Below are 144,179 nucleotides of genomic sequence, written 5' to 3'. Positions count from 1 at the left end.
TCTTAGCTTAGATTTAGGTACTGAAAATCGTCGTACGATACACGTGCGAAAAGAACATTCACAACTTGTGTCGAAGTAAAACACTCCCTTCGTTCGTGTATTAATTTATCGCTACTCGTATCGATTTTCCTCTTTTCCGCACTCGTATTTTGTTTGGGTTACAAAAAAAACACATTATTTACTCTACTACGTTTTATTTATGTCTCTTTAACATTACAAATTTGTAGACACTTATCTATACAAAAATCTTGACTTAAGAAGTACAGATCGCTGAAATTAATGTTGATAGTAATATTAATGACGACTACTTCAACAAGTGTCAATTGTGAAATGCCGCAAAATACTAGTTGCTCTATAGAAGACCATAATAATATGATCCCCGATCCTTTACAACCCAGCAGCTCGATACGCATGTTACAATTTTTTTAATCCTCTTTAGTGAGGACAACTGAGTACGACGGCATATTTAATTGTTTATAAAGTTTGAGGATACCTGGAAAAAATTAATACATGAAGCCATTTTGAAAATATAATAAATATTCACTGCTTTTGGTCACGCGTGTACGCTGCGACTATTTTGCGACCGTTTGTCGACCGTTTGGTGACCGTTTAGCGACTGTTTTTTACATGGAATATTACCATCTTAATCCATATTTTAACAACTTTATTGGTTTTCTAGGCATTATTTTTATTATTTCAGTATAGTATATGCACCGGAGCACTAAAAACTTCACCAATCAATATACATAACACGCAAACACCGAGTAGTCAATAATATTATTACTGGTTAAACTGAGGTAAATTGATGGCGCGTTGATAAATTTAGACTTATTTTAGGAAATCACTCGAGCAATTTAATTGGCCATGGTAATTAGCCCACATTATATTACAAATGCAAACAATATTTTATCTTTAACAAATTCTTACGCCATTACATTTTAATGTCAAATGATTTTATTTCTTTTTTACTTTGACGTCTCTGACAGTCGCCATTTGAAAAGAATGAAATGAACGAATGATTTTGGGAAAGTAGTCGCCAAACGGTAACAATGTGTGCACGCGTAGTGCACACTTCTGTCACTTCTGTGACCATTTGTGCCTGTTACCAATCGTCCCCATTTGGGTCGCCGCGACTAAACGTCGACCGTACTGCGACTAAGCATTGAGACCCGAAGACCTGTGTGTACACAAAATAGGAGGATTTGCGTAGGAACGGCGACCGATTATGGTTATATGGGAGACCCCTTAAGAGTCCCGAAACATTTAGTTTCAACATGAGACAAAAGGTCTCATTTCCCCGCTTTTCGGCCTTGTACAATCGCATTCAATTAAATCCACACAGTTATACGACCATAAATATGGGAGCACGACTCTAATATGATGAGCATAAACGCTAGTTCAGATATTTTTGTTCGTGTAATTGATTACATGTAACTGAACGCGACTGTACACGTCTGAATTAACATTTACGCGTTGTCATGTTCCATTTGCTATCATCAAAGCAATTATTATTATTACCACACAAGACATTGCCAGGGATTGGGGTGGAAAATTGCTTCATAACCACGGCCTACGCTGGATAGATGTACCGAATTATGTTAATGTGTTATGATAATGCGTATAATGGCTTCCCGACGAAGCTCGTCTTTGAGACACATGGGTATGAAGTTTTTCAGACCGTTTGCTAATGTCTGAAACTCTATTTTGACTCAATTGAACAGGGTCCAACTAAAGAAGAGAAGACCGTCATAAAATATTTTTTGGTTTATAAAGGCATAGGGTCAAAACCTTGGGATTTTATTTGGACAACATATTGAGTATTGGTGGTATGGTCTAGCTACGAGTAGCACCATTAATCTGATGATTGATGATTGAACTGATGATAACGGCCGGATTCGACGGCCGGTCTGGCTCAGTCGGTAGTGACCCTGCCTGCTAAGCCGCGGTCCTGGGTTCGAATCCCGGTAAGGGCATTGTACAACTTTATAGAGTTCGGAACAACTTTATAGAGAAATCCCTGAACATCTCCTGGAACGGAATGACGCCGACCATGCACTGGAACCGGACATCCTCCTATCTGAAGTGGAAGACTCCATCAGGCGCCTGAAGATAAATGCTGTAGGAACTGACGGTATATGTGCTAGTCTCCTTAAAAATCTAGGCAGTGAGGGAACACAGTTCTTACACCAGATCTGTTGTAAGGTGTGGAGAACTGGTCAGTGGCCAAGAGATTGGACGGAATCGTTGGTAATACCTCTTCACAAAAAAGGCTCGACGCTCAGGTGTGACAACTACAGAACTTTGTCTATCATATCACATGCTAGTAAGGTATTTTTGAACATCATAAACTCACGATTAGCTAAGTTCTTGGACCACCAAATACCTGCTGAGCAAGCTGGCTTTGTGCCTGGGCGTGGAACTCGAGAGCAGATTTTTAACGTGCGCCAAATCATAGAGAGATGCCGCGAATGGAACAAGCCGTTGGTTCTGTGCTTTATTGACTATGCAAAGGCATTTGACTGCGTTAGATGGAAAAATATGCTCTATGTGATGTCTGAGATGGGTGTTCCTGCCCATTTAGCGCATCTCATAGAAAACCTATATGCCGAAAGTACTGCCAGAGTCCGCATTGAGAATACGTTGTCAGACCAATTCAAGCCGGAAAGAGGAGTGAGACAAGGCTGTATATTGTCTCCCAAGCTCTTCAATATCTACGGCGAATATATTGTACGCAAGTCCACCGAGAACTGGGATGGCGGCATATCGATCGGCGGAAAGACAATATGCAACCTGCGCTATGCTGATGATACAACGCTCTTGGCTTCCGATGAGGAGGAGATGAGTCGTCTATTTAGGCGAATAGAAGCTGAAAGCATCAAATTAGGACTTCACGTCAACCATGCTAAAACCAAGCTGATGTTTGTATACAGGAAAGACCCACCTCCGCGAAGCCTTGAGCTAAAAGATCTCGATTGTGTCAGCACCTTTATCTACCTCGGCTCGCTAATATCTAGCAATGGTAGCTGTGACGCGGATATTATTCGGAGGATCCAGATAGCAAAGGGTGCCATGGCTCGGCTTGATAAGATCTGGAAGGACCGTGCTATACTGCAACAGACCAAGGTTAGACTGGTGTGTTCCCTGGTGTTCCCGGTCTTTATGTATGGTTCGGAAACATGGACCATCCGAGCAAATATGAATAATCGTATCGATGCGTTTGAGATGTGGTGCTGGCGCCGGCTTTTACGGATTCCATGGACGGCAATGCGTACTAACCAGTCCATTCTTGAGGAGCTACGCATAAAGCGCCGACTGTCAACAATATGCCAGGACCATACTCTTAGTTATTTCGGTCACATTTCACGTCGCCCGCCAGATAGCCTGGAGAGAATAATTATGACGGGCAAAGTTGAAGGCACGAGACCTCAGGCACCTCCCCCTACTAGATGGTGTGCTCAAATTACTGCACCCATGCGATTAAAACTGCACGAGGCCATGCGCTTGGCGAGGAACAGATGCCTATGGAGGGACCTAGTCTTCAACAGAATGACATGATGTCACGATCCTCAGCATTGAGGGAACGACTAAAGAAGAGAAGGGCATTTATTTGTGTGATGAGCACAGATATTTGTTCCTGAGTCATGGATGTTTTCTATGTATATAAGTATGTGTTTATCTATTTAAGTATGAATATCGTCGCTTAGCACCCATAGTACAAGCTTTGCTTAGTTTGGGCTAAGTTGAATTGTGTAAGTTGTCCCCAATATTTATTTATTTTATTACATAATTTTGATTATATGATTACTACCCTCCTCGTCTAGGACCCTCGCGTTGCAACCTTGAGGTCTATGGCAAACGTACCTACCGACAGATTACTTAATAAATCAAAATGGTTTTATTGATTCAAAGTCCCCCCCCCCGGGTTCGAATCCCGGTAAGGGCATTTATTTGTGTGATGAGCACAGATATTTGTTCCTGAGTCATGGATGTTTTCTATGTATATAAGTATTTGTATATTATATATATCGTTGTCTGAGTAACCCACAACACAAGCCTTCTTGAGCTTACCGTGGGCTTCATTCAGTCAATCTGTGTAAGAATGTCCTATAAATATTTATTTATTTATTTAAAGTATAAAGCAAACAAATAAAAATATAGAATACAGATTGGACATGTCAATAGCATTTTTTTTTTCGAAATAAATGTCATATCATAGCTACACTAAGAAAAAACTTCTAAGGCTTAAAAATGGTTAGACTCCAGCCAGACTGTATTCGAACCAGCGACCTTTTTACCGAAAAAATAATAGATTGTTTTTAACGGGAATAATTTAATATGTTCTGAGAGTGATGACTGATGTCTGAAGAAAAAAAAACCGGCCAATTGCGAGTTGTACTCGCGTTGCAAGGATTCCGTACACCACAAGAAGGGCTTAAGCGCCTCCTTTTTTGAAGGAACTTAAGATATTTTGAAAAATTTCTAAAAATAACGAAGCAGAAATGAATGCATATATAATATTCAAAAGCGTTTACACAATTTCAAGTGATTTGGTAACTCCTTGCAGCGGCAGTGAGAGAAATTCGTAATTTGAGTTTTTTTCTTTTAAGTCCGACTTACGCTTGACTGTAGATTTCTAATAGGTTTTCCTGTAATCTATAGATTGAATTCGGTTTTCCTGTAATCTATAGATTGAAGAGAGAGAGTATTTTTTTGCCTATTTTCTTAATTTACTCCATAATTACTTGATACAGATTATAAAAAAAAATATTTTTGAAATATGTACCTACTCATAAAAAGCTCTTTCATTTGGTATGTTTCTAATTGTAACACAATATATTATTTCAAAAAACTTTCATTTTTAATTTTCATCATTTTCCGTTTTTCGTTTTTGAGGTACGGAACCCTAATCAGGAATAAATATCTGTGTTCATCACACAAATAAATGCCGGGATTACCGATTATTTTCTTAGCTTGTTGAACGCTGGCTCCCTGTGCCACGCTACTCAAGAAGGCAGATGGCTGCAATTGGACATTATACACCGTCCGCCGAGCAGCTAATCTGCTTTTCCAACCAATTAATCTGATTAAAACTGAAATGAATTAAATTACCACGTGCCTGCTTCGTCAGTGATGTAATAAAACTTATTCTTTGTTAATTAATCAACGTAACCTTTTTAAAAGGCGAAATAACATCCGTTTAATTGGAATTAATGCCGACTGAAAAACTATTGGCAAAAAATATTAAATTATTTGAAATTAAAATGTAACTCTACACAATGAAAACGGCTAGTACATTTTTCTTTGATAAATTAAAATTAAAATATTTCTCCTATTGTTAGCTTTAATTAATTTAAATATTTTGAGTATTTTATTGTTACATGCTTTGCACGATTAATTAAACATTTATTGAAAATTCAAAGTAATGAAATATATTTTTATTTGACGACCTCTTTGACCTAGCCCTGATTGCCAAGCGGTCCTGGGTTTGAATCCTAGTACGGACACTTATTTGTGTGATGATCACACATATTTGTTCCTCAGTTATGGATGTTTTCTGTATACATATTTAAGTATTTGTAGATTATACTATATTGTTGTCTGAGTAACCACACCACAAGCCATTTTTAGCTTACCGTGGGACTCACTCAATCATTTATTTATTATGTAGTATATATCCATTTGTAAGAGTAGAGTACACAGGCTATAGATAGGTATTTCGGAGTTAAATAGAGAACAATAAAATTAGTATCTGTAACTGACTTTGCATCTTACACTGACAAAAGTGAACACTCAGCATTATCCAATGCTCGTTTTCTATACATTTTCGTGAATTTCGAACCGTGCCGTCTTTTATTATAGATATGGGTGATAAAATGTAAGCAAATGTACGTATTTTTTCGATTTGCGAATTAAGTTTGAAATGGTTTGAACATGGTTTGGAAGATAACCGGATTACGATCTCCTAGCAACGTAAACAGCAACTGAAAATTATTTTTCGCTTATAAAATTGAAAATAAATTTGATGTGGAGAATATTTCTTATGTCTTGAGCTTAACTGCTACTAAATTACTTATAGACAATGTGTGAACCGAGTATTACTTCACGGAGACCGCAGCCCGGGCCAACTTGTTGCGGCGCTGCGTAGCCGAGCCACGATGACGTCTGTCAAGTGACAAGTCGTGAAATGTTTATTTATATTTTGTGCAAATAGTGTACAAAATACCGATTTTATCAAACATTTCTTAGCAAAAAGACTCTCCTGCCTTCTTCAGTGTATATTAACAACCCCACCCATAAAATAGTGCCAGTAAAAGTGTGTGTCTGAAATCGTGCTTCAAGTCGTGACTATCCCCTTATTTTTCATACCTACCTATTTTTCTAGTATAAACTCGTTTTATACATAGTTTTAGTTTATTTATAGCTTATTTTTATTTTATTTTGTATCCTTACGCTTGAAATAATTTGTTGTTCTTCTTAGATAAGTACCTACCTTTAAGAAGTAATGTTATGTCCTCTCAACCCTGCCCTAACCGCCCGGAGTTGCTATGTTGCCCCGTTTGCAATGATAATAAGCAATACAAAGGTCGGCGGGGGCTCGCGATACATACTGCCGCCAAGCATGGCACCCGTATGGCCGTCGACCCCCCGCTGCCCAGCGCCTCTCAACCTACGCCGGCATCCCCCGCCCGGGGCAACACCGCTTCTTCTACACCACCAGGAGCGGAAATATCTCTGGCGGATAGGTTAGGGTTACTTAAAGCTAAAAATCCTGTTATAAAGAGAATACCCCGTGGTGCACGCTTCAGTGTCGCACGCTGCCTCGCAGAGTGCGTAGGCAAGGTTGTCACTGAAAATTCCATTCAAGCATGGGAGCGCCTTTTTACTTTGCCTCATATAGTTTTGCACGCAGACAAATCAAACAAAGCTTCACTGACATCCCAAATAAAAAATAACATATCATTTATTTCTAATTCGACAGCTAGTTTTCCAACTAATCAAAATTATACAGACGAATTATTAGGAAGACCTCATAATTCACACAGTGACAAAATTGGCAATGCTACGGAGCCCCTTCAAAATTATTCTTTGGAGATAAAACCATTCCTTCGAGCGTGGGCTGTCAGCAAGGAGATCCGCTTGGGCCCGCCATTTTCAGTCTAGTCATTTATCCCATCATCACAAAATTTAACCTTTGGTATTTAGATGACGGATCCCTTGGAGGCGATGCCATAACCGTTCTCCAGGATATCCAATACATTATTAATCACTTTTCAAAAATCGGCCTTTCATTAAACTTTACCAAATGTGAGATTTTCATGCCAGATCACCTTCCATCCGAAGAAAAAATCGAAATTTTAACAAAATTCAACGCGGTACTGCCAAATATTTCAGTCCACTCTACACCGTGTCCAATAAGTCCGAATACTCACATTTTACCTCAGTTCTAAAGATATAGGGATCACAGGCCATCAAATTCTTATTTAAACTAAAGAGTATATTCCTCTTAATAAAATACAAGCACAAAGTACATGAAATTTCCGAAGTGTCTAAGAAAAACAAAGAGGTAAAGTGCCAACAAAATACTTGCTCGGCACGCAGGTGACGAGTTATTTTTTATAAGGAGAATCTGTATGTGATAAAACAGACGCCACGTGTCCAAAATAAACTATTATGGGTACCGAGGATAGATAACGTTCCGGGCAACTAGAAAAATGTGCCTAGGTTCCAGAGCTCACCATCGGCCCAGGTGTGGGATGCAGTATGTAAGCGAGGTAAACTACCTTCAGTACTTACAGATAAAAGCGTTAAAATCAACGTTGTTTTCTTTAAAACCAAGGTTTTGGAGAAAAAAATGCCTTAAAGTTAAAAAGGATGCTTGGGAATGAGTATCATTTGTGTCCCAACAAGACGCACCTCCAGCACATTCGGCAAATGGTATTCTAGCGTAGTTTCAGACTAATTTGGCAGTTTTTTATCCGAAACATGAGTGGCCACCCAGGCCTCCAGGTTTAGGCGTATTAGACTATTTTGTATGGTCATACATGCTTTGAAGACTAAATTTTTATAAAATCTTAAACCTAGATCATTTCAAAAAGGTTATCGAGAGTATTTGGGATGAAATGTGAAGAAAACGGTGTGTGCCGCGTGTGATCCGTTTGAGAAGCGTTTGAGGCTGGTAAACAAGTTAATGCTGGAGTTATTCCAAAACATTTGTTGTGAATGTAGTAAATAAGAGTGCCATTCATAAAATATAATAATAATGTAGTAACTATTTGTTCATTTTGTTTTATTGGCTATTTGTGCTGTATTCAAACTTATTGGACACGGTGTAAATCATCCCTCACCCTTTTAGGCTCCCCAATTTTCGATGAATCCGTCACCCCTGTAGTAAACTGCAAACTTAATTTATTCAATAGTACATCTGATCTTCTGTTTAAAATTAATCCCCATATTGCGCTTTTCATCATCCGTTTCTGTCTTTTCACCCCAAAATTCATGTATTTACTCCGTAGTTGTCAAATTTGGAAATTCACATCAATCCTTTCATCCATCGACTCCTCCCTCCAGGTCACGTTATCAAAAATTTTAAACATTAATTTTGAACATAGGTCATGGACCCAAGCGGTTCTCCCAATAAGATTTGGGGGACTGGGTGTTCGCACATCGTCTAGCGTGGCTTTACCTGCTTTTCTGTCCTCTGCTTACGGTTCGCTTTCTCTCGTCGGCATTATCTTAAACCGTTCCACGATGCTTGATGATGAGATAGCGAACCTGAGGGAGGCCAGAGAGGCATGGTGTGAGTCGTGTCCGAGTGCGGACATATCAGTTGCCCGCCATTGTCAGCGGGATTGGGACTCCCCACGTCTCAAAATAGCCCATGCCTCACTAATTGACCAAAGTCCAGACGATTCTGAACGTGCGCGCATCCTTGCAGTTTCAGCCCCCGAGTCGGGCCACTGGCTGCAAGCTCTACCATCGCGAGCGATTGGCACTATTCTGGATCCAAGCAGCTTAAGGATAGCAAAATGCTTGAGGCTTGGGTCTAGAATATGTGTTCCGCATACCTGCGTATGCGGCAAGGACGTGGACCGGCTGGGCCGACACGGCCTCTCATGTTCCCGAAGCGCCGGCCGAATGTTCCGCCACGGCACAATCAACGATTTGGTCCGTCGCGCGCTTGTCACCGTCTCCGTGCCTGCGGTGTTGGAACCGGTGGGCATGACAAGGGACGACGGCAAGCGGCCCGATGGAGCAACGTTGGTGCCGTGGAAACTCGGAAGGACCCTGGTGTGGGACGCAACGTGTGTAGACACTTTTGCTCAGTCCCACATTCAGGGGACTCGCATTCAGGCCGGAGCTGCGGCTGACCAGGCCCAAATTCTCAAGCGCCGTAAACACTCGTCGTTGCTCAACGACTACGAGTTTGCGGCGCTCGCAGTTGAGACTTTGGGTCCCTGGTCGGCCGATATGAAATCATTCATGGGGGCACTGTCGGCACGGCTGGTCGACACCACAGGAGACCCCAGGGCTGGCGCGTACCTCTGTCAACGTATCTCACTTGCGATACAAAGAGGTAACGCCGCCAGTGTCATGGGGTCCATGCCGCAAGCAGAGCTACTGGAAGGGGTATTTTCTTTGTAACTAGGTTATTACTGTAGGTAGGTAAATATTTTTATATGTATGTAGGTATAGTTTGTTATGTAGTTTTATTTATTTTTAAATTTAACTTTAGTTTTAATGGTATGTTTAATCTACAATTAAGTATTTTATTTAATAAATATATCAACCGGCTGGCTCTGCGTCATATGTCATATCTCCATGTAGGTTTTATGTATACGAAAAGAGTTAACCTCGCCTTTGAAACCCATAGAGCAGATATTAGAAAAAAAAATGGTAACGTCAATATTAATCACAGTGTTGTTCATTGTTAGATTTATTATCTGCATAATTTAAAGATTATTTATTAGTAGCTATAATTTAAGAACAGTGCATTGTGAAAAACAAGATATTTATGTAACAGCCAATATGTTTATTAGTTAAACTGCAAATTCAAGTAGATTATTATAGATTGTATAGGTAACCTAATATTATTAATCCTGAACATTTAATTTTCATGGCACGTTTCTAAAACCCGATATCATTGGCACGTTTCATTTCGCACTGAAAAATTAATAAGAAATTATAGACGACACAAAATATAATTTCAAACTTTTCCGAGATAGGGGTCGCGAAATTAGGTCGATCGACTCAGAAACGAGAGAGTTTTAGAGATTTGTAAACAAATACACAGGCCAATTCAAACGCACACCGACATCAGAAAGATATAATTCAGCCCGTCGGGCGTCTCGCCCGCGTAATACAACTACGGGCACGATATCAGGATGATATCCTTCAGCTGATGACCTAATTATATCAATATAAGTTAGAATAGTCCACAGAGTGATACAGAAGACGTGATCTGAAATAACAAAACTATTAAAGCTAACTTCGTTAAGAATTACTTTAATTAGTCGCTAATCAAATCTTCCTTAAACAGATATAGGGTATTCGTCTCTAGTAAACAAACTTTTTCTTTACATTTTTTTCCGGTAGCCTCGTTTCTGTGGTACGAGTATCTTTAAGAAAGCATCACAAAAGAATGTTGTATTTTTCTTATACCGTTCGGACCGTTTCGATCAACAATAAATATAAACAAGCAGTAAATTCAAAAGAGAACTATCGTTAACCTGATATAAAACTGTTCGATACATTTTTACCTGGCTCTGGACAGCCAGGTAATTGAAACAAGGTAGGATAAAACAATAGAACCGAACAAAGTTAATATGAGGGCGGTACTAAATTTCAAAACTTTAGCAATAGGAACAGCCTAACAAATTAAGCAATTCTATTAAATTATGTGCCTTAGTATATTGGAAGTAGGATTGAACATTGTGCGAGGTGAAGTTGTATACAAGGTGTCATTCTGTATCACGGAATCCAAGTCACCCTACAATGTTGATAAGGGTCGCAGTTCCTTAGGTGGCGGTGTCCTATCGCGCTTTACGCCCACTTAAGTCTACGGGTTAAGTGAGGAGAACTTAACCACAGTATAATAAATAGTATTATTCTCTCTTTCATATATTTGATCGCCAGTGTCCGAGGTGTGGTTTAGGTATATGGTTTAAGTATATAACGTTTACAATATAGGTACATACACAATATATGTACACATAGATAGCTAGCATCATAGGTTTACCAACACTACATTTCACAATTTTTGGTGCTAAAGTGATTTAGGGGCATTCCACGAGAATGTCGCTTACGACATGCTTTTGCCTTGTATGGCAGCTATTTCAATAAAATCCGTAAAGCTCGAGAAAATAATGCCGATTTGTTAAACAAGTCATGAAAGGTTGTTAGACACAACCTCGCTTTCTTAGCGTCTCCAGAAGTATTAGAAGAATTTCATGTCGTAAGCGACATTCTCGTGGATTGTCCCTTTACAAGAAAAATATATATAAATAGAATCTTACAAGATCGTGTCTTTGCTGAGACCAGTGACCTGTAAAGGGTTAAACCATATTATTTATTCATTTACTTGTCAGTATCCCTTTTTTTTTGCGTTGGAAAAATACTTTATGTATACCCCCACACCTGGGGGAGGTTGTGCGGGTTATGTGGGACTCGGAAAAAGGCGCCGCTACCCACTAAAAAACCAACGGTATGCCTGCACGCCGCCAATGGGGCGTGCCCACGGGAACTCTTAAGTACGCAACCGTGACCACGCGGGCGCCGCCCGCCCCTACCACATGCAGCGGGCCCTTCTCTAGGAGGGCTAGAGAGGAACTTCTACCCCTGCCTCCTCAGAAGGCGCGAGGGCACACCACGCGCGCCTCCTCTGTGAGGCCTATGTAATGGACAGTGACGCCCCCGCGCCACTGCCCAGACTTCACTAGGTGGGGGGGAGGAGATGGGCATACGCTCTTCTCCGGGCCCCTGTGCGCTTTCGGCGGATCGGGTGCGAAGCTGGATCTGCCTCCCGTTCCCTTTCCGCCGCCTCCTTCTGCGACATTACATCCTCGCAGAAGGTGAGGACCGCTTTCCACGACCTCTCGTTGGCGACCATAGCCTTAACCACGGCCGGCAGGGAGAGGTCGTCTCCCACCACTGCCACAAGGTCCCGGCGCTGCCCCGCCCAGGCAGGGCATTCCTCCAGAGTATGCTGCGCTGTGTCCTCGTCGCAGCTGCACTGGTGGCACTCGGCTGTCACCTCCCGTCTTGCGAACCGGTGCAGGTAGCTACCGAAGCAGCCATGACCCGTAAGCACCTGCACCAGCCGGAAGGTTAGTGAGCCCCATTCTCTCTCCAGCCAGTCTTGTAAGACCGGCCGGACTGCCTCGACAGCCCTGTGTCCTTCCTCTCGTTCAGCCAGTTGTTCCTCCCATTGGAGGACTATGGACTGCCGGACGAGGAGCTTCTGCGCCTCTACCTCTCTGGGCGCAGGATGGTACTCCTGGAGCCGGAGGTCCCTACGCCACTCATACAGAGACGCTTGGGCCTCCGCCTTCAGATTCCAAGGAGGCGTTCCCGCTAGTAAGCACGCCGCATCGTATGAGGTGGTGCGATACCCGCGTACGACGCTGATCGCCATCGCCCTCTGAGCTTTCTTCAGCAGGGCGACATTTCGGGCCGCCAGATTCTCCGCCCAGATCGGTGCCCCGTACAAGGCCATCGATCGCACCACCCCCATATAAAGACGGCGGCTCGCAACCTCCGGCCCACCAATGTTGGGCATCAGTCGCTTCAGTGCGGCCGATGCTGCCATGAGTCGGGGGGTCAGGCGGACAAAGTGCTCGCGGAAGTTCCAGCGGGAATCAAGGACAAGTCCAAGATATTTCATGTTGGATTTGACCTCGATTCGAGTGCCACCAACAACGATGCTGGCTCCAGCAGGCGGCGCCTTCCGGGCTGCGTGGAAGCAGAGTGCCTCAGACTTGTGCAGCGCCACCTCCAGACCCAGCATCGCTATGCGCCTCACCACCTATGCTACCGTCACGGTGGCGAGGCGTGCTGCTTCCCGGTACGAGGTTCCCCGGGATGTGACCAGCGTGTCGTCTGCGTAGCAAGTCACACTTGATCCCGGCAGAAGATCCCCCCGCAGGACCCAGTCGTACCCGATGTTCCACAGGAGCGGCCCTAAGACCGAGCCCTGTGGAACACCGCACGATGTCTCCCACCTTGTCAGCCCGCCGCCCCGGACCGGGTACTCCACACACCGCTCCGAAAGGTAGGACCCGACTATTTGGCACAAATAGGGGGGCACTTTGTGGTGTTTCAGTGCCTCCCTAATACACGACCACGGTAGAGTGTTAAAGGCATTGGCGATATCCAAGGACACCGCCAAGAGAACCCCTCCGTGGCCGACCGCCTCATCTGAGAGTGCTTTGATGCGCGCGACCGCATCGACTGTCGACCTGCCCTCTCGGAATCCAAACTGGTGTTCGGACAAGTCGGGTCCCACTCCCCAGAGGTGCCCAACGAGGCGACAGCAGATGATACGCTCGAAGAGCTTGTCAGCCTCGTCGAGCAACACGATCGGACGGAAGGCTGATGGAGAATCCGCGGGTCGCCCGTCTTTTTTCAAGAGGACGAGCCGGCCGGTTTTCCAGATGGTCGGAAATCGGCCGGACTGTAGACAAGCGTCCAGTAGTCTTCGAAATCTCTCCCCCAGGGCCCGCAGCGCCAGAGCCAGGACACGTCCCGGGATCCCATCTGGACCCGGTGCCGTGTTTTTGGCTTTCAGCTTCAACACGGCTGCGTCTAGTTCTGCCTCCGTTACCGGAGGAACCTCGACTTCCGCAACCTCATACCCAGCGTGCTGACGGGGAGGTGCCATTGCTGGGGGCTGGTGCTCCGGTCTGTTCGGGAACAGGCCGGAAACAACAACCTCCAGCAGCCGAGGCTCGAGACTCTCCGTCAAGGGGGGGGCCCAGGGGCGTAGTTTGCCCCTGACCGCCTTGTACGGCCTCCCCCATGGATCTCGGTTTAGTCTCGAGAAGCTCCGCTCTGGCGCTCGCCTTCGCCTCACAGATGGAAAGCTGCAGCGTCTTGACCGCCTCTCTATATGCGCTATACAGCCGCGACTCCTCGTCGACGTCTCGGGTCCTCCTTCGTCGGCGGGACCGAGTGTACTGGCGTCTCGCCTTGTTGGCACGGCATCGAAGTTCTTCGATTTCTCGAGACCACCAATACACTTGACGTTTCGGAGGCCGAGGCTTGGCTCGAGCCATGCTTGCATCACAGACTTATGACATGGCTTCTCTGAACCAGGCTGCCTCTTCCTCGACCTCCACAGGCCCGGTAGATGTTGTCCAGGCCTGGACGATGGACGCTATCTCTACCGCTTCACGATCTAGGCTGTTCAGGGACCACCGAGCGGAAGAGGTCGCAGCACGGCCATTCGGACGACGATCCGTGACTGTCGTACCCCCGGAGTACGTGGAGACGTCAAACCGAATGTACAAATGGTCTGATAACGTTTCCACCGTCTCTAGTACTCTCCAATCACGGACACGGGTCGCGAGTGCCGGGGTCGCGAACGTTACGTCCACGATGGACTCACCCTGCCAGCGCACGCAGGTGCTGGCTGACCCTCGGTTCAGAACCGACATGCCGGTCATTGTCGCCCACTCCTCCAGAAGGTCTCCTCGAATAACTGTCGCGGGGCAGCCCCAAGCCATGGACTTGGCATTTAAGTCACCCGCGACAATTACCTGGCGCGGTTGGGTCTGCCCCACGAGAGCCGCTAGGTGGCCGAGGAACGCCTCGAACTCGAAGACTCTTTTATTGGGGGAGAAGTATACCCCGATCAGGGTGATTTGATTTCACCCCAGACAACGGCCACATACCCTTGACCCCTCGACAAGAATGTTATGCCCTCTGCCCCTGCCTTTGTTATAATGGCCACCAAGCCGTCCACGTCCGCAGCCCAGTTGTGGTTGGGAGGGACATAGTACGGCTCGGCGACCACAGCGACATCTATCGACCACTGCGCCATGGACTGCAGGAGAAGATCTTGAGCCCCGGCGCAGTGGTTTATGTTCGCCTGGAGGATTCGATTAACTGTCTGATTCATTTTGGCGCATTGTTAATCGTGCCCTCTTGTGCAGCCGGAAGCGCAGACGCTCTAGGGGTGACTGGTTTGCTGGCCACCTTCCGAGACGCGCGTTTCGGGGCTTTAGCCCCCATCGAGCAGGAACTGATGCCAGCACTGTGGTCGGCAGGTTTGTCCGCTGCAGCGCACAGAGTGCAGTGGGGCGCGGCGGTGCAGTCCCTGGCCCGGTGCCCGATTTTACCGCAGCGATAACATTGGTCGCTGCGGTCGATTTCTGAGGTGCACCCGTTCCTAACATGGCCAGGCATTAGGCAGCGGTAGCACCTCAAGGGTCGAGACTCCAGCAGCTTCACATTTGCCGAAGCCCAGCCGACGAGGAGTCGCCCCTCAGCCACTTTCTTGGCGGCTGCTACGGGGCAACGAACCCATGCTGTGCCCAGGCCTGTTTGCGTACGGGAAATCCGCCCGACATTCACCGCCTCTAGCGCACACCTCCCGCCTTTCGCCACGGCAGCGGCGAGCTCTGCTTCTGAGACCGAGTCATCCAGGCCTGAAATGCGCATCTCCGCGCATTTTACCGGCCTAGCGATACGGACGTCGGCCGCATTAAGCGTCTCCCTCAGTTTAGCAGCAAGAGAGTCTGCTTTGTCGCCACTGGTGGAGACTGGGCCCGGGATCTCAAGAATTGCCGCCCCTGTCACTGCCCTACGGAACCTCAGACCAGTGATACCGAGCCCGTCCAGGGAGATTTTTGATTTGGCCTCGGTGATCACCGTTCCGTAGGTGACGCCCCTCTCTTCTGCTCCCATCTGAAGGGTGAGGACCACGGCTGCTGACTGCGGGGTGCGCAGTGTCGCCTTGTCTTTTTTACGACCCTTCTTCCCCTCTTGTGCTTTCCGCGGGGCCGCCGGCTGTTGTGCCTTCGCAGTCGTTGCTGCTCCAACGGGCGTCTTATTTTTTTTCCTCTTACCTCGCTTGACCACAGCCGTCCAACCCTCTTCAGAGGCAGGCACTACTTGTCAGTATCCTAGAGTGACCCAAAAACGAACGTTAAACTGTGATTATTAATTTGAATTTCAATTTAAACTATTTATTTATTTCGAACCAATAGGATGTTAGTAATATAAAAAATAAATTAATAATATCTGGGCGACCGAGCTTCGCTCGGTTCTATTTTAATATATCACATATCACGTCTTTAGATAAAAAAAAACTCTTATAAATACAAAAACAAAAAAAAAGACAAAAAACTAAAACTTAATTTCTGGCCGGGATTCGAAACTCTGACACCTACGATCTATCTGCGTACATTAGACCGACCTCGTACAACTGAGCTAAGCGGAATCGATGCGTGCGCAGCGAAATTAACGACCATATTTTACATTTACTAACGCGAAAGAAAAACTCATGAAAACTCGAAAATTCGCGTTTTCCGGGATCTAAGGCTACGCTAGATCGATTTTTCACCCCCGAAAACCCCTACGTAACAAATTTCAGCGAAATAGTTAGAGCGGTTTCCGAGATCGTCGGTATATATAAATAAATAAATAAATATACAAGAATTGCTCGTTTAAAAGATTTGAATATTTAAAGTGTTTTGAGTCCGTTAACTTTCTCACAAAAACCATATTCTAATTACACAATACTATTACTTTAGAAGTAACATTTAGGTACTTTTATTCGCCATATATCTAGAGTGGACAATTAACTGCTTTAGCGGCAATTTACTTAGTGAACGGTGCTTAGTATGACTTCACATAGGTATTTTATAGATTTGCTACGAAACACAGATGTGCCAAGAACTTCTGACTGTAGTAATAACGCTAAGATACCGAAGCGAATAGGAGTGTATTATAGTTTCCCGGTCTCACATGAATAAATTCCAAGATCGCGGGGCAGTGGGGTCATTTCTTAGCTAATTTAGATCATACCAGAATCATACACTGATGAAATCGGTATTTTGAAATCTTACGCGTTCATAAATCCTTACGGCAAGTTACAATCTTAGTTTGCGACAAACGCTTCTTACTTACACCGACTCATAAGTCCCGGCAACAAATTGAGTTTACAACATTGGATTAGAAGCCAAATTAGATCATATTTCGCAGGCCAGCCCGTTGTTATCAGCGTTCATTCCATCTTATTCTATTACAATACTGTTAACTGATTCTAAATGACTTGAAATGTAATACGAACCGTTAATTGATAATTTTGAAAGTCCGTTAAAATATTTTCCCTAATCGTATTTTCTAAGGTGAGGTAAACTGAGATTTATTTTCGTGTTGACAAAATGAAGTGATTGCTTAAGCTGGTGACTGAAATTGGATTATATTTATAACGAAGGTTTTTCTCGGAATTTCAACACCTTCAATTTTGTGTAGGTACCGAGGTAGGTATCTCGGTACCTACACAAGGTAAAGGTAAAATTCGGTAGGCTAACAGTATATTAAAAAGATAATTATTACCATCAACATCTAAATCTGACATATTATCAGCTCAATAATAGCTAGAATCATATCATATTATAATTATCCAGATTCTGAACAATAATAATATGGCTATCATTCCGCACTAGTAGGTTATTTTAATACACTACCAAAATATTAATAGGTATTTACGAATATGTATTATAATATGTATTGTAAATTTTGTAGTTTGTACGATACACGTGAGAAGAGAGAATTTGTAACTCTTGTGGAATCAAAAAACTTCGTTTCGTCGCGTTTTAATTTATCGCCATTAGTTTCGAATTTCCTTTTTTCCAGACATGTATCGTAATGCACTAGATATTTTGGTTACTTTTCATGTAAAGAAAACAGAAAAATTGTGGCACACAAAAGCATCTACATATTTCACATTGAATGTGTCAGTCAAGACACGTTTCTGCCTTGGCAAACTCCCATGGAATCTGCATACAGGAACTCAGTAACGATTTGAAACTATCTTTCGTGTCTCATTCATTCGCACAAAATACTTTCTGCCATCTCAAACGGAAGGAGGCAGCGCGTTGCGACATTCTTGAGATGTAAATAGATCTTGAGATAAGCCTCGATATATGGTGGCAATTTCCTACGAAGAAGGGTGAACGGAAAGGAGGGATATTTCGCTTCACCCGTTCCTTTTTATGTGAGAATTCTATAAGTGTGACGCAACTATTGCTTCAGCACTGCAATAACGTTTGGAATAGCGGTTTTACCTGGTACACCTAACCAGAGATAACACACATGGGATTAGAAATGATACTCGCGGAAGAATTTATAAATTATCGCTATAGTTAGGTACCATATTTAAGACGCAACAGGAGCGGTCATTTCCTCCCTGGTTTTTAATGCTATTGCAATGATTTTTTCAACACAGATTATTATTGTTTTTAGCTGTGTCGGACCGTTTAGGTATTTTTTTATATTCTTATTTTTAAAGGCGCTAGGGCCCATCAAAATTCTCCAAAAACGGTCAAATTGATTATGCCACAAGAAAAGGTGTGAGTTTTCTCCCAAAAAGGTAAAATAATGTTAATTAATCACGTTCGACCTGTATGTGACTTTAAATATGTGTACAAAGCGCGAGAACTTAAAATGTTTTAAAGGTGTAATGTTCAAAATTCATAACAATTAGCCAAAAAAACTAAAGGTTCTGACACAGACTATTTCATTGTTATTCAATTTCTCCAATTTCGTTCCGATTGGTTAAGTTTTGGAGGAGGGAACAGTCAAGAGCGGTACCTCAATTTTAAAGATTATTTCGCAAAATCTTTTACGTGACTTGTCCTTATTATTAAGAGATTTTTTCTCTATAAATATAGTCAGTAACACAAGTATGGTTAACTTAAATTCCCAAATAGAAAGGGGGGCTCTTTTGCATTTTATTATTTTCTCCTGTAGTCTCTTAATGAAATTCTTTATAAAATACAACGTTTTACGTTATAAATATGGAGGGTATAATAATAATGCAGACAATAGCTATATATTTAGGCACGAATCAAATTGTATCGCTATTATAAACTTCGAGATTAATCATTTCAAACAAAAATCCCACTACACCTATCTTCTGATTCGTTATCATTAATCCTCGAAAAATAATTGACAGACATAAATTTAACATACTGCTCCATGCTATGTGAGCAATTTGGAAAAAGCAATTGCGACCATACATCACTGTCTTATCGTCGGATCTACGAGCCGATTGTCACTGTGGATTTGACGCCATTCTGTTTTTTTTTGGAAGCCGTATAGAGCGCTTTCAATGTTTTGGCTAAGCGGCACAAACAAAGGGATCGTTTTGTTTTTAGACAATGCATCGGATACGGCGGAAAACTGTGAATATTGGAAATTTTGTGTAAAAGTGCGCGTTTCGAAGTTTGTTAAATGTTCTCTTAAAATTTTAAGTGCTAGGTATAATGATTAAAAAATATGTTATGATTATTGTGTCACTAGTTAAATATGTATTTTTTTATACATTTATGGCATTTTTGATAAGAAACAGTCTTAAAAAAATTGCGTGTTGCGATACACTCATGACTGCTTCACGTGTTGGTAGAAATTATTAGTTTTTCACATAAGACCTACTCAAGTCTAAAATAACCAAGTTCGAAGAAGTCGCTATTTGATAAATGACTTAAGCACATTACAACTCCTTTAACTTAGTTAAAATTCCGACGAACCCAAAGTTAGCAAACGATACAAAATTACACACTAAGAAGAGAAACCAAAACGTCACCAATTTTCATAATTGCCCCGTAATTTGAACAGCACTTTATTATTTAGCAGATAACATGCAAACAACTTACAGATCCATTAACTTGGCGCACTGAAGAGCACTAATTAGCATAGTCGATACCTACAAAGTACTATTAATTTCTAATGACTTTGGTCGCATAAATGGAAACGGCTGATTAAAATGTAAATAGTACCTAGTGAAAAGCGATATCGTGCTTCGCGAGTTTGAGGTTGGAAAATCGTCGGAGGTGGCAAATGCAGTACGTATAGTATACACATTTACTCAGTAGAAAGACAAGGGTAAGTTGATATAGAGGTAAGTTGAAACAACGTCAATTTTGTGACATCTGCGTTATGCGATTAAAGTATGATGAGTGTCCACGTCTCATCGAACGCTGCTCCTCCAATGTGCCTTCTTCTCAAAACGATCAAATACAGTACAAAAAAATAGCTTCGTTCGAACTTCTGTTTCAACACACCCACACCCAGTACTGACACGAGCAGTTGATCAGAGTAGAGCGAGATTTTTGTTTTGACGTTATTGTTAGACAAAATTAAAAAAAAGTGTGCCTCCTTTTTGTTTTGACATTTTACTATTTGGCCCTTCACCCATCAAATCAAGGGTGAACAGGCATCGTTTAGGCAAGCTCACTCCATCGTATAGTAGGGGGAAATTAGCTAAAATTACGGCATAATTAATGGAAGGTTTTTTTTAATTGAAATATGTACGTTATAGACTGAAGTTATTTTTCATCAACCCTCCCCACTCCTCCCCCCTCTGCGTAACCCCTCTACCCTCCCGTAAAGTGCCGAAAATGCGGTTTTTCTCGATTTCTGACAAAACTGTTGAAGATACAGGAAAAGCGCGTAAAATCATTCATTAACACTTTGGTTCTAGCACTTATAGATTTCGCGTGATCCGTCACGAAAGTTGGTCCTTTGCTGCAATTTTCTTTAATGAATGTTAAGTTTTCGCCCAAAATGCTTACGAAATCGTCGAAATTTGTTTGATATGACTAAAATATTGTAACCCATTACTAAAATAAAATTAAGGGGGAAAAATCACTACCATGGGTGGAATTTCCAATATGTCTTGGAATTCCAGTAACTATTTAAGACGTAATATATTCACGGTAGTAGTCGCTAGGAGTACCATTGATCCATATAGTATATCGATGACTGGGGATGAGCTTTTGGTAGCTGTTGGTAGAGCCCTGGAGTTTCAATCCAGAAGCCGTGAGTTCAAGTTCCACCCATGGTAGTGATTTTTCCCCCTGACATTCATTATATATTCACGGTAGTAGTCGCTAGGAGTACCATTGATCCATATAGTATATCGATGACTGGGGATGAGCTTTTGGTAGCTGTTGGTAGAGCCCTGGAGTTTCAATCCAGAAGCCGTGAGTTCAAGTTCCACCCATGGTAGTGATTTTTCCCCCTGACATTAATTTTCAGTTTATAATATTTTAGTAATATCAAACACAATAAGAGTTTTGAATGATTCACGGTTATTTTCATTAGACTTATATTGACCGGGATATAGACCGTGATTACCTTTTTGTTTTCCGTGATCATGATGCATGCAACTGCGTCGAAATATCGGGAGCTCGACAAAAATCAAAAGGTAATCACGGTCTATATCCCGGTCAATATAAGTCTAATATCAAACACATTTCGTAAGCAATTTGGGAGAAAATTTAACATTCACTAAAGAAAATTGCAGCAAAGGACCAAATTTCGTGATGGATCACGCGAAAACTATAAGTGCTAGAACCAAAGTGTCAATGAATAATTTGTAGTAAATTTATTAAGGATTACTTTGTTCCTACACGCTTTTTCTGTATCTGCAACGGTTTTGTCAGAAATCACGAAAAACCGCATTTTCGGCTATTTAAGGGGGGTAAGAGGGGTGACGCAGAGGGGGGAGAGATGGGGAGGGTTGATGAAAAATAACTTCGGCCTATAATGTACATATCTCAATCAAAAAATATCTTCCATTAATTATGCCAATATTTTCATACATAACTTTCCAGAAGCAACGTACTAGTAAGCCACGTCTTTTCGTCGAAAAGGTAGCGGCAACACTTTGGTACATCGTGACACAATATATTAGGTACTATGTGTTGGTATATACATCGAAATAAGACTTTGACATAGTACAAACCAGGTCACGGATGTACTTATCATAAAACCTTTGTTTAACTTACAAGTTAACAAAGGCGAGTACAAACCATTCCGTTTGCAAAATAATTGAATTACGTTTTTAATCTCCGCCATTTTAAACGGGTACTTTACAGCATGGCTGGCAAATCAGCGCCGACATTTTACTTATTTTCGAGGAGGAAATCTACTAAACAGTTTTAGCGTAGGCTAACTGGATTATATCGGGCGTTACATCCACCCAACTACTGAACATTTGAGAGCGGTTGCTAGAAACTTGAAAATTTTAGGTTTAAGACTGTGTTCAAAATTCTACCTATAATTCTACCTACCTAACCATATATATTTAAAAGATAGGTTTCCCCTCCCCTCGCGCCTCGCTCCGCCCGCGCGGCCCTCTAATTAGTTGTTGACACCTATGACAGACTGTTATAAGACATGTGCGAAAACGGTTGTGCTCCCTTGGTGAATTGTGGACCCCAGCCAATCCTGCCTGCAGTTCCTGACTCCCGGAGAGAAGGTTAGTGCATGTCTTTGACCACCTGACAGATTTTCGTATTTCTATTTTGCCCCCTTTTGTCCGTTCATAAACATTTTTGGTAGCAGAGCGTGGTTAGATCCCCTCTTTATATTAATTTCATACCCCGTGTGGTGAAACATTGCAAAATCCTCCCTTTCTTAACCTTTTGGCGCGTTTAGTACCTATTTGTGTTACCTAAAGTTATTAAATACGTAAAATTGCATTCTGGAATTTGTGCTACGTAACTTCATAACTGTATTACGCCATCGATTATCCTTAGTTCAACCCGATTGCCAAATTGTAATTTGTACCTTAACTCCAGGGTCGACTGCTCAATTTAATTTTGTTTCGAAGTTTAAAAACACGTGGAATTTAAAGTTACTTTGAATTAAGCCAGTGCTATATTATAGTCCCCGGTAAAAGTGATAAGCTAAACTACTGTTTATAAACCTACTTGAAGTATTTTTAACTAAAAATTTACTGTGAAATTTAATTATTATATTTTCAATCTTGTTGCTGGGCAGACCGCCGCGCTCCCTAATTAGGACCTTATCTGCAAGCGAATACATTCGAATTTAAAGCGTCTTGCGAATTATAGTTATTTTATTTTCCTTTTGCTAAACGGTTTTATCGCTTGAGTTAAAATGGCTGATGAAGGGAATAATGATACGATTAGATCGACATTGTTTACGGAAACTAGTGATTATAGAAAATCAATTGGAACTTTAAGATTTACTAGTGAGTGGATTGCGAATGCACACTCACAGTTGAATCTAGCGGACCGTGCCCGACTTATGGTTTATGTAACTGACCTTGAGGAACAATATAAAGAGTTCCGAGGGGCCAGCGCCCAGCTCCTTGGCGGCCTGGATCAGGCAATAGACGTCGAGGAATACACCTATGTTCAAAACCTTGTTAGGACCGTGCGCGACCAAGTCGTAGATATTAAGGTTAAACGTAACGAGATAGTCGTACCTATCTCCGCAAGTACTCTAATGCGTTCAGCGCCTGAACGGGCTACTATTCTCGCCGCTGACCTCGATTTCCCGCGACCCCAAAAATAGCCTGATCTTCCATTTCCACGATTTAATGGGCGATCGGACGCCTGGATTAGTTTTATCGATCAATTTGATAGTGTCGTTGATACTCGTAGTGATTTATTACCTACACATAAGATGCATTATTTAATGAGTGCATTGTCGGAGGAGCCTAAACAACTAGTCCAACATTTGAAGGTTGAAGCCGGCAATTACTGTGTAGCCCGTGACCTTCTTAAAAGAAGGTACCACAACACACGCGTCCTTGCGGATACTTACATCGCCCAAATAATATCCCTGCCCGATATTAGTCCTCGGTTGACTGGTCTACGCTCCAGTTTCCTCAACCCTTTGCTTACTGCTTATCGCTGTTTAGAGCGACTCGAGTTACCAGTGAAACATTGGTCATATATTCTTGTCCACATATGTTTTGGTAAACTTCCTGCGGATTTAAAATCGCGTTTTGAGCGCCGCCACGGAGACGGTCAAAAGGACCTACCTACCTTCGATAAACTTATCGATTTCCTAGAAGAAGAATGCCGGCACCACGATAACGTGGGCAATACCTCTCTGGTGGACGCCGCGTCTAATTCCTATTCCAAAACCGGCGCGGTTCTGAAAGCTCCGCGTCACGCGTTGGTAGTCGAACCTAGTGCGCGCTCATCGAAGTGCCCTATGTGTTTGAGTCAAGGTCATTACTTGCGTGAGTGCCGAGATTTTTTAGATATGAGCCCCCGCGACCGCTCGAATTTTGTAAAATCAAATGGACTATGTTATAGATGTTTAGATAAACACACAATTGTTTCGTGTACGCGCGACTATCGTTGTAACACTTGCCGTCGTCCTACCCATCACACACTTCTGTGTTTTAATGATCCAAAAAATCCGGTATATCCCCGCGGAAACCCGCAAAATCGATCAGTGGCATTTCGTCACTCTCCTGAGCCAAATAGGCCCAGCTCCCCCCACCCTCGCACGGGCGGGGGTGCTCGCTGTTATGTAATGAACCGTACCTCCCTGCGTCCTACTTCACCGGCTTCTCCCCCTCCATCTCCTTCTAGAACATGGCGTCGCTCTCCGAACCACTCTCCTACACGCTACTCTTCCCCACCCCTACGTCGTGAAGTGCGTTCCCCTACCCCTACCACCAGTAGAGATAGGCGTGTAGCGTCTCCACACCCTTATAGGCGCGAAGTGTATAAAGGCTCTCAGCGTGAGAGTCCACAATAACTAGACGGCCCCTCTTCTTCACTTCCTACTCGTGCTTCAATAATTATTAACCCATATCTAGTTGTCCTCGCAACTGCTGTTATCCACATGAAAACGTCTAACGGATATTATGTAGAAGCACGAGCCTTGATTGATAATGGTGCTCAAGGTTGTATGGTAACTTGTAACTTTACTTAGCGGCAACCCAACTTAATGTGCACTTGACCCCTTCACCCTCATCTCCAATGGTACTTTATGGTATTAGAAACCTTCCTGCCCTGTCAGTTCGCGGTTGCATCCCGATCACGTTCAAGCCTGTCCACTCTTCCTCGCCTGTTATTACAGTCACCTCTACTATGGTCGTAGATACTATTGCCGGTACTCACCCGGATACTGAACTGCCCTTGTCCATTCGATCCTCAACTCGATCATTGCGACTTGCTGATCCTTCATTTTATAAACCGGGTCAAATAGATGTGTTATTAGGAGCTGACGTATTTGGCTCTCTTTTACGACCCGATGTGATTCAATTGCAGCCCTGCGGTTTGACGGCTATATTAACTAATTTTGGGTACATTATATCTGGGCCAGTACCGAATTTCTCTAACTCTGGACCCCTTATGACTGCCCTCTCCTTAACTCAAGTCGTTGAGCGATTCTGGAAAATAGAGGAACCTCCTGAGCCACCCCTACCAAATCCTTTAGATATTGAATGTGAGACATTCTTTAAGACCACCACTATTAGAAATGATGATGGTACCTTTGTGACAAGATTACCCTTTTTGACTGATCGTCCCACACTAGGTGAGACCTTTGGCATAGCTGAAAAAAGATTCCTTAATTTAGAAAAGCGGCTACAAATGAACCCACGGTTAAAATCCAAATATATTGAATTTATGCGTGAATATCAGGATATTAAAACAAACAAACTCACCCGATTTCAGCTAGTGCAACAGATGTTTCAACATTTCTGGTCTCGATGGCAAAGAGAATATTTATGTACCTTGCAGACAAGGCCTAAATGGGCATCTCATACCGAACCTCCAGCCGTTGGAGATTTAGTACTTCTCAGAGAAGACAATGTTCCTCCATTAGGGTGGCGACGTGGTCGTATTATATCAATCCGTCCCGGGAAAGATGGCGTTGTGCGCGTGGTACAGGTCCGGACGGCTACCGGTGTCCTGACCAGACCCACCAATAGAATTATTCGTTTACCGGTTGACAGACAAGTCAATTAACTCGACCATTCCAGAATGCAAGAAGTATACATAATATGTTTTTTTTTTGTCTCGTAAACATGGTGATGTTTAGGGCGGGGGTATGTTCAAAATTCTACCTATAATTCTACCTACCTAACCATATATTTTTTTTTTTTTAAAACAAAGATTACAGTTATACAGTTTCTAGTTTTTTCGCCAAACTTACGTTTAACGGCGGCGGCGGCGGTTTACGTTTAAAAGATAGAAACCTATCCCCTCCCCTCGCGCCTCGCTCCGCCCGCGCGGCCCTCTAATTAGTTGTTGACACCTATGAGTATGACAGACTGTTATAAGACATGTACGAAAACGGTTGTGCTCCCTTGGTGAATTGTGGACCCCAGCCAATCCTGCCTGCAGTTCCTGACTCCCGGAGAGAAGGTTAGTGCATATCTTTGACCACCTGACAGATTTTGGTATTTCTATTTTGCCCCCTTTTGTCCGTTCATAAACAACTGGACCTGGTAGTATGAATTGCGGTTTAACGCGCGACCATGGAGCCGTGGAGCACGGAAATCGCCATAAATAATTTGATCCAGCCTTCATAGATTCAACCACAAAAATACAATCAAACTTTAGTACAACTAAATCGATACAATTTCTTCTTCAGACCTCTCTGTAGGTGCTGGCGCCGTTATCTCAAACGGCACACTAATGCAAAGACTCCCTCATTTCATGCTCCCTCATTCCAGATCACTGTTTAGATATCGCTTTTTACAACTGTTTTGCTAACATCACCTACAGTTAGCTAATTAATATGGCTTGCATATCCGAACATACAGTCCTTATTTTAAAAAATTTAATATGTTAACCTTAGTTTCTGTATACATTTACGAGGTATGTAAATTTGTAAGAAAAAACCCACAGCTGTACACGTCAATTATAGATCAGACCCGCCGTTATGAATCTAGGTTCAAAAATTACCTAGTTCCTGTATCAGGGTCTACAATGAAATTGCATAGTGACAGTCCACACTCCACGTCTATCAAGATATACAACAAATTAAGTAATAAATTAAAAGAAGAAAAAAATATAAATACCTTCTTAAACAAACTAAAAAATCTATTAATAGGGAAATGTTACTATAATCTACAAGATTTTTTGCAAGACAAAGAAATTTAAAATTAAAACTATTTAATATACTTAATTATGAAAACATGCATTACTTTGTTAGCGCCAATAATATTTAGGCAATATAATATATGTAGAATTATTTATTGTGGTTAAGTTTTGTATATATTGTTTTATTGTTAATTAGTATGTATTTTCATTAGGATAGATTAGTATATAAGTTCTAGATTATAAGATAATCTGCTATGCCCTAACAGGATGTCATGTAACGTGTACCCATTTTTATGTATACTTATGTGAAAGCATGAATAAATGAATAAATGAATAAACATAGTTTTACCCACAAATAAAGTCTGACTTTAAATATATACATTTATATACATTTTCTTCTTCAGATTTTCGTACATCCTAGTCCTAAAGCCGTTATCTGTTATCTCAACCGGCACACCGATCCAAAGACCTTTGCTGACTGCGATCGTTGTTTAGATATCGCTTTTTGCAACTGTTTTGCAAAACATCCCTAACTGGCTGCGGTCTCATTAAATTCTGCTTACATTGAATTATATATTATTTGGAAATAAGTTTTAATTGGTAGGTACTCGTATTAGTGGTTTCGTCATAACGACGTGGTGAACATTTCAGAGTTAATGAAAAATTGATTGACAGTAATTTAATTAATCAGTTGGATTGAGGAAGACAAATAAGTTAACGTAATCAATTTTGTATCGGCGTAAAAATAATTTCATATTATATATTTTATTTAATACTACTAGGTATGTCGATGACAAAAAAATGTACGACGCGTCTAATAGACATCATACGTTACCCGAGGTTAACCCACCATTTTATACGGAATTTGACAGTTGACAGCCCACTAACCTTGAGTTAAGCGGATCGTGCAAGTGGCCCTTAAAGTATTAATTAACCCATGCTAGTTGTAATGTACAAAATGACTATACATCTCTGTTATTTTTATTTACTTTGAAGATTATTATAAACGTAAAGTTTACCCAGGTATAATAAGTGGCTTTTGTACCTGTTTATATGTATATGAATATTTTTCATGTAATATAAACATATTATATCTTTCATGTATTGTGCCTTTTGATGTGTAAAAGAGCCCTTGTGGCCTACTTGCTGAATAAACGCTTGTATTTTGTATTTTTAGACTGAGTTAAATTTTGCCAAGATGTTGTGTCGGGTCCTAGACAGGTGTTGACGTTTCTTATCAACGTGGTAGCGCTGCCTCAGATGTCAATGGTCCTGTGTTCCAATTCCAGCAAGGGCGTATATTTCTGAGAGCACAAATAAATTTTTGTTCATGAGTCATTGATATAATACGTATTTAACGTACGTATTAAAATTTTATTTATATGATATAGGTAGGTATATAGTATATCGCTGTCTGAGTACAGTTCAAGTTTTCTTGCCGCCGGGGCTTAGTCGATTCGTGTGAAATACCCCTAAAATATTTATTTAATCGGAGCGCAATTTAATATTCAAATAGCAAATCACTGATTTAATATCAAATAACTCCAAGACAGGCTAACCTTGCACGATACTTGATTAAATCCAATCCTGAAACAGACCCTTGTCAGTGAAATTTCACACGACTATTCATCAAAGTTAACAACACCATAATCGTTAACAGATGGATAATATCAGACCCTTGACTTTGGTCAATTACGCATAACATAACATGTTAATACATATTTAATACATTTTGGAACTGTACTCGCAAGCTTTATATTTTACTTCCTTTAAGACGATACGATACCGGTCAATTCTCCATACAAACGCTCTCGACTATTTTCTCCCTAGTTTTTGAAGATAGAGCAATGATTTTTTCAACACAGTTTATTGTTATTTTTATCTGTGTCGGACCGTTTTGATTTTTTTGCTATTTTTATTTTAAAAGACGCTAGAGCCAATCAAAAATTTCTAAAAACGGCCTTTTTCAATATGGCTCAAAAAAAGGTGTGATACTCAAGATCGGTAACAATTAGCCAAAAAATCTAAATGCTCTGTTATTTAGAATCTCAAAAGTCCTAGTATGTTAAGGTAAACAGGTATGTACGACAAAGTGTACTAACTCTGCAGAATTCTGTTTTTGCAGGAGCCTCGATAGTGCAATAGCCGTGTTGCGGCTACACCAGCCTTTGCTAATATTTACTGCTCCGATCTATGTACAGATGCACTTAGTGCGGCTATCTGTCTCTCCCGTAGATATGTTTGACAGGATTGATACACCCATAAGAGGATATTTGAGTGTTTTTCAAATAAAGTGTGGTCATCATGTCTTCAAAATATGGACTTTCGAGACTCATTTTACTTAAAATCGCTTGTACTTTCTTTTCCCCGTCATACATTAAACATGTGTTCAAAAATGTTCATGCATTTGAAAACAACATCTATAGGTACATAAAGTGATATAGGTGAAAAACTTAAGAAAGTCACCTGTTGAATGTGTGAGTGACGTGTTCGAATAGAGAACACATATTTAAAATTATTAACACAAACAAAACAAACGCCTATTCGAACACGTCACTCACACATACAACAGGTGACTTTCTTAAGTTTTTCACCTATACAGATACTTAATTTTGAGCAAAATGAGCTAAATTCAATCAGTGCAATGTAGACTTTTTTTTAAAGGAAATGAAAATTAAATTGTCTCCTAAAGCTCCCGCAGACCCGAGGGTGCGAGAATGTAAGGTCAACACCATGCATGTGACACCTCGGGTGTAACACACATCCATATACAGGTTACGAAGACTGCTTTCTATTAGGAGGACCTTATGAATGTTATCCACCGACGTAATAATAAAAAAAAATATCAAATTCAATAGATCAAGAAGTTTTACTAAAAAGTACTTTAATCATTCATGTTCCACTTGAAAAACGGAAGACTTAATTACAAAAATAGTATTTTTGGAAATTAAATATAATTTCTTAAATTTAAACATTTTCACCTACGAATATCTCTTTAGTCGGTATTCACTTCATTCCTATATAAAAATGCGTTTGGTAATTTCTATTTTGTTTTATACCAGCACAGCAATGGCATGTTTATCACAAAGAGAACAGCAATCCTAAAACAAACATCTGCAAGTGAACTCCGTATCGTTTACGATGTTTTGTCCTTTGTTCCTCTTTGCAATAGAGTGGATTTATCGCCGGTAAGTGATTGGGATACAGTCAATATGTACGCTTGATTTGTTTACAGATGTAGGAAATGTATCTAGCGTATCTACATATTTACATATAGGTACATGGCCTTCCAAGCCTATAGGCTTACTTACTTTCCCTCCATGTGCAGGGCTGTAAATTGTACCTTAAATATCGTATACCTGTAGATTTAATTTGACACTAGGAGAGACTTTCTGCCTCCAAATAGTATTGATAATTCTAGAGCTAGTTTTAGTATTATGATATCGGGGATATTTTACATTCCCAATTTTTATTTTTATTCTTAACTGCGGAGATTAAGTATGTATTGGTTGTTATTAAACAATATAAAACAAAGTAACATTTAAAACACTTACATTAAAATATTACAATTAAAAGATTTGCCTTAAGTCTACATTTGTTACTGTTCGTTGTTAGGTCAGCAATTCTCGAAAAGTTTGTACAAAAATTAAGGAAAAAGTTAAATTTGTTTTTATTAATTCCTATTTTGTTACCAAGATTTTGTTGATGAATTGAGATTTTATTAAGTTTTATTTCGTCATTAAGGTTCTCTAGAATCTATATTTTCTTAATTATAACAATTAACCTGTATATATCTTACGAAAGTCGACTTATATTACTAAATGTTGGTAACAAAAAAGGATCAATTAAAATTTGCTGACGTGGCTATGTACAAAGTTGACGGGAACTGCTGAGGTAAGGGACCCACTACCCAGAAGGCTGGCCGCATTATTTCGCTGGATAGCAATGCTGATCCGCTAATTGGCGGTTGTATTTATATCGGAACTAGCTTTTACCCGCGGCTTCGCCCGCGTAATAAAAGTATTCATTAAGATTTTCATTTGGATCCGTAGGGACCGTAGGTTTCTCTGTAGGTATATTTATCTGCGATTATTTCGATTGCACATAATACTTTTGCTTGCAATGATTGTAGAAATATTACACATCGACCACAGCGTAGGTAATTCTATATACGCTGGGGAAACCTTTATAAACATCCCACATAGCCCGTATTTCGACACTATGATCGGTGGGTAAAAAGTACTTTTTTCTATTATCCCTTACAAATTTTTACATTTTGCTTATACTTATCGCAAACGTAATCTTCAAGCAAGCAAACAACGATCGTCTTAGAGCACATTGATTGTAAGAGACCGCCGACCGATTATCCGTATCCCGCTAACGATACCCATATTATCCGTATCCGTATCCGTATCGCTATCGCTATCGCTATCCCTATCGCTATCCCTATCGCTATCCCTATCGCTATCCCTATCGCTATCCCTATCGCTTTCCCTATCGCTATCCCTATCGCTATCCCTATCCCTATCCCTATCCCTTATCAAGATGTTTAATGATATATAACACTTTAAGTTTTCTATTCTATTCTATTCTTTGTACACATATTTAAAGTCACATACAGGTCGAACGCGATTAATTAACATTATTTTTACCTTTTTTCCAACGTTTCGGCCAGGTTGCACTGGCCGTGGTCGCGGAAGACTGACGTCCCAGCAAAATGTCACCGGAGATGTAAACAACACAAAACTACCCGATATTAATTTATATAAATGTTCGGGGTAGACAAATAAATATAATCTACCCGCTTTTAGTTAATGTTTATTTCCCACCATGTTTATTTTAAAGGTAAAAATAATGTTAATTAATCGCGTTCGACCTGTATGTGACTTTAAATATATGTTTAATGATTTCTTATCAAGTGCTAAAATATAAAGTTTCATGGTTTTATCATTTAAAATTAAGAAATCCCATACAAACTTTCAACCTCTTTTTCAACCCCTTCATCCCTTTTTTTCGAAATAAAAAGTAGCCTATGTTCTGTCTCAGGGTCTAAAGATTGTCTGTTCCAAATTTCATCAAAATCGGTTGCGTGGTTTAAGCGGGAAAGCGTAACAGACAGACAGACAGACAGACAGACAGACAGACAGAGTTACTTTCGCATTTATAATATTAGTATGGATAGTATGGATGTTATTCACGGCGTACATAAAACGTACAGATTAGGAAACAAATGCGATCACAACTTATGATTTATCCTGTATATGTAAATCACTATGTACCTTATAAAAATACCAATGAAAATAGATTTTGAAATTAATTACAAATACCCAATACTTGAAATATTCTGACCTACAAGACCCCAGAGCCGAGCATTTTATTACTCAACAACCTAGTAGTCTCAGTATACAAAAGACCATAATGAAAGAGTTTATTTATGCCTCTAATAATTCCCATCTTGACATTCCTAGTACAATCTCAAATCTAAATTCTCCAAGTCGAATCATCTTTCTTTGTCACTCTTATGACGCCTGTGTTGGAGTGAAAGAGATAGAACTTCGGTTTTCGCGGTTATTAGCCTGAATCCTTTCGAGCTAGAAGATATTTCAGCTGCTGTCGCCGAGTGGTTCGGCGTATACTTTCTATTCCTATAAATCTTGTAAATGGACATCGAAATGAAGAGGGTTGTCGTTAAAAGGTCTATGTACTCGGCATCTTAATATCAAGGGCAGTAATGTTTTAGAACTACGAGAGTGATCAAATATAGGTACACATAGGATTAAATCCATACTAATATTATAAATGCGAAAGTAACTCTGTCTGTCTGTCTGTCTGTCTGTTACGCTTTCCCGCTTAAACCACGCAACATAGGCTACTTTTTATTTCGAAAAAAGGGATGAAGGGGTTGAAAAAGAGGTTGAAAGTTTGTATGGGATTTCTTAATTTTAAATGATAAAACCATGAAACTTTATATTTTAGCACTGGATAAGAAATCATTAAACATATATTTAAAGTCACATACAGGTCGGACGCGATTAATTAACATTATTTTTACGTTTAAAATAAACATGGTGGGAAATAAACATTAACTAAAAGCGGGTAGATTATATTTATTTGTCTACCCCGAACATTTATATAAATTAATATCGGGTAGTTTTGTGTTGTTTACATCTCCGGTGACATTTTGCTGGGACGTCAGTCTTCCGCGACCACGGCCAGTGCAACCGGCCGAAACGTTGGGAAAAAAGGTAAAAATAATGTTAATAAAATTAATCGCGTTCGACCTGTATGTGACTTTAAATATGTGTACAAAGCGCGAGAACTTAAAGTGTTATATCATTAAACATCTTGATAAGAGATAGGGATAGGGATAGGGATAGGGATAGGGATAGCGATAGGGATAGCGATAGGGATAGCGATAGGGAAAGCGATAGGGATAGCGATAGGGATAGCGATAGGGATAGCGATAAGGATAGCGATAGGGATAGCGATAGCGATAGCGATAGCGTTAGCGATAGCGATACGGATACGGATACGGATAATATGGGTATCGTTAGAGGGATACGGATAATCGGTCGGCGGTCTCTTACAATCAATGTGCTCTAAGACGATCGTTGTTTGCTTGCTTGAAGATTACGTTTGCGATAAGTATAAGCAAAATGTAAAAAATTGTAAGGGATAATAGAAAAAAGTACTTTTTACCCACCGATCATAGTGTCGAAATACGGGCTATGTGGGATGTTTATAAAGGTTTCCCCAGCATATATAGAATTACCTACGCTGTGGTCGATGTGTAATATTTCTACAATCATTGCAAGCAAAAGTATTATGTGCAATCGAAATAATCGCAGATAAATATACCTACAGAGAAACCTACGGTCCCTACGGATCCAAATGAAAATCTTAATGAATACTTTTATTACGCGGGCGAAGCCGCGGGTAAAAGCTAGTAAATTTAATATAGCAAGAAAAAGTGGCACACTTATATCATGACATGCCCATACATGGGAGTCTTTATTTAGTTTTGACTCTGGCAACACTGCAAACCGCATAAGTAATACAAAGGTTTATGTAATATAAAGGTTTTATTATGTAATACAAAGTCGCCCGCCGTGACTACCTGTGTATTAGCTTAATAAACTCAAAAGCTACATTAAGATTACATTAACATGAAAATTTTACTATAACAGTATCTTACGTTGCAGTATCTCTGTTACTGATTGAAAGACAGACGGACAGAGCGAAAGCATAGGATCTGTTTGTCAGGATTTAAATACAGTAACGACGAAATCCTTATATTTTTTAAATTATTCTTTTTTTCTAGTGTTTGAAGTGAAGTAAACAACTGAGAGCATGGAGTTTGACGTTTATTGACGAATGTGATCCAGCACATTCGGAACCGGAAGACTCTTTAAAACTAGACAAGTAGTCTGACGCAAACTGCTCTTGTTTTCTTACCACAGACACTAACATATTGATGCCTGTTGGGCAAACCTTACTACTTGTATTTTAGAGTTCACTTTAATGTAATACGCGGACATTTAAATGCACGAGCTAAAGTTTTACAAAGTAACGGCTTGTCACCGAGTTACAAAACTCTTGCTGGTATACTTTGTCCTGCGTCTCAACTGGGTGACTTGTAAGAAATAAAGCAGGTATTCTAAATACTAGAAAAGTTATATTTTTGCTAGTGTGCCTAAAGTTACAGGCTGTAATTTTAAGTGACGATTCGTTTTGCCATAGAATATACCTGACAATGACAAGTGTGTGTACATGACATATGAACTGAATTCAAATTATAAAAACTTGATGTCATAATTGTCATAAAGTTTTAGATTTTAAACGAACAATTGTAATTTTAGGAATGGTTTTGACGTTTCGTTTTTGTTTAAATACAATATTTAACATGAATGAAAAAGGGTTACTTTGACCAATTAAAAAAAAGACAGCCATATTTTATGCTAAGCCATTGTAATTTAATGGTTTTTACAATATCGCAAAACGGCACGTCTGGGGAATTTCCGGTGTATTTCGTGTCTGGGTGGACGTAGATTAGATACGCGTCCTATATTTTTGGTTCCCCGCGACACAGGCATAGCCTAGTGGTGAGACCCCTGGCAAAGTAGAACAGAACCAAAATTTTGATTTCCTTTATGATGAATAACTTTTATAAATATTGATAAAGGCAGTTTTCTCGCGCAAAGGATTGCAATCGCAATATACAGCGCGTGAATGCTGCCTGCGTGATGGGTACCTTGCCACGCGAGCGTTATTTTTATTATACGTTATTTTTGACTCTCACTGTAACAGGAGATGCATAAACTCACAGCAGCTTTACCCAATCACTCCGTACAGTACAGTGCAAAAGAAACCGCTTACTTGTATATGCGAATTAATATATAGGAGAGGGAGGGAGGGAGGAGGGAGAGAGAAAGAAGATTGGACGCAACATTTATGAAATACCTATGAATTTTTGAAATGAAAAAATAAGTTCAAACGTTTTGACTCCAAAAAAGCCATTGACTTGTGTCTAACACACATACATCATCGAACTTATAACACAAAACGAAGTCACAGGAAACTGAAATAAAGATGTGTCGATAAAAGGCAACACAGATACAGAAATAACACACTGCTCGCAAATCGAGAGCTTGAGTTATGGCAAAAGTTAGACGATTTCATTGCAACCCGCTGAAGCTCGGGAATGGAATTAGAGAAGTCTGGAAATGTCTTAGAAAGCATAGATGCTAATTCTAAGGTATAGCGGGGCAAATCTCGACTGGAGCAGTTGTAACTGATCCATTTTTTATTATTACATTATGATGTTGAGTTCTACATGTATCCACTGAACACGTCTACCATATATAACCGGTGGACACTCTATTTATAATGCAAACATTCTAAAACATGGAAAAAATAGACCAGTTACATTTGACCCCAGTCGAGATTTGCCCCGCTGTACACTGTTACACGATTTGTAAAGATTTTCATCAACTTGTAAAACTACGCCGACCATAATAAGTCCTTGTCCTTGGCATGCCGGTGACGGAGACTCCTCAACGGTTACTGGTCCCAAGCATGGAACGTTCTGATGTGGCTTGGGAAACCAAACTTGGTTTTGAAAATGCGATCACCGGGTGCGCAATGATGGTGAAATGATTTATTTCAACCAGAATCGACCTCACGGTGATACCCTATTACGGCGAGTGGTACATTAATTTTATATAACGGTAATAGGTACCTTCCGTAAATAAGTATATTCTGGCTTTTCGCTCACCGCTCGTGGGAGCCTGGGGTCCACTTGAAATATGTAATTAAACTAAATATTACAACTTTGAGGAGGACTTTTTGAGGTCGAGCCGCACACCACTTGAGCATTGAGCGATATCGACCGTAAGAGTAGATTACATTCCTTATACCATTGTCATAGTATTCGGAAATCACCAGCCGGCGTATCATGCTTCCAATTGTATCACTTATCTATGTGGATAAAGTATCCTTCACGCTTTGGCAAGTACGAGTATGCCAGTGTGAGAGTGACAGATGTCTGGTCCACGTGGATAAGTGATAAAATTAGAAGCATAATACGCTGGCTAGAAAAAAATTCTTATAGTAACGGTATAATTTATCAAATCCGAGAAACTTAAAAGAAAAAAAAAACATTTTCGGAACCAGATTAAGATAATGTAGGTGGTTATATTTAAAGGAATTCCCTTCCAACAAAAATACCTACACAAACGTCTCACAAAAAAGTAACTTTGGGTATGGTTTTAATTAGGCTGGCGGTTTTCCTTTGAAACATTTATAGGGGATTCAAATACCTAAGTAATAAGCGCGAGTGGGAGTAAATACTCTATTATCCCCCGGCTCTTCCTATTACTGTTTCCCAACTTTTCAAATGTCCGCTTCCAATTACTTTATCCACGCGTACATACGCAGCCATAAATAATAAGTGAGGAAGCGGGGGGCGCGCCCCGAACAAAAAGTAACAAACAGCTCTTAAATAAAGAAAGCACCGGCATATGTTAACATCTGGTACGGTCGCGGACACGATCTCGCGTAAATAAATACTACTGTGCTCTACAAAAGAGGCGTAAAAGTCGGTAACGATCATACGGTCACGGCACTTTGCTAGCCGGGTTAGTAGGGGTTATCTTTTTATTCGAATTGATTTGGGTTCGTACGGCTAATAAGTCTTTATTAATAAACCTATGTCTAACAATTACGTAATAACAATGTACTTATAAAAACAGCACCGTTTTTATTTTGCTAGTCAGTTTAAAACTTCGAAAATAAAAGTCATAAAATACATTTGACATACATTTTCATGCAATACATTGCATACTATAGGTACCTACATTTCACAGCTCTTCTCTTTCTACATAGACTAATAAAATACCGCAAAAACCGTAAGATTTTTCAACGTTAAAGACAGATTAATTCTATTAGTACATTCTTGCTTATATTGAGAGTGGATTTCTTAACAAAGTAAATGTCAGAATTGAAACTAGATATGAAAGGATCGCTTACAGTTCAGTGATAGTTTTATTTGTAATGGAGAGGTATCGTGAACACGGGATATGGCTTGAACCCTTTTTATTATCGTAGCGGTAGCTTAGTAGTTATAAAAAAATAAGTTCATTTTCGATAAGACAGTATTTGTTTGTTTGTATACCCAGTAGAAAATAACATGACAAACACAAACCATGGTCCGTATTATTTTACTTAAGAAATACTTTAAAAGTTTATATTCGGCTTAAAATATAAATGTAATATTAACTAAATAATTTTTAAGAAAAAAAAACCGCCTTCCTTTGGGGTTCTGGTGATAAATACTTTCAAATGTTGGATTATGTTATCAATTCGTCTGTATATTTTTTAATGTTTGTTATTCGATATCTCCGTCATTTCTGAACCAATTTTGAAATTTGAATGATTCTGAAGTACCTACTTACAGATGAGAATGATTATCAGAACGGAACTCTAACCAGGGGCGGCTCACTCTTCATCAGCAGTTCCACTGCACCAAATGTCACTGTTCTGGACGTAAGTGCATGCTGTTCTTATAAAAATACCAAAGTCACTATAAGTGTGCCGTTCAGATTTGAGGAGTTCCATTCTGACCATCATCAGGAGTTCCACTGCACCAAATGTCACTGTTCCGTACGTAAATGCATGCTGTTCCTTTAAAAACACAAAAATCACTATATGTATGCCTTTCAGATTTGAGGAGTTCCCTCGATTTCTCCAGGATCCCACCACCAGAACTGGGTTCTGAGAAAAATGGGACCAATCTGTATGCATAGGTATACATTCAATAAAAAAAAATTTCAAAATCGGTCCAGTAACGACGGAGATATCGAGGAACAAACATTAAAAAAAATACAGACGAATTGAGAACCCCTTCCCTTGAGATTTGGAAGGCGGTTAAAAAGCAAATAATATTATCCGATATACACATGTTCATAGGTATATAAACTCGGGTGCGTAACGATCGATTTTTTTTTTTTGATAAATTTTTAGTTGTAATAACAATCATTTGATATAATTATTGAATCATATAACAGCAAATAATATACTAACAAATTGTATTCTCATTTAATATAATGATCATTTTTTCGAATAACATTTATTATAACATACTTTAAGTATAATGCTTATTTCCTATAATAAATAAATTGTATAACACTAATTCCTTCTAAAGCACAGTTAGAATAAAAAAAATGTACAATAAATTAGATCCATCATTTACCAGAGAAGTAGGTTAAGTTTAGTTAGAACTGTGATCTCTAGACACAACTAGCTGCTACCAGAAAAATAGGTTATGTTAGGTTAGAACTTTGATCCCTTCAAAAACGAATAAAATTAATTTATGAAATGTTTTATTCTATTTGCTAGTTATATTATACTAGTCGTATATCAATAGATAATTATACCATATAATGGTTATTATAAATAAGTGTTATACGAAATTATGATTATACAAAATAAAAGTATCTATATTTTGTTGTTATACCAAATGTTAATAATGTCTAATGAGTGATTATATCCTTTAAATATATACCAAATGTTGTTATATCAAAATGTTACTATACCAAAAAAAGTTATACCAATCATAACACACCCCATAAACTCACACCTGTTTTTACAAAAGGGGTAGACAGAAACTGCTTAAGTTACAGTAAAGTTCCACTCCTACCCCCTTTTTCATAAACGTACTCTTAAAGTTATCAAGTCGATAAACTTCGTTTGTCCCTTTCCATCGTACTAGTGTGATAGAAAAGGACAAACGGACTTTATCGGCTTGATAACTTTAAAATGCGTTTATGAATAAGGGGGTTAGCGAATAAAAGGTTGATAGAAATAGTTATTTGTGGGTTAAGGGGGCAAAGTTGTATTTTAACGCCGAGTGTGGAATTGAAAAACGAGCAAGTGAAAGGATTCTATAGTTGAACCACGAGCGAAGCGAGTGGTTTGAGAATATAATCCTGAACTTGCGAGTTTTTTAATACACGAGAAGTAAAATACATTTGCACCCGAGTGTAACACAAAACTTTTCCCCTCACTATAGCGAGGAAACTACAACGCAAAAAACGCGTTTATCACTGCTTCCAGTATTTCCACAGGTGGTAAATCATCTTTATTACTAGTTTCACCTACTTTTATCAATTTTAAAGCAGTTAATTTGACTTTATTCAAGGTCAAATTACTTTACCCACTAGTGGATAAAATGCGTTTTTACCCGCTGGTATTAAAGGACAAAACACGTGTTTCCGAGCTAGTGAGGGGAAAACGAAATTGTGATATTGTTACAGGTTGCTACCCACACAGTCAACAATTCAACATCTACGACACCCACGGGAAAGCTTTGGTGAAATTCATAACAAGTGCTTACCGCGATAACGATCTATTCCTAACGTTTATATATTGTTTTAAATTAGTTACACAGCATTACAGTAATAATATTGAGCATTACACACTATTTATAAACGTACTCTAAAGTTATCAAGCCGATAAAGTTCGATTGTCCTTTTCTATCACACCGTCGGAAAGGGACAAACGAACTTTATCAGCTTGATAACATTAGACTATGGATAAGAGGGTAAACATTTATTTATCAATACTTTTTTTGCGACTATTATCTTTAGAACATAGTCACGTTCGATTCGAACTAGCTGAATCATTCTGTCGACCAACATCACAACTTTATAGCAATAGGCCAATAGCATTTTGCTACACAAATGTTGGTAAAGGAATGAAGAATATTTGGCTCCAACAAACTTAGACAGTCTAAGAAATAGGTACATTTAAACGAAGTAATTTACAATGTTATTCTAAACATTACTCTAAGATTAACCCCTAGACAACCTTGATTTCTCGTGCAAAATAATTTATCTCTCATAGAGTTGTTCTTAAGAAGGTACTTAATTTTAAAACAAAGTTAGCCTCATTAATGCTCCAATTATGTTGGGACTTAATCAACTTATTTTTTTACTTATTACGCACCAAGAAATTATATTTGATGGTAGGTAGTGCCTAAGTATAATTTATTCCGGATTTCATCGTTTTGATTGACGTGTACTTTCAAGGCTAGGCTTAAGCCTAACCTCTCCAAAATTAAAGTTATTCTGCTTTTACTCCCAAACTTTCTTATTCCGACAAATGTTTGGAGAAAGATAAGTTTGTTCTAAAACTTCACAATAATTTGCAAAAATTTTGTCCTTTCAATGTAATTGATTTAAACTTAAATTTTATAGATTTTTGTTTTTAACCCCCGACGCAAAAACGACGGGATATTATAAGTTTGACGTGTCTGTCTGTCTGTCTGTCTGTCTGTTTGTCTATCTGTCTGTCTGTCTGTATGTGTGTCTGTCTGTGCCATCGTAGCTCCCTAACGGATGAACCGATTTAGATTTGGTGTTTTGTTTGAAAGCTGAGTTAGTCGGGAGTGTTCTTAGCCATGTCTCATGAAAATAGGTCCACTAAGTATATCATCAAGCGAAAATTAATTGTCTGCGTATAAAGATTAAACAGCTAGTTTTTACTACTTAATAATACCATTGCATTGAATTTTATAAAATTCTGTCAAAAAATGAAGTACAATGACTATCAATAACAATTAAATATAGAACATTAGACTCGTTTATTGCACATAAACATAAAAACAATTGTTGAAGGATAAGTTTACATCCATTTGTGCCTCATTGTTAGTAACGCTTAGTTTCCAGGGGTACCCCCCGCACTAGGTTAGGCCTGTACCGCGGTAGACCACTATTGCATTTGTATGTCATGTAAGTTAGAAAAACAAAGTAACTATATACTTAGAAATACAGTGTGAACAATTATTAAACAAATACAAATTCTGTTGCCCAAAAGATTACAGTTTTCAGAAGTTATTTTAAAGTACGGTTATAATGAAATTAATGTAAAATTACCTATTGAAGTTAGTTTCCAGTTTCATGGTACTGGGAGTGGTCTAGTGACAGTAGTTTAAAAGTTAGAAAAACACAGTAACTATACAGAGTGGGGCCTGTAACAAAGGCGAAGAATTGAACTCTAGGCTATTTTTCTTATACTGATCAACATTTGTTCGGCAACTTTTAAAAATAACTTGTATTTTGATTTTTATCACCCTTGAAAGTTTTTTCTAAGAGGTAATGTATTGCAAATTCTGTTAAGTCTAAAGTGTGACAGACAACGTCAATGACAACAATAATGGCGTACATTGAAGCTAATATTTATTTTGTATGAAAAATTAAAAAATTAAAGACATCATAATTTTTAAAAGTCACTGAACAAATGTTGATCAGTATAAGGAGAATAGCCTACAGTTTAATTCTTCGCCTTTGTTACAGGCCCCACTCTGTATAATTAATAATTTTTAAGAAAAAAAAAACCGCCGCCTTTGGGGTTCTGGTAAAGGTACTTGCGAATGTTGGATTATGTAGAATTATGTAGGTATTTTTTAAAACTGCTTTTAATGTAAATCTTTGATTATTTGATGGAAACACAAATGAATATACGTACCTATATCGTTAAGGTTTGAGGAGTTTCCTCAATTCCTCATGAATCCGATATCCGATTATAAGCTAGAGCTTTACAAAATTTGGCTTGAAAATTCAATATTATGCTTAACAAACATAACAAAGAGAACAAATCTCCTAACAAATAAATGTCACGGTTCTGAACTTAAATGCATGCTGTACTTATAAAAATACCAAAGTCACTATAAGTGTGCCGTTCAGATTTGAGGAGTTCCGTTCTGATTAGCATCAGAAATTCCACTGCACCAAATGTCACTGTTCTGAACGTAAATGCAAGCTGTTTTTATAAAAATACCAAAGATAAAGAAAAGATAAAGATAAAGAAATATTTATTAGCGCAAAGGTAAGTACATAGTAAGGACGATCAATATAAGTCATTGTAAGCGTGCCGTTCAGATTTAAGGAGTTCCGTTCTGATCTTCATCAGCAGTTCCACTGCACCAAATGTCACTGTTCTGGACGTAAGTGCATGCTGTTTTTATAAAAATACCAAAGTCACTATAAGTGTGCCGTTCAGATTTGAGGAGTTCCGTTCTGACCATCTGACCAAAAAATCATACAGAAGAATTTAGAATATTACAGTTTACAAGTTATTTTAAATTTGTTTCCCAAAATATTACAGTTTACAAGTTATTTTAAAGAATGGTTATTGGGAAGTAAGTTTTCAGTTTAAACAGAATTTAAATTTCCGCAAGAAAAAGATGGTAATGTAACCAGTAAAACATTAGAAAGAGAGGCTTGAAAGATGATAGACAAATCAAATAGCAATAAAAGTGCATCTAAAGCGTTCTATTTCTGTTTGATTCCTGTCATAAATGCACCCGTCATTAGGAATAGTGTAAGCAAAGCAAAGTGCCTTATAATGGCTGCTTTTTTATCGTTTGTCGCTGTCATGTTGTGACAAGAGTGATAAATAATCGTTTTCTACACTAAGATGGCAATACTAGTATATAACTGGTTAATTGTATAATGGTATAACAGCGAGTTGCAGCAGTTTTTAAGAAAAAATCGGATTCACTTTATTCACAGCGATTAATTCATTAGGATTTCAGCACGGTACGTACGGTACGGTAGGTTACATTTCAATCGACGAAAAGTTTTTAGCATTTTCTGCAGCATTTGTGAATTAAACTAGAGGTACGTATGCATTACTAATATATGTATCGTTCTCGAGAAAAAGTTACCAGATTGTCACGTAGGGATGTCCTAACAGGAAATTAATAAAGATACGATCAAAGTTCGTCTTTATAGAAAGCGGAACTCTGATACGTTCTAAGTAACGTCACATATCTGCCAGGAATTCCCTCTGCTTGTAAATTTTAGGGTTTTGACTACTATTCAAGTCAGTTCTTTTTTCGCAATGGCAAAGTAGTAGTATAGTTAGATACTTACATAATTATTATGAAAAATGTAGCATAAGAATAACTTTGAGGCACGACAAGTAAAAGAGAACACTTACGATATAACATGTTTATAAATACTAAACGCCCTGTCTATTTCGAAGTAATTTGACGTGACTTGTGTTTAGACAGAAATAGTTGACCTTTCCTCCCCTCCGATCGCAACAACAAATTTCACTAAATCCGAATCGGACCAAAATAAACATCTCGGATCCGACGTGTCGCGTCAAAATGGACTCATTTTTAAACTTCCCCCTCCGTTAAATGGTTGGGATTGGAAGTGATTTATTAGTTTTGGAACGAATCCCACTACGAATATTTGGATAAATTCCGATGAGCTGTAAGATAATTCTATTTAAGCCAAATTTGACAGGGTATTGATGCGCTATTTGATGTTTACTGAAGGAACAAAAAGATATGTATAGAATATTGTCTTCGGTTACCGCGATAGTTACTCGTGAAATAGTTTCCATAGTTTTATTTCAAGATATGTATACTTATTAGTCTTATACTTTTAGGCAGAAATCTGAATCAAATTAAATAATTAAGTAGGTTATATTACGCACATTTATATATCGAATTTACATATATGTTACATTTTATATTTTCTCATTAAAAAGGCATAACAGTAAAATCATTAATATATACATTTTACGTTGAGTCCAATACTTTAGTAAAAAAGTTCAATAATTTGATTATTATAATAATTTAATATTATATAAATATATATAATATTAAATTATTATAATAATCAAATTATTGAACTTTTTATATATTTGATTATTATGATAATTTGATTTTAGGTACCTTTAAGTTCTTGGAAGTAAGGTATTCCTGTCCTGACAACTCGTAGATAGTTTCACAGCTAAATTGCAAATTAAAAATTTCAGTTTCACCAAAACTTGTTCCTTTCTTCTAAGAATCCGTTAAAAGCAGCGATTCTGAATCCTTAAAGAAACAAACAGAAGGAGCATCGTCGGATTTAACGATTTATTTCAGTTCGAATTCAGAAAATACACAACGCTGTATTTGTAACAAGTATTCAGAAGCGTAACGTTCTTTAGGAGCAATAAATTAGCTTTAAACAAGTCCAACAGTCGAAAAGATCAAATGAATGATGAGAACACGTGATTTATCACGAATGATTCACCAAATACCTACCTACTTATCATTTACTCAAAATGACCAAATAAATACAACATGTTACTAACCTAATTTTAAAAACATTCCAGCTATTAAAGAATTTTATTTACGTCTAAGAATCAGAACTAACAGTTAATTTCTAGTGACGTAAATAAAAATGGAAGAGGCTTTTCTTGGAGGGAAAAAATAACAAATATATCTCTTAAAGTAAGAAAACAAACAACGTATGTTAACATCTGTCGCGGAACCCGGTACAGGCGCGCGCGAGTGTTAGTGCGTCGCTTTGTTGTAGTCGGTAAACAGCTCAACTCTACGACTCACTGGATTATTTATTGTACATCATTTTATTGCACTCGCTGGAGTGTAGGTAGTTAATATGAGTGGGTATAAGTATAGAATGCTCACTCTATAAGAACATCTGTTTTCGTACTACAACCATTATTATCTTCATTGCTACAATTTAGCGTGGAGAAACAATATCATTAGGACTGTTGTTGCCGACATGTCTGACATTTCACAAACTTTAATTATCTTCTTCTTCGTGTAAACTTAAGACGATACAGGAGGGGTCAATTCTCCATACAAACGCTCTCGACTATTTCCTTCCTGGTTTTTGAAGATAGAGCAATGATTTTTTCAACACAGATTACTAATATTTTTATCTGCGTCGGACCGTTTTGATTTTTTTGATATTTTTATTTTTAAAGACGCTATCAAAAATTTTCAAAAACGGCCTTTTTCATTATGGCGCAAAAAAGGTGTGATACTCAAGATTGGTAAACTAAACGGTCCAACATAGATTATTTCATTGTTATTCAGGTTCCCAAATTTCATTCCGATTGATTCAGTTTTGAAGGAGGAAACAGTCGAGAGCGGAACCTCGATATTAAAGATTTTTTCGCAATATCTTTCAACTGAGTTGTTCTTAATGGACGATTTTTTTTTTCGATAAATCTAGTTAATAACACTAGTATATTAAACTAGAATTCCCAAATTGACAGGAGGGCTCCTTTCCATTTTAGAATTTTCGCTCCTGTAGCATCTTAATAAGTCTGATAAAAATATCTAAATTAAATGATTGACCGTGACGTCACTCAACACGATTTCATATTAATTCTATATTAGCAAATCCTTCACATTCGTTTTTACAGTTCTTAAGAAGCTGATTTTACTGGAAGGAAAGTAGCATATAGTACTGACCTCTATACATATTTTACATCATGCAAGCATTTGCGCCCATAACTGTACCAAATGCTTGAAATTCAATACGTCAGTGTTGATTGCAGTTAATTATAAATCCGTCTCCCTCCCTTTGTGCCGCTATTTATACTCTAGCATCATATCCAATTCGTTTCCGACTCTACCCAAGCGTCGCAGAGTTCATAATTGTTAATTTTATCTTTAGAATTCGGTTGTTTAATCTGTACGATCTTAAATCAAATCGAAATCAGTGTTTAGAGTCCCTTTTAAGCGTATTACTTCCGCCAATAAAAAACTTTTCTTTTGTCCGGTCCATCTGCGTTCAGACGAGAAATCTGTCTCTAAGATCCGTTTGAAGTTATTTAAATTGGGGCTGATTGGTTTCCATCTCGCTTTTAACCTATAAATACTATTAATTTTAACTAATATACTTCATCAATAATGGTTTGGCCTTAAACTTTTACCCCTGTAGTACAATGAATAAATCACGATATTTATATTAAATGAAATGTTTTGCCTACTGTGCGCGTTCATCCCTTTACTTTATTTCAGTAAAAAAAGTGACGATTACAGTAAGGTACATACTTAGATTTATGTAAACACATCAGTGAAGAGACTATGACTTACTTTTACTTTTAAAATATTGAATTTTCGCTTGTTTTACACTGATTTAAACTTTCACGATTATTACACATAATTATTTTTAAAATTGGGAATCGCGTATGACTTCATATTAAACTGACCTCCAACGTTTCAGGGACGGCGTTGTTCCCGTGGTCTCGGAGAAGACACCACCACCCACGAGATAACGCCGACAACGACGACCACGGGGACAACGCCATCCCTGAAACGTTGGAGGTCAGTTTAATATACAGTCATATGCGATTAAGTCCCAATTTTAAAAATAATTTCGCTTGTTTTGCTTATCGATAACATGCGTGTGTAGATAAAAAGCTAATTCATGTTCTGTAGAGTATCGTAGTTCTGTTGTCTCTCTATCGCTTTTCCTTGTAAAGATTGCGACAAACATCGCTCGATACGCGACGGCATTTGAAGGATTGGCCTCTTGACGAAGTAGCCGATATTTAGTCGATATTTAATTTTGTCTATTATTACCTACCTCGAATCTGATAGAAAAAAGTTTTAGTTCCAATTATTTAAAAATCAATATAACCCACAAAATACGTAGATAGTGTGTTATTGTATGAACTGACATTTGCAAAATACGACCAAAAGTATTTTTAACTACGCCGCAGCGTAGGTAATATGTACAAAGTACCGCGTTTTTTTTTTCATTCTTACGTTTCTCATAGACACGTACATAATATGAATATATTATGATTTCCCAACAACGCCGAGTTTAGCTGATATCGCGCCACACAACAATTAACAATATCAAATGATTCGAATGGGCAAGACGTGCTGATTGCTGGCTACCCAAAATACCAAAAATGAGTTAGCGTGAATGTGTATAAAGTGTAAAATTTGGATAGTTTTCATCAACAGGACTTTACAAACTACTATTTAACTATTTTAAATCAGCACGGGAAGCATGGTCGCGCGATAGACGATAAAATAGATAAAATAGCTGGAATCATATTTACTAGAAGCACCTAGAAGTATTAAGAGGTGCTTTGAGTTTTAATCGATTCTCGTGCATTGTATCGGGAATATCCTCAAGATTTTTTTTAATGGTGGGAATATAGATAGACATAGACTTCTCGATTGCGGGACAGATTTTGTATAGAAAACCAGTGCCGGGAGAAAATACCATTGTGCCGCGAGCAACTCAACTACATAGATGGACGGCGTTGAGTGCACTACTTTGACTAGATATACTTGAAATTGGGTGTACTTGCTGCCGGGCTAAATTTGTATGTACTTAATACTTATACGTAGCCTAAATACGATATACCCTAAATACATATTAGGTCATATTTATTTAGGTACTTAATTCCTATTTACGAAAATCAGTCACTCACTGAGGATCAGAATACGAAGATTAAGGTTTGACATAGAGCTATGGAGCGCGCATTCAGTTAGGAGTAAAGTGTAATTCAGATTTCTATATTCGTTTTATAAACATCGAATAAAAAAAACTTACACAGTCAAATCAATCGTTTTCGAAATGCCCGTGTATTTACATACAATTTAATTATATTTGTATTTTGTCCCGGATATAACTATGTAGTATTATCGCGGCAGCGCCCCTATTTACGCGTTTTTTAAAGAGACGCCATAGAGAAAAGAAAAAACACTAACTAAAAGATTAGAAATGTCTCTCACCTCCCCAGGTATATAACTGCCTGTATATGTACCTACAGGGTTCAAATACTATCCGGACTTAGCATAAAATCAATTAGAAAGTACGGAGCTTAGGGTCACTATAATTAAACGTAAATATTTATAGAGAAGGGCACAGAGGCTCACCTAAATAATATTGATTCAGGCGTAAGACTAGAGGACAGGTATATACTTCGGTATACTCGTATATATAATTATATAATAAATATATATTAGCGTACATAATAAGAGGCATTAAAACACAAGTTTTGTTTTGTTTTTACGTTCTTTATTTCAACATAAATACAAAATATACATGGTAAGATGCTGTACAATAAAACCAGACATTTACAAAAACACAATAATTAAATAAATTTTACTTTATCAGGCTAGTAGCCCATAAAACACAAGTGTTGTTTTATGAAACGAACTAAAACGCTAGTTATTTTTTCTTCTGAACATAACGTTCTAAATTTCAATGGTGTTTGTTGAGCAAAGCAGCATCCATGTATAAGTAACTGTCTTATAAAGTGGTCTTTATCTTTACACGCAATACATTTTAAATAATATTATGACTATTTACTTATACATACATTTTTTATGAGGGAGGTTTACAGCTAGGTATACACCGTGTTTCACTTAACACTAAAAACTTGAAAACCGTTTGTTCAGAATCGAGAGTATAATGGATTGAGCTATATCTTGATGGGGGTAATTTTTTTTTGTTTTAATTTGTACTTATCATTAGTTATTTTTACGTGCCCATTCTACAAATTCGTAAAACAACACTGTGCATATCACATTGCTAGAGGTTGTATACCTTTTTCAGTATTTAGGGGTATTAATAGTGGCTGGTTACTTGTTTGTCAGTTTTAATTTTAAAGTTTCTCATAAGTCATAACAAATTGAACTCGTACCTAATTACAACCTTGTCATTTTGAATGTTGCGTTTAAATTTGTTTACTGCGTCACCTCCTATTCAATTTGAAGTTTACTGTGACAAAGCTTTAAAGTCCTTTACAGTGACATAGCTGTCTATTGGTTAACCTTATGTCGTTGCAGTAACGTACACAAATAAATAGTTTTAAGGTTTATGATCATTTTTGAATTGGGGTGTCTGAGGTTTTGAGTGATACCGGAAACACGGTGTATAATTTGTACGAATGGGTATTGGATTATTTTTTATTTATTTATTATAAAACATTAAATTGTGCAAATAATTATGTTTGCAAGTTGGCGCCTTAGTTCTAAATAGTTTCCGATATGAGTTAGTTTTTCTTTACTGTATCTTACTTACACTTCTAGCACAGTTTAGCAGACTGATTTTGAATGAACTTACTACCTATACGTCAATAAAATAAAATAAATATAAATAAAAATACCTTAACAATATTGACTGCCGCGCAAGACTATGCCTGTCTCGTGGAGTCAGTTGAAACAAACAACTACCTACATACCAAAACTTAATACTCGTAAATTCCTGCCTTTAACTGTCCGGTCCCCCGGCTGACCCTCCTTCGAGTCCCTACACTTCTTGACAACCATAAGTTAGTTAGAACCACCCTGTCTCGGTGAGATGTACACTGCGCAACGTGCTTACAACACGGAAGTGTAAAACAATTCGTCGAGTCATTCAAACAATAGACTATGCTATCGCTCTGGTCAATTATTTCAATAGTAACCATCGCAGCTAGCCTCATCCTGCCCAATGTGATTTATAGAGGACATATTCCATTTTTTGGAACTTATAAATTAGAAGCCTAAATAGGCAAAAACTACCTAATTTTTTAAAATGTTTTACCTAAATCGTGATACAAAGTAAAATCTACCCTATTTATTAAATAATTTGGTTTAAATTTTAATGGCTCAAACTGTATATGGTGGGCAGGACGAGGCTAGGATATTATTATTTTAATTTATATTAAAAAATTAATTTATTCGTTCCTAGCAGCTAGTATAAACATTAGAGCAGCTGCTAATGTTCAAAACTCTGTAGAAAATGAAAACAATGTAAACGATTTTAATGATATTATTATACTAAATGATTCTGAAATAAACGAAAACTACTAAGTAAGTATCTACTTAAACATTTCACATAATTCTAGTCAATATTCTTACACCACGAACATGACAAATAAAACGACATTAAGGTACCGATGCTACGTACGAATACTGATTCGTATTCTTATACAAACCCACTCGTTAACAGGTGAACACATTTCAAATTAAAGAAATTGCTGACGTGGAAAATTCACATCACTTAACGTTTCTAAGAGGGAACGAGAACGATTATAAAAGAACCTGTTCATGATCAAACGCACATAAGATTAATTAACCAGTAGATTAAACACTCATTAAAAGATTAACTTCAACGTGTTACGTAGAAAACGTATCTCTCTCAGATAAATGTACACTTTAATTGCTTCTTCACACAAGATTTCAGCGGTACGTTTAAACCGATCTACACTGAATGCGAAATCTCTTCCGTCCCTCTCTGTTTGCTTCACACGTAGCCGGCAACCCTTACGAAAATGATCTTGCATCCCTATCTCGCAGATCCTCAGCTGGCTGGAGCCAAATCCCTTATGTAAGTCAGTGCTATTCGTGGGGTCGAGAGGGCAGTACGCGCGCGACGCGCTGCCTATAATGACGAGATACAATTCTCGATTCCGATTATTAGCGGCTAGTGATGTACAAGGTGATTTCGAACTTAGAGGACTCGGTATAAAACAGTGATTAGCCATTTATGGTTAACCGTAAATCTAGCGAAATAGCGTGCCGGCGCGAATTTTCTTTGAAAGTTCTGCATGCGCTAGGATTAAAAGAAGATTTGTCTTGAAGTACGGCGGAGATTTCGGGTGTATACTAGTACCAGCATTATGCTTAACAAAATAATCCAGGCGACGCTCCAGTTGAAGCAGACTGTTTGGGACGATTTATTTCAAGCAATCTCTTATTTTAAGATAAAATAAAAATAGCTCAGTAACTTAGTAGGATAGATATATGACGTGACATTCGTTTTAAAGGCTGATAAGTGTCATTCTGTTATTAGTCAACGGGTTAATTACGAACTAGTATAAACGTTGACAGATTTAGTGATAGAAGGTAGATTTTAAGTGACTATGAGTTGTGACATGACGCCGGGCTCAGCTTCAGTCATTAATTAATTTTTAGTAGATGCTTAAAAATAAGACGTTGATTTAAGGGTAGTGAAAGTCGGTTTAAACTAATTAAGTGACAATGATAAGTGTAATAGTAAAATTTAATTAGAAAAGTGATGAAAACATTCAAAATGGCTGGAACTTTGAAAAGGATAAAAAGGCTTTCATTCTTACTGAATGCTGTGCTTCTCTTTATCTCTATGATATACGGTAAGTGATTTTCATTTCACTATTTTCACAGACGTATGTGGGGTAACCTACTCATGTCAATGTTTATAAAAAATGGCTAAGAATTCCGTTGCTAAAACATTTTCCTGGAGCTCTGGTTTATTTTGAAGACAGGTAGGTCAATTCTAATTAGGTACAGTTCATGTGTGTAATAAAGGCTACATATATGTTTTTAGTTTATATTCGGGGGCGTACATATTTACATGCTGCATAAAGAAACGGCAACATGGAAATCTAACGAACAGACGCGAAAGTGCATTAAGTGGCAATTTTTAGATTTTTGTTTTTTGGTTACCAATTTGGACAGTTGGAATACGGAAATTAAAATTCTAAAGAACAGCAGAGTTGATCATAGTTTTTCCTAAGCTAAGCTTCTTAAACTGCTGTATATGTCATACTACTATGACATTTGGGGTAATCTCTCTCGTTTTCAGGGAGCTTTAATCTGGGTGCGTAGCCAAATGGCACAAACGCTCACGAAACGCTCACTGTAGCTCCGTTTGGCCGTGAAAGACGGACAAACAAACAGACACACACACACACACACACACTTTCCAATTTAGAATATTAGTATGGATAATGTCACTATTTTCTTTAGGTACAGTGAAACATTTTACACACGTCTATATTAAAGCACACCTCGGACATGGCGATCAAATATATGAAAGAGGCCCGTTCCTACGCACACAGTCCAAGCTCGTGTACTTAGGTGAACGCGTACCATGCTTGTGAGCGTGCTTGTGAGTGAGATCGTGAGGTCGTGGTCGCGTTTTTGACAGGCGATAACTGTAAGGTGAGAGCGGGTGGGCGGACTTTCAGCGGGGAGCGGAATTGGCCATACTGTACGATAGTACTCTTTATTATACTGTGCCTAAAGCTACGCGTTGGTACTTAATGTCCATAGCTTAAATATGCCATAATTTTAGGTACAATCTCGTTAAAACCTGCCAATTCCCGAAAGTAACTAGTACAAGAAATACAACTCAATTATAAACGTACATACCCGCGTACCGAGTTTCGTGAAGTTCCCAGTTAATTTAATTATTTTTCCCGCTTTGTAGGGAATTCGATAAGTTTGCGGGGAATCAGCGAGTTCTGTGGAATAGTGAATTAATACGTGTTTAATTCAATTTTGCTGGCTCTGGCTTTTCCATTGTCTTGTCATAGCTCGCTTTTGATTTTCTTCGTTTGTAACTAGCTAACTAGTTTTTAATTAGAAAGGTATCTAATGTTTTTTTTTTAATAGACTAATACTGTGAATTGCAATACCGATACTGGCTGATAACAAAATCTTCTTCTTCTAATCACAATGACTGAATCTTTTTTACCCTTTTTAAATTTTAGGTTGTATGAAAAAAAATCCCAAATTATTTATTCATTTTTAATTGGATTAGTATTAAAATCATTTATTTTAGTTTTTTATGCTTTTGAGTGTCTGAAACGAACATAATATGTCTTTTTATCCTAAAGTTACTCGTTTTTAAAGGATAAATACTAATTTTGTAATGTTTCAAATCGTTTCCCGGGGTCCAAATAGGGGTTGTAATGTTTTTCCTGCGGCGAAAACTAAAGTGGTTACAATTTTGCCGGGAGTCGATACCGGAGGCTTTTTTAATAAAGATGGATATGTCGATGGATTCAGTCGAATCTGGATATATTCTATGTATTGTCTGAACTCGAAATGGGGCTCAGAATATTCCAATACAAGTATATAGCTAAATCTGCATGGGTAGCATGGTCGCGCGATAGACGATAAAATATCAGGCCGTCCCTATCGCACTATTAGTAAGTGCGATAGGGACGGCCAGAATGTTTTATCATTTATCGCGCGACCATAATTGCCTGCCTGGTCAGCTCTCTGATCACCGGTAGTTTCAATGAGCTTGCCGTTCAATGAGCTTGAGTTATATGAATGAGATTCTTGGTAGACGGAAAGGAGCCAGTGTGCCGACGCATGTGGCGTCCTAGGAACCATCTTATGGGGTTATGCCATCTGGACTCTTAAAACTGATCAATAACCAAACGTAATATTCTTTTTTTTACTTTTTCAGATAATTATTACAATTACAAAAAACACCTAATGAAGCTATACTTATATTGTTTTGACTTTTTTTTACTATATATTATTTTGACTAGCAATAATGTACCTGCAAGTTGTAGAACATTTTAAAATTTTACGTTAATTACTAAAAATTTTCATGTATTACCATTCACAACATTCTCTTTAAGATTAAGATGTAATAGATATTACGCAAAGGTTTAGCAGTTGATGATAAAGTATGATTTTTTCTGAGATGATGTTTTCGCTCTTTCGGCCATAAATAATTTGTTGACCAGTTAAACAAAGCGTATTATTGTTCCTTTTGTGCAGTAGGCACGCTAAAATGCCTTTATAGGTTACTTTATACTCGTTCAAAACAACGTTTGAATTACGATTTACAGTGCACTAGTGCGCAATTGCCGTTATCGAAACTTTAAAAGACCGTAGATGTGTATTTTACGTATTAACCTCAAGTGCCATAGCCGAATGGCATTTCTCCAACGCGAAACGAAAACGAAACGCCGCGAAAGTTAGTCTGGCTCTGTCACGCCAATACGCAAGAGCGATAGAGATAAATATTTACGAGCGTTTTGTTTCGTGAGCGTTTCGCGTTTGTGCCATTCGGCTACGTACCCTGGACTCGTGTCGATTTAAATAACTATCTATCTTCTGTCGTGTTTTAATTTATCACCACTTGTTTCGAATTTCCTCTTTTCCATTCATAAACGATGTAATTTCAAGATGAAAAGTGTATTTTAGGAACTTCGTTCTATTTACTTATTTCTAAGAATATGATGTCATTCCGTTGTACAATAACAGTAACAATATGTTGCGTGGGTTTCTACATAACTTGGAGATGTTAGTTTTTTGGTGTTCCGTACCTCAAAAGGAAAAACGAAACTCTAATGGGATCATTTGTTGTACGTCCGGTCGTCTGTCTGTCTGTTGTCTGATTGTCTAAATGCATGGTGATTTTTCCCGCACCCGAGATTAAATTTAGTACCCGTTCAACCTTATAGGTATGTACTATCGGCTGCAAAAGTGCATGTAGAAATAATGAATGAAATCATTGATAAGTTTTCCATGCACTTTTGCAGCTGATAGTACCTACCTAAGTTATTACGGCCATATTAAAATTCTAAACGAAGGGTATAGCTTTATTATAAAGCTACTTAAAACCCCTTTTACTAAACTTTCGGGAACTGACTGATAAGGGTAGGTAAATAAAGTTATAGAAACTGAGGCACAATACATAAGTATACCTACGTGTCGAGATGTTGAACTAAAATACCAATTTTTACTTTATAATGAATGACCCGTAAAACACACTTTACTAGACTGTGATACTATTAATATAAGTAGGATATTGGCCGTGATTGGATTGACTATTATATAAGATTGTGACTTGAAATGTCATATTTATTAATAGTATATTACATACCTAAGTAAGGCCCGCTTGCACCAACAACTCAGGGTTCGTAGGCTGTCATCTGTCAAATTCCATATAAAGTGGTTCCATATAAACCCTTGGGTTAACCCTCCAATTTCGGTGCAAGTGGCCCTAAGAAATGTCAGACCACATGTAATTATCACCAGAAGTGGAGCCGAGGTCAACAAACATGTTGTGAGGCTTTCTTATTTGCTGATCAAGGTGAGTACCTACGTACTATTTTTCTGTTTGACGACGTAAGGGTAACTTTGTTTAGCGCAGCGACCTGAAATTTGACGCTTTCCGGCCGGAGTATAGAAAAGGTTATATTTTCATGACAAATATGTGCGTCATCGAAATAACTAAAACTGTGTCGAAATATAGGGTGTTCGAAAATAATACAAAAGGTGATCACGTCCAATATCCCGGTCGACATAAATGGATAATTACAGTTAAACTAAAATTTCAAACTGTTGCTCAAATCTTCCAAGTCCCAGCCATCGTCGAAAACTGACTCAAATATCTTTGTTTAGGTGAAACTAAATATTATTCAGATGATGCATTTTGGAGGCAAAATATTTTCATGAAGCTAAGACAAAATTATATTCATTTAGTTCAAATAAATAGATTTAAGGTTTGCGCGGGGAGGCCTCTTCCAGTAGGCTTTTTTTTAATACAAAATGTAAGTTATTTATTTTTTTTAGTTTTATTTGTAGGCTAATTTGTACCTATTTTATACGTTTACTTAAATACATTAATTCTTCAAAAAAAAATTAAGGTTACTCTAGGTTATGTGAAACTCCTTTGTAATCTTCTTTTTTGTTTTCTTTAATTTCTATTTTCGTCGCGTCGTATTCTTAACTGCCGTTTTTTATCCAAAAGAGATACATGTTATTTTTTAACTAATATACTAGTACCTATTATGTTTAACTCATGTACCTACCTATTTCGTGGTGCCAGCTTTAAACTTGCAAAATCATAAAACAGTTCCATTTAAACGAGTTTTGTTTACCTATTGTGCCAAACAAATGTGAAGACGGGTCTTAGCAACATAGTAAGAAACTGTAATGACGCTGACAAACTGAAACTTTCCAAGTTAAATTCAAGCTTAATATGTAAAGTGTCACAGAGCAGATTAGCGACGTGCCTCGCACAATGAAATTCCCGCTCGGGTAAGTTTCGGGGAACTATTGTTCTAGGATTGGTCCATTTCCCCTATTCACCGGCGTATTGTAGGTATAATTATGTATCTGTGACGGGCAGTTCTAATGCATTGTTTTGTTTAAGGTCAGGGTAAGGGTACAATTGTTTGAGGAGGATATTTACTTAAATACTTTGTTAATTGAACATTAAATTAGAAGCTCCATGGAATAATTTAACAATGTAGTTATACAAAGTTTGCGGACGTATTCAATTTGGTACAATCAAGTTTAAAATAACATTCGTTTTAGCAACAAGTTGTAGTTGTAAGGTATAGTCACCGGCATAAATAAGTGATGATTACTATAGGTAACGTCTTGTTTGTCAAAATAGCATGCGGAATTGTCAAACGATTAAATGATTCGGTCAAGTTGTGTTCGAATGTATGGGAAATTAAAAAAAATTAAATCCAGCAAAATTTTAATGTAGTATGGTACCTTAGGGTAAGGTGCTTTGCGCACACTAGCGTCCCCTACCGTCCCCCTGACGCAACACCCCCTTTTAGCACGAAATAGGTCCCGTTTTACGGTTTTTCTTCATTTTTCAGAAAAGTATCAGAGTTAGCGTAAAAGTGTCTATGAAAGAATCAATTCTTATTAAATTTTAGACAAAAAATGTTTTATGCATTTTTTTTGTAGCACTTACCATATTCGTGCATTAGCTTGTTGAAGTTCGATATAACTCAGTACTTAATGAAATAGTCATATATGTATTAGTGGTTTAATTTCAGAATTTTGACAAAGTTTATCAAGCTACTAGTTTTTGCCCTTCAGAAGTACCTTTTTACCAAGTTTCAAGCCTGTAGCTTGAAATAAAACTTATTCCCCATACAAACTTCAGTCGGCCTCATTTTAACTCTCTTAAAGGATAAAAATCCAAAAACGCTGAAATTAGTTTCTTTCCATTGTAATTTTACCTTTATAGTCTTTACATGAAGTTTCAAGCTCATATTCTCAAAATGATTAGCCCAGGACCGGGAGAAGTGGCGTACTAGAAGAGAGGCCTATGCTCAGCAGTGGGCGATAAAAGGCTGATATGATGATGATGATGATTCTCAAAATAAAGGTAGATCCTCATACGAATTTTTTACACCCATTTCACCCCCTTAGGGGATGAATTTTGAAAATTCCTTCCTTAGCGGGTTCGTAGACCTTATAAGTAACCTACGTGTCAAATTTGGTTTCTTTAGCATCAGCGGTTTGGGCTTTACCTTGATTTAAGTCAGTCAGTCACTCAGGACTTTGCCTTTTATGTATGTAGATAACATGAAAATAGTGCATGATATCAAAAAATATTATATGACCTTTCTTCTTGAGAATTTCATGAGCATTATTTCTTTCATTGACAACTTTTTTCTAAAATGTATACTTTCCATAAAAATTAAAAAAAAAAAAACTAAATTTTGGGACATATTTTAGAGTAAAAGGGGGGGTTGCGTCAGGTGGGGGGGAGGGGACGCTAGTGTCCGCAAAGCACCTTACGCTAAGGTATCAAACCGCATTTATTTTTATTTGGATTTAATTTATTTTTCAAAAAACACAGTTTGACCGAATCATAAAAGCGACAAGTTACATAAATCATCACTTCTTTTATGCCGGTGACTGTACACGCATACCTAAAAATAAAAACTCCAATATTTTTAACTAATTAGCGTTATTTTTGATATGTAATTTAGGTTTATTGTTGTGTATAACCATTACATGAAACTTAAAAAATAATCAATTGGTTTGGTAATAATGCGGTATTCAAAATCAAACACATAATAAGGTTGGTTTCAAAGGAAAGGTATGGCTAAATTTAATTAATTAGTACAAACGTTTGTCAAAGACCTTTTTAAGGACGCTCAAGCTTTTAATTCGAATGTACAATTCGCTTTTAATTAGAATTCCTCTTACGTAAACATAAATGAACATTTCGTTAGGAAAATAATGTTTTTATGCTTGTACACGTACCTACTATAGAAGATAGGTTATAGATGTGGTTATATAGTTGAGCATTTAGAATAAATAGTTTTTTTAATTAACAATATTCAAGACCTTACTGAATTACAGACTGACAGTTTAGGCCTTGCATGTCAGCTTCCTCACTCCCTGCAAGCACGCACATATAAAAGCGCAGAAAACCCTGTGTGCCAAATTTCATCAACATTACTCATTTATAAAATGTAATATTTATTATAATAACATAGATTATATTTACAATATTTTTTTTATTGTATTTACATAGAAAAAAACACGGATACAGAGCAGGATCAAAGACAATAATTACAAACTTAGCCTCCTATGGGAGCTTTTCCAGTTAACTTTTGAGAAAATTAATATAAAATTTAATTAAGTATGACAAACAAAAGCAGTAATTTCTAACTGATGAAAGAAATATTATTCCAATTCCGTAATAAATTTTAAATGATATTTAATAAAGTTGTAATATTTAAGTATTTAACCCGAATCATTTAGCGAATATTCAGCGAATACTTTGTCTGTTTCAGAGAAATATTAATTAATTTCATTTCCGGTTCAATCACAAGTTAAACACGAAATATTTCAATATTACACTCAAAATGTAACTTGCATTTAAACAAAATGTAATTAATAGAAATATAACGGGTAAGTTACCTACTACTACTTGATATACCTAACACTGTTTTGTATTGTATAAGATATAACACTTTAAGTCGACCTGCTAGTGACTTTAAACTATTTGTATATTCTGTAATAGACTTAAGTGCGTTTTAACATTGTCCGATCCAGAACCTGCATCCTACTCGTATTAAAGCCGCCATCGTTCACATGTGACATTTATGGAAAGGAACCATAAACGCCCTAACCAACGATAAAGTAGATACCTACAATTAAATTAATACTTAGGTAGTAGAAAAATACATAGGTATCCTATGTATTTTTCAGATCAGTCGTAGCCGAATGGCATCGCAAAAATGCAGTCTGGCTCTGTCGCGCTAATACGCAAGAGCGATAGAGATAGTTTGCATATCTGCGGCGTTTGGCGTCGCAGAAATGCCATTATTCGGCAACGGGGCCAGAGCTCTTGGGCTTCTAGCCAAGCGTACAATCGTAGATGCTCCATATCCTAATCATAGTTATCTATTTTTGTCGCTTATCCGTGTTTATCGATGATTGTACTTTTAGCTTGATCTTGGCGTAGTTTTACTAACCCCAGAATTTGAATTAGTTAGATAAGCTGTGTTTTTACAATCTACACTAGATTAGGGTTACATAATTTTAAATCGTTTCCTGTTTTCAGCTATTAAAGTTATTATGAGCCAGATGAGAAAAAACATCGAAGTTGTGGAACTAATAAAGCTAAATTGTCTCACTGGCCAGCAAAATTCTAAAGTTAAACATGCATAGGGAGTGGTTGTTGAAATTCGAGCGTTGAACGTGTAAAGATTTTTTTTTACTACACTCGAAGTAGGAAAATGTTAAGCATTACAAATCCTACCTACTCATACAATTATTAATTTTATATTACTTGTGCAGTATTTTTTATCTGAAAATCTACTACAATACATTTTTAGTCACAGAATACATAATTAAGTACCTAATCGCTTAAAACAACATAATCACATGTTCTTAAGGTGAGTGAAATTTGATGTGATGAAAAGCAGCATCCACAAATTTCTGACAATAAAATTTCAAACTTTCTGCCAAAAGGTAAAGTCATTCATTTATTAATGACGAATTAGCAATTTAATTCATTTATTTATAGTCAGGAAGGATGCTTTTCTCTAAACGACCAATCAATTCGTGTAGGTACTGAAAATGAACACGTCACGCCATGAACGGTTCTCTACAGAAAGGGCTACCTACTAATAATACATGTATTAATTTCAAGATTAAACTCAACGTGCTTCGTTCCCTCAGGGGTTCGCGCTACATTGTACAAAAGACTTACGTCATATTCAGTTTCTAAAGCCATTTATCCAGGAAGGGATTTACTTTACGTCTCTTAGTCGATGATGTTTGCAACAGTGTTTTGTTTTACGGCATTTATAATGTAATAACGGGAGGGAAGTTTAATTACTTTTCTTAGTTCCATTACCTTTTTATATATACACGCTGAAAAATAATTCTGTTATTTTATATGATTAACATGCGAATGGCTTGTTTATCTTGTTTTAACCCTTAATTGCATAACCTTGACAAAGATTGAATTTTGACATGCTATCATTAGAGTCAAAAATAGATGATGCATATACACATCACTATGCATTTAAGGGTTAAATAGAAGCTTTTTATTTGCTAGAATATGAGTGAAACGTTATTTTCGAATAACGTTAAGCATTAATGTTTTTTTTTAACTTGTACATTTTTCTCGTTAATATAAAAAGGCTTGTACGAAATCGTCGATTCATACAAACGTAGAAAATATTATATTTATGGAACTATAGGCTCTATCATTAGTTTATAACGTTTTACAATATGTTACTCAGTAGCGTAAATGTCACAGAAAATGTAATTAAGTGTATGGTAAAATTGAACAGCGTTCCCAAGCAAAAATAGGCTACTTGACCCTTTTTTAAAGTCTGTCTTATTTGATTAAGGACTGTTCAATTTACTAAGCGGACACTTAAAAAAAGCATTTTTTTCTGCATAGTATAACATCTTATTTAGCTTAATGTTATTGTCTTCGGTTACCGCGATAGTTACTCATGAAATAAAACTATGACAACAAACGTAATAGATAATGAAAAAAGAACTTAATTAAGTACAGTCAACCAAATTGAATCCTAGGCCACTGTAGAACCTTTTCACAGTCAACGTGAAAAGTGACTTCTATGGCCAATAATGCACGGTGTCAATGAGACAGGGTTCTAGAGTGGCCTATGATTCAAATTGGTTGACCGTACATCGGAAAAAATTTCGGACTTTTATACGGGTACGACGCATGAGTGCCTGCACATCACTTCTTGCTACTTTTCGGCAAGTTGCAGACCACATTCGTTTGAATTTATCAAGAAATATATCTTCTCAGACATTCTTTCGTAAGTATGTCTCAACAATGGTCCAGTACCGCTCGATAGGTCAGAGATCTGGACAATTTGGTGATAGGCTTCTTTTTGAACAAATTCCATGTTTTTTGGTTTTAGTAGCTCAACTGTCTGACCAGCATAGTGAGCACTTGCTAAATCAGGCCCAAACAAACGAAAGATATAATGTATCGGATAGATGACAAAAAATCGTATTTGAATGCATTCTTTTCTGTAAATTTCGCCACCAATAGTACTAGTAGCAAAATAAGATACACTCTTAAAGCAACAGGAACAGATTGCTTGCTAAACAAGTACTTTTTTCCCGAATTTATACATTTTTATGGTTTTCTCCTCATCTAGCACATACTCTCCTACGACGTCATTGTGGGACTGGGGTCCCGGTAATGTACTACAGTCAGATATGACGTACGTTTTGTCGTTCATTAAAATGCAACGAGATTTATTCTTTAGCAACATTTTATACAATTTTCCGCTCCATTTTTTGGATCGCAATTTGTTATCTGCACTTCTCTTCTGCATTTTCTGCTTCCTATATGTCTTTATATTATTTTTTTTTATTTTGAACAGTACCTACGCGAATGCCTACTCTTTTTACAATTTGGTGAACCGATAGATAATTTTACGATTTTAACAACCGCCTAACTTTATCCTCGACTTGAGGATTTACCGGACCGCTTCTACGCCTAGATTTCGGTAAATCCTCAAGCTTATGATGCTCTTCAAATTTTGTAACGATTTGGAACACCGCTGATTTTGAAAAATTGTACATATTTGCGATTTTTTGCAGAGAACACTTTTCAGTACACCATTTGTGCAAGATTGCTTTGCGATCGTTCAAAGTAATACGCTGCATCATGAAATATAATTAACTATGGAAAAATAACTATGTAGCGATCGACGTTGATAGCTTTTCTAATGTCGTCACCGTCAACTGTTTATCAATTGTTTTTAAATTACAAATTTTAAAGATGTTTTAGTGTGTCCGCTTAGTAAATTGAACAGTCCTTAAGTACTGTCCAATTGACCGAAATAAAATATTACCATATTTTATTATGACCTAAAAACAGCAAAAAATATTTTTCAAGTATACTTTTGCGTAATCAGACGAAAACAACAAAGTCATGTTAATCTATAGATCATCTGTGCATCAGGTCATTATATTCCAAAACAATATTTTCTGACTTTAAAGTATAAGGCATAAAGTTCATTATGTCAGTGATTGTTCTGTCATGAAGTAAGTTCGAATTCGATGACGTCACTACATCGCTGACAGCATTTTCAGTGGCCAAAATAAATAAAAAATTACACACATTTTCAATCGAAAATACGTAGTTTTGATACACTTTTAATACCCAAAATTTATAGATTTTTTATGTCAAATACTTATTGGTTTTTTATGTCAAATACTACAGATATAAAATTTCTCTGTCAAAAACTTTAATCGAGGCTCAGCCCGCCAATTCGAAGTTCCAATCGTTGACACCACTAATTGGCGATAGAAACGGGATATCCCCATTTGCCAGAATTTCATTTGCCATAATTTTATTTGCCATCCTATTCAACAATCATAATATTGTTTCTCATAACATCTTATGCCATAATCATTGTTTACTATATTAATCTAGTGCCAGAAACTTTGTTTCCCATAAAGTCAGTTTCCATAATGTCATTTGTCAGAATCATCGAAATCCGTAATTACCACATTCCATACCATCATTTGTCATACAAATTAGCGTCCAGAAAAGTCAATTTCCATAATGTGCTTTGGCAGAATCAAAAACTACTATAATAGGTACTAGAAGGACTAGAGAATGAAACTGCTATCAGAAAGTAGGTTAGGTTAGGTTAGAACTGTGACCCCTGGAAAATGAAACTGCTATCAGAAAGTAGGTTAGATTAGGTTAGAACTGTGAACCTCTGGAAAAGGAAACTGCTTGAAAAGTAGGTTAGGTTAGGTTAGAACTGTGACCCCCCGGAAAATGAAAATACTATCAGACAGTATAGGTTAGGTTAGGTTAGAACTGCGACCCCCTGGAAAATGAAACTGCTATCAGAAAGTAGGTTAGGTTAGGTTAGAACTGTGACCCCCTGGAGAATGAAACTGCTGGAAAAGTAGGTTAGGTTAGGTTAGAACTGTGACCCCTGGGAAATGAAACTGCTATCAGAAAGTAGGTTAGGTTAGGTAATAATATGGGCATCAATTTATATGGCAATAATTGCTTATGGCGTTTGAATATTCTATGAAACCATATTATTGCACTTAATAATATGGCTAACAAATAGTATGGCATTGTATGATTATGGAAGGTAATATTCGGATAAACAACGAGTATGTCATATGATTTTTATGGTAAACAAATCATTCGGGCAAATGAAATTCAGGCAAGTTAGATTCGGGCAAATGAATATTATGTTAAATGACTGTCGGGCAAACAATAGACAACCGATAGAAACGCATTCTGTTCTAGCTCTGTCAAACATTGTATCGATACGGAGATAAGGAGAGTTAGCTACGACACAGATTTAGTGCGTACACATAAAAGAAATATTATGCCAATTCCGTAATAAATTTTAAATAATATTGAATAAAGTTGTAATATTTAAGTATTTAATCTGAATCATTTAGCGAATATTCAGCGAAATAATTAAAATTAAAATTTCCTAGAATATAAGTGAAACGTTATTTACCAGTAACTTTAAACATTGATTTTAAGTTTTAGATTTTTCTCGTTAATATAAAAAGGCTTGCACGAAATCGTCGATTCATACAGACGTAGAAAATATTATAATTATGTAGGTATGGAACTACAGGCTGTATCATTAGTTTACGTTTTACAACATGTTACTCAGTAGCGTAAATATCACAGAAAATTGGTGAAAGTGAACAGCGTCCCCAAGAAAAAATTTCATACATTTTCCATAACATTTCTCTGTCAAAAACTTTAATCGAGACTCAGCCCGCTAATTCGAAGTGCCAATCGTTGACACCACATTGGCAATAGAAACGCATTCTGTTCTAGCTCTGTCAAACATTGTATCGATACCACAGAACTTAATTTAGATAGAAGAAACAAATTCATATATTTGTATAGGGGCCGAGCGTGTCAAATTGAAGGCATGTTTACAAAAACAACATAACTAACATTTTTTGCGGATTTGAGTTTTTGGTATCATAGCATTCGTCTAAGCAGGATCTATACGTAGAGCAAAAGATAGTGTCCAAAAATGACTCCAATTGTCCACACTCAGTCCCCAAAAATATACCCATTTTGCAAAAACTACATATCTACATTGTTTTTTACAAAAAGAACATAACTGTATATCGTTCACGTAAAAAACTTAATTTTCAATAAAATATATACAAACTCTTTTTAGTTTACGTAACGTTTTAGGTTATGTAACTGGCAAATAAGGGTCCCCCCCACATCTAGCGTCTCGCGAACGTCGTCGCCTCTCCAACGCCTGCGCGACGTCGACGCCGCGCTTCCGCAGCGCCGACGCGACGTTGCGGCGCCTCTCGAACGTCGACGTCGCAGTAACGTCCGCGCGGCGTCGACGCCGCGTTAGCGCCGCGCCTCCTCGACGTCAGTGGCAGTAAACCAAAAGTAGCTTATACGTTAGTTCGTATGCCTTAACTAATTTTTTGAAAAGTTATTTCTATAATGTAGGTGCATCAAGGCGACTTGTTTACAGAGGGTCTGTGGCCTGTGTTGTATCAACTACGTTTGACGTATTGCTTCCCTGTCACACTTACGATTCCCAAGTGCGACAAATGTGTCAAAAGGTTCACGGCAGGCCCTCCTCAATGAATGCATCAGAAAAACTGTCATTTCATAGAATTATTGTAAAAACACTAAACAGAGAATGTGTCGAAGAAACGGGAGCAAAAAGCAATATTTACGCGTCTAGCGACCGTCATGATGCAGAAATTTAAGGTTTTTGATGAATAGATTACGTTTATTTGCCATAATTTGTTAGTTACTAAAAATACCGGGAATCCGGTATTACAATATTAAATACTGGTTTTGAAATCTACCCCAAAAATTCCGAGATTCTGGGATCCCGGGTATTGTAAGGCCTAGCTGGACGTTGGTCGCCGCTGGCATCGCGGAGGCGCTGCGCGGGCGCGGCGTTGGCGCTGCGTCGACGCCGCGTGGTCGCCACTGCGACGTCGACGTTCGATAGGCGCCGCAACGTCGCGTCGGCGCTGCGGGAGCGCGGCGTCGACGCCGCGCGGGCGTTGGAGAGGCGACGACGTTCGCGTGACAGATGTGGGGGGACCCTAAGTGTACGATTGTAAAAAAATGGAAACAAAACTATCGCGTTTGATATACGTAACCTGTCCAGAAGTTTCTTTCACATCTTAAAAATGAGTGGAAATAACATTTCATCCCCAGAATCGTTGAAAAGTCTTACCCTAAAGAATATTGCTAAAATTTTAAATGATGTCGTGCTTATGAGTCTTCACTTCCCCTTAATCCTCACAAAGTAGGCGACTTGAGAAAATTGATGCAGTTTTTGGTCAAACCATCGAGCCATCAATTCTACCAATCAATTTTGTATAATACGTGTCAAGAATCGTCGTCTCTGGAAGTAGATAACGATGACAACAGCAGCGGATGTGAAGATTAAAGTAGATCCACTAGTTTAGTAAGATTAATGATAGAATACAAAACATAATTTCTATAGAAACTTCTTTTATTTTCTAACAAAAAGAACATAACTAACAAAATTTTACAAAAACAGCATAACTGACGAACTTATTTTTCATATTATTTCCAAAAATAATTGTCTTTGAGATGTGTAATCGTGTGTTTCGGAACTAATGGCCACTTACTTAAATAACGTATACAGCGTTTATGTCCAATAGCTAATATATAAGAAGACATTTAGTTTTTTTCGTTTCCTGTAAATTCATGTCTAGTGTAGTTATGTTGTTTTTGTAAACATGCCTTCAATTATGTACTGAAGTTGATTCTTGCCTGTAATTTTAAATATGTCTCAGGCTCTTGATTGTTCATAATTTTTGTGTTGTTGCAATTTGAATATCACGTAACGAGGCATTTTTTATGTTTTGGTTGACTTCAACTTACAAAAATTGACGCCCGAAAGCTGCAAGCTGCGAGTAAAGACGGACAACTCAGTGGACTTCACTGAGTTCATTTGACACGCTAAGTAGCTACGTTTGCTTCATCTATGGTATATATGACATCTGTGATCGATACGGAGATAAGGAGAGTTAGCTACGATACAGATTTAGTGCGAAAAGAATTTCCTTCGTAGTTTTACGGAAACGAACGAACGTGTCATGGTTTTTCAGTCACAGGCGTATGTACAAGACGCACGTCACTACAAGACGTATTGACACTGTCTGAACTAGCATGACAAATACGAACGTTTCCGAAAAAAGACGAAGGAAAAGCTTTTCGCACTACATCAGTATTCTGTACGACTATGAAGATTTATTTTTTATTTATTTTTTAGTTCCTACTGGATTGGTAACCGGTACTATCGGTAAAACTATGGCACCTGCCTTACTCATATGTTATAAAACATGACAAAATAGGCAGGCGGTGACTCGCCAACTCACTATATGGGTCCCCGAAAACGGCCGCTCGCATCACGGAGCGACAAGAGGACAACATAGCGTGAGCGGCTCAGGGTATGGAGAGGTGTGCGCCGCTTATTATTATTAAATCTTTATTTCAGATAAAATTTTATCCATAGAGTTATTAGTAGACTTATAGCTACATAATTATGTTAATTACTACTATTACTAGTGCCGTAGTGATTGTGACGTTGGTTGTGGCTAAGTCCCCTGTTGTTGCAGCATCCCATTTCTACATACCTAACATGGTTTACTAGTTTCACTGTTCTTAACAAAGATAATTCAGATGCCTGACTAGCTAGCTAGCTAGGTAGCTATACTACGTGAACCCTGAATAAAACATGATATATGTTATCAACTCCTCTCTCATGTAAATGTTGGAAGATATATGGGGCGGCACGTACATTGGGCAAGCATAATGACACATCACAGATTATGATAATTTTGTCCACTCGCGTAGGTATATTATACAGTTTCATGAAGAATTATTATTCGTAATTGTCACAAAACTGACAGCCATACGGTAATTGGATTAAGTATTGGATCAAGAAGACATTAATTATTCTCTCTGACTATCCTGACATATTGATATCAGATTATTACAAAAGGTGTACTTATAAAGTACATTATTATTGGGATACATATGCACTTTCTATACAAAATTTTAATATTAGTCTATGCTACCCAGATAACATGAGAGATGACTCAGTAATTTTCAAAGCTTGCTGGATCTAGTCTTCATGCATGACTTGGCACTCTGCGGTAAAATTGCCATGCCACAAATGCTACAGCGCACGGTTTGGAAATCTGATAAAAGTTAAGTGCACTGTGTTGGTATCACTGCACAATTATAGCGCATAGCATAATCTTTTTAGTCGCTGCATACAATTAAACTAAAACGAGAATTATACTGTCTTTTTCTAATGTATTTTCTAGACTAAGCAATTGGTGTTAACTGTTAACCCTAAATTTTATGTCGGATGCTGCTTAATTTTTTTTCATTAATCTAAAGGCCTATTATTAAATGCGCCTTACTAGCTATAAATAAAATTAAAGTAGCTAGAAATAATCTTATATCAAATGAAATTATTTTCTCATAGAAAACATTTTAATCTGTATTTTTTTAGTAGTACTTTTATACTATAAACATTAAATAAATGTCATATTTATACAAAGAAAAAGTGACCGAGTCCGAGGTTCGATACACGCGCTCGCTCGGAACGCTTGGAGGCACTTGGAGCTAGAAATAGTTTGTGTTATTGTTGTCGTTTTAATAATATTCTGTCTAACAATTACAATATGGAATAGAAAAATACATACTTAGGAGCTAAAATAAGTCTAGGTGTAAAGGTAACTATAATCGTTGTTAAAAAAATATGTGTGCGGTCACATTTTCATATAAAAAAAAATCATTACATAATATTTATAAACCAGATTTTGTTTCATACGTGAATACATTTTCCATAGAGTTTTGACCTATAAATATTTTTAAAATATTTTTGAGCGCCATTTGCAATACAGAAACATGCTTGTTAACTGAAAAAGACAAAAGAAACATCGTCAGCAACGTAAATAACGCTAGTGACACACAAGTCTAATAGAATGGAGTAGATATAAAACATGGCTCTCGCCCCAGTGGACCGTGACGTTTACTTAGGGGAGCCGAACTTGCAAAAAGCCACGATAATAAAGCTGGAGGTTGACGCTGCATTACCATACATTATGGTAATGAATCGGTCAAGTAGAAACGTGTGGGATGTGGTAATGGTGAGGATGCGTTCGTTAAGTTATTTTGCATTTTAGTAGACGAGCTCTTGCACTTTGAATGGTTTGAGCACACTGTTTTTAAGAGAACACTTGATAATACGTATTTTTTCATTGCTAAACACAAGTCAAATCACAGAATTAGATTTAGATAGAAGAAACAAGTTCATCTATTTGTATGGCGGCCGAGCGTGTCAGATTTTGTACTGAATGAAGTTGTTACCTGCCCTTGATTTTAAATATGTCTCAGGCCCTTGAGTCTTCATAATTTTTGTGTTGTTGCAATTAAATATCACGTAACGAGGCATTCATAATGTTTTTGTTGACTTCAACTTACAAAAATTGATGCCCGAAAGCTGCAAGCTGCGATTAAAGACGGACAACTCAGTGGATTTTACTGAGTTCATTTGACACGCTAAGTAGATATGTACATTTGGTTGATCTACCTATGAGTTAAATAATGCGTTCAATAAATCCATAGTTATTATAAATGTGGAAGCTTGTTATCTCATCTCTTCACGATTAAACTCCTGAAACGATATTAATAAGTAGTGGTATACAGAAGTATAGCATTTCTCGTATTATTCCTTATAAATAATATCAGAACCAGCTACATAACACGTATTTTGTAAAACAACAGATTTTATGCGCCATACTTTTTTTTAAATAACTCAGTCCCTGCAAGTGATCCAAAGTTGGTGCCATACAACAAAATAATGCTATTAATAAGCCCTTTCAAACGATCCATGTCACATCAGTATACAGTCTTGGGACAAAATGCCCATTCTCCTTTGAAATAGAGATAGTTTTAAGTCTCGCAAAGGATAAAGGATGCAAGAGGATAGAGGCTGGAAGTTTATTCATGGATACGGTTACGGTATAATAAAAAAAAGTATTAAGCAGCAGAGAAAGTCGCAGAAAACCTTTACTCTAACCAAAAGTTCACTCCTTTTTTAACACTGCGGTACGCCTAGTGATATATCAACAATATGTCAATAATTGTTTTGATAATCATGCACTGGCAGTAGGTAAATCATTTTATTCTTAGATTAATTCATAAAAAAGGCTTTAGCGCAACGGCCGGTAAGCTTTCTGAATAATCCGCCGGGTGCGTAAATAGACAACAGCACTGCAGTCGTCCGAAACTTTTTGGTTGTAAAAAAAACTGAAATATGATTTTTTATTCACTTTAGCTAAATAAAATATCTGATGTAAAGCAGATTCTCATAAAAACACGCGTTTTGTACGCGAGTGAAAACCGCTTCAGGAACTTAAATAACAATAGTGTCCCAGTTAATGCACTAGCAGCCGCGTTGCAGAAAAGCATAAAGGAGACAAACGTACGGTAGATGCTATTACTCGTAAATTTATTTTGTACAATGGCAGCGATCACAAAGGTCAATCTTTACGACTCTTTATGGAGTCAGTGAAGCTTAGAGGTATAGATAAGAGTAGTTCAGTTTCGTATATATCTATTGTGTGCAATATGCTTGCACGCATACCCATTCTTTACTTATGTGTGTGCCTCTAAGCATTGACCTACTGCAGTTACTATATCTGGGGTTAACTGTGTCTAGGAGTAAGGATGTAAATCTATAAATTATTTATTTTATGTGCCGAAGGATTCTATGCGAAACAGAGTATGTTGAGATAGTTTTTGACGGAATCCTACTTACGAAAATAATAAGTATAATACGTAGTGACATTGTACATACCATAAATGTTACCATTATGTACGAATATAGCATAACATCGGTTGAGATGACTCACAGAGACATAGTAGTAGTAGTAGTAGTAGTAATCACTTTATTGTGTACAACAGATTCATATACAGTTTACAAGAACAGAGGTACAAAGGCGAACTTATCCCTATAAGGGATCTCTTCCAGCTAACCTTAGATTAGATGAGAGGAACATTAAAGTAGGCAAGATAGACAAACTTACAGAAGTACAATAAAGGTCAGAAATAAACCAAAATAATGTCCACAAGTAAATAAACTACATAAATACTAAATAATATTATGAAATAAACTACATACACGAATACACAAATAAAATACGATATTTATAAATATATATACATATATATATACATAAATATGAATATCGCAAGAAATATGTACTTCTCAAATAGGAGTAGGTAATAATGTGCCTCCTATCCCATAAAAAAATAGCACACCATTAAATACCACAATGTAATGAAACTAATGAAACTCTGATGAGAGTTTTTGCACTGTATAAATGGGACTTTATACTGTGCACTAATAATATTGTCTTAGTATTTTGAAAATCTCTCTCACAGACTAAAAATACCGCCGGCCGATCTAGCCGAAGTGATAATCCGTTGGCTCTACGTAGGGATCGAAACGCAACCTGCTGTGTTGAGCCAATACGGACGAGCGTAAGACTAGATAAGGTACAGCGGGACAAATCTCGACTGGGGGTTATTGTAACTAATCATGTATCCACTGAATACGCCTACCATATATAACCGGCGGACACTCTATTTAAATGAAAACATTGTAAAACATAGAAAAAATGGACCAGTCACATTTGCCCCCCAGTCGAGATTTGCCCCGCTGTACCTTACCTAAAGCTGTAGTGTCTAAGGCAAATCGTTTTATGGACTTTAATAAAACACGTGACCTTACACGCACTCATCCTCGACTTTTTGAGTCCATTCGAGAGTCCGTCCCACGTAAAAAAGGGTCTTCCTGTGAATGGATCATGGAATGGAAAGCGTGCGACTAATTGTCTCAGTCTAATGCTCCCCGCAGCTTCCGTCTTAGTTCCGCCTCCATTGTCCCGTTTGTTTCTCTTTCTTTCATTTCCGTTCCTTTGTTTTCACTCTCTGTCCTTTATTTACCATTTTTCAGTTTCATTATAAAACTGCTTTTCATTTTCTGTTGCGTTAGAAAGAATATGTGCATTTAAGAAATCTGTAAACTAATATTTTTATAACTAGGTAGCTGTACTAGTTTTTGGCTGAATTAAAATTGAAAATAATTAACATCACACTTTTCGTGCAAATCTTATAGTCTTCTGTAAAATGTACATTTGATACGGTGTGTTGATTTATGCTCTCACGCATCAGCCATTGGCAATCCAAGTTTAGACACTGAAATCTTAATTTTCTTTCACGTTTGAGTCATTAAGACTTCATTTTTGGATGAACTTCTTTTCAAAGCTCAAAGGATCTAAAATAACATACCAATCAAAGCGGGAATTCAACCGCACCGGGGCAAAACGTCGTACGATTTAGAGGAGGCAGAGAAACTAAATTAATGGACTAGTAAATTACTTTTAAATAACAAATAAATTGCTTTATTTTATGTCATTATGGATGTTTTTTGTGATGTTGACATTTATGTTGAAAATATTGTTTAATAATTTGTTTGTAAGCTCACTAATCATTTAGTTATTATTTTGTTTACTCCATGTCCAATTGTATATCCAGATACAAAATGGATGCTCTATTTATTAATGTATTTGAGTTTTGCTTATAATATAACTTTTCAAGACGGATAAGGGCATCATAAGACACAACGAATTGACATACTTTTAACTTGTTTTTGTAATTTTTGCTAAAGTACTCCATAAAATTGTATTGTCCTTTGTACTCGCAATTATAATGTCACTCATTTTTTTGATACAAAATAATACCGACGGACGGACCGATATAATATAAAAGGCAATATTAAATCTAACTGTCACCCTTATTGACAGCAACCCCTTATTATTTTATAAATATTGATAGTGAAACTGACTTAAAAAACATTCGAATTATTCAAATGTGATTGACTTATAAAAATGACTACTTTCCAAATAAAATCCTCGACATTTTGTTTCATTTATCATTGGTATAAGGTACAGCGGGACAATTTAGACTGGGGGACAAAAGCAACTGATTCATTATTTTCCATGTTTTACAATGTTAGCGTTATTAATTAGAGTGTCCACTGGTTATAAGTATATGACACGCGAGTTCAGTGGATACATGTGGAACTCAACTTAATAGTGTAATAATGGAAAAAATGGATCAGTTAAAATTGACCTCCCCCCTCCCAGTCGGGATTCACCCCGCTTTACCATAAAAATTGCTCATTAAAAATAATATTATTTCATTTAAAAACCTGTTAGGTACTAACTCTTCTATCTAAACTTATAATATAGATTCCCCGAATGGCCTAAAAACACACCAGTAAGGCTTGTCCACGAAATAAAGTAGCCATCTATAGTTGGGCCTACATACTTATATAAAAACTTTTTGCAATGCTAATACCTGGCATTCGAACGTAGGTATGATCAAGTTTAAGAAAAATATACATTAGATGTCACTTACAACATAAAAATAAATATGCCGAGAATAAATCCAAATATTCGTAAATTAATTATAGTCACCTATTGCACAGAAAAAGGAATTTCGATGCGACAACTCGCAAAACGGTTCAAAATATCTAAGGATGGTGTGCGAAAAGTTATAAAAAAGTTTGGGGAATATAATATACTAGGGGATCTGCCAGGCCGAGGTCGCAAAAAAGGCTGCGTGAAGCCGCAATTGGACGCAGCAATAGTTGCGGCGTTCCGTCGAAATCCATCGGCCTCTACCCGGGATGTAGCCAAAAAGTTAAAGACTTCGGTTGGGAACGTGCAAAACGCTAAAAGAAGAAATTATTTACAGACTAGGAAGAAACAGAAAATCCCAAAAAGGACTCCCGCCCAGCTCGAAAGAGCGAAATCTCGAGCTAAACTTTTGAGCAAATTTTTAATTCAAAATAGCGGCCGGTGCATTTTAATGGATGACGAGACATATGTAAAAAAAGATATGAAAACCTTACCAGGGCCTCAGTTTTATACGTGTGCGGCTAGCGAGGATATTCCAGAAAAGCACAAGTGCGTGGCTTTTGAGAAATTCGCCCCCAAGATACTAGTATGGCAAGCTATATGCTCTTGCGGGTTAAAGAGTTCGAGCTTTTTTACTACCGGCACAATCAACGGTGATGTTTACCGACAGGAGTGCATCAAAAAGCGTATTTTGCCTTTATATAGGAGACATGCACTTCCGCCAATATTTTGGCCTGATTTAGCATCTGCTCATTACGCTAAAGCCACCTTAAATTTGCTTGATGCCGAGAACGTTAGTTATATTGCGAAAATCATGAACCCGCCAAATTGCCCAGAACTCCGCCCGATTGAAAGGTATTGGGCAAACATCAAGCGATACCTGCTCAAGAAAGGTGCAGTGGCCGACAATGAAGCTGACTTTAAACAAATTTGGAACGCAGCCGCTCGTCAGTTCAATAATAGTTCAATACGCACACTGATGGCAGGTGTTCGCAACAAAGTCAAGGAATTCGCCAATTCATAGAGTTTCTGTAAAATTTGGGTTACATTTTATTTTCAAAATGTTTTTACATATAAATATGTTTTTTTGTTTTCAGTATTATAAGAAGTAAACGTTTTATTTTAATTTTTCTATGGCTACTTTATTTCGTGAACATGCCTTATAATGAATATCCTTAGGTGATAAATCTTTCCAAACGTGTCAAAATGTAATCAATAAAAGACTGATAGGTTTTCCAACGTCGAGAATAATAAATGTCGTTTTTCAAGTCTTTACCCAAATTCTTTAGTCCTTACACAATTATGGACAAGTCACAATGGTGGTTTGCTATTTTTGGCGTTCTCAAATAAAAGGTGCCATATTATCGCTTACGCATAAAGACGCTCAAATAGGTTATTCGTATAAAATGCTTATGTGGTACCTTTTATTTGAGAAAGTCATATTTTTGTGCAAGCCTAATGTAGTGTGAACGGGTCCGCGGCAGGACAAAAGATAATGTAAAAAGAACAAGTAAATGTGAAATTTTCCATGGATTTTTATATTCAAATAAGAAATTTTGGTTACTATTTGAAGGATTTAAGGTATAAGGATATTTTACAAATGTATAGTATAATATCAGCACGTAGGTACGAGTCTGACTTCGAACGCATGAATTCGCCGTTCGAAAGTCGTAGCATTACCTACGTCGTTTTCCACAGATTTTCGAACGGCGAATTCATGCGTTTGAGATTCAAAAATCGGTCCCCTGTTCATTTTGGATCTTGATTCCTTGTGAAAGCTTAGTCGGTGTCTACTTATATCCCACCAATATTATAACAACCTACATAAATGTAATAATATGAATTCGAACTAAAATATAAAGGTAGGTAGGTACTATAATAATTAGTTAGAGATGTGTACTGTAGGGTCTATAAACGTCGAATTACATCTAAAAATTACAGAGGTTATACAAAAAACATTTAAAGTCAAATTTATTCTATTTGAAATCGGTGTTCAACTTTATAAAGCTTAAAAAACTGATACAAAAAAATAAAATCTAAAATAACTTTAGAGATGCACGAAGACTCTAAATGTCAGAACTGAAGATACTATACTTAATCTAATTTTATTATCTTTCGAGGTGTATAAGACCTTCAAGAGTCAAAATCCTACAGAATATATTAAGTAAAGAAAAGAAACAAACAAGAACCGAACAAAGTTCCTCAATGTAATATTACTCAAAATTAATGCTATTATGTATTCACTCCGTTAATTATTGCTACAAACTAAATAAACATTATATACCTACTGTTATGTGTGGTTGGTTATTGTTGCTTGTATCTTGTGTATAATACAATTTATCATCAGTCAAGCATGTATAGATTCGCCACAAGGATAGATGAGCATGGACTATCTGTTTACCTAGTCGCAGGTACAAGGCAAGCAATCAAGCGATGTGGTCACTAATGAACGGACGCTTGTGGATAGAGGCTAGCCACCACCTGCAGCTTTAGCTTTAAACCTTAAGATAACCGGGTACCTAGCCAACGTCACAATTGAATTACTTTTCGTAGCCAGCTTTCCTATCGCTCTTCAGTAATGGCGCAGAGTCAGGCTGCGTTTCGGTCGCCACGTTGCGTCAACGATTGTCACTTCTGAAAGGCCGGCTGGGAGCGCTACGCTGAGCTCCGATTTGTATTTCTGCGATGTATTTCCTAATTTGGATGCAAATGTCGTTTGAAGCTAAATTCACAGAATAACTTTCTGCAGAAATGAAGCGCAAAAACGTAATTCCTTTATTAATTTGACTTCACTAATGAGTTGATATCATAAATGTTTATTAATAAATTGATGGATTTGATTTAGTCCGATGTTTTGCAATTAAATAGGTATTTTTCTCGTGTTGGTCTGATGAAAAATTTTGTTTCATTCGGTAGCAAAATTGGTAGGCTAACTTAACCTACGTACCTTGAAATCCTCTCAACGCTCAAGATTAAATTTTTCGAACTATTCGCTACACTCGTAATTCAAAATTGGAATAATTCGTCTGCTCGGGTATTAACGGCATTTGCCGTTTATTTTTCAACGTCCAGTAAAACAACAATTTTGGCCAATTCTAAAACAAATACCCGTTTATTAATTGAACTGACAAGAGATAATTTACAAACTAAAACGGAATATACATCGCAATCTAGCTTGAAATGAATTTATACCCTGTACCTAAATAAGCAGCTATTACTGAAATGGCCCTACCTCTCGCATTACGTCCTAAGTTTATATGCTTGCCCTCATGGGGAAATACATCCCCGCCTCACATAAATCAGGCATAACCCATACGTTACGACAAATCGGCGAAGTGAACTCATATTTCAACGTCACAGGTTGACTCACAACTAATTACGAACATTAGTTATAATAAGTTGGAAATTTCGTGCAGTTTGCGCAGTGGTTTTTAATGGCAACTAAAAATCAACTTGACTTTTCACATACTAATTCATTTTTATACTAATTCTCAGAATCTTAAGACGATACGGTAGGGATCAATTCTCCATACAAATGCTCTCGACTATTTCCTCCCTGGTTTTTGAAGATAGAGCAATAATTTTTTCAACACAGATTGTTATTATTTTTATCTGTGTTGGACCGTTTTGATTTTTTTGATATTCTGCTTTTAAAGACTCTAGAGCCATTCAAAAATTTCCAAAAACGGCCTTTTTCATTGTGGCGCAAAAAAAGGTGTACTTAATACTCAAGATTGGTAACAATTCACCAAAAAAGCTAAACGGTCCGACATAGATTATTTCATTGTTATTAAGAATCTCAAATTTCGTTCCGATTGAAGGAGGAAAGAGTCGAGAGCGGAACCTCGATTTTAAATTTTTTTTTTTAAATATCTTTTGACTGAGTTGTTCTTAATGGACAACTTTTTTTCGATAAATCTAGTTAATCACACTTGTATATTTAACTAAAATTCCCAAGTTGAAAGGGGGGCTCCTTTCTATTTTAGCATTTTCGCTACCGTATCCTCTTAAGCTTTGAAATGCCTTTTTTCCCTTTTCGCAATAAAAAACTGTTTGGATAAACGGAGCAAATATTAAGGTTTACACAGATACTATGTGATCGTATAAATACCTATTTATACGATCTCATAGTATATGTGTAAGCCCTACCTCTGTACCTATGTTGTTTTATTTATACCTAACGAAAAAGTGTAGAATAAATATGTTCATGGAATATTGATAACTAAATAAAAAATCTAACAAATATTCGATTCGTGATAACCTTCTATACCCCCTACGTAAACATTTTTATTTCGGTTGTCTGTCACTCATAGCAATAATCAGCGCTGTTTACGGAATCCACATAGCCGTCTATTGTTAGCAAAATTCAATTTCGCAAAAAATCCACGTGAACGATAACCCGATAGCTGGCTTCTCTTTTTGTTTGAAAAGCCACTCACAGGTTCACATAAAAAAACATATAACGTCAAATTGAATTCCGCTTGTACATTTTGTTGTGTTAAAATCCCTAACAGGTATCACACAAACGTTTGATATCACATTTGAACGAATAGGGTTCCGAGTTAGGTGCCGTCAGCATAATTCATAGAACATTTAACACTATTAAGACACTTGAAACTACTCACAAATAGTTATTTTATTGACTATTGTAAACTACTCATAAATAGTTATTTTATTGACTATCCTTGAAAAAGATCGGTTTCAAAACATTAAGTTTTATCAGACACCAAAGAGAAAAAGTTGTCGTGTTCTATCGACGAATACGTATTTAGGATCAATCATTATGTAATTAATGATCACAATAATTTTGGAATCGCTCGCAACTCGCCCCGGATTTGCACGATGAGTAAAACATAAAAATAGGTATGGTTTTAAGTTTTTCTTAAATGATAGACATACGCCATCAGGCCAGGCCAACACAGACTTTTTTTTTGTATGTATTATAAATAGCATTTTTTGGTGCGACAATTAACACAACCACTTAAAGATTATAATGATAATATCTAAAACTTCATAGTTACACATGATAACCGCATTAAAATCCGTCCAATATTTTTGAGTTCATTTCAACAAGCTCGTTTATGCTTTCTGTCGGAAAGAATCGTAGGTACTGAAATCGAATAATACATGCTTTGTCCAATATTTGAATAAGAACTTCTTGCTCTGCAATTATTGGAGAACCAATCGTACTAACCAATCACTATTATCCGTAAATCAAATGTTATCGTAAGTTAGGTACTCGAACAAAATCTATATTCCCAGGGCAATCCTACAGCGATATGGGTTGTGTTACATATTCAATGCTCCTCGCTTTATGCCCAAAGGAAGCTGTATAATAAGAAATGTGAATGTAAAGAGGGTTTGTAAGAAATCTGAAGGACGAACTTCTAGTTTCTGTCACCAATACCAGACAATTTGTACGTGAAAAGCATTGTTTATTTCCAAATGCGTTGGTATTTAGTAATGTATTATAGAGCACCAAAACTAACAGTACGAAGCAATATTTCAGTTGACCGTCCTAACCTATAGGTTAGGTTAGGTAGGTAGGATCATGAACCATGAACCTAAAAATATTTTCTGTCCTCCGGCCGGAAAGCGACAAATTTCAGGCCGCTGTGCTCCGTCCTACGTCGAACAGAAAATAGGTATTTGTTTTACAAGGGGGCAAAGTTGTTGTTTAACTGCACGTGACAATATTGATACCCGAGCAAGCGAAAGATTCCAATATTGAACCGCGAGCGTAGCGAGTGGAATCTTGAGCGTTGCGAGGGTGTCAAGGCATGAAGGTTAAACAAACTGCCACCGAGTGAAACACAAATTTTTTCACTACACCGACACGAACAAAATTACTGACTATAAAACATCAAACTAAATCCAATCCATTAATTTATCCAATATTTACCTATGATTAAAAATCATCATTAACCAAAATTAAATCTACCAGTCAGCTTAAGACATCAAGTTAAAATTTGTATGAAATTACTTTGCACCCTTGTGGATAAAATGCAATTTTGCTATCTGTTTTCGAATAGCAAAGTAAGCTTTTAACAGTTGGTGTGGTGAAAATAGTATTTATACGCTCCTTGTCTAGTAAATAAGAAGACCTTTGATCACATGTGTATCGACATCGGCTTCGCTTCGGCTGGTAATTACATTTACATGTGATCTAAAACATTTATTAGTTTAGTAAATGTGTTTTAGTATTTGCAAAACGGGAAGACGGACCCTTTGTTAGGTACAGTTGGACATTGTTTCGGCTGCTTTGGGCAAATTATGTATTAAGGTCAGCACAACTTGACGCTACCACAGGTAATACAATTTCTTGATCTTTAAGCTATGAATTAAAAAGGGATTTCATAATTCGACCCTGAGCGTTTCAGGTTTAACTTAGGTTTTGTAGGAAGTTTCCTTCCTGTAGTTTATTATTTTTCCCCTCACTAGCTCGGAAACACGTGTTTTGTCCTTTAATACCAGCGGGTAAAGACGCATTTTATCCACTAGTGGGTTAAGTAATTTGATCTTGAATATAGTCAAATTAACTGCTTTAAAATTGATAAAAGTAGGTGAATCTAGTAACAAAGATGATTTACCACCTGTGGAACTACTGTAAGCAGTGATAAACGCATTTTTTGCATTGTAGTTTCCTCGCTATAGTGAGGGGAAAAGTTTTGTGTTACACTCGGGTGCAAATGTATTTCACTTCCCGTGTGTTAAAAAACTCACAAGTTCAGGATTCTATTCTCGAACCACTCGCTTCGCTCGTGGTTCAACTATAGAATCCTTTCACTTGCTCGTTTTTCAATTCCACACTCGGCGTTAAAATACAACTTTCCCCCTTGTATAACAAATAACTACTTATATTCAAGCGTGAAAGTGGAACTGAAAATTCGCGAGCTAAATTTGTAGTTGTTCGTGAAACAGTGCTAAAAGCAGAAAAGTTTTTGAATGCACAAGTGCTTCTACTTCCATCCGTGACCTCAAAGTCTAGACGTCTGGTTGGGTTAATCTATATGTATTAACACGTGTATAAAGTCCACAAAAAAACTGTAAGTATAAAGAACAGAGGTTGTGTTTGCGTACCATATTTATTGTTATATTATGACGACGATTAGAATGTGTTTGACAAAAATTAAAAAGGTATAAGTGGGACACAGGTAGTGCACAGATCACCTTAACTTTTAGACGGTGCATTCAAGCCGACTTAACCCCTGGAACGCCGTTGTCAAAAACTTGTTACTGAATTATTAACCTTCAATCTGTTCATTACAACTAGGGAACAAATCAAATTATTTTGTTGAATATTTTTTGATTTGTACTTTTTTTTCAAGTAGTCACACTACTTTAGCCGCGTAAGCTGAAGACCCGGGTTCGATTCCCGGCTCGGCCACCAGTGGGCCTTGCCGTTTTTTCTTTCGTGTATGATATCTATTTATTTCAATCTGTTCATTACAATTTAAATTCTCTGGGACAGATCTGGAACAAGGCCTTTGAGGGGTTAAATACTCCCTTAGTAATTGAATATGAGAACAAAATCGCTTGGTTTGATTCAGTTGTGTTAATGTGATCCATCTCTTGTGTAACATTGTAATGTTTATAAATTATAAAGAATCAGTTTTAGGGTGGAACCTGGGCTGTTAAAGTATGTAATTTAACACTAAATGAACGTGTTTATGCTATACTCAATTGCGCTGCTCATATTGTAGTATTTTACCGGTAAAATGGCCGGCAGATATTTCGTGACCGTGACTCCCTAATGCGTTGACAAGGCACGTGAAAGAGATTTCATTTTTAATTATAGTCAAGAAGATCTGTTTCAATTATTTTCCTCTAAGGTTAGGCGCTGTCCTTGAAAAGAGGATTATACAGGTATTTAAAGAAAACCGTTTCGTTTTTGTTTATTATTATTTATGATGCTTATTCAATCAGTGACTCATGCAGTATACTTCCAGTTTTTCTAAGTTATCAATCCAAAAATTTTGTACATTAGTTACATTACCTAAGTTTAAGTTCTTTTTACCAGGATTTGATTTTAACGATTCTATTCCAATCTGCAAGAACAAGTTAGCTTCGTATAGGTATTTATATGCATAATTCTTAACATAATATGTTAAAAATTTTATATTATAAACTTTATATTATAAAAGTTTATATTATAAACTTAACTTTCATTTGTTAGGAACCTTTGACAATTGAGTGAGTGTCCCCACTATCAACTAGATTTTATCGGTTAAAGTCAGACCAATTTGCGGGTTTTTGATTTGCCACAGACTGCGAAGGGTTATTTTAAACGCCATACTTATATGAAATCATGACGTTTACATAACAAGTCAAAATAAAAGTCCTTATTAAAATTACTTTAACTTGGTCCAACTCTCCTTTACTTATTTGCAATTACCTACATTCATTAAAAGTTTGCTTAGTACTGTAAGATCAAAGTTTTTAAATATTTAAGCGCAAACAAGCCCACTTTTTTCCGTGTAACAGTAAAATTGTATTCATTAGTTAACATTTTCCCCTTTTATTATTTTTTTTTCTTTATCGCAACTCAATAAGGAAATTTTGTATTTTACCTTGATCTGGTTTATTCCGATGCGAAAACACAAATTGACAAAATATTTAGGTACTTAATAATTAGCAAAAAAACATAATTTATCTAAGACAAAATAATAATTAGTAGAAAGAAGAATAAAGGCATTTTAAATACACTGCATAATATCTATCTCTAATCACTCATCAATCATCAATGGCCTCTAACTTCAATAATGATGGGTTAAGCAGCGGCCATTATGTATTGATTGCTTGAGATTGCGGCACTAGTTTCCGCAAGTGGCTATAGGTAGTCCAATGCGAGAGCGGCAGCCGCGACCGCAAAGCTGGCAGGAGAATGTGGCCGTGTCCAGTGACAGAGGTTGGTTAGCGCGCTGGTGTCTTAATTCTCGCCTAGAGTGAAGAAGGTCAAACTAATCACTAAGTAGACTGTATGAAACAAAGTGTGTGTACGTATCTATTTATGTATCTGTTCGTGTGTCCGTGATAACTTCAAAAAGTACTGTCCCCGTAGCCGATGGCATTTCTACCACGCGAAACGAAAACGAAACGCCGCGAAAGGTAGTCTGGCTCTAAGTATCTACGAGCGTTTCGTTTCGTGAGCGATTGTGCATTCGGCTACGCACGCTGAACAGTATTTCATGCGCTTTATATTTATGAATATTTAATGAGTCTTGAAAAAGGTTTAAGAGGATACGGTAGCGAAAATGCTAAAATGGAAAGGAGCCCCCCTGTCAACTTGGGAATATTAGTTAATCGAAAAAAAATTGTCCAATAAGAACAACTCAGTCAAAAGATATTTCAAAAAAATCTTTAAAATCGAGGTTCCGATCTCGACTCTTTCCTCCTTCAAAACTTAATCAATCGGAACAAAATTTAAGAATCTGAATAACAATGAAATAACCTATGTCGGACCGATTAGCTTTTTTGGTTAATTGTGACCAATCTTGAGTATCACACCTTTTTTTGCGCCACAATGAAAAAGGCCGTTTTGGAAATTTTTGATTGGCTCTAGAGTCTTTAAAAAGCAGAGTACCAAAAAAATCAAAACGGTTCGACACAGATAAAAATAATAACAATCTGTGTTGAAAAAATCATTGCTCTATCTTCAAAAACCAGGGAGGAAATAGTCGAGAGCGTTTGTATGAAGAATTGACCCCTACCGTATCGTCTTAAAAAGAAATAATTTGCTAATATTGTGTGAATAGGCTGAAATATAACAAATTGTGAAACAATTATGCCGACTAAGAGCTTTAATCGAAAACGTGACCCGTCCCGTTTGAGACATAACACAATATATATTATGGTAAAATTGTACCCCTTTCTGCATTGAAAATTGTCCGCGATGGCCATAATAAGTATAAGTAAGTCTACTTTGAAATAGACGTGTACCATATTGAATGTGAGGGTTTCGTAAAAGTAATCATGCAGTTAGTTAAATAATTTCCTAATACCTATACAGAAAATATAACGAATGTATTTTACTATTGTCAATTAAAAAAAACCGGCCAAGAGCGTGTCGGGCCACGCTCAGTGTAGGGTTCCGTAGTTTTCCGTATTTTTCTCAAAAACTACTGAAATCTATCAAGTTCAAAATAATTTTCCTAGAATGTCTTTATAAAGTTCTACTTTTGTGATTTTTTTCATATTTTTTAAAGATATGGTTCAAAAGTGAGAGGGACGGGGGGGACGCACTTTTTTTTCCTTTAGGAGCGATTATTTCCGAAAATATTAATATTATCAAAAAATGATCTGAGTAAACCCTTATTTATTTTTAAATACCTAGCCAAAATATCAGCCTCCACTTTACATGTAGGGGGGGGGGGGGTTTCCATTTTTTATTTTTGAACTTTGTTGGCATGATTGATATACATATTGGTACCAAATTTTAGCTTTCTAGTGCTAACGGTTACTGAGATTATCCGCGGACGGACGGACGGACAGACAGACATGGCGAAACTATAAGGGTTCCTAGTTGACTACGGAACCCTAAAAACTGCAACTAACATACGATATACCATGTCAGAATGGTTTAATCATACCAATAAAAACTTAAAACTAAAACATCGTCGTACCAGTGAGAATTTCCAACATCCGTCCCAGTGATAACATTAAACATTATAATGATAGTTTTGAACTGGAGGATAAAGTTTGTTGTTTGCGACCAACAAAGTTTTGATCGTAGAACTACTAATAAATACTACTTTATAGAATTTTTCAAACAGCGTGGCCACTGAGAGACTGATGTCATGTCCGAATTAAATTATTTTAAAACGTTCTTGTAAAATTTTGATTTAAGTTTTCACGATTCTTACACATTTAAATTTCAGACTGGACTTAATCGCGTATAGTTAAGTTTTTAAACTAACCTCCGACGTTTCAAAGGGATGTGTAATGATTGGTATAACTTTTTTTGGTATAACAACATTTCGTATATATTTAAAGGATATAATCACTCATTTGACATAATTAATATTTGGTATAACCACAAAATATCTACTTTTATTTTGTATAATCATTATTTCGTATAACACTTATTTATAATAACCGTTATATGGTATAACTATCTATTGATATACGACTAGTATAATATAACTAGCAAACAGTATAAAACATTTGATGAATTAATTTTAAGGGATCATAGTTCTAACCTAACCTAACCTACTTTTCTGATAGCAGTACATATGTTTAAGGGTCACAGTTCTAACCTAATCTAACCTATTTTTCTGGTAGCAGCGCGTTGTGTGTAGGGGTCACAGCTTCTAACGTAATCTACTTACCAGAGTAAATGATGGATCTAATTTATTGTACAATTGTATTTTTTTTAACTGTGCTTTAGAAATAATTAGTGTTATACAATTTATTTATTATCGGAAATAAGCATTATAGGCAAAGTATAATAAATGTTATTCGAAAAAATGATCATTATATTAAATAAGAATTATACAATTTGTTAGTATATTATTTGTTGTTATATGATTCAATAATTATATCAAATGATCGTTATAATGACTAAAAATATATCAAAAAAAGTTATATCGATCGATACGCACCCGTTTCCAAGACAGCGTTGTCCCGTGTTTTCAGACAATTCTAATTGTAAAATATTATTCCCTTTATTTATTTTGCTTCTTAGGTTAAGCTGTTTATAATATGAATAAAAAAGTAAAATACAAAAACACATACAAAACAATATAAAAAACATATAAACACATTATAAAAAACCTAACCTAGGGTGCCGCCAGCAGCGGGGCAGGGCCCAAGCTGCCGGTGGTTAGGGCCGCAGAGAGAGGAACCGTCGGACTATCCGCGCTGTGTCCAAGATCACCGCCTTCTGCATCTGGCCCTTGATCCAGCCACCTAGCAAGAGTCTCTTAAGATGTTGGTCGAGACTCTTCGCTGAAACGACTATCGGAACAATGATCGTTGATTCAACATCCCACATGGCGGTTATCTCGTGAGCCAAGTCTAGGTACTTACTGGACTTGTCCTTCTCGGCTTTCACGAGATTCTCTTCATGGGGGATGGTGATGTCAACGAGCACTGCCCGGCGTTGCGGGCGATCTATTATCACAATGTCAGGCTTATTGGCTACAATAGTCCTGTCAGTGATAATAGATCGATCCCAATAGAGCGTGGCACGACCATTTTCGAGAACTGGCGCAGGTAAGTACTTGTAGTACGGTACTTTAAAATATTATTATTATTACATTCGCCGCCGTAACATCTATCTAGGCTGGTAGGTAAAACATAGGTACTTATATGTTAAATATATACGTGAAGTTCTTTAACGAAATCATATCACCTACTTGTAAAATATTAATTACTACTTACTTTTGTAATAGGATAACAACGAAAAGTGATTGAGGCTTTCTCATTAAAACTAAAATAAATTAATTTGAAATTAACTATCCTATTAATGGTAGGAACTTAATTAATTTAAGGTAGTAATCGCTCTTTGACACCATAATTTTAAAAGGAAATTTAATTTATTAACAGCTTAATTACATGAGATGTAGATGCAGTAGGTATTCATAATCATGATGGGCCTTTAACATTCAATCTGGGCTCGACAAACGATCACAATTCAATATATAACAAAAAATAAAACCGCCTTCAAAAATGAGCGCGTTACAAAACATGGAGAAACTAAAAAGCAAAAAATAATAAACCTTTGAATTCAGATTTCTTATCGGATTGCAAAATTCTAAACATCCAAATTATAAACAAATCAATTATTTTTGTAGTCGGTACCAGACCTGTTCGTTGCCTTGCTATTGCCTGTTTGCCCCCACCCAACCATACCCAGGCTGGCCCCGACTCCAAAAATAATTGATTTGTTTATAATTTGGATGTTTAGATTATTGCAATCCGATAAGAAATCTGAATTCAAAGGTTTATTATTTTTTGCTTTTTAGTTTCTCCATGTTTTGTAACGCGCTCATTTTTGAAGGCGGTTTTATTTTTTGTTATAAAGTTTATTTATTTGTTGATTTTTAGTGGTTCCTATTGATATTATATGTATCAGTCCGAATATATGTACAGTAGTGAAAGAATTATCCTTTAACTCCTAACCATTGAAGAGTTGACCTTCCATCATCAGCTCAACCACATAAAATTATTACCATCAGGCGTAAATACTGGTGTACCTTTGAAAAATACACTAAAAACATTACATGTGCCTATAACATTTGAAGAGTTCCCTCGATTTCTCCAAGATCCCATCATCAGACCCCGACTTGGTGCCAATGGGACCATCTCGGGGTTATACCCGTTCGATCAAAAAAAAAATTTTGAAAATCGGTCGACGATTCTCGGAGATATCGAGTAACATACATACAAAAAAAAAACATTCAGTCGAATTGAGAACCTCCTCCTTTTTTTGAAGTCGGTTAAAAATACCACCCTGAGAACCTACCGCCAATCACGTTTCATAGTCTAGCCTTTATCACATCTGCGAACTTGCCCGTAAGTGTGACAGAGAGTTAAGTCGAAAAAAAAAGGTAGAATGTGTTGCTCTGTACGCCCTCAGCACTCTAATCCGCAATCGCCTTCTTAAATTATTACGCTAAACGTTGTTTTACATTTTTCTTCACGAAACCTCTTAAAGAGGATTTCACAGCTCTGGTGAATTTCTAATTATCGGCTTTTAGCTGCGTTAATGATAAAATCGACGGGTGATTAAAGCATTTTTTTTATAGAGCGCGAACCAAAGACCGTAAAATGTTATTACGGGGTACATGTGCAAAAGAAAATTTTAATTTACGAATGTAGAAGAAAAATATCCAACAACAGGAAAAGTACGATTTTGGAATTTCATTTTGCAATAAACAACAAAGTTAGTTTTGATTTTAAATTACTTTATTATAACATTTTCATTTTAATCAAAAATTCTGTATTTTATAAGGAAAGATAGTCTTAATCAAATTATTTAAGTAATGGCACGTCAGTAAATATTATAATGAAAGTTTGTCAGTCAGTTCTTTACACGTGTACCAGTTGTACTTTCCTCGTATTTGGAACGAACAGTATTAGTGTTTAATTCGCCTGAAATGCACCATTTCAGTCTCGTACTATTGAAGCTATCACTATGTTCGAGCTCCAAACTACCCCCACATGAGGTTATCTTTCGTCTTTTGTTTTCAACAATCTACTGTTTTTGTAGGGTCATCAATCCTGCTATTTTTGACGACACCCGTGTTACCGCCAAACTATTACCGTTAAATTTAATACCATGTATTATGGTATCGTTGATTATGAGTTCTTCATCAGTCGGCATTTTAAAATATGGAAAGCGAAATAAGTAATACATTATTTTAAAATTCTGTCGCGCAAAAAAGCGGGGAGCTTATCTTCTTTTATAACACGTCGACTGACTCTAAGCCGGCTTACAGAACTTCTACTTCTACTAGTACAATTCCGTGATATATTAGTTTAAAATTAGTGTAGGCAAATATTTATTGACCTTAGTACATTTTAGGTAAGGTACAGCGGGACAAATCTCGACTGGGGGGCAAATGTGACTGGCCCATGTTTTACAATGTTCGCATTATTAAATAGAGTGTCCACTGGTTATACAATTTCATAATTATGGTAGACGTGTTCAGTAGATACACGTAGAACTCAACATCATAGTGTAATAATGGAAAAAATGGATCAGTTACAATTGCTCCCCAGTCAAGATTTGCCCCGCTGTACCTTACCTAATTATTCCAATTGAAACATGAAATCATATACAAATTAGAATTATGTACGTATGACATACTTTAAAAAAACCGGCGTTTTTAGCAATCCAAGCTATCGACTTGAAACCCTGGGTCATTTTGTCATCATTGGGTCCGTCCGTTGGGTTTCAATATGGAAATTGATGGTTACATTTCCTTTATATGCCTACTCATGAGCATCAACACGCAATCATTCATTTCTCTCGTATCCATTAAACTTATTGCTGTGAGCGGGATACCCCCATTTGCCAGAATTTCATTTGCCATAATTTTATTTGCCATCCTATTCAACAATCATAATATTGTTTCTCATAACATCTTATGCCATAATCATTGTTTACTATATTAATCTAGTGCCAGAAACTTTGTTTCCCATAAAGTCAGTTTCCATAATGTCATTTGTCAGAATCATCGAAATCCGTAATTACCACATTCCATACCATCATTTGTCATATAAATTAGCGTCCAGAAAAGTCAATTTCCATAATGTGTTTTGGCAGAATCGAAAACTACTATAATAGGTACTAGAAGGACTAGAGAATGAAACTGCTATCAGAAAGTAGGTTAGGTTAGGTTAGAACTATGACCCCCTGGAAAATGAAACTGCTATCAGAAAGTAGGTTAGGTTAGGTTAGAACTGTGAACCTCTGGAAAAGGAAACTGCTTGAAAAGTAGGTTAGGTTAGGTTAGAACTGTGACCCCTGGAAAATGAAACTGCTATCAGAAAGTAGGTTAGGTTAGGTAATAATATGGGCAACAATTAATATGGCAATAATTGCTTATGGCGTTTGAATATTCTATGAAACCATATTATTGCACTTAATAATATGGCTAACAAATAGTATGGCATTGTATGATTATGGAAGGTAATATTCGGATAAACAACGAGTATGTCATATGATTTTTATGGTAAACAAATCATTCGGGCAAATGAAATTCAGGCAAGTTAGATTCGGGCAAATGAATATTATGTTAAATGACTGTCGGGCAAACAATAGACAACCAGCTACACACAAATATCGCTCACAGCGGTTGTGGTTGTCTATTGTTTGCCCGACAGTCATTTAACATAATATTTATTTGCCCGAATCTAACTTGCCTGAATTTCATTTGCCCGAATGATTTGTTTACCATAAAAATCATATGACATACTCGTTGTTTATCCGAATATTACCTTCCATAATCATACAATGCCATACTATTTGTTAGCCATATTATTAAGTGCAATAATATGGTTTCATAGAATATTCAAACGCCATAAGCAATTATTGCCATATTAATTGTTGCCCATAGTATTACCTAACCTAACCTACTTTCTGATAGCAGTTTCATTTTCCAGGGGTCACAGTTCTAACCTAACCTACTTTTCCAGCAGTTTCATTCTCCAGGGGGTCACAGTTCTAACCTAACCTAACCTACTTTCTGATAGCAGTTTCATTTTCCAGGGGGTCGCAGTTCTAACCTAACCTACTGTCTGATAGTATTTTCATTTTCCGGGGGGTCACAGTTCTAACCTAACCTAACCTACTTTTCAAGCAGTTTCCTTTTCCAGAGGTTCACAGTTCTAACCTAACCTAACCTACTTTCTGATAGCAGTTTCATTTTCCAGGGGTCACAGTTCTAACCTAACCTAACCTACTTTCTGATAGCAGTTTCATTCTCTAGTCCTTCTAGTACCTATTATAGTAGTTTTCGATTCTGCCAAAGCACATTATGGAAATTGACTTTTCTGGACGCTAATTTGTATGACAAATGATGGTATGGAATGTGGTAATTACGGATTTCGATGATTCTGACAAATGACATTATGGAAACTGACTTTATGGGAAACAAAGTTTCTGGCACTAGATTAATATAGTAAACAATGATTATGGCATAAGATGTTATGAGGAACAATATTATGATTGTTGAATAGGATGGCAAATAAAATTATGGCAAATGAAATTCTGGCAAATGGGGGTATCCCGTGTGTAGCTATATTATTTTATCAAAAACAATCAATATTTTTGTAAAAGCAAGCAAAGTGTTTAAAGACCAGTCGGAAATAACAGACCAACTTTTAGTGCTTATTTTATGTTTAATAAGTTTAAAATATTATATAAAATGCATGTTACTTTCCACAGGTTAGTTATGTTTTGTTTTTCTTTAGACTAGTTCTTTAAAAAGTTACATTATGATAGCTGCAAGTCGTATTCAAGCTATTTCCAATTGTATCTTCTATTTTGTCCAATTAACCCTTCAGGTGGCGAAATCCGGGAGCCGACCGCACGTAAAGTGGCAGGTAACCGGGAGCCGGACTTGAAATAAAAAGCTGTTGAGTGGCAAGGATACCGCTAAAATGACAGAAAAAGTTTACCCCTTGAGTGGCGGGGCCCTCACGGGTGGTCATCGCGAATGTTACTTATGTTACAAAAATTATAATTACTTACTCAAAAATGTAGGGATGTTGTGCATAAACCATATATCACTGGATTCATTATGAAACTGCTAAAATCATTCCATAGAAAAAAAATACATTTCATTTATGTGAATTTTGCTAGACTCGACCAAATATCAGATGGCTACATTTTCCACTTCCATTTATTAAAGTAACTTTATCTAGGCAAAAAAACAGTAAATTGGAGAAAAAAGTAATTCAGGGACTTAAATATACATTTATTTACACTTATATCTCTTTTTTTAATATATTACAGTACAATTTTTGCGAAAAAGACGGTTTTTAAACACGTGTCTCAAACATGGCAGGCGGATGGTCCAATCAAATTGGGTCATATTTCAAGTTGTTTTGAAGTTGAAGGTGTTGAACCTTTACTGAATGCCGTCCTTGTTTAGTGACGAATGGTTCGTGCAAGTATGAGGAAGCTAGATATAGTTTTAGACTGTTTTATTTATATATTTAGGTATAACGTCGCACGGGGTCCGGGAGCCGGTCCCTGCCACTTAACAGCTTGTTTTTCCCAGAGTCCGGCTCCCGGCGCCTGCCACTTAACGGAATGTTTTATAAAATGACCGCACCACTTCTCCCCTATGCAACTTGTAGCTCTTCCACCTGAGGGGTTAATTACAAAACAATGTTAAGATCACGTCGGCAACCCCAAGCAAATTAAGATTTTTAGGGTTCCGTAGTCAACTAGGAACCCTTATAGTTTCGCCATGTCTGTCTGTCCGTCCGTCCGTCCGTCCGCGGATAATCTCAGTGAGCTTTAGCACTAGAAAGCTGAAATTTGGTACCAATATGTATATCAATCACGCCGACAAAGTGGTAAAATAATAAAAAGTGGAAAAAATGCTTTGTTAGGGTACCCCCCCCTACATGTAAAGTGGGGACTGTTTTTTTTTTCATTCCAACCCCAAACGTGTGATATATTGTTGGATAGTTATTTAAAAATGAATAAGGGTTTACTAAAATCGTTTTTTGATAATATTAATATTTTCGGAAATAATCGCTGCTAAAGGAAAAAAAAAAGTGCCCCCCCCCTCTAACTTTTGAACCATATGTTTAAAAAATATGAAAAAAATCACAAAAGTAGAACTTTATAAACACTTTCTAGAAAAATTGTATTGAACTTGATAGGTTTAGTAGTTTTCGAGAAAAATAAGGAAAACTACGAAACTCTACACTGAGCGTGGCCCGACACGCTCTTGGCCGATTTTTCTCTTAATCCTGTTGCTCATCAATTACCAAGTAGGTACAAAACTACAAGACGAATGAACATGTTTTTCCTAAACTACTAATTTCGTATGCAGCAAAAATAGTTGCAACAAACAAACTTGAACTCCCGAAGTCCTGAAACTAAAAGTATGCTCACGCGCACAAGGGACATACTTTTTCAACAGCATGCGCTCAACTTTGCCGGCGCACAGAGCGCCAGGAATGTCGGGAGACTCGGGAGACTTATTAACGCATTCCCGTCCCCCGTGATTCACCGACATATTTCAAACGCGTCTCTTTGCGTAGGGCATAAGAGACGGTCGATGTGCTTAGATTACTCCTTGTTTTTATTTTTTGCATAGTCAACTTTATTACGTTTTAAAAATAAGTATTATTGAAGAGCGTATAAAGCGTATTAAACAAAATAAAATAAAAATATTCGCGTATAATCTCCTGCTGGAGCTACTCTGTTTACCATTAGAGTTAGGTATTTGGAATTTCGACAAACTGTAGCTTAATGGGAAACTTATATAAATATCAATTACACTACACCCTACCTACACTGTGGGTCCCAGTGACAAGGTCACCTCCACAGACCATACTTTAACTTTAACTTTTCCAGAAGTACTATTGCCTAATTTAATGTTACCATGGTTTACAGCGAACTAATATGGTCTCAAATACCATACGTCTAGTCATTTTATAACTAACGAAACTGATGAAATACATAAAAAAATAAAAAAAATAAAAATTTAAACTGTTTATTTCAGTCATTTATAGAATTTATACAAACAAAACTCTTAATCTATTATTATTTAGATTCTAATTGAGTTAGGTCTAATTGAGATCATGCATTACATTACAGTTACATGCTATGCTATATTAAGCTTCGAGTGAATCGTTGTCGCTTGTCTCATGGACCTCAAATCATATTCAGCGTCCACACTCCTACTTATGCACAAACGCTTTTTACGGTTTAAAAACAGACATTATGATTTGTGGCGGTTTTACGGTGGCATTATGAATATTTCAGAATAACACTGTACATACTTGACTGGATGAAATTTTTCAAATGCCTTTTGTTCCTCTTTAACAAGTTCATTGTACGCGGCTCGACTTTTGTAACGTTTAAAAAATGACACCAACGGAATGTGTTTTAATGAAAAATGATGCGGATTAGGGTTTATATTTAAATAAGCCTTTAACACTGACGAGAGAGCCGAGTAGATTATATATACGACTAGCTTTTGCCCGCGGCTTCGCTCGCGTTAGAAAGAGACAAAAAATAGCCTATGTCACTCTCCATCTCTTCAAATATCTCCACTTAAAAAATCACGTCAATTTGTCGCTCCGTTTTTCCGTGAAGGACGGACAAACAAACAGACACACACACTTTCCCATTTATAATATTAGTATGGATTATACGTAGACGTAGAGCAATGATGAAAAATTCAAGTTATATTTACTTAAAATTATGTCGCGGACAAATATTTACACTGTAGGCGTAAACGCATTAAAACTCTTGAATACTACGCTTAAACTGAATCCTAGAAACACATAATTCTATCGAACTCAAAAGTCATTCCGCCATTCTGCCGCTGAGTCATTAAATACAAATTCTTTGAAGTAAAGTAGGCAAGAATTGTAAAAGGAGACATTGACTTCAATCTTATTCGGGTCAGTAGGCAGCACAGACATTGCATGTAGGTACCTAAAGAAAGTTATATTTCATAAATAAAATGAAAAATTCTTGCTCAAAAGAAATTTATATCGTAGCATTATTAATATTCTGAACATTTTTGGAATATCAGCATTAAGAATTTAGATAGTTACGGCTTTTCAAAAAGGTATCTACTTCGTTTATATTTTTTTAATAAATTGAGTTTTATTTTCCTTTTACCTACTAGTAAGCCTATTTAAAGTTTTGAATACATTATGAGTAGTTTGATTTTTTTTTTAAATCTACTCTATAGAAATTTTTAATTACATACTACGAGAATTAACCAACCACCTTTTCTCCCATTAATACCTGTCGTTGAAGTAGACTGTAAAATATGCCTTCAATTGTGTTGTGGGTTGAGGGCAATGCAATATCACGATTTCGTTTTCTTCCAATCCCTTCATCGCAAAGAGTGATTATTATTTATTTTATTTTTTTATGTACAAGAACGGTTTACATCAATTATACTTGCATTACATGTATATATATATATATATATATATACTTAAATATAACACATTAAATACTATAATTAGGTAATAAGATAACCATGTCAAAAAAAAAGCCTTAACTAAAAATAATTACAAACAGTAATTAGTCAATCAATACCGCTCCGCACCGCCTCCGGTGCAAAAGTGCCCATAATGCTTGCGGCATTACCCCGTTGGATCGCTATGGCCAGCCTTTGCATCAGAAACGATTCGGAGCGCGGGTCTTCTCCCTTTAACCTAAGTCGACGGCCCACGTCACGCACAAAATGCTTCGCGTCCGCGCCCCAGCAGCCCGCCGTCTCCACCGCAAAAGGAACAAAAAAGTACCCCGGGCCCAAGGGCGCATATTTCTGCCGCTTTGACGCCGCCTGGAATTCCGCCGCAGCCCCAGCGCTGCGGGTTGTGCGCCCAATGTGAGAAGCGGCGAAGGTGTTGACACACGTAGCGTCCCACACCAAACACCGCCCCCTCTCCCACGGGATCAAAGTCAGGCCATCGGGGCGCTTGCCATCCGTGCGGCTAAGACCCGGCGGCTCAAGGATGGACGGCACACCAGCCGACTTTAGTGCCCTCTGGACGATGTCGTTGAGAGCATGGTGACGCGGATGCCTGCCCGTACAGCGACGGCAACTCAAAGCATGATGTCCGCTAGCCTCCACCATGGAACCGCAAATGCATAAATGTGGTTGACATACATCGCAGCCCAAGCGGAGAGCAACGGACACCCGCAAAGAGTCACCGTCGAGCAAGGTACCTAATTGAGGCGAAGGTAGCGCGTGTAACCATGCCCCTGACTCTGGCTCTGATACAGCCAAAAGCCTAGCCCGGTCAACACCCACAGAACCATCGACAAGACCGCCAAGCACAGCTCTGCAGCCCACATCATCCCACGCCCGTTGCACTTTGGGATTTTCCGGCACTAATACTTAAATAGGTACACACTAATACTTATGTAACGGTGTAAGAATTTAAGAACTTCAACTCTTCATTCATTCATTCATTCACACTCTCACAGTAAGCGAGGCACCTGGACGCGAGTGTAGTCCAGATAACTATCATAAAAAATATCTACTTGTAGGTCGTTACTCAAAAGGCCGTTTAACAGGTTGATCATGTCGCACAGTGCCGAGTGCCGCCGAGCCGCGGTAGCACGTGGTCCTGCGCTGCTCGACAGCTGCAGGTAGGGGCGCCGGTGCGTTCGAAGGGACAACAAAGCGGCTGAGGCTGTTATGCAGTTCCATGCTGTTTATTAGATTTCGGAGCACCTTGCAAGACGTGATACTGACACTTGGGCAGTTTCATGTCCTCCATCCCTTTTTTGGATTACAGGCGTGTGTATTTATGTACCTATGTGTATGAAATTCTGCTACTTCAACAATATATATATATAATAGTCCTCCTCATCGGTTTCGATGACGGCGACCTCAGCAGATTATGAATTATTTTGCCTGTTATGGGCTCTTATGTGGCTGGCCAGGCCGAACTTGGTCTTAAAGACTCTTTTGCAGGCGTGACAATATGAGTTGACCAGAAGTATTGTAAGTATACACGTAGGAGGGCTTTGGTCTCTCTTTGTGTTGTTGGCGTTTGATATGTATACCTACTGCAACAATAAGCATCAGACGTATCATCAAACGGATCATCAAATTGTTTTCCTCTTTGCCCGCGGGTGGCCGGTCGTTACTATACTAATACCACTCAGCTACTTATTACGAGCCATAAATAACTTGAGATCACCCGAACAATTGTTTGTTTGTTCGTCATGAAGGAAGCCACCTTCGCCATTAGCTCGCTCAGAATAGCGTGTTTACGTTTAAGATAATAATACTATCTCAAAATGCTGTGGGAATATTCTGTTTGATTAGTTACAATAATCGAGAATATAATATTCTAAAGAGAATATTTATTACGGATACTTAATAGATAATTATTGTCAAAGTAAATTGTGTAGTCATAGTGCATGGACTACTATCATTGTGCACTTTCGTTTTGAAACCATACCCTTTACGGATATGTATTAAAATCGTTAAATATATGTCGCAGGGATTTAGTCAAAGACATTATATTATAATTTCACTAGTGAAATTTTAATTACACTGATTATTGTCAATCGTTTGCATTTCTCACAATTTAACGGGCTAGTTTCAGTGACATTATGATTTCACTAGACCGATACAGTGAAATTGTAAGACGGTGATAAATTGACAATAGCACTGGTTTGAGAAAGCCGTGATATTGTCAGACCGATCGCTGATTGGTCCGCTTTCGTTACCAACTGAGCTACAAATGGCGACTGATTACTTCTATGGACTAATCAGATCACGCGGGACTCCCACCACAAACATAACTCATAATAAACCTAGGTTTATTATAATATCACTTATGCGGTCCAGTGACATTACAATATCACTGAAATAAGCCCGTGAAATTATGCGAATCTTTCGTTATTGACAATAATCAGTGTAATTATAATTTCACTAGTGAAATTATAATATAACGTCTTTGACTAAATCCCTGCGACATATATATCAGCGCTATCAAACCAAGCATCAAATGTGCGGCGCCGTCTAAATGAGCATATTCTTTATGGTCCCAGAAGGCACGTTTCCTTCTAACCCTCTTGTTCATAAACGTTCACTAAAGTTATCAAGTGGATAAAGTTCGTTTGTCCCTTTCCGACGTATTGGTGTGATAGAAAGGGACAAAGGAACTTTATCGGCTTGATAACTTTAGTGAACGTTAATGAGTAAGGGGGTAAGACTTAATATTTGTCTCTTACGGAGTTATAATGGCATTGATAATACGATCTCAAATATACATCTTGCTATACATTGGGGATAGTTTGATTTATTAACGAATCCCAAATCAGATTGAATAATTACTGAATACCATTTTCCGGCAGTCCCGGATATTCATGACATTATTATTAAAATAACGTGGTTGTTTAAATTGTATCTTTTAAAGCAATGAATTCAACGACCCGGTATAATTGAATTGTAATGGTATGAATTAAACGTCTAGCATTAAATATGTATGAAATAAACAATTTACATGAAAATGCCTCAATAGTGTTATAAATGCCGATGGTTTATGTACAATGAACATCAATGGGCTTTGAGAGACTCTCGCTAGGTGGTTGGATCAAGGGTCAGTTCAGAGAACGTCTTGGACTCAACGCGAATCGTCCGGGGCGGTCCATGTCTCTGCGGACTGATCACCATTTTATTTATAAGTTAAGTGAAAATGAGTATAGAGAAAAAAATATTAATTTTCTAATGTAGGTATGTAATCCAAGAATCTCTGATCTCTTATCATGCCCTTTAAAGTAGGGAATTACGTGTTTAGACAAATCAATAGTAAATTAAGTACCTAGGTAGGCAACAATATGTCCATACACATGAAATACTCTAATATAACTGATTATATCTAGGCTTAAACGTTGCGTAGTTCTGGAGAATTTTGGGTCGTACATAGAGAATAAGAATTTAGATTGACGACAGACCTTGCTTTTTGTCTGACCGCAAACTTTCTTCATAGGTATCTATGTCATGATACGCAATTTAATTTGAAAACATGTGCTTTCTTATACTATATAATGTAATAATACACCTCAATAAGTCAGTAAGAAAATCTACTTCTAAAGAGACTAACTTAATTTAATTACTATTTATTTATGTAAATATTTATGGTGACCTAAATTTTTTTCATAGGTAGGTACCGTAATCAATAACACATGTTGATTGAATTACAGCATTTGTGTACCTAAAACTGTATTCAGTATAGTTTTTAACTTATAATTTTACGTAGCGATAGGCTAGTTTCCTATACTTAAAATAAATAAAAAAATTATGCAGTGCACGAAATAAAGCACCACATAATTAGAAGAAAAATATGGACAGTAGTTATGCTTAAACATAATTTCTATTTAATAATTCAAAGAGAAAGATATAAAGTAAACTAATTGACCGTGACGTCCCTCCTCAGTATTTCATAATAATTCCATATAAGCAAATCGTTTGACAGTTCTTAAACAGCTGATTTGACTAGTAGGAAACTAGCCTATTGTAACCAAACTGCGCAACGAGAGAAGCATAGCCTAGTGAAGAGGGAGTGACACGATAACAGCCGGCAGGTCAGAAGAACTAACTTCAATGTATGTAGGGGAAGGTTGCGATCGTTGGACCGGCGCTTTGATTGGACCACTTAAATATTTCAAAATCTAAGCGTGCTAGACGGAATCTACTTAGGTACAAAGGAAAGAGTGACGCGACCAAGTGTGTTTCGAGCGCTGTTGAAGTTAAATTACGAAGGAATACCTAACTCATAATTTTTCTTGTGTTATCCCGGCTTTCGTTACAGATCCGCTTGGCAAATCGACGTTTACTAGGTCTACGTTTATTAACAATGTGTTAGAAATAAAAGTTATTGTTATGAGCCGGAGGTACCTATAAGTCCACGACTTGCGAATTGAACATCGCACATTTTTACGGGCTGCTAGTAGGTATGGATTAAAATCATAAAATATAAACACTAGTTCACACAAACCAACTCTTCTATCGCTTAACAGCTCCGCAGGTAGCATTTTCAGAAGTATCTTTGCGTAAATTAGTTTTACCTAGAACTCCTTGGTAACGCGTTTTCACTGAAGAGATTTGGAAAACTAGATATTACTGGGAAAACGCGTACCGTTCGCTAAAAGTTAGTTTTATACACCCTGTTTTTTTATACCACGTCGGTGGCACACAGGTATACGGCCCGCCTGATGGAAAGCGGTCACCGTAACCTATTTTGTTTTTATTGAATTCCGTTAACATTAAGGGAAGGTTCTTTAGATCAAATACTATTAATTTCTCTAAGAAACAAGCGTCTTAACTTTTACGGTTATCGAGTTATTAAAAAAATTAAGATAATTACTGCACATGTGTACGTGTGACAGCCTTTACCAATTCCTAATGTTATTTGTTTTGACATGTGCCGTCAATCACTTGACACTAACTTGAATGCAATTCTTAAGGGTCTCTCACACTAACAAATTCATTTATTACGTATGAAAACGATGAACATTTTTTTTGCGAATTTAACTAAAAGTGATATACAGGTTGGTTCCTGATAATGAACCTAACGACGTGTCGTATTTAACGGAAAACAAAAAAAAAACACGGTGTATATATGGAAGCAATACAATGCCTGTTTTACACAATTAATTTGTATCACCAATATTAGACGGTCAAAATGTGGTTTTAACTATAAAACTCCCGTGAGACTCAGACATATTATATTATATTAATAAGGTCATTGAAAATTTTAGAGGAATTGAGTGGCTAATATGCGGGTTACTCACGTATTAAGTCAATATAACGCTTGACATGTTTCGCTCCATTTCACTTAATACGTGAGTAACCCGCATAAAATATATTTAAAATAGGTCAAATGTGGACTTCATTTTCAAAAAGGTGTTTTCTTCAGTTTCAAAATTTACAAAAAATCCAGTAAAAAGATCTCTACTGCACAAAAAGGATAAGGGCCATTTAGGCATGGAATACCACGAACGTTTTCGTATCAATTAACCCGTTAGATTGAATTGTTGAAAACAGAATAGAAATAGTTCACCGACAATGTCTAAATGCCAATTATTTTGAAACATTCACCTTACTGGACAGGTGAAATCGTTTTGTACTAATACAAATAACTTTCAAATAATTAATTTAATTTTGAAACACTGACAGCAGCCTAATTGGATATTTTGATTATCATCATCATTCTCTTGCCCTGTTCCCATTATTTGGGGTCGGCGCAATAGATTTTCCTCCTCCATTCCTCTCTATTAACCGTCATTTCCATACTAACACCTCTCATATCATTGTTCACACATTCCATCCATCGTTTCTTAGGTATTTCACTGCCGTTGTCGCCATCCACCTTCATCTTTACCACTCCACATTGCTTTCATCCCTCCGCATTACATGCCCATACCATGCTAATCTGCTTCCTCTCACCTTATCTGTCACTGGCGCTACTCTCAGGCTATTGGATTTTTTGATATCGTTGGTAAATAAATATCGGGAACAGAAAAATATGTACTTATGCACCGTTGTACAAATGAGTCATAAAAATGCTTGTTTCCCCTGAATTCTTCTTCACCGGCTCAAATTTAATCCCTATAAGGTCAATACGGATCGTGCCTGGCGTTCACATTTGGCCCGTTTTAACAATAATCAGCGTTTATTAAGATTTCATATGTTTACCATCAATCGTGAGTAGCAAGTACAAATGTATCAACTCCCAAAACTTCTGTGACAATGAATAAAAAGGCCAAACACACATATCCCCGTATAGCCAGGTAACACACATTTCATTCACATAGATTTTTCTACAAATATTTAATAATTGTCTTATAATATAATTATAAGCATAAAAGCGCAGTTTTCTCCTCTTCCTTTTCTTAGAAGTTTAGTAAACTAAATAGTTTTGTAATCTTTGATTAACGTGTCATTTAAATAAATGACACGTTAATCAAAGTTATAAACTTTCTTTCGGAAAGCTAATTAAACTATATTTTTACTCCAAGAAATGTCAATAACAGCATGAAAGCTTAATTAACTGCTACGTTGGCACCTCCCCGGCTTCTCACTTTCTGAACAACTTATTTTATTCATAGTTTATTAAAAAAAAAACAGTTTAAGACATTTTCCCCTTCCCATTTAAAAGTTAGATCCAATCCATGCAATAAGTACTTCATCTTTGAACGGATCTATATGTAGTAGGTCGGACGGACCTATATGTATAATAGGTTACTTGCCTCAGTCAAATCAGCTTCTTTTTAAGACGCTAGAGGAGCGAAAATGCTAAAATGGAAAGGAGCCCCCATTTCAATTTGGGAATTTTAGTTAAATATACTAGTGTTATTAACTAGATTTATCGAAAAAAAATTGTCCATTCAGAACAACTCAGTTAAAAGATATTGCGAAAAAATCTTTAAAATCGAGGTTCCACTCTCGACTGTTTTCTCCTTCAAAACTTAATCAATCGTAACAAAATTTGAGAATCTGAATAACAATGAAATAGTCTGTGTCGGACCGTTTAGTTTTTTTGGCTAATTGTCACCAATTTTGAATACCACACCTTTTTTGTGCCATAATAAATAAGGCTGTTTTTGGAAATCTTTGATGGGCTCTAGCGTCTTTAAAAATAAGAATATCAAAAAAATCAAAACGGTCCGACACAGATAAAAATAATAATAATCTGTGTTGAAAAAATCACTGCTCTATCTTCAAAAACCAGGGAGGAAATAGTCGAGAGCGTTTGTATGGAGAATTGACCCCTCATGTATCGTATTAAATCTGTGAGTCGGACCCGACAATATTGTTGTCGTGCGCACCGCCACGCCTCCCTGATCAAACGCTTTGACTGCAGGCGCGTGATGCGTCGCATAATGCAACTCGCCGTCCAATGTTTGTAATGTTAAGTGAGAACTTTTACACTTCATTGCATGACAAATTCATAAGGCCTGATTTAGACGGCGTGCGAACTCGCACGCGATTTTAGTTACATTGCGGGCTGTTGAGGTTAGATTAATTTTGCAGAGCCATCAAATACCGCAATGTAATGAAACTCGTATGCGAGTTCTCGTACCGTCTAAATGGGGCCTAAGGCGTTTTTAGTTGATACAGTCAGCATTCATCGGATCAGATAAGATATGCGCAAGTTTTGTTAAATATCCTGTTATATGTACCTATAACAATATTATTGTCTTTAATTTAAAAATATGTAATACTAATATCGCTCGCAAACGTTTCTGCAATAAAAATGCAAAACAAATTTAGTATGGGTTAGCATATTGTTACTGGCGAATTATCAATGTAAATTGAGACTCCAGTGCCTGTTACGATGTATTCTTACGGGTAGATGTTTGCTATACGCTACCCTAAGGCGGTTGAGAATTTGAGGGAAGACATGGATAAATTCGCACACATCCAGCAGACCTCCGTGGTGCAGTTGGAAGCACGATGGCCCCGGAAAGGCCAGAGGTCACAGGTTCGAGTCCTGCCGGAGGTGTGTTTTTTTTTTCATTTTTGCATTAATTTAAAAATATGTAATAGGTATCTCTCGCAGACGTTTCTGCATAGTAAAAAAACAAATATTATTGTCATCAATAATTCAATAGGGGAGAGCGGGGTTCAACGTGCCGATTTTAAGAAAACGAGACATATTTCGATTTAAACTGAAAGATATACTTATACTATGTAACGTAGATCATGTAAAATTTTATGTAGTTTTTGTACCCATATGCTATTTTTAGGAAAATTTCATACAAATTATTTTATGGCCAATTTTATACGAAAAGTCAGAGGGGCACAATTTACCCCATCGTGGGGCGACTTGTGCCGGTAGTCGGGCAAGTTGTGCCGCTTCTCCTTAAAGTATATAAAAACCGATAAATCCGTGTGCAAAGGAACAAAACAAAACAATAACTCGGAAATACAATTTAATCATCAACATGGTAACAGTCTTATAGCTTAAATTAGCATCTTATGTTTGACTTTTGTACTTTATAATGAGATCAATCAGTTACATATCTATCTGACTCAATAATAAAACATAAAACTTAATACTATGTATCTACTTTTATATCTACTTTAACAAAACAAGCATTTTTTTTGTTTTTAGATATATATTTATCACAAACAATTCAGTTTTAAGTGAAAATCAACAAATAAACATTTTTTTTACCATTAATCAGTCAGAGTCAGAGTAGTCTGAAAAGCAATTTGGGCAAGTATAAGTCATATGAAGCTAATTCGGCCTCCTCTTCAGCATTAAACACCAACTTACGGGTGTACCCCACTGCAGGTGTTTCCCCAAGCTGTAATTTCTTTACATATCTTTGTAAAGTGGTATGACATATTTCCAGCTCACGGGCTACTGTCTTTAATTTTCTGCCGTCTTTTATAACTGCTTCAGCGGCTTTTTGAAGTAATTGCCGGGAAGTGGTACCCCTGTTAGTCTTCTTTTTGTAAACTCTCATCCTGACAACAATATAGATAATGATCAGAACTACACGGGGTTAGTTGTGCCGTAAACGGGGTTCGTCGTGCCGCGGCACAATGAGCCCCGGGTTATCGGCACTTTGAGCCCCTTTGGCAATACAATTAAGTATCATCAGATTTTTAGAATCACGTTGAGCACATCGTTATTATACACAAAACTCAAGCTGCTTAAATAAATCATTAACACTCTAAATAAGCGTTTGAAATAATAACTCGCAAAATGTAAAAAATAGACCAAAAAGTAAAAACACAAAAATATTTACTTACGTGACATCGAAACAACTTGTGGCAGCGAGCTACTCAGAGCGCGGCGCTGACGCAACTAAGATGGCCGCCGACTGTGCGCGGCGGTAAAACATTTCAGGACGAAGCAACAAAATGTATCTATCTCTTTTACTCTCGGAGATATTGCCATCGGCACAACCTACCCGCGGCACGTTCAACCCCGCGTTCCCCTACCTAATTATCAATATTATCATAAACCTCTACATATCCGCGCATGTCAATTCTTGCGTCATTTGCTATGTACAATTAAGGCATCAAAGCGTGTATTGTTAATTCTGCTCGATATAATCTCAAAGCTCCCTTTGACGCATCTAGATTCCAACATAAGTGCCCAATTAAATATAGCTAATCTAAGACTTCAACTTACATAAATTATTACTCATAGGGGGAAAGTTTAAGTCCATAATTTTGGTAAAGGCATTTAACAAACTGTTAACTACACTTATGTTACGTTTAAATACAGAGTTGAAAATAATTGAAATTTTAAGACCTATATTCACTTTATCTATATTAAATAAACAACAACTGCAAATATTGAATCAAAATAATCAGTCTCAATTAATATCAACCGAACACAACCCAACGTGTGGATTAAAAAAGTGCGACAAATGCTAACTCGTAGCACTTTTATACGTCTCGTTTCCTCACACATATTGGTTTCAAAGGAACGTCACTTCGATGGTGCATTTTTTTTAATATATATTTTTTTGCCAAACTGTATCATTACCAGTATCATTGTTATTCTACGATAAATCCTGAGCACGTTACTCATCGCAGAAAGGCTGGATACCTACCCCATATTTCACTATGATTGGACATTATACACCGTGTTTCACTTAACACTAAAAACCTGAAAACAGTTTGTTCAGAATCGAGAGTAGAATCGATTGAGCTATATCTTGATGGGGGTAATATTTTTATTTAAATTAGTATTATTAGTTATTTTTTACGTGCCCATTCTATTGTACTCGTAATACAACATTGTGTATATCGCATTGCTAGAGGTTGTTTACCTTTTTTCAGTATTTAGGGGTATTAATACTGGCCGGTTACTTGGACGATTATTTTTTCCGCTACTAGTTTGACGTTGTTTGTCAGTTTAATCTTAATGTTTATCATAAGTCATAACAAATTGAACTCTTACCTAATTACAACCTTGTCATTTTGAATATTGAGTTTATTTGCTTACTGCGATTACCTGTCCAATTTGAAGTTTACTGTGACAAAGTTTTAAAGTGTTTTACAGTGACATCTTAGCTGTCTATTGGTAAACCTTATGTCGTTGCAGTAACGTACACAAATAAATAGTCTTATGGTTTATGATGGTAGTTAGCAATTATTTTATTGAGTGTAGAGCTAAAAGTCAAGTAGAGCTGTACAGAAAATGAAAAATTCAATTAAAAAAAAAGTAACGATCAGATTAAAAGATGAATACTCTAGATGAGTTTAAAAAAATAAAAATCAGTTGGGGTGTCTGAGGTTTTGAGTGATACCGGAAACACCGTGTATTAGTTTAAAGTACTACTGTCGCTGTACAATTAATCTTACTTCATATCTATTTTAAGGATAGGTTCCTAAATATCTAGAGTTTTATGCTTTTGCAAATTAATTTACTTGGACAACATTTTTTTCTTATCATATTTAGGGGTCCCAAAAGCAATATCAAATTTAATTTATTTATTCAATGAACTTACAGTCAATAAACTAAAAAACAGCAGTAGGGGTAAGGGTAGTAGGGGGGTAGGTAAAAAACATACATTCTTTAAACTTCTGGGCGACGACGTAACGGCGTGGCTCCGTTGCATCGTCGTCTGATAAATGTTAACATTACGAGTACATGCATACATCTCTCTGAGATTACGGTCTGATGACTAAATTGGCTCAAATGGAGCATCCAGATACGCAAACTTGCGGATGATTCAATTGAGAACGAAATGAACACGTAGTATGTGACAATTTCTTTATTGCACTTGCTCTTAAAGCCCATGTATGTACCTACCTACACGGCTAGAGAACTCGCATACTACTAAGTACATTGTGGTATTCTGATTGAAATGAAAATAATAATCTCAACATTAAGCAGTATAACTAAAATTGTATGCGATATCGCACGCCGTTTAATGGGCCCCTAATAGGTGCTATCACAGAATATATAATACCTAGTACAAAATACCGCCATCATAAATTCTTACCTACATTAACAAACGGACCGCACACGAGCAGCCGACATTGAATTCTATTGCGCCGCTCGAAGGTCGTCACCGCTGAATGGGCCGCGAACTCGCGGTCCCCGACATGTACCTGAAGCGCGGCGATAAAATCGCGGAGTGAACCGCCCCTGGTTCTATTCCACTGGGAGCTTAACTAAGGTGACAATCATTGGCGCTGGAAGATAACAATAATTAGTTGTTTTACAAGGGGGAAACGTTGTTTAACCGATGCTGTTTTTTTATTGTTCTCTGCGGGATCATTAAAAAGGGAAAGTAAATTTGATTATTTTTGCGCTACGACACACCGTTTAGGAGATACAACTATTCAAATTTTTTATTTTCAGTATACTTTTATTTATGTCATACTATGTTTGAGAAAATCTCTATACATACCGCGGCGGGAAATGTGGTTGCCCGCCTTTGACCTATCCGATGTGTAAAGAAATTACCTAACTCAATTTCAAACTTATTTTTGAGACAAAACGTTCAATTTGTGTAAAGTAATCTGAAATAAAATTGGTGAAAAGACAATCAGTTCCAAATAAAAAGTATTATAAATAGAAGTCATATCTATGATTTATATTGGCATTAGCTTGTAAAAATAAAACGAACAAACATCGCCGCTGCGCGAAAATGGAATACATTGAAGTACGTAGGTACAGCTAGCTAATAATGCTGGAACACTTTGGTTTTTTTATAGTATAGAATAGCAAAATCAATTAAATTGTAAAACTTGAAATATGTATAGATTTTTTTTGGTACACTATTGATCTACTCTGTTAACTCTGTATGAATGGAACTTATAGGTAGTACACAAGTGCAGTAGGTAGCTCAAAAGAAGCCAACAACGGCGTTGAATGAACAAAAGATTTCTTTTGGAGGAACAAATCTTTGTATCCCTGTATGTATATAACCCATATTTGGGTCCTAAAAACCAATTCTGTCGGAGGCAAACTTTTGTTCATTCACAGTCATATTTTAGATCTACGCAATACACTATTAGTGGGAAAATTCATGTTGGGTAATTTAACAATGTATTAAAGGAATTGTAGTAATAATCATGTCCTCTATATTAGCGCTGCAAGTACTTACTTGAATAAAATCAACACTACAACTTTGTTCGTTCATGTTAATATACATTCAACTAACAATGACTCAGTTCTCTTGTGTAGAATCCTACGAACCGGCAAAAGAAGAAAACAGCGACTTGTTATTGGGTATTAAGTTTAACATTTCAGAAAATGTGTTATTTATAACTTGAAATGCTTTTAATAACAAGTTAGCTTCCACTAAGTCCGCTCCAGATAAAAAAGAAAACAAACTGGAGACAGCGAGAAATATTGCCATTCGGACGGCGGCAGGTGCGCGGTATAACAAGCTGCGTCTGTATCGGAATAAAGTTATGAGTATAGCTTTATTGATTTGGTGATTTAGAAACGTTTAGTAGACACTGGATTTTCTTTCAAGTATTTTGCGGGATTTTCAATAAAGTTTTATGTTTTACATACAGCTACGCAAATTGATCATGATAAAGTTTTTCTATTATAGCGAACATTACGATTAATGTATTTAAATATGTCTGAAAGTTACCTAATTGGGTACAAGTTTATAATTGTTCATAAACTTAATTAAAATTATAACGTGACTTAATCGCGTATAATTAATCTCCGAAACCACGGGGACAACGCCGTCCTTGTAACGCGTGGAGTATTTTGCGATCGATTCCCGGTCGTTAAGTAGATTTTTTATTTATTCATTAGCATAATAGTAAAAAAGGTATTTCTATACTGTCAGATAAATTAGATGTCATTTATCAAATTTATTTATCGGTATGTTTCTCTTCGAAATCAAATAGTCACAATTATGAAATCATCGTAATTTTAAATCAACAAAACCAATAAATAAATATTATGGGACATTTTTACATAGATTGACTGAGTCCCACGGTAAGCTTAAGAAGGCTTGTGTTACAGGTACTCAGACAATATATATAGACATATAGATATATATAGATATATAATTAAAGATCGTTATCAGCGTGCTGTATTGGTGGCAGAGTATGGTTGGCAAAAAAACAAATACACAAGTATTTAAAACATTATATACTTAACAAATTATGTAATATACACATATTTATAATTATTTATCTAAATTACATTGAATAAATAACTAAAATTTGTTCAACATATTTGGCTTCGTGCACTACTTTTGACTTGAACTGGGTACTTGAATAACAATTCTAGATAGTCTTAAATTATCTAGAGTGCATTTGATTATTTGGATTAAAATAATATGTCTACACTTCGCGTAATGTATTTTTATGACATAATTAATGTCATTTACGTACCTATATTGTTTTAAAAATATATAGTTCATCGGAAAAGACTTTGTACCGTAGAGGTGTAATCCTAAGAAGGTAAGTATTTATTTTGTAGTTAAGAACAAAGTGAATATTTAAATGTAAGTATTTGTTTTTTTTTTGCCAACCGTACCGTTTGCCACGAAAAGTGCACCTTGATAACGATCTCTATATATAATATACAAATACTTAATATACATAGAAAACATCCATGACTCAGGAACAAATATCTGTGCTCATCACACAAATAAATGCCCTTACCGGCCCTCAAAATGTGTGTTTACTTATTGGATTCAACAAAAAAGGTTTTGTTTTGATATACAAATATTTAAAAATAACCTTTATTATTTATTTTTTATGAAAACACTTAATCTAATAAGGCACTCGATTTGGAAGAAAAACGCTTTCAAGAGTATGTAGGTTTTTATATTCATTGTTTTTTTCTAGTTTCGAGTGCCCTGGGGAAAACAGCGGATTCTCTCTCATTGTAATGCATTACGTGTATAAATAAATAATAACATAACAGAGGTCCAATTGTTATTTCAGCATTATTTGACTTGTGTTTACTTTTACTTGTATTTGAAAAAGATAACAATAATGTAAATAGTTACGTTCTTGTGATTTGGTATAAATTAAAGGGGTAGTAATTTTGAACCTTAAATATACACGATTAAATCCCGTTAAAAATATTAATAATGTGTGAATGAATATTTGTAAATATGTATTGATAAAGTGTGTGCGAGTGTGCGTAACAAAAGTGTAGTAACTAAGTACATGGAATTGGATTTGTAATGACATAATATGTTATTTTGCTTTTGTTTTTATGATTTGACATTGAACTTGTTTGATTTTTGATTATATTGTAATTACGATATTATGTTATTATCTTAGTTTGTGATATTTAATATTTGTATTATTTTTGACATTTTCATGATAGTTCTAAGTTGACAACACTGACTTCGGCTTTTGTTTAATTTTATAATTTGGAACATATAATGTAATTTTGACGATCGGATGAAAAGATAAACATAATTTTGACAGGTAAAATTTATAGTGTAATTTTATCATGGAAAAAAAATCGAATCTAATCATATTATTCAATATGCAATTTTTTTAAGTAGGTAACACCAGAAATTATATTCTTAATGTTTATAAATGTTACTTTATCTAACATTTTCACCGCGGTCGCAGCACGCCGTAGCAAGTAGCCGATAGCAAGGGTTTTCCGTTATGTATCAAAAATGCTTCGAAGAGGCAATATGACGACATTAACAACTTGCATAGATTAGCCCTAAATGGGTATAATATTTTCTTATTACGAGTATACATGAATTTGCCAAAACACCTTTTTTAACCATCCCCAAATCGGGTCAGTAATGTTGCCATTACTCTTCTTCTCGATTACGCCTGTCCATCCAATGCAGTGCAATAAACCCAGCTAATGTGTTGGGAACAGCGGGATTTGGAGGGTTATACATATAATGGCGAGGGGTGGCAATAACGCTAATGATGACTTCTAGCCTAAGTGGTTTTGTTTGTTGAGCTATGTATCCTAGAGTGGCTAACTAAACTCTGGTGTTTTAGTTAGGTACAGTAGTATACCATTATGTAGGTACTACTGCAAGTATGTATATGAAAGGTAAGGTACTTAGTTTAGTTTTAAGTTATATGTAATAGGTATAAGTTTAGTCAGTTGCTCTTCCACAATTAATGTACCTAGTATAAAAGATGACATCTCACATCTCTAGCGTTTACTTAAATTAAATACTAATCTGTGCACACATGTTTAGAGTTATAGGCCAGCTCAGTACTTTAAGTAATATTGTAATTTATTTTTCTATTAATGTCTGTAACTTGTTTTGTGAGCCAAATAAAAAAATTAAAAAATAAGGCACTATCACGGTGACAGCAGTTTTTCATTTTTAATGAATCCATCTGAGTAATTCTCTAAAGCTTTTTTAATCTCTACATCTGTCCTCATAGCATTCACACCAACTTTTTCCTCCAAATTAATTTACCAAAAAACTAAACCAGTATCTCATTGTTCACAGGCGCGGGCGGCCTCCGTACCACGGAACTACGGATCATGCCGCGCGTCGTACAGCGCGGTAAAAACGTGACGATGGCTTGCCTGTACCAGTTGCGAGAGTACGGAATATACTCCGTAAAGTGGTACAAGGGCACCCACGAGTTCTACAGATATTCGCCGTTCGAGTCACCAACGACGAGAGTTCTGCCTGTCAACGGGATTAAAGTCGACGTGAGTGGATTTGTAACGGAAACTTTCCCGTTTTGACGATTTCATGAATTGCGGTGTGATTGATATTGGTTTGGATGACAAAAGCGCTCATCGTCATCATTTAAGAGCTTTTGTCGGTAAATAATTGCCAATAAACAGGACAGGGCCAGTTGTCTTTATTTTCTCGTTAGATGCATTCTTAGTCACATACCACTCACCACATTGTGATTCTATAGGCTGTCTATTGGCCTCTCTTCTTTTCAACTCTGACTTCTATGTAGATTCTAGATTTTCCTTATATTCGAACTACAACAATCAAGTGTTATTTTGCGATAAGAAACTATATCCAAATACGTGCGAGATACGAATTAAATATAAAGCGTATATTAAAACAATGGGTGATTTAATTCTAGTAGCGCCGCTTCAGGCATTTTGCACAATGTAAAACAAAAATATTTGCATGTTTTATAAAACTTAGCTATTACATTACTTACCACTGTCGTGATATATGCAAAATTTTGCTAATTTAGCGGTTAAACTCATGTGTTTTAGTCCCTCACGTGACAAATTATTATTCATTAGCGCGACAAAGAACACGAAAATGAAACCGTCAAATTAGTTTAACTTTAATACAACTGAAATAAAACTATGGAAACGGATTAAATCGCGTATAATGGATTGTTTGTTAATATTTCTTGTATGTGGGTAGATTTTGCACATTGTAATTTTTCCTCAGTCACCCGTTGACCACGAACGCTGTAAAGAGTTCGAAACATCGGGATGTATTATAAATCCATTATACGCGATTTAATCCGTTTCCATACTTTTATTTCATGAGTAACTATGGCGGTAACCGAAGACAATATTAAATACAACTGCATAAAATATAATATTGTTGCAGAGACTAAACTCAAACGAAACCCACGTAGCGCTTATGCGAGTGGGTCCGACCCTCACGGGCAACTACAGCTGTGAGGTGATCCTGAACGCGCCTTCGTACCCGCACCACACCGCCGTGGCAAGGCTGGATGTCGTGGGTAAGTCATTATGCTACGGTGTTTTACACATAAAATTATGCTTATGGTGTGGATCCAAGTCTTACGGGCAACTACAGCTGTGAGGTGATCCTGAACGCGCCTTCGTACCCGCACCACACCGCTGTGGCAAGGCTGGATGTCGTGGGTAAGTCATTATGCTACGGTGTTTTACACATAAAATTATGCTTATGGTGTGGATCCAAGTCTTACGGGCAACTACAGCTGTGAGGTGATCCTGAACGCGCCTTCGTACCCGCACCACACCGCTGTGGCAAGGCTGGATGTCGTGGGTAAGTCATTATGCTACGGTGTTTTACACATAAAATTATGCTTATGGTGTGGATCCGAGTCTTACGGGCAACTATAGCTGCGAGGTGATCCTAAACGCGCCTTCGTAGGTACCCGTACCACACCGCCGTGGCAAGGCTGGATGCTTATACGAGTAAAATTAATATATTATATCTAAAAGTCTGGTACATTTGTCGATAAATTTTATTGCGTTGATCTTACATAGGAAATTTTTGTAGAACTTATCTGACCCTACCACTGAAACATTATTAAGATTGGAAAAGTCACATTTTCTGGTCCTTCGAACCGGATGTAAATTTTCACATGAACTCCTAATTTTTTGTCCCACATTCCATATCCATATAGGGTGACAGGTTTTATTTCTCTTGCGGATCGTATTCGCATATTGCCTCAGTGTTTCCCATAGTTGGTTTAAGTTACCTATTAAATTCAATTTTGCATCCAATTTGTCATATATTTTTTTTGTCCGCGACAAAACAATGGCGGAAGGCGAGATATAATTATTGTTGACAATCAATACATTGACATTAAAAAAAGATTTGTATACAAAATACACGCACAATAACAAAGATATAAAAGCTGGTACTAAGCTCCCGGGCTATAAACAATCAGCAAGTCAAAGTGACGACATCTGTCAACTTTACACAACGAAGTAATAGGCCTACCAGTTATAATTATTCGTACGCGTTCTCGTCTTCGCAAAAGGGTTTCATTACCTGTTACTCGTACCGATAATTAAAATAATTCGAACCAAAACTGATGATTTGCTTGCATTGCGATTGCACGACAAATCATCTGATTATTCTGATTGTCGTTGGGAACATTTTCGCAAACTGTCACTTCATGATAGCACTGACCATGTATCTGTGCAGCAACTGTTTGAAAACTGGTCAAGAAGCCTTCGTCCGTTTTCCGTGATCATGATGCATGCAACTGCGTCGAAATATCGGGAGCTCGACAAAAATCAAAAAGGTAATCAGTCAATATAAGTCTAATGAAAATAATCGTGAATCATTCAAAACTCTTATTGGTCAAGAAGCGTCAAGTTGTAAGAGTAACACGAGATGTGGAGTTTGCTCTATGCCTTATCACTATTTGTTACGTCGGGATGCAAGTGTTCTGCAGGCCCCGGCCGTGCCGACCCTGCAGGCACCCCGCGCTGCCTGACGGGGCCTACGCCGCCGCGCTCCGTGGAACTGAGAATCTTCATTCTTTGAGTTACCATTCAGGTTCATACGGTGCAGTGTTGGGGACTACGAGGTCTAGTAATAGTCACATCACTGGTCAACATCAGAACTACCGTGCTGTTCTAGATATATTATGTACTTTATGTTGAATGTATGATAAACCGAAGTGAAAATGAAATGTCACTTATAAATAACAAGCAACTAATATACTAGTGTTAATAGCTCAGTGAGCGAATTACAAATTTATAGAATAAGATACCTATTCAGTTATGTTATATTTTTTTGTAACATTATTCAATAATACTTAATACATTCCTATGTATCATATATTGCTATTTACTTGCGGGAACACAAATCATAATAACTGAGCTGTGCATTAGGTAATGCGTACGTAAAAAGTCAGTAATAACTTGCTAAAACTATAAAAAACAATTTAATAAATTCCGAATGTCACTGGCACTCTAATTTCAAGACATTTCAGTACAAAGAAGCATTTTCCTTTGCCATTGTACGAAATAACTACTCTTTGTTTTGTACACGAGTTGCTCAAGAAAGAAACAGGGTTGTCACATTCATATGTTATTACATTTTGGACGGAATGAATGTCTGGAATTTTTATTAATATGTATTAATATCTACTGTACCCAGAATAGACGTAACACGAGATACTTTTTCACAATATCAAGCTGACAGGGTTCCTGACAGATATTTTTTATGTGAACACTACAATAGCATAAATATGGGTACAAACCGCTGAGTGGCTTTCATAGAATTCGATTGTGTCGCTGCCGGTACGAAGCTGACACGACGTTTCGTCTTATATTTATCAGATTGCGCCGACCGAGATGAACTAGATATTCTATGTTTTACTACAGGTTGTAATATTATCGGAATAAACGCCTGGTTACACTTATACACTCTGTTTATCGGTCTTGGACGGTTAAAGGTTCGTCTAAAAGCTTTTTTATAGATTTTAACACTGAATGTTTGAATGACTTAATTCACTGTGTGTATTACCTACTTACATTAATAGCTATATTATTCAATCATATGTATAAACGCAACCTAGCGTGTCAATTAAAACTTTCTAGCATTTTGTAGTTTCGGCTCTGCGTTAGTAATAATATTTTTTGTCAATAGCAGAAAATACCAAAAAAAATTAGGTTAGTCACCAGCCCTGGTACCTATTTACTCACTAAAAAAAGAAAAGAATTAAAAACAAAGCCACCCAGCCCTGAAACTCTTTTCTCAAAGCTTTCCTGCCATAATGTTACCTTTACCTCAACTCATAATTGCTTTCTCCTACATATTTACAACAAATATACCTACTTACCTAGTATACATATACTGAAACTGATGATAGATAAATTGTATTATTGCCCGGAAACCAAAGGCTACGTAAAGTTGTTTTTATTGTATTTCTAAATATGTAAAGTGTACCTTTTCACTAAGTTTCAAGGTCCTAACTCAAACTAATATTTGATACTTAGTGACTTTTAGCAAAGCCTTTAGTAAGTCAGTGCAACCCGATGTACCAACGCGATAGACCTCGTCATGCAACCGTTCAATTTATTCTTAATGTTTAAAAAAAACGTCTAAATTGCTTTGCCTTCGTCTAAATGCTTAATTATTAATGCTACAACACGCGCTTAGCGGTGAAATTGCACAATGCCACGAATTCGTAACATGAAAAATGTTACGTTAAAATTTCATATAGGTAGGTCCTACGTGAAGGCTTTTATCATAATTTAATTTTTGCGTCCTGTCATGCTTGCTTTCACTGAACGCTTTAAAAAATAGTTAAAATTACTTTTTTAAACAATACAAATATTTATTTTGGTTTTTAAGACTCGCGGGACAAGACAACCCCGTGTGGTAACGGGTTAATAATTTCACTTCCCCCTTTCTCCCGTGGGTGTCGTACAATAAAAGTTGACTTTGAGATATGGGTTCAATTGTGTTGTGAGCAATGGACTAGCAATATCTCACTGCAATATTGTTATTTCGTTTACTTTCAACCCCTTGCAAGAGGCTCTGAAAATTAAGCAGTTTCATGTGTTCTGCCCACCCATTTTAGTAATACAGTCGTGAGTTTATGTGTGTATTTATATTGTACTATCGCTGATTTTATCATTTTTCTCGCAGGAGCAGGCGGTCTCCGCGCAACAGAGCTTCGAATATCTCCCCCAGTGGTCCAGCGGGGAGCAGACGCGACATTCGCCTGCCTGTACGAGCTAACTGACGCCCCACTCTACTCAGTCAAGTGGTACCGGGGGCGTCAAGAGTTCTACTGCTACTCTCCCACTGAAACACCTTCGACGAAGATATTCCCATTTGCTGGAATTAATGTCGATGTAAGTATTATCACCAGTTAAGCTAACATCTAATAGCCCATTGCGTTTATTTACTAAATGAAAGTAGTGGAACCCTCCTTGGAACTTGTACACTCTTTTTGCTGTGTACTTAACACAGCAAAAGGGAGTGTACAAGCTTCTAATGGGTTGGCAACGCGCATGTGACACTCCTTGAGTTGCAGGCGTTCATAGGTTACGGTGACCGCTTTCCATCAGGCGGACCGTATGCTTGTTTGCCACCGGCGTAGTATATAAAAAAAAAAACAGAGTTCGTATCACGGTAATAAAATGAGAGAGTCAATAAGTTACAGATACAATATTTATATTCACATTTTCGATTTCTTTCAACCCCTTTTTGCCAAGAGTGGCACTGAAACTTGAGTAGTTTCATGTGCTCTGCTTACCCCTTCATGGGATACAGGCGTGATAGTATGTATGTATGTATGTATTTATATTCACAAAGGACAACAGGCACTTTCGTATGGGGAGTCCAATGGATGTATACTCTTGAGACATAATCTCGGTTGAAAGCTCTTAATTGAAGTATTAATTCGTTGTATGGCATCAACCTTCAACAACTTAGACGACCCTTATCAATTGTAGATTGTACGTGTAGTAACCCATATTTATTGGTTCCATGGTTCAGATATTATATATAATTTTTGATAACAGGCGTTCATAAAAAGCCAGAAGGAGTCAATAAGTTAGGTTGGCTCCTTCTGGGTTTTAACTTAACCCACAAAGATGAACAGATGAGTTAAGGTCAAAGAAAACCATTGGGTGAGAACAGCGTAAGACAGAGCCTTGGTGAATGGCCTGAATCCAGCACTGAATCTATTTCGGCTGATTGCGATGATGCCATCATAATGAAGTCGCTCACTGCCATGATATCGACTGTATTGACATAGTATAGTAGAAGTAGAAAAGAAAAAGAATCATTTCAAAGGACAGAAAGATAGCGAAGAGTTTGCATCTGTCTTGCAGATGCAATAAAGGAGACAAGACCTGAATAAAAATCTCAGAAGATACGCAAATTCGGTGTAATTCTCGACTTCAAGAACTCAACAGGTGAAATATTTGAGATCGTAAAGAAGCAATTTTAAAAGGATGAAATTGTTTGATATGAGGTTATTTTTCTGTCCCTTTTGGTTGCTCCATATTTTTGCTACAAGGGATCGCATCAGTTATTCACGAATTCCGCGATATCCTGCATGTTATAAATTGTTAGTTCAAGTTCAAGTAAATAATAGCACTTAACTTATTTTTTAGGCATCTACTACAACAAATTAAGTAGGGCCTTGAAAAAAATATTGTTTTGTTTTGAATTTAATAAAAAAAACAAACGTTTATAATATGGTTCTAATAATCGGTATGAAAACGTAGATATTCTCAATTAGATTACTATGTACCTTCTCAATGTAGCCGTTCAATGATATAATTATATCATTTACATTAATACCTTCAATGTATTTAACGTTAAATCCACTTCAGTTCAACACAGGCTTTATCTTCAGGGAAATCGTCCGTCCCTCAAACCGGGATATATTATCCATTTATCACTTGGATTATTATAAACAATAATTTCAGCAATCCTAGTTGAAATCCTCGATCCCGTGGAACAAACGAATACAATGAAAGTAAGGAATATAATAAAATAGAAATTATTTATTCGTAACATAAAAATATGAATCATATGATACACAAAAAAATACATCGTACAATACAAAAGAAAGGAGGAAAAAAGGGAATATATTAATAAGAATGATTATTTAGTTCCGAGACACAAAACACCAATTTCGATATAAACGTCATGAATCGTCATTCATTGTATTGAAAAACAGAATAATGAACAATTATTATATGTATATTAAACACATTTTCTGTAACATTTTTGCTAAGTATGTAAATCTTAAAACCGAAATTGGTGGCAGGAAATGGGTAGGAGATGTGGGCAAATAAAATAGTTGACGACTTCGTTATCTGTTTTACAGGATTGCCATCTCCCCACGTCTCAAAGTAGCCCATGCCTCACTAATTGATCAAAGTCCGGACGATTCTGAACGTGCGCGTATCCTTGCGGTTTCAGCTCCCGAGTCGGGTCACTGGCTGCAAGCTCTCCCATCGCGAGCGATTGGTACTATTCTGGATCCAAGCAGCTTAAGGATAGCAATATGCTTGAGGCTTGGGTCCAGAATATGTGTTCCGCATACCTGCGTCTGCGGCAAGGACGTGGACCGGCTGGGCCGACACGGCCTCTCATGTTCCCGAAGCGCCGGCCGAATTTTCCGCCACGGCACAATCAACGATTTGGTCCGTCGCGCGCTTGCCACCGTCTCTGTGCCTGCGATGTTGGAACCCGTGGGCATGACGAGGGACGACGGCAGGCGGCCCGACGGAGCAACGTTGGTTCCGTGGAAACTCGGAAGGACCCTGGTGTGGGACGCAACGTGTGTCGACACATTTGCTCAGTCCCACATTCAGGGGACCCGCATTCAGTCCGGAGCCGCGGCTGACCAGGCCCAAATACTCAAGCGCCGCAAATACTCGTCGTTGCTCAACAACTACGAGTTTGCGGCGCTCGCAGTTGAGACTTTGGGTCCCTGGTCAGACGATATGAAAAAATTCATGGGGGCACTGTCGGCACGGTTGGTCGACACCACAGGGGACCCCAGGGCTGGCGCGTACCTCTGTCAACGCATCTCGCTGGCGATACAAAGAGGAAACGCCGCCAGCGTCATGGGGTCCATGCCGCAGTCCGACCTATTAGAAGGGGTTTTCTTTTTATAACAGGGGTATTTTTGTCGGTAAGTTTTAGGTTGTTATTTAGTTTTATTTATAGGTTTAATTTTATTCATAGGTTTAGTTTAGTTTTCATGTTATTGTTTTAGGTCTTACTAGTTTAATGATTAAATGATTGATATGACATAAAAAAAAATGATTCTAAGTATGTAATAAAATACTGAACTTTTTAGTATCTGCTAATCATAAAATATCAAAAAATTTTGTATAATGAATTTAAATAACAGTGGGAACTTTCATTACTTAATTATGACTTTTCTGCTATATCGACTGAAGAATTATTGTTTAGACCAAAATAGCAAATAGAAATATCATTCACCATTACCTTTTTATTTCCATTCGCACACCATTTATATTTCCTTTCGAATCAAATCAATCGTTTCTATAGGTACCTACTAATACAAATTCCAAGTTAATAAATAATATATAACTTTAAGTGTAACAAAGGCTTGTACGCTTCGACGCTTCTAAACCTGTACACCGCAACACCCTGTACGTAGCTGTTTGTTATCTTTACGTCCCTTTCCTGAAAACACAAGCCTATTTAAATACCAAAATCAGCATCCTCGGAACCACCTCTGAAGGCTTAATTTGCTACAGAAATTTAGCTTGTTAATTTTATTTAAAAGCCTTGAAGTTATTTTTAATTGTGTTTCGATGTTACTTATTTTTTCAAGTCATATTTTATTTTGACAAGTTTTATTTCGATGTTACTTATATAAACAATTAAATCTGCTCTTTGTGGCTCTGATGGCCAGTTTTATGGATTCTATCATTTTAATTACCTACATTAAAATAAATTTGTACTTAATAAATAATTATTTGCGCGAGGAATCCTTAAGCCGCAGTGTCCGTTTTAGATACATAAAGTGTTGTTAAAAAAACACACTTAACCCTACAAAGTTATGGTTTATTGAATCCTGTCAAATTCTGATGATTGATTTTTGTTATGAGACTAATGATGGTTTATATCAGTGATGTTACTTTGAACATTGGTCCCAATTATGATAAAAGAAATAATGCCTACTGGATCGGGCATTTTATTACCTTTGACAACAAAAGAGGTGCTGAACCATTTATTCCTTTGTCTAATTCAGTTGGATATTTAATACTAATCTCAGCTATAAAAAACGAGAGCAAAGGGGAGCTCATTGAGTTATTATTACAGAAACACTGTGAAATAAGAGCACGCCGCGATAAAGGGTTGAAATTTATGTACAGACGCCGGGACCGAGACAGGGAAAGATGGACTTGTTCTAAGGAAAAATGTACCCTTGCTACAGCATGTGAAAATTGCCTGAATATGCCCGGAAATGCGGTAGAGATTTTTTCCGAGAATTATTAAATGTCTACCTTGATGCTGAGTTTGATAGAAGATGCTTTCTCGTTGTTATTGCGAAACGAGTGCTCGTTTAGGGTAATTTGAATTTTAATTTGGGTACCGGATTTTAACTGCGTGGAGCAATAAATTTGTAAGATATCGTAGATTTTTATATCTTACAACGAGGGTATAAAATCTTATACGTAAGGTCAACGGGGATATTTGCGTATGGTGGAGTAAATGCGACTTTGTGCGATATCTAATAATATATTTTTAAAAGGCGCAATTAATCTACCAGACGCAAATTCCCCTGTTGACGTTAGGTTAGCCAAAAAGTAACTACAATTTTAATGATCCTTTGATTTTTGTCCAATCAAAATAATATTCTACCGTCATTTTACACGGGTTTCGTATTAATGATTGTCACTTCAGAAGGTCTGTTTCTGAGCCTTCCAAAACAAAAGTATCATTTGATAAATCAAGGAAGGAAATGTTTGAGGATCCATTTAACTTACTTTAATTTTTTTTTTAAACAGCCTGTGTTAATTATAATATTAGTCTAAGCATAGTAATCAATACAAAAATATCAATTCCAAAATACTGAATGACGCTTTGAATGAATAAATTAATTTGGCATGCTTACCTGGTATATAAGCGTTATAATAATATGATGAGGGTTAAAAGTACAGGCCCCGTAGCCGAATGGCATTTCTCCGACGCGAAACGAAAGCGAAACGCCAGGAAAGGTAGTCTGGCTCTGTCGCGCCAATACGCAAGAGCGATAGAGATAGATATCTACGAGCGTTTCGTTTCGTGAGCGTTTCGTGAGCGTTTGTGCGCATTCGGCTACGTACCCTGAATTACTAAGGCAGAAAATCATCTACTTTATCTTCTTCTTCTTTCTCCTAGACCGTTAGTCCCATTTACTTGGGGTCGGCCCTCCTCGTCCGCAATCTCCAATGAGCACGATTTTGTGCGGCGTTTGTGTCAATTTGAGCTTCTTTAAGGTCTCTTTCGACCGTCGTCAGCCAAGTGGTGGGTGTGGTCTGCCATTTCCACGTGGTCGGTTTATAGGCAGGTTCAAAGTCAACCTCACCGGGTGGTCTTCTTCGCGTCTTTGGACGTGGCCGTACCATCTAAGGCGCTTTTCTTTGACCTTGTCGATTATTGGTGCAACTCTAAAACTTCCCCTAACGTATTCGTTCCGGACCTTATCTAGTAGTGTCACACCCGCTGACCATCGCAACATACGCATTTCGGTAGTGTGTAACTTGTTAAGGTGGCATTTGTTTGCAGCCCAGCACTCTGATCCATACAAAACCGCGGGCCTAATTGCTGTTTTGTATAGTATTCCTTTGGTCTTGAGCGGCATTTTCTTATCGCACATGAGGCCGGTAAGTTGTCTCCATTTCATCCAGCCTGTAGTGGTTCGGTGAGTGATATCGCTATCTATTTTGCCATCGCTGGACACCATCGAGCCTAAATATTTGAATTCCGACACTCTGGGTATTGGCGTGTCTCCTATCGTGATTTTGATAGTTTCAGGGTTACTTAAACCATCGAAGATACTGGACATATGTTCGGTTTTCTTTCTACTTATCTTAACACTTTCGAAACCGGGCTCTACGCGGCGCTACGACATTTTCGCTACATACGGGAAAACCCATGTAATCGGCTACGCTTCTACGAGCGGTGTACCCGACAGTCGGGTTCTTGGTAGCGAAAGTGTTAAGACCGTTGGTTTCAAGCGCTTCTACCCAGGTGTTTAAGTTTTGTTGTAGCTGATCGACGTTGTCCGAGATTAGAACCACATCATCTGCGTAAAGTAAGTTCCACGGTAGCGGCTTTTGACAATGTTTTGTCAAGTAATCTATAGTGGTGTTAAAAAGTACTGGGCTCAGTGTGGACCCTTGATGAACCCCTACTTCTATTTCAAACCTGTCGCCTTTACCTGCTGGGCAAACAATTTGGGTGGTAATTGCGTCATACATGTCTTGTATCAAATATATGTAGAACTCTGGTACTTTTTGCTGCCTGAGCGATTCCCATATAAGATCTCGGGGGATCTAAGAAAATCATCTACTTTATCTAATATAAAATAATATACTATCGACGTACCATCTAATATAAAATCTTATTAACATTGCAGGGCTGCGACGAAAATCCATATGAATTTCTTTATCTTTCTCTTACCTTATAATACGTAATACGAGTAAGTACCTATGTACGTATGCATAGTTCGAAAACAGAACTACGAACAGTTTCGTTGTCTATTAAATAAACTAAGTAGCCCCAGATATTTTTTTGTCCAAACTGGTTTGTCGTAATGGGTCCCATCCCAAGGAATGTTCCTTTCTATTTAATAATGAAAGAATCTTCAATATTTTTTTTTGTTCTCAGCTTTCGCGCTCCAACCAGAGCCAAGTGGTCCTGACACGAGTAAGCTTCGGGCTATCGGGGAACTTCAGTTGCGAGGTGACTGCCGACGCGCCCTCCTTCGCCACCTCCATCGTCTCCAATATTATGGAAGTCGTTGGTAAAGAATATTTGATTTCTTTAAATAGTTGTCTATTTTATCCGAATTTGTGGAAAAGTGCAAGCGACAGAGTTGAGTGGGGGAAAAGAGGGGAGGCCTGTTCGACCCAGCAGTGGGACACTAAAGTTGTCTAGTAGAGATAGCGATCGTTAGGGATAAGAGCCTGTTGTCTACTATAGTTAAAGTTATGCTAAATTGATCTTATGATCTTCGTTATATTGATTATTTCTATAAACTTTATCGTAAACATAATTTGTTAACAAACATCATTATGACATTTATGTGATAATTTATATTGACCTAATCCTTCGAATGCCTTTTATAATGAATAGTCTATAGCTTTATTTAAATGAGAAAATTTGTATTATCAATAATTCGATTTAAGTTTTTCCATTTAAATTCAGACAAATTATAACCTTATAAGATTGGAAAGAGAATCTTTCTTGAATAATCCTCTCATTAAATACTAAAATAAATAAAAGAATAAATATTGGGGACACCTTACACAGATCAACTTAGCAAAGCTTGTACTATGGGTGCTAAGCGACGATATAGATACTTAAACTGATAAATAACACCATGACTCAGGAAAAAATATCTGTGTGCTCATCACACATATAAATTCCCTTACCGGGATTCGAACCCAGGACCGCGACTTAGCAGTCAGGGTCACTACCGACTACACCTGTATTTCCCATGTCCTCCAAAATAGCACCGAGGTGTAAGACGGGGGGGTTGTTTAGTGGGTAAACTTGGGTAAAGGAGTCCCACATAACCACTCGGGTTCATCCCCGTACCCGAGGGGTATGCGTAACAGCATTTTTCCCCTCCAGAAAAAAAAAGGGTCACTACCGACTGAGCCCGACCGCTCGTCAACTACTTACTTACTCAAATAATTACTGTTTTAATAAAAAAATCTTCCAAACAGTGTGGCCAGCATCGCCGCCAACAATCCACACAAGTCAGCACTACTACATGCCGGGCGACGTACTGCGCGCCAACTGCTCATCGGGACCCAGCCGGCCGCCCTCCGAACTGGCCTTCTTCCTCAATGATCAGCCAGTAAGTAATAGTACATTGTGTATTAAGGGCCGAAAGTCTGTTTGAAGTAATGACATTTCGAACATTCGTCCGCCATCTTGTCATTTTTGACAGGTCGTGGAAGGCCCCACCCAGGTATTCACTTTACCGCTCTAGAGCGGTAAATTAGCTCATTACGTATAAGTATGCATGTAATATCACCGTTTACGAGTGAGTGTGATGAAAACTGTATAATACAGCATTTTCCCATTCGTTTTCTCAGTATTAGGTTGAGACTAGGTAGTGAATCTTATCGAGTTCTGAATAGTTATTCACTTCTAAAACGTCGGTCTGAACTCACCTTCCTCCTCCTTCCTACATGGAAAAGAAGTCTTTCCTATGCGTTTTCCAGAATAAGATTAGATAAGGACTACTCAATCTTAGGGTTCCGTACTTTAAAATGAAAACCCTCGATGCTTCCCTTTCACTAAATAATACGATAACTAAACGTAACTAGTGATTATTCGGTTAATGTGATATTGCTACTGCGATAACTAAACGTAACTAGTGATTATTCGGTTAATGTGATTAAAGAATTCAATCCATTATCGTAGTCAGGGGGGTTGAGAGAGAGGGACGGAGCTATGTAACTGCTATAGACGTGTCCCTTTCTCTCAACCTAAACTGAACGTCTTTAGTACATCATGGTAACCCCCCAGATGTTATTCGTAATATTCAAATTATGTCTAGAACACGCGAATTGTAAGAAATCTGTAAAATGGCATTTTCTCCTAATGGATTTTGAAAGCAACAAAATTTTAAATGAAAAGATAAAAAATGTAGCTGGTTAAAATGTAGCAAGGAAGGTATTTTAATTAGTGCAACTAACGTTAACGCCGTGGCTTGCGTGGGCGACGGTCGCGCGACTGCGATGCGACGCATACGAAATCAAACCTTATCGATATGGAAGTATGAGACGCGACGGCGACGGTCGCGCGACCGTCGCCCACGCAAGACACGGCGTAACACTTTGAAATCTTAATAATAATAAAATGGTTAATGAAGCAAGTCACAAATTTTATTTAAAAACACATAGTCTTTTTATGCAGTTTCAGAGACTAAACAGCTAAATTAAACAAGCTGAAAGCAAGCTAAACATTTTGTCAGTAAAAACGAGTATACATGCAAATGCCCCACATTTTATCATTCTATGAATATTTATCGCGTACGTAACAACATCCTAGCAGGGTTTTCAGATCTCATTAATAAAATTGTGGAAAACATTCCTATTTTACACTTTAAAAAAATGTGTTTTAAACGGAAACGTGCTGTCAATAATGTGTTAAAATTTATTCAACTTTAAGAGAGTCTAATTTAACTTTATGTTCTAATATCAAATTTAAGAATAACATTGGAGCGGATAACATCTGTGTTTTGCAACTTAAAATAGTAGAAATCAAATGATAACGCCACTTTCTTCATAACTATTACCTTGATGGAAACGATTAAACATAGCTAGCAATAATTTTGTATGAAAAATGTTTATTTCCATTTTATTTAAAATCTCGTAACGATTCAAAATTCCTGTAATATCTAGAAAAGTCAGGAAAGTGGTAACCCTAAATTTGAGAGCAAAACGCCTCCACAATCTCCATTTCTGGCGTTAATCGCGTAAAAGTAGACAAGGGAATTTAATTAAGAACATTAAATTTGGAAATGATGTTCTACTTCAGTCAATGTTTGGAGTCGAGGCTTTGATTAATTCAACGCAATTGTCGGTGAATTTGTTCGGTTCCGGTTCATTTTTTATATAAATACTTACCTATATTAGAAGTAGATGGCGTAATTTCAAAGTTACATATTTGGGCAAATTTTTTTTTTGTTGTATGGTACCAAATTTGGCATGTCCTACCTCTTCTGACAAATATTGCACAAATTTTATATCACTTTTTTACAGGCGTTTGATATTTATGCATAAATAAATAAATTGTCTTTCAGAAATTATTAGTTTTTAATGAATATTAGTCATATTTTTAATAAAAACTTCTGTTTGAAGTCAACAAAAGTGTTGTTTTTCCCATGTCCTACCATGAAGTACTTATGTTTCATATGCGTTAAAATATTATTTTTGTATCATAATAATATGTTTTTATTTACTTAAATGTTTCTTTGTACATTAATTTCTAATTTAAATAACGCTTTATCTATCATAAATAGTTTTAGAATACTAAAAAATCATTTCAAACATAAACCACAAAAAGTGGCTCTGTGGAAAATCCTACTGAGTTACGGAGAAATTTCGTCAATATTTACTTATTTTACTACTAAAGTGGTAGATTATTTTTTATTCTGGCAACATTATAATGTCTTGCCGTGTACGCCATATTGGTTATTTGTTGTCAGTCGCACGCCACAACTCGTGAAGGAAGGATTTGTTCGAGCGTGTTTTAGAGGTCCGTTTCTGAGTTCCACATAGTGACTACGTTTTCGAAGGTATGTTGTATATTTTATTAAGAAACTACCTGTTCATATTACTAGTTAGTTTATCTATTTTAATAATATGTAACGTTTATGGGAAGAGTTTGTATAATTTAATTTACAACCAGAATTTTGTTTCTCAAAGGCGTAACCGTTACGTTCCATTGAGAAATATTGTTTCTCAGTGGATTAAAAAGTAACTCAGTGGAGCGATAAAGCCGCGTTATAAGTACACATTTATATTTTCACATCATATACATGAAAAAAAAATGTATCGTAACTTTTTTATATTGAAGTTTAATTATTTTCATGAATGTGATGCAATATACAAAGAAAACAAATTACTAAATTAAGGGCCTCAATTTTCATACGTGAGGCTTAAAATGAGTCCAAAAAGTAAATATTTTGAAGACATTGAATATGTACACTTTTTCTGAAAAAGGCTCAGTTAATTTTTTTTTTTTATTTGAGATATTAACATCCACGTAAAAACAGTTTGCTTAATTGTTTGACGTAGTTAAATTAGCTCCATGTTAATCGCACCCTTAGTTTTATGTTACGTTCCACTGAGAAATTGTCCTAGCAATTTCTTAGATGTAAATTTAAATTTTTATAAGATTTTGTTAGCCTTACCTACCTGTGAGTATGTTATTATATAAATCTAACATCTTCTTTACATTTAATAGGAGTTTATAGTTAATTTTTCTACAGATTTTTATGTTTTTACGAAAAAGTTTTAAAGTTTTTTAACCACAATGTCACTCAGTGGATATGTAAAAGTGATTTTTAGAGGGTTCTTTTGTGTTTATTGTACTGTTTTTTTTTAAATTTAAGTTCATTTTGTTAAGATTTCTAATATTAATAAAAGATTTCACATATATATGTCTTTTTTTGTTATTTTTATACATTAGTAAGTTTGTAACTCAGTGGATCACCCAGCTCTAGAAACACCGATTAAAGTTAATTTTTTTCTCAGTTCTTACAAAAATGCTATTAATTTCATTGAATTTTATGTAGATGAATGACTAATGAACACGAAAAAACAATCGTTATCATTCAAACTAACAACATTTATAAAAACACAAGTTTTTCAAAACGCTACAACAAAATAAAAATCCGCCCATTTCAGAACATAAAACTATAAATTTAACACGTTTTAAGTGCAATAATAGTACTAGACAGGAAGAATGATTATTAAATTACTACGTTACATACATAATGCATAATTATTCCGACAGCTTCTATTTTATTTTAATTTTTTGCCGAACCATGTCGCACTCGATGTTCGTGTTCGAAACACGAATCTAGTTTATTGTTAACTAGTGTTCATCCTAGGTATATCTATTGAAGACCAATAGGTTAAGGATGAAAAACTGGCATACCTTCGGAGGTGTAAGAAGCGTATATATATACAGAAGTTACATTCTGTAGACGGACTTCCCAGATAGACGTTCTTTCCGACACTGACCTTACCTCAAAAAAGTCATAAATAGTAGATGCTGGGCTATTGTTAATAATACCGTTATTTAATAATTAATACTTTTTCTTTAAAATTATACACGGTACTTATGTAACAAATGTATGTACACATCATTTACTTTCATTTAGTTCAATGCTTTATGTATGTCTGTGCGGTTTTCCGTTCCTGCTGCCCGGTAAACATTATTAATAAAGTGGCCCAAGCGCCAGACCGGAACAGCCGCTGCTAATGGAGAAAATAAATTATTTCGTCGACTGTCCGCCTCTGAAAAGTGAGGCCTATTATAAAGTTTTTGATGAAATGGATTCTTAAGGAGAGATCAAAGTCTTTATGCATTTTGCTTTAAGTAGAAGTTCTTTGATTGTGTAAGATGTGTAAGTAGGTATCTGAAGTTAAAATTATGCCACGAATTTCACAACTGTATGACGCCATTATTAAGATGTGTTTTATGGTACCTTACATAAGAAATTGAAACTTTTACTCATTTTATCTTCGTACTTTATGTTTGGTGTACGGGGACGTTATTGTATTTGTCAATTTTGCAGTACGGTCAGCCAAGAAAGTGGTTTACCACTTTTCGGCTCTATTTGAAACACATAAGCTTGCACATCTTACAGGTCTTATCTGGTCGGTCTTATTCGTTTCGTGTAGCAAGAATATAAAAGTGAGTACTAACCGAAAAAGACAATTTAAAAAACATACTTAGATACGAGTACGTATATGTACCTATATGATTTGAAGTCTACATATTATCATGTATAATCATGCAGAAAGGTATCACAAGGAATTAAATACCTACCGCCATTCATATCAGCGTTATAAACCACATGACGACGTGGCGACATGAATGACCGTGGTTAAATTCTACCGCTCCACCATGCCGCGGTTAGCGTTATTACATAAACCAAAAGCTTTCAGAAATACAGTGGTTGAATCAACTTTTTTAAACTAACCATTTAATTCATGAATACAGTTCATAACATCCTAAATTTGATCTCTTACTCTAGTGTAAGAGATAGGTATATGATAAGATTTTTTTTTGACCGTTTTAATTTATTGTTTTTTTAATATGTTTATGATTAATTTAGACTTAGTTTTTTAAGATTATTTTAATTCCTTATTTATTGTATTATTTTTTTATTTTATTTTGACATGTGTTCTTTTTGACATTAAAGTTTTTGAATTGAATTGAATTGAATTGAAATATGAACGAATGTCATTCAACAACTACATACTACTAATATCACTCTGATTGAGCACTACTCGTATGTTATAATTATCTTGATAATAAATGCTTAATTCAATTTAGGAAACTTGCTTTTACCTAAATACTTATTTTTACTGGGTAATGATAGTTGAGTAAAATGTAATACCTAAAATTACGTTTAACAAAAGCTTTCATTAGGGAAGTTGTTTAATGATGAACTAATTAAGTGGACTGTAATTCAATAAAATATCTTTAAAGGGAAAATGACAATGATAATTCGAAATTTAGGGCTTTCAATCAATAACTTACTGGGGAAAAAACAGTGCATATGTCACATTTTAGAATGAGGTCCCAGTGGATTCCTGCTCGCTTACCAACCAGCTGCAAGGCGCACGTGCGGGCCCGGCTTACCGTCTCCTTGACCCCAGAACTGTTCTTGGAGCAGAGCTTTCTTCCTGTCCACTTTGATAATGTGACTAGCACTGAGTTTAAACTTGATTTTAACTATGAATGCTGGGAAAATGTGACTTGAACTATTTAATTGGCAATTTTAATGCAGCGACGCGTTCTCAAGCTAGATCGAGAGAGAAAGTAATGGCTACCGGAAATGATTAGTGAAGGGCTAAACACACCGGAAGCTAAAGACAAAATAGTGTTGTTACTTTACAAAACCGATATCCATACGAAAGTTGAACAGTAGTATTACATTGGTATTGATAAACAAATCTAGGTATTAAATCTAAAACAATGCCAGTAGTTCAAAGTAGACAATAAAACTTGTATACTTAAAACATGATATTGTAAACGAGGTAGAATTTCCTTTTGCGCCACAATAGGGGTATTAGTGCACTCCTGCGTTGTTCCCGATATGGAGCGCTAAGCTTGCACAATCTGCTTACTTTTTGTTCTGTTACACAGTGTTTTAACACGTTCGCTGGGCGTTGGTTTACTGCTTGTTGTTATAAATAAACATTATGTTAAGTTTCACACGATAAAGTATACTTTGAATTTAATTTAAAAATAAATTTTCAATTCTTTTTTCATTTATTTTCTTGAATTTATTATATAACATAAAACTCAATATTCATAATTTTATTAAGGAAAAAACGACGAATACCTCCTACTCACGGACAGATAACCTTAGTTCCAATAAATAGTATAGTGGTATTTATTCGAACTAAGCTATGAAAACAGATTGCTGAAAAAATATTTATTTATTTATACAGTTATACTATCGGCATTTCTAGCGTGTTTTAGTTACTTAAACAAACACGTTAGGCGGCAATCGATGAAGCGAAAACACAATGTATACCTTAACAAAACCAGGATTAAGGATGGATCACAGCACTTAATACTTACCAGACTATTCAGAGAAAAAGATATTTTATATTTATATATAGGATAGGAAGTATCTCAACAAAAAGACGCGATATGAACATAGAAAATAGATAACAAGAGTAGGGATAAGGTAATTTGTAAAATTCCGACATTTTTGATGCCCGTATGCCAACTAAGTACCTAATGAATAAGCCAATAGTACCTATTCAACCCTTTGTGTTCTCTATTATAAAGAAAGCAAAAGTTTATCGGTATGATACCGTGTCATTAAGTTTTCCTTACTTCCATGAAATAAAACTATGGAAACGGATTATACGGCGTACCAATAGTAAATTGACACTACATCAGTGTCCATAGTTTTATTTCATGCATGAGTAACATTACTGTCGTTCTATACAAAGAAAATATTTTTTCTTACTTCCACCTTCTCCTCACCAGATAACCCCGGGCTCGTACCAAGTGCAGCCAGCTCCCGAGGGCCTGTTCCGGGCAGAGCTGAACGTCCAGATCCAGCTATGGCCAGCTCACTATGAGAGAGGGGCCCCCATCCTGAGATGCGAGGCGAAGGCGGGAGGAGACCTCTACAGGGACGATTCAACAATTGCTCTTTACTCTGCCAATGGAGATCCAAAAATTGAACGAGGTAAATGTAAATAAAATGTGACTCTTGGGGCAAGTATGATTTGGGCCATTTTTTTTTCAAAGTTGTCCACCCTACTTTTTTTTGGATTTGGAATTTTTTATGTGGTTTCCACTCAGAATCGCGAGCTCTTTGAATTCTAATAGGAGAAAAAAAGTGTCCTAGTTAAGGTTTTTTTCTCATTCCGTTACCATTTTTTCATACATTTTGTATGGCGGTAACGGATTGGAAGGTTCGGAAAAATGTATGGAATTCTTGGGACATTTTTTTTTCTCCTATCAGGGTGGCTAGCCGAATGGCACAATCGCTCACGAAACGCTCACGAAACGAAGCGCTAGTAGATATCTATCTCTATCGCGCTTGCGTATTGGCGCGACAGAGCCAGCGGCGTATCGCTTTCGTTTGGCGTCGGAGAAATGCCATTCGGCTACGGGGCCTGGATCGAAAGACCTCGCGATTCTGAGTATGAATCGCGTAAAAAATACCCATGTTATAAAAAAGTGGGGTGGACAACTTTGAAAAAAATGGCCCATTTGTTTCGTAGTGATTTGTGTAAAGCTTGAAAAAAAAGAGTAATAGAAATTAAATAGTGGCAACATCCAGTCACAACTGTTGCAACTTCTTAATTTGTATTATTTTTTGACAGGTGGTAACTTTCTTCATACTTAACAGTATTTTTGCCTATGTACGTATGTATGCCTTAAGGTATTAAGTCCGCCATTTGTACTTTTTCTTTATTGTGCAATAAAGTTTAAATAAATAAATATTTTAATAGTAGGTAAATTAGTTTCTGTGACTGATACCTACATATTGAAACAAACTAAAGTCAAACTTTTGGGTTTATTCTACGAACTTAACAAATCATTATAGTAGGTATCTATATATATGCTAACCAATGTCAAAGTTATTTAACAAAACTACTGAATAAATGTTGGAAAAAGTATCAGTGATCAAAGTACCATAGCAAGTTACATCCTCGTTTGCTTTCACGCAAAATCAATTTTTATCAAAAGCGCCACTAATAAGATCATTGGGCTAAAAGGGGCATTGAGAGTCCTGAGTTATTGCTTCCCGCCTCGTTTCTGAGACAATTTCCTCCAAGGGCAACACAGTAGGGCGTTGTCTGAAGATAATAAATTTATCTTCGACGCAAGTAAGGCAACCGTGCCCGTACACTGAACCCTGACAGTAAATTATTTTGAGGTTCATAAATCTCAAAGGTTATGATTTGTGAGCGGTTACAGCGACGCGTTAATATTTAAAAGGCTTCTCAGACGTTGTTTTAACGTATGTTAAAGAACTTATGAACTATTTCTATTTCTGTTAACTTGGTCACAAATCATTCCTTATTGTGTTTATTTTCTTTTGTCATAACCTGCATAGCATGTCTTAGAGTTAGAACATCAGCATGAGGCGCTTAATGCAGAGATGTCATGCTCTTTAAATTCTTATCGTGAAAAACATATACTGTATTATTTTTAACCCAACGAATTCACCGACCGTACCGATATCAATGTACCTACTCGTACCTACACTACAAAATCATTTGATTATTGAATTGGTAGCAAACATGTGCGCCGATCGTCAGCCGTGACTTAGGATTTTATTAGAGGTTCGAATCCCGGTATGGACATTTGTTTGTGTGATGAGCACAGATATTTGTTCCTGAGTCATGGATGTTTACAGCGACGACGACACGTAAGCGGCACCATACTAACGGTCGTGTTACACGAGCGATACGATTGCCAGCAACATACCATTGCCGCGTTTGTTCACAATGCACCCCCTAACTATGGAGCAAACGCGCCAATGAATTGTGTTGCCCGTTGTAAGAGTACCGTTAGATGCGAGCGATTTTTGGTCGGTAAGCGCCGAATCCGCGTCAATATGTTTGGGGTAATCCTAAGGGTTCCGGTTTGCCTCTTGAGGTACGGAAGCTTAAAAACCGTGGTAGGTATGTGAGTATACTTGCCATTTGTCATAACAAAGAGATAAATGAAACCAGCCCGTTCATAATTTGGCAGTTTCAGGGACATTCGTGACACGTGCCGTATAGCTGCGCGTTTAGTTTTGCCAAATCCACAATAGAAGCTTACAATGCCATTTTATTTCGTAATATAAAGCATATAGAGGTATTATTGAAAACGTTACACATACTAAACAAAAAAAAATCACGACTGTATTCTCAAAAGGGGAAGGCAGCGCACATTAAAAATTTCAGTGAAATAAAAACAACAAGAATGCGAATTACTTTACTAAATTCAAAATGTTAATAATATATTATTTGAACAGTAGAAATCCCTCAAAGGGATAAGTTCGCCTTTGTACTGTTCTTTACTGTAATTACTGTGTTTTTTGTTATTAATTGTACAATAAAGAGTTTACTACTACTACTACTACTAGTATACCTATAGGTAGTTAGTCGTAGTGTATTGATTTGTTGACTGATGAATATAAGTTGGATACCTACTTATATAAAAACATTTTTTTATCAGAAATAATAATATAAATGTATTAGGTACGTTCGAAACAAACACGCGAAATATATCATTTTCAAATTCAAAATCTATAAAATATTATTATAATTTTTATATATTAATATATATTCTGGACACATTGCATTAATAAATTTGCTATAAGTAAACATTGTTCGGTGATATTATTCCTAAGACTTGTATTATATAAGGATTGCAATATTGCGCCGACCGTCGGACAAATGAAGGCAAAGGCAGCCATTTATATAGAAACCAAAGTTGATATTTTTTAAATTGATATAGACAACTGGGGAAGTACCTCGGCCTTACAGAAGACCGCAGCCAAATAGCACTAGACCCTACTCATAGTGTTGTGTTCCTGCCGGTGAGTAAGGCTGCCAGAGCTCAACGAGGGTGCGGTGTGCTGATGACGGGAGGACTTACGGAACTAACTTGTTCCGTCTATTGTCCTTTGAGTCGTCGGCAACCCGAACCCTCCTTGGAACTTGTACACTCCTTTTTGCTGTGTACTTAACACAGCAAAAGGGAGTGTACAAGTTTCTAATGGGGTGGCAACGCGCATGTGACACTGTTTGAGTTGCAGGCGTCCATAGGTTACGGTGACCGCTTTACATCAGGCGGACCGTATACTTGTTTGCCACCAACGTAGTATAAAAAAAAAAAAGACATCATTGCTCAACATTGTTACCATAACTTCTGAATTTTGTTCCACAGCGCGGTGTTATATGAAATTGTGAATTTATACCCACCTGAGTATGTGTATAATCACCTAACATTCATAGTTCTCGTAAAAGTTATGCTTAGTTTGGGCCGTTGATCTGTGTAAGGTGCACATATTTTACTGTGCAATGTGTCGCCAGATATTTGTTTGTTTTTATTTTATTTACCTATTATCTCAACCTTATAATAAGTAGTTACCAAGAGTAATAACACCAATCAGTCGTTAACTTTTGCCGTCGTTAAAATCTCTTGTACAATTTTAATTGAATAGGTTGATTATATTATTTTCTCAGAAGACTTGGTAAAATTTGTTCTGTTCTCTGTGCGTTCAGCTCAAAGCTGGGAAAATTAAATTACTTCAGGCTTTCAGCGTCGAAACGACGCAAAGTTGCCACGTGAAATAACATTTTATACTGAAATGTTAAAAATTATTATTTTAAAAATGCGACTTTTCTCTTTCGTTTATCTCGAAAATTAATAAAATTATCACGTAGAGGTAGTTCTTGAAAGATTTATGGTTTATTTTTTTTATTTATATCAAGCAAAACATTATGGTCCCCCGGTTTGTGGTGACACATTACCACCCCTTTCTTCTAGTGGGTGTGGTAGAAGGCCGAGCTCCTCGTAAGGCGGAAGGCCCGAAACGTCACACCAGAGGCGCGTTGGCGGCCCTGTCACTAAAATATCAAAATTCTGATTTTATCAACCCCTTATAAAATTGGCACTGAAGCTTTTAAGGTGAACCTACCCCACAAATCATACAAAATAACTGATTTTAAGTTAATACTTAAGTTTTACGTTATGTTTTATAATACAAATATGGAAAATGAGAAACAAAATGTTTCTGAATTGTTCAGGAGTTTGTGCTCAAACTAACAGGCCAATTTAAACTGGCATTAAAATTTAATTTAAATCGATCTACTACAATGTAAATTGACATAATTTTATCATGTACCGTTCCATAATAAATATACAGTCTAGAAAAAAACCGGCCAAGAGCGTGTTGGGCCACGCTCAGTGTAGGGTTCCGTAGTTTTCCGTATTTTTCTCAAAAACTACTGAACCTATCAAGTTCAAAATAATTTTCATAGAAAGTTTTTATAAAGTTCTACTTTTGTGATTTTTTTCATATTTTTTAAACATATGGTTCAAAAGTTAGAGGGGGGCGACGCACTTTTTTTTCCTTTAGGAGCGATTTTTTTCTGAAAATATTAATATTATCAAAAAACGATCTTAGTAAACCCTTATTCATTTTTAACTACCTATCCAAAAATATATCACACGTTGGGGTTGGAATGAAAAAAAAAATCAGCCCCCACTTTAGGTACATGTAGGGGGGGTACCCTAATAAAACATTTTTTTCCATTTTTTATTTTTGCACTTTGTTGGCGCGATACCAAATTTCAGCTTTCTAGTGCTAACGGTTACTGAGATTATCCGCGGACGGACGGACGGACGGACGGACGGACAGACGGACAGACAGACATAAGCGCAACAGACACAGGCGAAACTATAAGGGTTCCTAGTTGACTACGGAACCCTATAAAAGAGACATTAAACAGAACCAAAACTGTAATTTTGTCCCGTTTTTTTCACTTAAATGTATTTAAAAAGGAATCGGTCTTAACATAAAAATTGGAACAGTCGGTTATTGAAAAAAGTCGTGTATTCTGTACATTATTTATAATTATATACATAATTGGAACTATATTGTATGTTCTTTTGTTTCAGTCACATCACCAGGGTCAGCTACTACTTTGCAAGCGTGCCAAATTCTTCTGCTTGTGCATACAATTATTTGGGCAAATAACACTTAGATTAGTACTTAAATAAGAATGGAAATTATACAAATAAATAATTATACTATCTAGATGTACTAATTCTTTCATGGACGATTGTGAATTTAGTTGAAAAACCTAAACGAGCTGACAATTATACCAAAGAATGTAAAGACTAAGAGATATTGTTGATTTAATATAAATTATATATGTGATGGTACGTTTCATTTACTATGATCCCATAAAATAATTGTTAAGTATTTTTTTCTCCGAATATGTGAATGTTTTGTATGGTAACTGGTAAGTCTAAAATAATAATTTAAAGTTTTACTTCATATACAAAACGCGGCTATGTAGTGCCGCAAGGAAATAAAATAAAAGATTTAAGGTGACGTTTATATGTCAGCTACCTACTTATAACTGTTTTAATAATTGTGACAGAAATGCAGCTATGGATGTTACCCGTAATCAAGGATTTGACATTCATAGCATCAAATCACTACAGACAGCTATTGCTGCAGTTGACGGAATATGGAACTAAACTAGGTAATACTAACGCCACAATCTCTTACGCTACATGAACATATCGTAGCTCTCAATATCGCTCTTCTGTAGTAGCGCGACAGAGCCAGAGTGCATTTCCATCGCCTCCTAGCGTCATGGCTTGTCACTTGGCCGGCGCCCACAGTTGAGGGGATACGGAACTAAACAACGTACTAACGCCACAATCTCTTACGCTTCATGAACATATCGTAGCTCTCAATATCGCTCTTCTTTAGTAGCGCGACAGAGCATTTCGATTGCCTCTTAGCGTCATGGCTTGTCACTTGGCCGGCGCCCACAGTTGAGGGGATACGGAACTAAACAACGTACTAACGCCACAATCTCTTACGCTTCATGAACATATCGTAGCTCTCAATATTGCTCTTCTGTAGTAGCGCGACAGAGCCAGATCAGCCAGAGTGCATTTCGATCGCCTCCTAGCGTCATGGCTTGTCACTTGGCCGGCGCCCACAGTTGAGGGGATAGGAACGGAACTAAACAACGTACTAACGCTACAATCTCTTACGCTTCATGAACATATCGTAGCTCTCAATACAGCTCTTCTTTAGTAGCGCGACAGAGCATTTCGATTGCTTCTTAGCGTCATGGCTTGTCGCTTGGCCGGCGCCCACAGTTGAGGGAATACGGAACTAAACAACGTACTAACGCCACAATCTCTTACGCTTCATGAACATCTCGTAGCTCTCAATATAGCTCTTCTGTAGTAGCGCGACAGAGCCAGAGTGCATTTCGATCGCCTCCTAGCGTCATGGTTTGTCACTTGGCCGGCGCCCACAGTTGAGGGGATACGGAACTAAACAACGTACTAACGCCACAATCTCTTACGCTTCATGAACATATATCGTAGCTCTCAATATCGCTCTTCTTTAGTAGCGCGACAAAGCATTTCGATTGCCTCTTAGCGTCATGGCTTGTCACTTGGCTGGCGCCCACAGTTGAGGGGATACGGAACTAAACAACGTACTAACGCCACAATCTCTTACGCTTCATGAACATATATCGTAGCTCTCAATATCGCTCTTCTTTAGTAGCGCGACAGAGCATTTCGATTGCCTCTTAGCGTCATAGCTTGTCACTTGGCCGGCGCCCACAGTTGAGGGGATACGGAACTAAACAACGTACTAACGCCACAATCTCTTACGCTTCATGAACATATCGTTGCTCTCAATATCGCTCTTCTGTAGTAGCGCGACAGAGCATTTCGATTGCCTCTTAGCGTCATGGCTTGTCACTTGGCCGGCGCCCACAGTTGAGGGGATACGGAACTAAACAACGTACTAACGCCACAATCTCTTACGCTTCATGAACATATATCGTAGCTCTCAATATCGCTCTTCTTTAGTAGCGCGACAAAGCATTTCGATTGCCTCTTAGCGTCATGGCTTGTCACTTGGCCGGCGCCCACAGTTGAGGGGATACGGAACTAAACAACGTACTAACGCCACAATCTCTTACGCTTCATGAACATATCGTTGCTCTCAATATCGCTCTTCTGTAGTAGCGCGACAGAGCCAGATCAGCCAGAGTGCATTTCGATCGCCTCCTAGCGTCATGGTTTGTCACTTGGCCGGCGCCCACAGTTGAGGGGATACGGAACTAAACAACGTACTAACGCCACAATCTCTTACGCTTCATGAACATATCGTAGCTCTCAATATCGCTCTTCTTTAGTAGCGCGACAAAGCCAGAGTGCATTTCGATCGCATCTTAGCGTCATCACATGGCTTGTCACTTGGCCGGCGAGCGAGAGTGTACGTAAATCTCATTAAGAAACGTTACATTTCGTTTTCGAGTGAATTTGTTTAGATAACCTGTGTTTACAAACCGTCCTGGCCCCGTAGCCGAATGGCATTTCTCCGACGCCAAACGAAAGCGATACGCCGCTGGCTCTGTCGCGCCAATACGCAAGCGATAGATATCTACTAGCGCTTCGTTTCGTGAGCGTTTCGTGAGCGATTGTGCCATTCGGCTAGCCACCCTGCTTGGAGTGCTTGGTGCGCACATTCAACATCCTACACACAAAGGCTTATCGAAAAATGTAGGTTGCGCCGCGTTTTCAAATGTAAAATGGAAGTGATGTGGGCATGAGTTTTTTATATACGTTAACGTCATGAAAAGATGGAAAAAATGAACAGAGCCTAAAAACGGTTACTTATTAGAACCAAAAATTACCTATAATTTCCATGACTTGTACGCTGTCGAGTACGTACGTACGTACGTACTTACGTATTCTAAAACGTCAAAACCCATCGTAGACATAGAAAACATTCTATTTTTATTTTGTTATCCTCCCCTGCTTCTTTCAATCATGTCATCATTTCATCGTCACGGGTTTCAACGCGTAAAAACCTAGACTTCACTGCTACGAGAGTAAATGCAGTTTTTAATTACATTCCCAGGTTTTTTGAAATGTGTTTTAATTTTTGCTGCAGTAAATTTCATGACAAGCACAATAAATCGTCGCTGCGCGTGCAAATTTCGCTATGTGTTTTTAACCTACTTTACAGGAGACACAAAAAACTGTTTATTTCGGCAATTATTTAACATAAATAAATCAATATTTTTATGGCATAAGTATTTTCACTTTTGCATACATTAAGAAATTACTTGAAATTATATTTTAGTTATTATAAGGTTAAAAAAATATTTTTTCATAAATATGTTACATAGCGATTATAATTTGAGTCGTAAATAATCGGTATGTGTCTTACAATCACATAACTAGATTTTATTCTTAAGGAACAAAATACAATTTGTGCACTTTATCGTCACATAGTTATTTAATCATATGATTTGAATTAACTATGTTGTTGTTTATTTGTAATTTATCAATTCATTTTCGAATAAATTATTTCAGGAAAACCACGATTTAATACTATAAGCTTAATACACAATACTATAATAAAAAACTCGATTTAATTTATATATTACTTTACTACCAATATATTACAACTAGAATAATATATTTATTCCATTAATTTTTATGAATGGAGGTTATTTCAGTTACAAAGTTGCTCAATGTGGTATTATGTAAACATTTACGCATTGAATAAGTTTTCATTATGCATGTTTAACTTGAAAAAACCGGATAATGCTAGTCTGGCTCGAACACCGAAGGTTACGTGTACATTTTACTATTTTTTTCTCACAACTATATATTAATAACCATGTACTGATGTATGGTGTAATACGATTTATTTTCCAAATTTTATAGTTTAGGTCAACCGGAAGTACCCTATTAATTTTGACTTCCTTGAGAGTGTAGATTTTTTTTCAACTCAATTAACCTATGTTGTATTTACTTAGAAATAAGGTTTTTTTACAGCTTCAAGGAACGGTACAGTACACTTGAGTATAGGGTTTTTCCGAAATAAAGAATATTGACAAATAGATAAACGGATAGACAAGAAAGTACATAATTGTATAAGGGTTCCATTTTTCCCTTTTGATCCGAAAAAGATAAAAAATCTTTGTCATTCAAAACTTTATGTGATTTCTCAATTCAGCTTTTTTTCATTTATTAAACATTTCATTTTCATTAATTTATTGTAAAATGTTTCCAGAAAGGATAGGTAGATCTTATCACACAAAATTACATACAAAACGATGTCTTGCCACTTCAAGGCAATGATAAATCACTTGCTATTTTTTTGAGTTACTTAGCATAAATTTATCTTATTTCGATAGTTTGTAATATACGTTTACACACACTGAACCCTACACGAAATTTGTCAGTATACTAAACACTATAAATTTCTGACAGTTAATCTTAAAAATCAATTTGAAATGATTTATTTTTAACTAATATTAAAAAATAACTATTCGATCAGAGTGAGTACTTTCAGACATAGTCTCAATAAAAAGGAAACTACACTCTGTCTCATTTATAGAGGTTATACTTGACGACAAACCCAGCTACCATACACCATTTAAACAAGTTTTAAAAGATTTTTATAAGAAAAGCCTGCTATGTGACGCAAAACACACGATCTGGAAACATTCACGATTTCTACAAATAGTACTAAATTATCGTTATGTATGAGATTGTACAAATCGGGCACAAACATCTAACACATCTTATTATACAATATTTCCAAAAATATAGCTATGTGTCATAATTCACATAGCAGGCGCAATTCCAAAACTGCTGTTATAAGAAGATAATGTAGTTATGTGATTTATTGCAGTTAGCGATTATAGGAAGAACATTCAATGTATGGGCGTCACATAGCTACTTTTGATAAAACCTGTAATACTGAAATAAGCTCGACGCTGTTTTTGGAGCATATGTATCTAGAAATAAGGTTTAAAATGGCATTGAAAACGAAAAATCGTTAAAAATCACATAGCGAATTTTGCACGCGCAGCGACGAAATGATGTGTCACTCGGATGCATATTTTAAAATTCGTCCTTCAAAATTAACTTGCACTATATTTAACCTTAGAACATTGCAGGAAAAGCCATTAAACTGCGACTAGGTAGGTGTACAGTTAGATAATAAGTAGTAGATGAGACTGCAGACTCACGTTTTGTGTGTGGTCGTTGTGGCAAGAAGTGCCGCGCTGCTATAGGACTCTATAGCCATCAACAAAGATGCAAGCCCCCGTAAACCTACAAGCGCCGCAACAAACATCTACAATAGATGCTGTGGCCAATATATATAATACTACTTCCCTAAATTTAGTTTAAATTGAGATACGTCGTGCAAGGCGAATTAATGTTTATATTATGATGATAAATAATTGTGGTTTTTATCATTATAACTAATAGCAAAACTTTTACAAAATTGTATAAAATGTTTACAAATTAAATCAAACACGTTCCTAGCTACCAGTATGGCGAAACGCAGGACGGTAATTAAGGACAACACTTGTTATAAAGTTGTTTCAAAATGAACGAAACGTAGTTACCAATAACAACTTAACAGGCGTCGAAAACCTTTACCAAATTAAAATTTTCGCCGATAAAACGAAAGAGGAAAGCGAGATTAAACAAAAACTTTTACCTTTTATTTGCCAGCAACAGAAAAATACGATACATATTGTCCAGTCCCATTGTCCCCAGAAAAAAACCATTTCAGACCTAATATTACCCGTAAAATTGCTTTTATGAGCAGACCAACCAGATTTAATAACTTCAACGTTTAACATTTTTGGAAAGAGATTCTATTTTGGTGTTTATATAGATTTAACGCAATTGCAAAACTCGCAAAATAAGTATTTAATCACGAATTTAATGATATTCTCAATCGCTTACGAATAACAACAAGTCACCAACAAAACACTTGAAGAACAAAACACTTGACCAAAAAAGATCTCTGACTAGTGCATATAATATATATTATGTAGCACTTCCTTTTATGTTATGTGAAACTCTGAGGGTGCCTGTCTGAAGTGTTTGCACTTGACGGTTACCTTTTACCAATGTACAAGAAATAACGATAACTGATAAGCTACGGATGAGCTCACAAAAGATATGATATACTTGTAACTTACAAGTATATCATAACTTTACAAGTTGTAAGTAAATACTTTTATTGTGAGTCTCTCTCTTTGCCTAGCCACATCCCATTTCACTTGGGGTCGGCTCTCCTCGTCAATCTTCGCCACTCTCTTCGGTTTTGGGTCGTCGTGTCATTGACTTGGGCTTTCTTTAGGTCTTTGTTGATACTGGACATCCAATTTTGTGGGGGTCTGCCTCGCTTTCTCGTGCCGGTGTTTATACTGAGGACTTTTCTGGTCATGTGATCCTCAGGCCTTCTCATTACGTGTCCATACCACCTAAGACGGGTCGCAGTTAATTTTTCTTCAATGGGTCTGACCTTGAAACTTCCTCGGATGTATTCATTTCTAACTCTGTCTAACAAGGTGACACCTCCAGCCCATCGCAACATCTTCATCTCCGTCGTATGTACTTTTGTGGTGTGGACCAATCATGGGCCAGCATTCCGCACCGTAAGTAAGGGCGGGGCGCACAGCTGTTTTATATATTTTCCCCTTTATGTGCACTGGCATTCTGTTGTCACATAGTACGCTCGATAATTCTCGCCACTTCATCCAGCCAGTGTTGATTCGGTGTTTTATGTCGGCGTCTATTGTTCCATCTTTCGAGACAACAGAACCCAGGTATTTAAAATGGTCGACTTTGTTTAGCTGCTGGCCTTGTAGGCTGACAGTTGGCTGTTGGTTTTCTGCCGAATTGCAGCACAGCATGTACTCCGTTTTGTTTCGGCTAATTTTCAGTCCTGCGCTTTCAAGTGCTGTTCTCCAACATTCTAGAGATTCACTGAGTTCTGCGTTGCTGTCTCTTATTAATACCACATCGTCCGCATAGAGTAGATCCCAGGGTGGCTCTTTCTGAATTTTTGCTGTGAGGTGCTCCATCACGAGGTTGAAAAGCAGGGGGCTCAGCGCTGACCCCTGGTGTACACCCACTTCTACTTCAAATTCATCGCTTAACCCTGCTGGGCATCGTACCTTTGTGACAACATTGGTGTACATGTCGACAACTGTCTTTATGTAGCATTCTGGCACGTTTTGAGACCGCAACGATTGCCATATTAATTGCCGTGGTACCCTATCGAATGCCTTTTCGAGGTCTATGAATGCTAGATGGACGTCTTTCTTTATTTCTCTTCTCTTCTCCAACAAGATTCTTAGGCTGTGCAACGCGTCAGTTGTTGATTTTCCAGCTACGAAACCACACTGGTTTTCCGATACTGTGGTTATTTTCAATAGTCGGCTGTTAATGACTCTCTCCCAAATTTTGAACGTGTGTGATAGGAGTTTGATCGCGCGATAATTTTCACAGAGCCTGATATCACCTTTGTTTTTAAAGAACGGGATTAAGTAACTCTTTCTCCACATATTAGGTATTCCATTAAGCAGAATTTTGTTGAAAAGTTTGCTAAGGAAGTTCACTCCGCTTTCTCCAAGATGCTTCCAAAGTTCTGCTGGGATGCCATCTGGTCCTGTAGCTTTGTTATTAGCCATCTTTCTTACAGCAATCTGTACTTCCTCTGAGCTTATAGCTAAAATTGGTCCCTTGGTGGCATGTAACGGAGTTGGTTCTTCGAACGGGTGAGTTTCATTGAGGAGCTGGGAGTAATATTCACGCCATCGCTTTTTTATATCATTGTTCGAGGTTAGTAGATGGCCATTGTTGTCTTTAATAAACTTAATGGCTCCCACATCCTTGCTGTTTGCGTGCCTTTGCCTTGCTATTCGGAACAACTCTCTGTCGTCTTTAGCCTTTTCCAGTCTTGCATACAGGTCTTCATCAGCGCGGGCTCTGGCACACGCAACTTCCCGCTTTGCTTCTTTTTTTGCGGTTCTGTAGTTTTCGCGATCTTCATCGCTTCCACTTAGCTGCCAAGCTTTGAAGAGGCGTTTTTTGGTTTCTACCTTTTCTTTCACCTCTAATTGCCACCACTTCGCAGTCTTGTTATTATTTAGTGGTCCTTTGGAGACTCCTAGAAGTTCAGATGCCTGTTGTTCGCAATAGTCATGAAATTCGTTCCACATAACATCTGCAGTATCATTTATCGACGGTTTTTTTGATAGGTAGAGCTTGACATTTTCAATGAGGTCGTCACCTTCTGCTGAGTTAAGTTTGTGCCAGCGTATTTTGGGTATCTGTTCTTTGTGTGTCTTAATGGGTTTTAGCATGGAGAAGTCCGCAACTAGTATTCGATGCTGTGTTGTAAGGGGCTCACCGGGTATAACCTTACAATCCTTAAAGGTGCTTAGCTTGTTACGGTCGGCTAGGATATAATCGATTTGGGTGTTTAGACCGCCGCTGGAGTAGGTTATTTTATGCTTATCTGGCTTAGCAAAAAATGTGTTGATCAATCCCATATCATGAGTAATTGCAAAATCCAGGATTTCTGTGCCTTGTTTGTTTTGCCTTCCATAACCTTGCCCTCCGTGTACTCTTTCATATCCAAAAGAGCTGGCTCCAACATGGCCATTGAGGTCTCCTGCGATATACTTGTTTTCATCCGTTGTGTACGACTGCATTAGATCGTTTAGGTTGTCCCAGAAAGTTTGCTTCTCCACTTTACTGCACCCGGCCTGCGGTGCGTACGCTGATTTTTATTTATTTTTATTTATTTATTTAATCAAAAAGTAACACAGCATTACAGTTTACACTAAGGCACTGTGAAACTACAAAATACAAAACAAGACATAAACGATAAATATTACAAAAAAGAATACAAATTAAACATTAGATTTGGGCGACGACGTAACAGCGTGGCTCCGTTGCGTCGTCTGACTCGGTGTAGGATTCGGCAGGTTGCCCCGGAACCGCCGAAATACCACACCCTTCGGCCAGAAGTCTGCGCACACGATGGTGTCCTGCAGCGTGCGTGGCACGCGCACAACAAATGAAGTGAAGTGCACGTAGTGGCGCGACTGCAGCTGTTGCACCCTCAGCGTGTAGCCAGTCTTCCGGCGAACATACTCCACCACCTCATCAGCCCCGGCGGAGTAATGCAAGCGCGACACGTAGAGCGCTTTACTCGGTGTAGCAACTCGCAGACCAGAAGTAATCGGCTCCGCGGTACCACACAGAGTCTTACGAGGCGCCCTACGCGCCTTGCTCTTCCTTTGCACCAGTGTGAACCCCTCCTTATCCACATCGGCACGGGAGGACTTCTCCTTGATTGGAGCCCGTTCTTCACACACCTTTGCAGGTGCGCTGACCCGGTTCGCTGCGGCGTTGCGTTGACCGGCTAGGGCGGCTACATCAGCATATGGCCGCTGACGTGAGCTCGACGTGAGGGGAGGCGGCCGCACGCGCGGGGGCGCGCGGGCGGCGGAGCGGCACGTGCGACATTTTTAATTGTGTCAACGCGCAAACTACCTGACTCGACACTAGTGTTGTCAGGTCGATGATCGGACGTCAGGTCTGAAACCGCTGACCGAGCAGGAGCATTACGTAAACAACTAATTTCGTCACGTAACTCGGCGATTGTTTGCAAGCTGGTTTCAAACCTTGTAATAACTACAGCTAAACTTGTTTTTAGGGCCACGATTTCCCTTAACAAGCTGCGAACGTTGACGTCATCCGGATCGCACGACGGAATGATGGAGATATCTGTCGCCACAAACTCCGGAATTCGGTCCTTGTACTCCTTGAAGATCTTCGTAATGTCTTCAAGGCTCTTCTTCCCGGTTTCATCTCCTCTCCGGTGAGGAACGTAGGTGCCAGCGATTCCTAGGGACTCGCACAA

At 37.1% G+C, this 144,179-nt stretch overlaps 1 protein-coding gene across 1 annotated transcript; it reads left to right on the top strand.

Moving 5' to 3' along the window:
- The first annotated feature begins 50,730 nt into the window (after positions 1-50,730).
- On the top strand, positions 50,731-134,594 carry LOC125241352. Its single transcript, XM_048149779.1, has 8 exons — positions 50,731-51,491; positions 109,493-109,701; positions 110,582-110,717; positions 114,359-114,567; positions 121,088-121,223; positions 122,152-122,285; positions 129,185-129,389; positions 134,333-134,594. The coding sequence occupies exons 1-8, from the start codon at positions 51,398-51,400 to the stop codon at positions 134,416-134,418; spliced, it is 1,209 nt and encodes a 402-aa protein (XP_048005736.1). The 5' UTR covers positions 50,731-51,397; the 3' UTR covers positions 134,419-134,594.
- The last annotated feature ends 9,585 nt before the right edge of the window (positions 134,595-144,179 follow it).

The sequence above is a fragment of the Leguminivora glycinivorella genome, chromosome 2 (genome assembly GCF_023078275.1).
Source record: "Leguminivora glycinivorella isolate SPB_JAAS2020 chromosome 2, LegGlyc_1.1, whole genome shotgun sequence".
Taxonomy (NCBI): Eukaryota; Metazoa; Arthropoda; class Insecta; order Lepidoptera; family Tortricidae; genus Leguminivora; species Leguminivora glycinivorella.
Note: the sequence above shows the minus strand (reverse complement) of the source record. Positions and strands in the feature narration are given on the sequence as shown.

Bases quoted from the DNA above. Each gene is read 5' to 3' on its own strand.
- LOC125241352 (XM_048149779.1), top strand. From the start codon at position 51,398: ATGAAAACATTCAAAATGGCTGGAACTTTGAAAAGGATAAAAAGGCTT. The intron at 121,224-122,151 runs GTAAAGAATATT...TCTTCCAAACAG, and splicing joins CAATATTATGGAAGTCGTTG to TGTGGCCAGCATCGCCGCCA. The intron at 129,390-134,332 runs GTAAATGTAAAT...CTTTTGTTTCAG, and splicing joins AGATCCAAAAATTGAACGAG to TCACATCACCAGGGTCAGCT.